Here is a 144,179-nt window from a genome sequence, read left to right as displayed (position 1 = left end):
GGTCCAAGGGCCAGGGCGGGGGATTCACACTCACACGGCAACACAGCTGAGCAACAAATGAAAATGGCAGCTGCTCCTCTTACCCGTCATCACCTCAGTGGTGCTCCTCCTCCCACAGTACTAGGGTTCATGTTGGGTGAGTCCTGGCTCACCACATTGATTCTGCAACCCGTAGGGTCCCCGGAGGACGTGATCGCAAATGGGGCAGACAGGCTAGCTTTGGTGGCAATGCAAGGGAGTGCTGAGGCAAGGTGGCCACTCCTCATGCCTAGGCCTGTGGTCACAACCCTCTACAGTGCAAGACTGGGCTCTAGTTGGACGACTTCGCGCTGCTCCAAGTAGGCCCCGCACTCTCTCGCCCAGTTTTCCGGTCCCTGAGATGGTCTCTGAGGGGAGCAGCAGCCCCGCCCCCAGCCAACAGTCTCCTGCCTCTCGCTCCACAGCCCTCATTGACACCGCAGCCCGCTCCGCTACCTCGGCTGGATCATGAGTGCTCATCCTCGCAGACCTCTCCACTGGCCCTGGTCAGATGGACGGCCCCCGGGTTAATACATACACGCGAACTGTATGGCTATCTTAGGCTCCTTGTGGCACATTGTATGTTGAGGCCTCTCTCCCCAGAATTGTGGTTGTGTCTGATGATCCTCGTCAAGACCGCGGTGGAGTCTCAGGATCGCCTTAGATCTCATAGAATAGGGAATAGTTATCACAGCTCAACCTTAATATTCAATAGTATATTTATATATATATACAGTATATATATATATATATATATATATATATATATATATATATATATATATAGGGAACCATGTTAAAAATGGTTATTGAGGCAAAAAGTGACACTGTGTGCTCATTTGCATGTCATTTCCCAGAATCCCTTGCTGCAATGGAAGTGCTGTATGCTGGGTGATAATGGGGAAAGGCGGGGTTGCAGACCTGCCTAAGACATGCAGATGAGCATACAGCTATATTTGCATATTTGCTTTCCTGTGGAGGGTTTTTGTCACTTTTTTTACTCACCATAACTTAACTCAGTATTATGGTTTAGCCTATCCCATAGCCTCTCTTGCATTCCCAGTAAAATCAACCCCACACTGATGAGACCCATCAAGGTCGAAACAGCTGTCAGTGGGTGGTTTTCTGGGTATGCACCTTAACCCTGGCTGTGCTCAAAGCTGTGACCATGCAGCAAGCTTAAGCCTATAGGAAACCATGTTAAAAATGGTTATTGAGGCAAAAAGTGACACTGTGTGCTCATTTGCATGTCATTTCCCAGAATCCCTTGCTGCAGTGGAAGTGCTGTATGCTGGGTGATAATGGGGAAAGGCGGGGTTGCAGACCTGCCTAAGACATGCAGATGAGCATACAGCTATATTTGCATATTTGCTTTCCTGTGGAGGGTTTTTGTCACTTTTTATACTCACCATAACTTAACTCAGTATTATGGTTTAGCCTATCCCATAGCCTCTCTTGCATTCCCAGTAAAATCAACCCCACACTGATGAGACCCATCAAGGTTGAAACAGCTGTCTGTGGGTGGTTTTCTGGGTATGCACCTTAACCCTGGCTGTGCTCAAAGCTGTGACCATGCAGCAAGCTTAAGCCTATAGGGAACAATGTTAAAAATGGTTATTGAGGCAAAAAGTGACACTGTGTGCTCATTTGCATGTCATTTCCCAGAATCCCTTGCTGCAGTGGAAGTGCTGTATGCTGGGTGATAATGGGGAAAGGCGGGGTTGCAGACCTGCCTAAGACATGCAGATGAGCATACAGCTATATTTGCATATTTGCTTTCCTGTGGAGGGTTTTTGTCACTTTTTATACTCACCATAACTTAACTCAGTATTATGGTTTAGCCTAACCCATAGCCTCTCTTGCATTCCCAGTAAAATCAACACCACACTGATGAGACACATCAAGGTAGAAACAGCTGTCTGTGGGTGGTTTTCTGGGTATGCACCTTAACCCTGGCTGTGCTCAAAGCTGTGACCATGCAGCAAGCTTAAGCCTATAGGGAACCATGTTAAAAATGGTTATTGAGGCAAAAAGTGACACTGTGTGCTCATTTGCATGTCATTTCCCAGAATCCCTTGCTGCAGTGGAAGTGCTGTATGCTGGGTGATAATGGGGAAAGGCGGGGTTGCAGACCTGCCTAAGATATGCAGATGAGCATACAGCTATATTTGCATATATATATATTATATATATATATGATGGCGGTGCATGGGGAATAACATACATGTTTTTCAATTGACCAAGAGTGATCACAAAAAGGTTCCCACTAATTTGCACACAGCCTAAATTACCAAAAGACAGTATTTAAGGGAACTAATTAGTCCCAGCATACATGTAATGCAGAAACCAAGAGGAATAGAAATTCAAAAATAATAAAATTTTATTAATTACTAATAACTCTACTAAGTGAAAAAATATGTATATATACACTAATAAAATGATTTAAAACCCACTGAAGTATGCCTGTTTCATGGACCATTCATATAAATATATACATTATATGTCCTTATTGTAGTGAACGCATAATCTTGTTTTCAAATACCTTATAGTCTGTAACGGGAAAATGTCACTGATATCAAAATTGTGATACCTACAAATATGTATGGATAAGGTAAGTATATGCTTGTTCACAAAACATATGAGCAAGAATAAACCAATATAGAGTATGTAATTGGTGACCCCTCACGGTAGGTTGAGTGTGGTCAAATAATCTGTAATATACACACAAATACTCCCTATAAATAAAATAGGATGTATACATACAAATGAAGGTATCATATACATAATAGTTTCCTCAAAATGTGTGTTTACCCAAATGTATCCGTGGGTTACAAATCACACAACATTACAGTATGTTCCCAAAATGTAACCAGTAGTAGTGAAGCAGACGCAATTGTAACTATCACATACTGTATCATATGTGCACTTTCATTTGTGCAGGCTGAACCTATATCTAGTGAATGGTTATGACAGCCATACAAGTGGTTAATACCCTTGTTGCGTACAAAGCACTATGTTATGTGCATTCTATGATGTGGTAACTAGGTACTAGTGAAGTTACACCCTGCGTGTAGCAGGATTAATTCAAATGTTTTTCAGCGTCTGTTCTGGGTCTGGATCTCGCCTTAGATCTCTGCAGTTCAGTTTGTTAACTTTATTTCCTAAGTTTTTTTTTTATAACTTTCATTTTTATTTGGTTTTACAATTCTTACAGTGTACCACATCCCAATGTCAAACACCAACGAACAATTTTTCTCCAGATAGCCCAGTTTAACGTGGGCAGACACATAAACACGCGACTGACTTGACAAACTACACCTACATACGACACAAGACAAACAAGACTCACCGGACACGGGCCAGACACATGAAGGAAACAAGACTGGGGAGGGGGAGGGGGTGAGGGCCTCTTCAACGGTGTTTGGGATTTCTCCAGGATTCGGATTCCTATCTCTTGGCCCCGAGTCACAATACCACAACTGCTCTTTCGTGGGTTTCCTCCTACCTGTCCTGTCTCTATGTCATCGTCTAACCTGTTATGTTGAAGGAGAACGCATTTTATTCTATTAGTGCAAAATGGTGCCGGGATGTCCGTTTGGGCTAGCCACGGTGCCCAGACTTTTAGGAAATTTGAGCCAGAGTCGTTGACCCAACTAGTCAACTGTTCCATCTGGCAGACGTGCCAAATTCTGTTCCTGATTTTGGGCATAACTGGTAATTCCGCTTGTTTCCACAATGCTGCAATCTCGCACCTCGTGGCAGTTGCAAAATGTGCAACCAATTTGTGTGTCGCTTTGGACACACCCTGGATCCGCCTGCCCACCAGGAACAGCCACGGGTTCAGGGGGATCTCCAAGTTGAGTATCCTCTAACCAATCTCTAATATATTCCCAAATCGGGACCACTCTCGGGCAGGACCACAGCATATGCTTTAAGTCAGCGATCCCCCCGCACTGTTTTGGTCAGAGCGGGGAGTATCCCCCGACAAACTTAGATAGTTTTAGTGGGGTATGATACCAGCGCATAAGGACCTTATATGCGTTCTCCTTTAACGTAGCGCATATTGAGCTTTTAGCTGCCGCTTGCAGGATTTGGTCCCAGTCTGCGTCCTCAAGAGTCTCCCCTAGACCCGTCTCCCACTGTCTCATATATTTAAGTCTTGGGGCGTCAGGCGTCTCAGGACAGATCACTTCCCTATACATCCTAGAGGTTAGTCCCCTCGTGTCAGTTTCTCTAGAACACATCTATTCAAAATTTGTCCGTGTCGGCCTGATTGGGAATTTGTTGTAAAATGCTCTGATCTGGAGGAATCTAAAGAATTCAGAGTTTGGTATCTTTTTTCCCGCCTTAATCTGTTCAAATGTTTTGATAAATTTCCTTCTCTCCAGGTCTTTAAGTCGTTTGAAACAAACAAATATTGCGCTCATTCGTGGTGAATAAGGATTAAGTGATATTGTGATCAAGACAAATAAAACCTTAGTATAGGGAGGTTTTGTGCTGCTGCTCTTGGGGGATGGCTCAGCTATCCAGCTAGTACAAAAAAAAAAAGAAAAAAAAGAAAAAGAAAACAGCGCAAAAAAAACCTCATGGTGTAGTATTATAAATAAATTTTATAAAGTTAAATGGTGATTATTGCACGTACATCAATAAAAGCATAATTCAGCATGACATGTTAGGGACATGTTACCACTCGCAGGAAACAGCTATGTGCAGGCTGGTGTGTATCTGGATCGTCCTCTGGTCCTCTATATACAGCTCAGCAAAGGGTTGCACGTCTCTTAGATGGTCCTCCTTGTAAGGTGTTCGCCAGTCTCCGTCAAACCGCTTAGTGAGCAGTTTGTGCCTCTTTCAGGGATCTCCCTGCAGCAGCCGTCAGCTCCGACACGATATCCTCACAGGCAGTTCCGGATTGACCGCAGTGGCGTCTGACGTCATCAGACGGCGTCCGTCTATGCTCGCGTCTCTCTGCTCACAATGTTCAGTGAAATGGGAGTCCCACAGGTCATCAACTCAAATTATGCAGTGAATAAAACCACAATGGGGTTCAGATTAGGAAGGTGTTGGAACGCGCCCTCTCCTACGCGTTTCGTAATAGATACTTCTTCAGGGAATAACGGAGGAAGTTTCAGGGGCGGTTCATATACTTGGTGAAACTGATTTGATTGGCCATACCTAATTAGCAAACAGTCTACTCCTGAGAAGACAAGGCTATAATCTCAATCATCATCTAAGTTAATACAAAACATTTAGCACATAACAAATACATTCAATTTTTAATAATCAATTGCGGTTCTTGAGATTTTAAAATAGAACTTCTAAAAATAAAGAAAACAAATGTTAGTAATATTTAAAAACAGAACAGGTGCATAACAAATCACTATCTGGATATAAATTTTTAAGAGTGAATAAAATGATATTGAAAATGGTAAGGACTGTTTTTTTATATATATAGTGTACAGACATTCCTAGTAAAGAGAATAGTATACTTGTATTGTATAATAAATACATTATTTAAAAAATACATTATTTATAAAAGCTCACTGGGTGTGATTAGCACTAAAAAAGTTAAAAAAGTAACAGGTTAAAAAAGAGACCAGACATCAATCTCTTCATTAAGACCTAGTGGAGATAGAGTTTGGAGTTTGTAGATCCACAAACTTTCTTGCTTTGATAATTTCTTCTCTCTATCTCCACCACGTCTCCCTGCTTGCACAATTTGGATACCTATGTAAGACATAAGAGAAGGGTCAGAGTTATGTTTGGATTTAAAATGCCTGGACACGCTATGTTGCTCAAAACCTATTCTAATGTTTCTCGCGTGTTCTAAAATCCTGACCCTTAAAAATCTTTTTGTCCGCCCTACATATTGGTATCCACAGGGACATTGTATCAGATATATCACATATACTGACTTGCAGGATATGCAGTCTTTTACAGTAAAATTTTCTTTGGTTGTGTTTGATTGAAAGGTTTTACGATCTTTACTTAACATTTTACAGGCTTTACATTTTCCACAGCAGTAGTTACCGTTGGGTTTTTCAGGCATCCATGGAATCTCCAATTGTGTTTGAATCTGAGATCCAATATCGCTTGGTGCCAGATAATGTTTGAGGGTCTTTGCCCGGCGGTAAATAAAGCTGGGTTTATGATTGAGAGAAGGACCCAAGATCGGATCATTACATAAAATGTTCCAGTTTTTGTTAATAATTTTCTGGATATTAGTGCTGACAGAACTAAATTCTGTAATAAAGGGTACTATTAACTTTTCCTCTTTATCTTCTGTCTTAATTTGTTTTTTCTGCACTAATAGAGAATCTCTCTCCATTTTCTCAACCTTCTCTAGAGAGCTAAGGAGCAGGGTCTTGTCGTACCCACGCTCAACAAACCTCTCAAAAAGAGAGATCGATTGGGCTTCAAAGTCAGTTCGAAGACTGCAATTGCGTTTAATACGCATGAACTGGCTTAGGGGTATATTGTCAATCCATGACCTTTTGTGGTTACTAGATGACAATAAAAAGCTGTTGGTGTCCACCTTTTTGAAAAATGTTTTAGTATTGATATTTTCACCAATTTTGGATACCAAACTGAGGTCCAAAAAGTCTATCTGACTTTCACTTGTTTCAGATGTAAATTTCAAGTTAAACTCATTGTTGTTCAGATAGGCCTTAAAGAGCTCCAGCGTATCCTCATCACCCTCCCAGACACACAGGACATCATCGATATATCTCTGCCATACAATAACCCTATCCATAAATGGGTTATTATGCCATATAAAGTTATCTTCCCATACCCCCATGTATATGTTTGCATAACTGGGGGCAAAACGCGTCCCCATGGCTGTGCCACACACTTGTAGATAATACTGATTCATAAATAGAAAATAATTGTGTGACAAAATAAAGTTGATGGCTTCGATAATAAATTCACAATTTAGTGGGTGGAGCTCTATATCTTTTATTAATGTCTCCTTAATTGCCCCAATCCCTTTATCATGGGGAATGCATGTATAAAGGGATTGAACATCGAATGTTGCCCATCTGTACCCATCCTGCCATTTTATCGTTTTGACCAAATTTAAAACAGCAGTGGTATCTTTAATGTAAGATGGTAGTACCTTCACATATTTTTGAAGAAAAAAATCAACGTACTGTGACAAATTCGATGTTAAAGATCCAATTCCGGAGATTATAGGTCTACCCGGTGGATCGATTGATGTCTTGTGTATCTTAGGAAGATGATAGTATACCGGTATAGTTGGAAATAGAACATTTAAAAATTGATGTTCTGACTTAGTCAATACTGTGGACGCAACAGCCTCATCGAGAAGGCCCTGCAATTCTGACACAAATTGTTTTGTAGGATCTTGGCTGAGTTTGGCGTAATACACTTGGTCATTCAATATGCGCATCGCCTCAGTTTCATAACTGTCACGGTCTTGGATCACTACTCCGCCACCTTTATCTGCCTGTCTTATTATCAGATCCTTTCTATCCTGTAGTTCTTTTAAAGCTAGATGTTTCCTTATAGCTAAGATTATGTGATATATCTGAAGTTTTAAATTTTTTTACCAGTGATGTGAATTCGTTAATAACTATATTAAAAAACGAATCAATAAAACTCCCTTTGCTGTGGGCTGGATAAAATTTAGAAGGTGGTCTGAAATTACTATGTTGGCATAAATTTAAAGCTTCTTCATTCGGGTCTGTATTATCAGTAGAGTTACCTGGATCAATTCCTACTTCTTTTTTGAGGAAATGTCTTTTTAATGTCAGGTTCCTGTTGAACCTGTGTAAATCCAGAAAAAGGGATTTTTTGGGAGGAACTCAAATTAAGATATTTGGGCCCAAAAGAAAAGGGGAATATAGCAAAAGAGAAAGAGAAAAAGAGTATAGAGATTCCCAGGTCACAGAAAAGACACCACTCACCAGAAGAGGAACGAGAGGAGGGTGTAAGACCAAAACAAAGAAGGGAATCGAATTAAACGAATCTTTTAAAGGCATTTTTAATTTATCTAAGGTAGATCTAACACTATGTCAAAAGTTGGTTTTAAGTAAGGGTCTAAAATTTTCCCAATCAAGTGGCCCTAATGGGTTTCAGTTATTTTCGGATTTACATGTTTTGTATTAACTTAGATGATGATTGAGATTATAGCCTTGTCTTCTCAGGAGTAGACTGTTTGCTAATTAGGTATGGCCAATCAAATCAGTTTCACCAAGTATATGAACCGCCCCTGAAACTTCCTCCGTTATTCCCTGAAGAAGTATCTATTACGAAACGCGTAGGAGAGGGCGCGTTCCAACACCTTCCTAATCTGAACCCCATTGTGGTTTTATTCACTGCATAATTTGAGTTGATGACCTGTGGGACTCCCATTTCGCTGAACATTGTGAGCAGAGAGACGCGAGCATAGACGGACGCCGTCTGATGACGTCAGACGCCACTGCGGTCAATCCGGAACTGCCTGTGAGGATATCGTGTCGGAGCTGACGGCTGCTGCAGGGAGATCCCTGAAAGAGGCACAAACTTCTCACTAAGCGGTTTGACGGAGACTGGCGAACACCTTACAAGGAGGACCATCTAAGAGACGTGCAACCCTTTGCTGAGCTGTATATAGAGGACCAGAGGACGATCCAGATACACACCAGCCTGCACATAGCTGTTTCCTGCGAGTGGTAACATGTCCCTAACATGTCATGCTGAATTATGCTTTTATTGATGTACGTGCAATAATCACCATTTAACTTTATAAAATTTATTTATAATACTACACCATGAGGTTTTTTTGCGCTGTTTTCTTTTTCTTTTCTTTAAGTCGTTTGTATCCCGACTGAGTCCAGATCATAACATTATTATCAAGCAGTCCCGGAGCAAAATCCGGGTTCCCCACCAGGGTGTCATCAGAGAGTGTTTAGTGGTCAGGTTATAACGAAATTTAGAGGTCTCCCAAAACACCAGCGAGTTCGCTATAGCCTGGAGCGGCATCCCTATAGTGTTCCCACACTTTTTAGGTAGCCAGATTATATTGTGCAACTCCACCGGTGCACAGCATTCCCTTTCCAGAGCCCCCCATCTCGTTTGTCTGGGTCTGAGTGCCACTGGACAATTTGGTATAATTGAGCTGCTTTGTAATATGCCAACAAGCAAGGTACCGCTAGACCTCCTTTTGTAACTGGCCTTTTTAAGATGCCTTTTGCAATTCTTGGGCTTTTTTTGTTCCAAATAAATTGAATAATGTGCGACTGAAGTGAGAGGATGTCAGCTTGAACTAATGGTATTGGTAGGGCTTGAAACAGATAGAGCATTCTTGGGAGTAGGTTCATTTTTACACTGTGAATCCTCCCGAACTATGAGATGCCATAGCCCGACCATACCCTGAGATCCTCTCTCAGCGTCTTCAATAATTTAGGATAATTTGCCTTGTATAGAGTTTTATAATCTTTGGTGATATACACCCCTAAATATTTGATCGCGGAGGTTTGTCATTTGAAATTAAAATTTAATTCTATCAATTTTTCCACCGGTTTTGGTAGGTTTATATTGAGGGCTTCTGATTTGGTTTGATTAATTTTAAATCCTGAAATTTGATTAAATGTCCTTAAGATCTCAAAGACATTGGGCAGAGAGGTGAGAGGTTTTGATAATGTCAAAATCACGTCATCTGAGTATAGCGCCACCTTATATGACTGCTCTTTAACTGCAATCCCTGAAATATCTGGGTTCAATCTAGTATGGGCTTCTAGGGGCTCAATACAAAGGGCGAATAGCAGTGGCGACAGGGGGCATCCCTGTCTTGTCCCACTATGGATGTTAAACAGCTCTGAGAGAAATCCCTGATGCCTCACGCTTGCCGTAGGGTCTTTGTATAGGGCCCAAATTGCTCCCAGTAGGCGTCCCTCAAAGCCAAACGCCTCCAGTGTTTCTCGTAGGTAGGGCCAATCAATCCTGTCGAAGGCCTTTTCTGCGTCCAGACTTAATACCATTGACAGAATATTTTGTTTCTTGGCCAGATCGATCAAATCTATGATCCGCCTGGTATTATCTGCCGCTTGTCTGCCCCCGATAAATCCTACCTGATCTGGGTGTATTAACCCGGGAAGGACGAGACCCACCCTATTGGCTATTAGTTTAGAGAATATTTTGATATCTGAATTAATCAGGGATATGGGCCGGTAGCTCTTGTAGTCTGCCGGGTCCTTTCTAGGTTTGTGGATCAGTGAGATGGACGCCTGAAGCATCTGTGCTGGGAAGGACGCCCCTGCGAGTATCTCATTAAATAATTTCAATAGATGAGGAGCTAAAATTTTACTGTATTTTTTTTAATATAAATTTGAGAAGCCATCTGGCCCTGGGGCTTTGGTTGGCTTAAGTGTCTTCATTACCTTTGTCAGCACCTCTAATGTGAAATTCCCTTGCAACGCGACTCTTTCCACCCTGCTCAATCTAGGTTATTGTGCCTCTTTTAGAAATTTCCTCAAGATCTCTTCTGTCTTTTGTGTGTGGCTGACCTTATCTCCATCATAGAGCGTTGCGTAGTATTGTTTAAATACCTCCACGATTTGTCTAGGGTTGGAGGTAAGGCCCCCCCCTTGAATCCTAATAGATGCTATGCGAAAATTTGGAAGCTTGTTTCGGAGCTTATTGGCAAGTAAGGTATCTGGCTTGTTGGCTTTTTTATAAATTTTGCGCTTAGACCAAGCCAACTCCTTTTCGGCCTGAGAGGATAGCACCAGATTAAGCTTGATTTTAGTGTCAGATAGCTCTTTCCAGATTTCTCCCTGTTTGCTTTCTTTGTGCAGTTGCGGTGAGGTGTGCCAACTTCTCCTGCAGCTCCTTTATCTTTTTCTCCTTTTCCTTTTTCCTTCTAGCGGCCAAATTCATGAAAATCCCTCTAAGGGTAGCCCTATGGGCCTCCCAAAGCGTGAAGTGTGATGCCACACTCCCTTCATTTTTATTGAAATATTCCTTGATCTTTTCCCCTATTTCCTCTTCTGTTGCCGGGGATTTCAGTAGGAGCTCATTGAGCTTCCAATTTGCTCCGGGTCTGTCCAGTGAGCTTAGTGTGCACCTCAACTCTATAGGTGCGCGGTCTGACCAAGAAATAATAAGTATCCCTGAATGGTCGACCACTGGGACCACTCTATTTGATACTAGAAAGTAATCTATCCTGCTGTATCTGTTGTGGGGATGAGAGAAAAAAATGTGTATTCTCGTGACCTGGATGTTGCTCTCTCCAGATGTCTACTAGTTGGCAGTCTTGGAGGCCCTGTGTTATTGTTAGTACGTCCTGTCTGTGGGAATTGTTAGTCCCCGTTCATCTATCTAAGTCTGGGTCTAGCGCTCGGTTGAGATCTCCTGCAAGGAAGGTACTACTCTTTGCAACTTTATGGAGTTTAAAAAAGAAGCGCGTGAAAAACTCTGGGTCTTGCTCGCACAGAGCATATATTAAGGCTAGCGTGAGAGTCTGACCCTGGATTGATCCAGTCAAAATGATAAATCTGCCATCCTTGTCTGTGTATGTTTTGTCTACTTCTAACGCCAACCTATTGTGTACCACAATGGCCACTTCCCTCTTTTTTTACGGCGGCCGAGGCCAAGTAAAATGATCTATAGTTCTTATCTAAGTACTTTGGATGGTTATTTCTTGAGAAGTGCGTTTCTTGAAGAAAAATTATGTCTGCTTTCTTACGGTTATAATCCCTGAATGCTATTCTTCATTTGATCTGACTATTAAAACCTTTTATATTATGGGAGATTAAAATTAGTTCTTTACTCATCTGTGCTGCATGACTTTGCCGCTTCAATGTAAGGTGGGACTACATTACGACCAATTTTCGTGATTGAGGCCTCTCCTTCGTCGGACTTGCTCTTTCGGCTCCTTTGACCTGGGTAGGTGGGGGTATGGGTGGGCACAAGAGTGGGGTAGGGTGGGGAACACTTAAACAACCACACATATAACACATAAACAATGTCCTCAGAACCATGGCACGAACACCCCGGTCCTGAGTCCAACGCCCTTGGGTGCATATCGGGAAGGGCAGTACTTCCTTTCTTCCTGCCCTTATCCCTCCCCCCCCCTCCCTTACCCAAGGGGCTTCGCCGGTGTCCTGGAAAGAGTCCCCTCCAGTCTCCGGCGTTCGGCCCATACGGACTCCGGAACAGGTTCCACTCCCACCACTCTGGACCCGCTCCTGTATCTTTTGTGTGTAAAACTTCCCTCACTTAAGTTACTTCTAACCCTAGATGCATTTAACTTCTTATAAACATTCTACCTTAACCTAACTGTTGTGACGCTCACTTCTCCACCTCGCCTAGATCCCGTTTCCTCTCACCGTACTCCACTTGCATCCCGTGCCATTTACTGCGTCTATTTGCACTCTACTAGTCCACATTTATTGTCTTCCTTCACCAACTGCCACTTAACCTCTTACCTTCCGATACCCCCTCTCCGATCCTCTATGTCTGTTCTTTTTCCTCCTCCTCCCTATTACCTTTTTACCAACTTCGTTCATTACCTTCTACTAATCCACCTTCCTCAACCTTCTAATTGTCTTTCCTATCCCTTCCCTTTTTGCCTTCTTATCCTCTGCCGTCTTACTGCTCTGTCACCTACTCTCTTCCTCTCTACTCATTTCACTTCCCCCTTCCTGTCGACCAACATACTGCTTCCCTGTCTTACTTACCCTACCCTGACCCCTTTCCTCCACATTCCTTGATCCCTTTACCACACTTCCCCCTACCTTCTTCCGTATCTAACTTACTGTGTCCCTCCTAGTTTCCACCTTCCTTCACCCTTCCCTCCCTCTTCCAGCTTCTAACCTCCCCCTACCCTCCAATTTATCCACTGCCTCACTGCCTGTTATCTCTGATCGCTTCCCGCGCTGCCTTTTCTCCCTCCTTTATTTCTTTCTTCCGCGATCACCTCTACCTGCTTTCCACGCATTCGCGCTCTGCACCCTCTATCTTTTCTCCACCCCTTTCATAGTGCGCCTCCCTCTGTCACTTAATTTCCCTCCTGCCTCTGCATTCCCCTCCCCTGCCTCCTAGTCCCCCCCCACCATTTAGATCCCCCCCTCCCGCCTTGTGCCCCCCCCCACCGCTTCGTTCTCCCCCCCTGCTGCGCGGTTCCCCCTCATTTCCCTCTTTGTTTGCAATAGTTCCTGTGCCTGCCGCCGGGCTCTGTCCTCCCTATCTTGGTCTCGCCCGGAGCCCCGCATCTCGTTGTCCGCTCCCTCGGCTGACATCTGCGCTGCCGCCTCCTTTTCCGTCGCTCAGGTATGACATCACTTCGGCCGTCCATCACGATTTCCACCTCACCCAAGATGGCCTCTGCATATCCGGCTCAAGTAGCTGACGCGCATCCGGTCTCCGCCATTTTGGATCGTGTCTCTCACCTCCGTGGAAGCAGCCTCGCCTGTTCTTCCCGCTCAAGCTGTCCTTCCTGGTTCTGCGTGCCATCCTGGTTCTCTGCTGGATTAGTGTAAGGAATCCACTACTGGCTTTGACTATTGCCGTGCAGACCACTGCAGTTGCAGGCTTCCTCTGGCAATCTATGGCACAGGTGCTGCCTCTCATTGCAGCTTCTGCCCTGTGCTACTTCATTGGAGGAATTCTCACACACCCTCCTCCTGTGATTGGATCTCCGCCCTTTATATTCTAGGCGTTGGCTCTGAACCAGCGCCGAGCATAACTATTCCTACCTCTATGTTACTGTCTCTGCCACAAACCACCCCAGGCCTCTCTCCTAGCGTTCTTACCTTCCAAGTTCCTGAGTATCCAGAGGCCTGGTCCTGGACGTCTGTGCTGAAGCGTTGTTGCCAGCACTGGCCTGCTGCTATCTCCTTGCAGTGGCCTACCCTGGACGTCTGTGCTGAAGCGTTGATGCCAGCACTGGTAACTGCTGCATTCCCTCCTAGCAGTAGCTACCCTTCCTGTCCTGTGGCCTGCCGCTATTCTCCTGTAGTGGCCTATCCTGGACGTCTGTGCTGAAGCGTTGATGCCAGCACTGGTACTGCTGCATTCCCTCCTAGCAGTGGCTACCCTTCCTTTCCTGCGGCCTGCTGCTATCTCCTTGCAGTGGCCTGCCCTGGACGTCTGTGCTGAAGCGTTGATGCCAGCACTGGCCTGCTGCTATTCTCCTGCAGTGGCCTACCCGGGACGTCTGTGCTGAAGCGTGTTGCCAGCACCGGTACCTGCTGCATTCCCTCCTAGCAGTGGCTACCCTTCCTTTCCTGCGGCTTGCTGCGATCCTCTTGCAGTGACCTGCCTTGGACTTCTGCGCTGAAGCGTTGGTTCTACCCGACGCTGCCCTGCGGTGAACTTCGGCCAGCCTGCTGTCTCCTCCTGCTGAGATCGGCGTCATGGGCCGAGGCCGCTCCTCGCGCAGAAGCCACCCCCGCGCTCACGCTCCTAAGCTGAAGCGGGGAAATCCTGACTACCTGTTGCCGAACTCCTGCTTCCATAACGACGATGCTGCCTTCTCCAATCCTGACCCTGCGATGTACGACTACGAACTGCGCACTCCGGATCAGTCTGCGTGGACTCAGGTCGGTGATTATATAACCCCACCTCAGCCCCGCGGTCCGGTCCCGGTTTGTGGCGAGCATCGGCGTAACAGTATGCTCGGCCCGTTAAAACCGGACCGCGCCGTGGCGGGGGATGGCAATTTTCCAACTGAAGTTATGTCCCGTCCTGCGTATCAGTCCCACTATGAATGCCAGTATTTGTGTGAAGTACTACCCCTGATTGATGAACTGTGGACTTATGAAGGTTTAACCCCTTTGCAAAGACAATGCCGTTGTGATCTCTTTATTAAGGCTTACTGCATCCTGAACTTAAAACAGTCTCTAGCCGAATGTATTCGCTCCCCTGATTCCCCTTTAACCTGGGATAATGTGAACCCTATGGAACTGGCCGACGCCCAAGAGGCAATCTATGCCCTGGCCTCATCACTGGACATTCATCTAGTAGAACAGAGCGCCCTCCTCATGTTGGCCCAGTCTCAAGATACACTCCATGTATTTTCCTCAACACTAGACACTCACATAATAGAACAGGATCCCCTCCTTGCCAGCTATGCTGCTGCTTGGCAGATTCTCTGTGCTACCAGTCCTGTTACTAAACCTGTGGGGTTACCTCTCTCTCCTAAGAATGGTCAAACCATTTCTCTGTCGCTGCCCGCTAAGGAAGAAGCTGCCACGCTCCCTAATCCTGAGTTAACCTCCCTAAATTCTGTCCCTGAGGTTATTTCGGTCTTAACCCCTGCTAGTCAGGCTTATGCGTTCCCCACTGTAAATCCCTGCAGTCCCCAGGTCAGTGTGTCTTCCCTAGCACCAGAGAATGAGTCCTGTTTGCCCTCTTTTCCTAAACCAAAAATTCTAAGCTCTGTTTCCGAGGTTTTTTCTGTATTAACTCCTGCTAGTCTGCTCTGTGAGGTTCCTACTGTTAACCCTAGTATTCCGCAGTCTAATGATAGGTCCCTAGGGCAAGAGGCAGAACCCCCTATGACCCCACTCTCGGAGACTAGCTTCTATTTCTCTGATTCTCAGGTACAGAGTAATTTAACCCTTGGGGTTTTTCCTATGTTAACCCCTGCAGGTCAGCCCTGTGAATCTTCCTTGGTAGATCCCTTTAGTTCGTCAGTCAGGGATACCTCCTTAGCCTCAGAGGATCAACCCCTTTTGTCCTCTGACTCGGCTAAAATTCTCGGGGTTATGCCCCCTGAACTTTCGGCAATAATACTGGCTCCAGTAAAAAGTACTCTGGAGCCGTTTGTTTCTCTAAACCTGTTCGCAGAATCCCTACTCCTAGGTATTTCACTCACCCCGTCTGTCACTCAGAGAGCTGAGACCCCTGCTTCTGAGCATAGACCCCTTTTCGTGGAATCTGTTGTCGTTTCTGATGTCCCAGACACTCTTTCCCAAATACCCATTTCAGAGACCAGCACAGGCGTGGTTGCCCCACTTGCACTGTCTGAGTTCTCCTTTTCTCAAATCCTAGGGTTTAAAGCGAACAGTACATATTATGCTGCTTTCCAAATGACCCCTACTGAGATCAGCGTATCTGCTGTTGCTCCCTCAGTACCATTAAAGTTAGGGCCCTTCTTTTTGAAGGATCAGGCGTTCAAGTTTGAGACTCCCTTTATCCCTGACTTTGTAAATCTGCAGTCCCTTCTCACTGTAGTTAAAAGTTCTCCAGCAGCCGCTGAGTTAAGCTTTGCCGCTGCCAAATCTTCTGTTATAGAAGCAACCTTGCCTAGCTTACTTCTGTCTGTTCTATCTGTGATGCCTATCACCTTTACTAAAATTTCTGTTTTGCAAGGTATTTCTCCTATTAAATCTGTGATACCTGCAATTCCTTTAATCAGTTCCAAAAGCCCTGTCACTAAGTCTCCCATGGAGTCTGATGCCCTCACTAGGGATTCTCAGGGACCCAATTCTGTAACAAGCAAGATGTCCCTTGTGTCTGTTGGAGAGTTTACCCCAGTTTCTCTCACGGATCATGCCACAGCCTCCGGGATGATCAAAAATGACTTTAAGTCTGGGATGCCCATTCCTGCAATAATACTGTTTCACGCTGATTCGCCCACAGTATTCGGGGTATCCACTACTGACTGTATGTCTACTACCACGAACTCAGGGGTATCGCATTTGGAACTTTCCCTTTTTTCAGAAGATACCGTCTTTAAAATGGACTTATATTTCTCTGTGTCTTCCACAATACTTGGGGTACTTGCTATTGACTGTCCTGTCCCAAGACTAGGGTTACCTCTCAAAAAGGTGCCTGGAGCTACCGATGTTAAAAACCCTATGTTTAAAACAGTAACAATTTGCATTGCTTCTCCCACAGTATCATGTGAGACCTGGGTACCTGGGACCTCCACTCCGAAGCCAAGCTCTAGTTCTCTGTCTTCTTTCTCTGTGTTGGAGGCACCCAGCTTTAACCCCAAGACTTTTTTCCCTAAGGTTGATGCACCGCTTAACCGCCTGCCTTGTTTTTTGGATAAAATCTGTTTTCTCACCTTTCAAACAGACTCCTTACTCGCAGGTCTCTGTGCGGTGCCCAAAGTGCCCGTTCTGTATGGCAATTGGCCTCTCCCTAAGACGAAGACACCCTTACTGGACCTCGTCGCTTTACCTGAAGCGTCCGTTCCTGTTCTCTATGGGCCCACTATGGGTATAGACATGCTTATTATGTCCTTCGCCAAGGCCACAATTTCGGATTTGATTCTCTCTAAAGATCACAAACCAAAGGAAGCGGATCCTTCTTCAACTGCCAGTACCATGAGTTGCATACACACTGCTACAGACTCTCGCAAATTGCTTGGGATAGCAACCCTGCTTGGTATCAAAAGTACCGCTGCAATAGTGTGTAGTGAACCCTCCCGCCCCATTCCCTTGCTAACAACCACCCGGAATTCCTTGGAAGCTAAAGACTCTCGCAACTTCCTCCGTGATGATTTCACCAAAGACATTGCCTTCTCTGAAGGTCCCTCTGCCATTTTTGTCCAACAATCTGTGTCCTGTGTCCCATACTCTTGGACTATTACTATGCACCGGACACCTGGCTACTGTCCTTCCGATGTTCCCATTCCGGAGTCCTCAGGTCCCATTGTCCATGTACCAAGAACTGCAGTACCACCGCTGTCTTTCATGGCACTCGCCAATGTACATCTGGATTGTGGACCTAATTCTCGCCGGAGACACTTCAGGAACAACTCAATGTCTCCCAGACCTATGAATGGTCCGGTTCACCCAGGCTTCTCACCCAGTGGTGGGGGTACTGTAAGGAATCCCAACAAACTATGGGCTTTCAACGCCACCTCTCGCCTAAGGAGGTTTAGGAACAATTCCATGTCCTCCAAATCTGTGATGGATCTTGTTCGTCCGGAGGTCTCACCTGAAGGGGGGGGTACTGTAAGGAATCCACTACTGGCTTTGACTATTGCCGTGCAGACCACTGCAGTTGCAGGCTTCCTCTGGCAATCTATGGCACAGGTGCTGCCTCTCATTGCAGCTTCTGCCCTGTGCTACTTCATTGGAGGAATTCTCACACACCCTCCTCCTGTGATTGGATCTCCGCCCTTTATATTCTAGGCGTTGGCTCTGAACCAGCGCCGAGCATAACTATTCCTACCTCTATGTTACTGTCTCTGCCACAAACCACCCCAGGCCTCTCTCCTAGCGTTCTTACCTTCCAAGTTCCTGAGTATCCAGAGGCCTGGTCCTGGACGTCTGTGCTGAAGCGTTGTTGCCAGCACTGGCCTGCTGCTATCTCCTTGCAGTGGCCTACCCTGGACGTCTGTGCTGAAGCGTTGATGCCAGCACTGGTAACTGCTGCATTCCCTCCTAGCAGTAGCTACCCTTCCTGTCCTGTGGCCTGCCGCTATTCTCCTGTAGTGGCCTATCCTGGACGTCTGTGCTGAAGCGTTGATGCCAGCACTGGTACTGCTGCATTCCCTCCTAGCAGTGGCTACCCTTCCTTTCCTGCGGCCTGCTGCTATCTCCTTGCAGTGGCCTGCCCTGGACGTCTGTGCTGAAGCGTTGATGCCAGCACTGGCCTGCTGCTATTCTCCTGCAGTGGCCTACCCGGGACGTCTGTGCTGAAGCGTGTTGCCAGCACCGGTACCTGCTGCATTCCCTCCTAGCAGTGGCTACCCTTCCTTTCCTGCGGCTTGCTGCGATCCTCTTGCAGTGACCTGCCTTGGACTTCTGCGCTGAAGCGTTGGTTCTACCCGACGCTGCCCTGCGGTGAACTTCGGCCAGCCTGCTGTCTCCTCCTGCTGAGATCGGCGTCATGGGCCGAGGCCGCTCCTCGCGCAGAAGCCACCACCGCGCTCACGCTCCTAAGCTGAAGCGGGGAAATCCTGACTACCTGTTGCCGAACTCCTGCTTCCATAACGACGATGCTGCCTTCTCCAATCCTGACCCTGCGATGTACGACTACGAACTGCGCACTCCGGATCAGTCTGCGTGGACTCAGGTCGGTGATTATATAACCCCACCTCAGCCCCGCGGTCCGGTCCCGGTTTGTGGCGAGCATCGGCGTAACAATTAGCTACCTCCGCCATCTTTCCTTGTGCGCCATGCTTGCAACATGAGGTAAGGGGACCGAATCTTTCCCATTTACTGATGTTTCCATAATATATTTTGGTGAGCAGTCTCTCAAACTTTTGGTTCTAGGGATGGTATTGAAGTCCTGTAATGATTGTATCTTGGCTTTGCGTCCAGCAATTTTAAAACTTTAAAACTTCATAACTGTGAAACTTGACAACTTTATTACTGTCCCCTTACTGGGGATGTCTACAACCTTGTCTTCAGCCCTTATCTGCTCGGACGTTGGACGGGCTCTCCGCTGTTGACCAGGAGAGCCCTGGGGCTTCTTCCTCATCTGCTGATCTTGGTGGTGTCTCCTTTAAGCCTAGCTTTTTTAGGAATGCAGCTCCATCTGGGTCCCGCATGGAGATTGGCATTCCATTTCGGACCACTAGCAGCCCAAACGGAAAGGTCCAACTGTATCTTATGGCCTTCTCTCATAACACTTTTGTTATGGGCATGAGGTTTCTCCTTCTTGCCAGCGTGGCCGGGGATAGATCGTGGAATATAGTCAGCCTGGTGCCTTCAAACTCTGCTGTATTCACGTTTCTGTTTTTTTGCAGCACTGCTTCTCTCGTGCTATAGTAGTGCAGCCTCACGATTATATATCTGGGCTGTTCATTTTGAAGCGGTCATGTTCTCAGCGCTCTTTGACACCTATCCATCATGAGTCTATCTTTAGGGCTTTCCGGGCATAGGTTTTCAAGCTAGCGCGATACAAAGTCCTCGCAGTCCCCTACTGCCTCCGGGACCCCTCGAATTCGAATATTATTTTGGCGGCCCCGATTCTCCGCATCTTCCTGCCGCTCTCGGAGTTCATTGATTTGGAGTTGGAGATCCGCCAATTTTTTTCTCATTTTTCTGCGCTGTTTTGGCGTTTAGGTCCACTCGTGTCTCTAGCTCTTCCGTCCTTGCTCCGAGACTACCAACTTCTTTCCGGAGTTCCTTAATCTCCGCTAGCAGGAGCGTTTTTAGGTCCTTGTATAGGCGCACGAAATCACATCGCCTCACCGGCAACAATCCCTGGACATCCCCTTCTTCTTCCTCTCCTTCATTCTCCGATTCGGAGCCCGTGCGTGAGACGGGCGCCATTGCAGGAACTGCTTTACTCATTCTCGTTTCTCCAAAATACTCTGGCATTCCCTTCTTCTTCGGGGTTTAATTTTTTTTTTTTACATCCTTGCCGCTTGCTGCCTGTATTATTATGCGTGTTGGGCAAAAAATTTTGTTTTGGAAGTTTTTTAATTGTATTTTCTGTGGAGCGGGGCACAGAGCTATCAGGCTATGCAACCATGCCCCTTGCCGTCGCGCAACGCGCCTCTTTATTTGCTAAGTTTAAACCTGGAAAGGGTTTTTGGTTACTGTATTGGGGCTAAAAATCACAGTTTTTCCATGGATCTGAACTAACATGCGACCGCACAGCTCAGTGTCCTGGCCCTGCCCCTCGGACAAATGTATTATTAAATCTCTGAATGGAGATTTAAGGGTACAAACAAAAGAATAGAGGTTATTTATAAAGGTGTCCACTTTTTTTTTCGTTATGGGAAAGTTTCAAATTAAGATGAAAAATCCTAAAATAACATTAAAATGCACGGGACAGCAATCTTAAAATAAACATTAAATTAAATAAGCCAACAACTTATTTGCCATTTTACTTGTTTTCCCTTTTTTTAATATATGTTTAAAACTTTCCAAACGTATTTGCAAAAATAACGAAACCATGTTAAAAAAAAATATATACTGCAAATGCATTTACTGTAAACTTACAATGATGACTGAGGACCAGAGTAAAGTACTGTAGTAAAGGGTACAGTATGACAACATTTAAAAAAGAGTAATATATTGTACAGTACAGTGAAAATATGTACGTGAACAATTTAAAAAAGCAAGTGGAAAACAATGCTTGACAAAGTGGGGCTTTACCTTTACATTTTCTTCTAATGAATTTCTGTTTGCCTTGTAGTGCTATTTTCCTAGAATATCAGAAACATATTGCTTTGTGAACTTGTGCTGGGACCTTTGAGTGAAACATACACTTTAATTAGAGGCTTCCACTTCTATAGTGAGATAAGGTTATGTATGAATACAACCAAGGTATGTATTTGATTAAAACATGACATTGATGGATGAACCTTTCTTAACATCCCGCAGCACTTTCTTGGATTAGTTACACCATGTCAAATATATCCATGACTATTAGTATATTTCATAAAATCCTTATAAAAATGTAATTGAAAAACTATTTGTCCTTTAACTGCAATTCATTTTAAGAAGATACATAGGCTTTGCTTTCAAGTAGTACTGTATTTACTTATTGGAAACTCCAAACTGTACCAGAGAACTTTATTCCTCTAAAATTATATTTAGAAGAACATACTGTTCTGGTGTGGGTTATTTTTATTGACATTGTGTTGACCAAGGTGACTTTGTCCTGTAACTTTGTCACTGGATTCTTTGTTAGTAGTTTCATAATGTATGGACGACATGAGACTATGACGTGAGTGGTAATATATTTGAAGAATAAAAAATTAAAACACGTACACCAAAGTTGATTAAAATACACTAGAATGATGGAGCGCATGCGCGAGGTTGGAGAGCATGGATGCATAATCCTGTAGCTCTGTGCCCCTCTCCAACATAAATACGCACAAAGAACGAATAACGGATCCAAATTAAACCAAAAAAGCACAAACGCTGCACAATAACCCCAGGATGTCGAAGAAGTCGACGAAAACCCCAGGAAAGAGGGGTTTGCCGGAGTATTTTGGCGAAAGTCGATCCCGCAGGGTGGCCTCAGCAATGGCCCCTGCATCCAGAACAGGCTCCGAGTCGGAGGGGGAAGGGAACCCAGATGACCAGGGGCTTTTACCGGTCAGACGCTGCGATATTGAGCGGCTCTACCAAGATTTAAAAGATGTTCTGCAAGCAGAGATAAGAGCCTTGGCCAAAGAAGTGGGAGGTCTGGGGACCCGGACACAGGAGTTGGAAGTGAGGGTCGACACAAACTCCAAAGCGATCCAAAAAGCGATAAAACAACGGCGGATCTACAGTCCCAGATTAACGAATTGCGAGACCGGCAAGAGGACGCCGAAAACAGAGATCGCCGCAACAATGTGCGCCTTCGCGGAATCCCTGAGGACATAGTGGACTGTGAGGAGTTTGTGGGGTGCTGGATGGAGCATATCTGCCCAGAGTCCCCAAAGGATAGGCTCTTGATGGACCGGTGCCACCGGGCACTGCGCTCTCGGCCCCAGCCCAGCGAACTCCCCAGGGACATTATAGTGCGTTTACATCATTACCGCACACGAGAAGAGATCCTGCAAAAATCAAGAAATACTCCCTTCATGGAGTTTGAGGGAGCCAAGATCGCGGTGTACCAAGATCTGTCACCCATCACGCTGGCTAGACGGAGGGACCTGTGGCCTATTACCAGGGTGCAAAGGGAGAAAGCGGTCCGATACCGGTGGACGTTCCCCTTCGGCCTCGTGGTGATCCGAAATGGTCGTCCTATACACCTAAAAGCTCCAGAGGAAGGGAACAAATTCCTCCAGAAACTTGGGCTCGGAACAGCACCCAGCGCTACCACCGAGGAGCCTGAAGCTCCGGCAATGGGTCCAGCGTGGAACACAGTAGGAAGCCCAGCCAGAGGAGGGAACGCCTAAGGTGGAGACTACCCATTTGTTACAGTTAAATAAAACCCCCAAGTTGCAAAAGTTTCCAAAGTTTCTCGTTTTTGATGCTGCACCAGCCCCAGCGAATATGCTGATAAACTCTATATATACCGGTGCTCCCCACGACATGGGACCGGTAGAGGACAGTCACCTGCAATAATCTACACGGCACTGAGCAGGAGGAGGGGGGGAAAATAAGACATTAAGAATTCCCGCTCACCTCGTGGTCAAATTATGGCGGCCGGGGTAGCGATGGTCTCCCAGCTTGGAACGCAGGACGCGGAAGAGGAGAGGGCGGAAAGATCTCACCAAGCGGGAAAACAGACCAGGCAGGAGGAGCGACTTCAGCTGCGTCTTCCTCGAGGGACCGCCTTATCCAAAATGGCGGAGGAGGAGAGACGTCACAGGAAGGGGCGTCCCCAAAGGCGGCCATCTTGAGTGGGGCGGAATAAGGAGGATCAACCAAGGGCACAGCGCACGGAAGTCGACGCGGTTCCTGCAGCGACAGCAGAACGGCAGGGGAGACTGACAGCACACAGCGGAGGGAGCGGACCGGAGAGAGGAGCGCAGCCGCGGAGAGGAGGCAGGACTGCAGCTAATCGAGCCGAAAGCAAGATCGGCTCAGCAGCAGTTAGACGGAGGGAGGGGGAGAAAAAGTCAATTAAAGAGAGAGCGGGCCCTTATAGTTAATTAGCAAGGGGAGTAAGAGGGGCAGGAGTAATCAGACGGTGAGTAGGTAGAGTAGCTGGTAGCGAGTGGAAGACAGGAAGAGAGGAGAAAGAATAGGCAGAAGTAATGAGATGATAGGGGGAGGTGATTGTAAGTGATAGGAAGAGTTCAGAGTCGTGAGCGTAAGAGAAAAGAAAAGAGGGGGGAAGTGTACACAGAAGGGGAGGAGTAGGTGAAGCAGAGGAAGTGGTCAAGAAGGTAAAGTAGGTGAAAATAAGAAGGGAATGGGCGAATGTAGGGGGAGGAGGCAAGTTGTAGGACGCGGTAAGTTTAGAGAGGAGATGCGGGAGGAGGAGAGATGGGAGGAGGAGCCCAGTAGCGGCGGAACACAGAGGTAGACATAAGAAAGGAGAGAAGGGAGGGGTAGCTAGGGGAAAACAGGGAGCCCACGGAAGCCATCTGCAGACGAGCATAATACCTTTGGGGATTGCGGTACAGCACAAGCTTGAATAGGACGGCAAAGAAGAAGGGGAGGGTCGAGCCAGTGGAATCGGAGTTAGCTAAGAGGTGGCGAGAGGTCCTCATAGGTCGAAGGAGGAGTGGGGAGGGAAAGACAGAGGACAGCGCAAGAGTCTGGGGGCGAGGTGCAACTCGGGGTTACTAGTTATAGTTAAAGTTGAAGTTATTCATTTATTCATGGATAATGTGAAGCAACCGGAGAGGGGCGGTGGGGTATAGACCTGCCCTGATATCCACATGTGCTCCGAGTCGGGACTGGCCGGGATTAGGCTAGTGGGTACCGACAAAGTCCCTTGGGAGGGTTGGGCGGCATGGGAGGGGGAGGGACACCAAGAGGGAGTGCGGGAAACCCCCCCCGCCGATTACCCAGGGGCAAGGATCACTGGACTGCGGTATGGGTACCAATGTCAAGTGACCAATGTTTTGATATCTGTTTTTTCTTTGTTGTTTGTCTATATGTTCCCCTCCCCACCCCCCTTCTGTGTCAGCCCCATGTGGATTTCAATCCCAGATACAAACGCTTTGACTCCGGAGAGAGAAAGGAGGGAGACTGGTCGGCGAGGGAAACAACAGGAGACAAGATCCCAACTCGTCCAACAACAGCTGTTACGTAGATTGTCCACGATATACCGCTCAGATGAGTAATGATATTATTATGATTTCACATAATGTGAAGGGGTTCAACAGTCCCGCTAAATGGAGAATTGCCTTTAGGGAATACAACCGTCGGAAGGCCGACATTATTTTCCTACAGGAAACTCATTTTTCCCGCATAAACCACCCAAAATTTCTAGATAAGAGCTATAAAACATTTCATCTAGCATCTGCGAATGTCAAAAAAAGGGGCGTGGCAATAATCACACATAACAGGCTTGCCCTGACCATAGACAAACAATACTCTGACCTACAAGGTAGATTCCTAATCTTAACGGGCACAATACAAAGCCAACAGGTAACTTTAGCGTCAGTATATGCCCCGTGTGAACAAAACCCCACTTTTTTTGAGCAATTTTTTGCCATATTACATAAAATGGCTAAGGGAAATATCTTCCTCGCGGGAGACCTAAACCGCACATTGGACCCCGACCTGGACAGATGCACCCAACTTAACACAGCCCACAGACAGGACATACTAACCCTACGCAATGGCCTTCAGGATTGTCAGCTGACAGATGTATGGAGAGAACAACACCCAGTGACCCGAGAATACACTTTTTACTCACACCCCCATGACAGATATAGCCGAATAGACTACTTCCTAGTGTCAAACAGAGTGGTTCCAGTGGTAGGCCATACAGAGATCCACGAGATCTCGTGGTCCGACCATGCGCCTATAGAGCTGAGGTGCACGATAGTAGGGCTAGACAGACCCGGAGCAAACTGGAAGCTTAACGAGCTTCTTCTTAAGGCCCCCGCTACCAAAAGGGCGATACGAGACCGGATAAAGGACTTCTTTACAGAAAATAAGGGAAGCGTGCAGTCGCAGGCCACGCTCTGGGAAGCCCATAAGGCCACTCTCAGGGGATTCCTTATGAACATAGCTGGTAAGCGGAAACGAGAGAAAGCGTCTAAAATACAAGAGCTGCAGGCGAAATTAACACTCCTCACTGCACAGCATTCCGCAGACAAAAAACAAAACACGTGGCAAGAATTGATAGATACTAAGGCGGCCCTTAATTTAGTGTTATCATCCCAGGCCGAGAAGGAGTTAGCTTGGTCCAAACGCAGATTTTATGAAAAAGCCAACAAGCCAGATACCTTGCTAGCCAACAAGCTCCGAAACAAGCTTCCAAACTTCCGGATAGCGGCAATTAGAATGCAGCAGGGTGCCCTTACCTCCGATCCGAGACAGATAGTGGAAGCATTTCGGAAATATTATGCTACACTATATGATGGAGATAAGGTCACCCACAACCAAAAAACCTCAGCTACCTTAAAAAGGTTTCTGTCTGAGGCGCAGCTTCCGACCCTGGGCAGGGTTGAGAAGGAGGCCCTACAGGGAGATTTCACCCTGGAAGAGATTACAGAGGTAATTAAGTCCCTCAAACCAGCCAAGGCCCCAGGTCCTGATGGATACTCTAATTTGTACTACAAAATTTTTTGTAAGACCCTAGCCCCTCATCTTTTGAAATTATTTAACGGGATCCTGGAGGGGGAGCCCTTCCCGACCCAGATGCTCCAGGCGTCTATCTCGGTGATCCACAAACCTGGTAAGGACCCGGCAGACTACAAAAGCTACCGGCCAATCTCGTTGATTAATTCGGACATAAAAATCTTTTCCAAATTATTAGCAAACAGGGTGGGTAGTGTCCTTCCGGGCCTGATACATCCGGATCAAGTAGGCTTTATTGCAGGCAGACAGGCGGCAGATAACACCAGACGGATAATTGATCTGATAGATTTGGCAAAAAAGAAACACATTCCGTCCATGGTGTTGAGTCTGGATGCCGAGAAGGCATTCGATCGTATCGATTGGTCTTACCTCCGAGAGACGCTGGGGGTGTTTGGGTTTGGAGGCCGCCTTCTAGAGGCAATAATGGCCCTATACTCAGGACCCACAGCGAGACTACGGCACCAGGGTTTCCCTTCTGAGCTATTTAATATTCGGAGTGGGACTCGTCAGGGTTGCCTGCTGTACCCATTACTTTTTGCCCTCTGTATCGAACCCCTCGCAGCCCACATTAGATTAAGCCCTAATATAACAGGAATCCAAATGGGGGGGCAGCATCACAAAGCTGCGCTATATGCAGACGACGTGATTCTAACTATCTCTAAACCGCTGACAACCCTGCCCAATGTCTTTGAGATCTTGGGCACCTTTGGCATGGTTTCAGGGTTTAAAATTAACCAGGCCAAGTCTGAGGCGCTCAACATCAATTTGCCAAAACCAATTGAAAAATTATTAGAACTAAACTTCAATTTTAAGTGGCAATCCTCCGCTATTAAATATCTAGGGGTATATATCACCAGGGATTATAATACTTTATATAAGGCAAACTTCCCCAAGATGATGAAGAAGCTCAAGGAGGATCTCAGGGTTTGGGCGGGTTACGGGATATCATGGTTCGGCAGAATTCATAGCGTGAAGATGAATTTACTGCCCAAGATGTTATATCTGTTTCAGACCCTACCAATACCATTAGTTAAATCTGAGATCCAAGCCCTTCAAGCTCACATCATCCAATTTATTTGGAATAAAAAACGCCCACGAATTGCAAAAAGCCTACTGACAAAACCAGTAGTAAAAGGAGGACTCTCGGTACCTTGCTTGATGGCGTATTATAAAGCGGCACAATTAAGCCAAATCATTCAATGGCACGCGGACCCCACAAACAGAAGATGGACAGAGCTGGAAAGGGAATGTTGTGCGCCAGTGGCACTCCATGATTTGATCTGGCTACCAAAACAATGCAAAAAAGGCATTGGGACACCGCTCTGCGCTGTGGCGAACTCCTTGGCGGTGTGGGAGACATCCAAATTGAAAGCTAATCTAACCTCACCTCAAACACTAATGACCCCCCTATGGGGCAATCCGGATTTTGCTCCGGGGCTGGTAGGCGATAAATTTATAAAATGGACGCAAGCAGGGTACAATCGATTAAAGGATCTGGAGGGTGCAAGATCTATCAAGACGTTCGATATGCTAAAAGACGAATCAAAATTACCAAATGTAGAGTTATTTAGATTCCTCCAGGTCAGGGCATTTTATAACAAATTCCCCGTTCGTCCCGCATGAACTAATTTTGAACAGCTGTGTTCTAATCCAATGGACAAAAGGGGACTGACTTCTCGAATGTACAGGGAGGTAGTCTGTCCGGCTCAAGTGGACAACCCCCGTCTACGATACATGCGACAATGGGAGACAGAGCTAGGGGATACTTTAGAGGACAAAGAATGGGACTACATATTGCAAGCGGCTGCGAAAAGCTCAATATGTGTCACATTGAAGGAGAACGCATATAAGGTCCTTATGCGGTGGTACCATACCCCAGCTAAATTATCTAAATTTGTCAGGGGTTATTCGCCGCTCTGCCCTAAACAGTGCGGGGAATTAGCTGACCTTAAACACATGCTGTGGTCGTGCCCAAGGGTGGCCCAGATTTGGGAAAAAATTCGTGACTGGCTGCAAGGGATTCTTGATTTAGAGATCCCCCTGGACCGGTGGCTGTTCCTTTTGGGCAGGCGGCCCCAGGACATGTCTAGAACGACACACAAATTGGTCATGCATTTCGCGACCGCCACCCGGTGTGAGATTGCAGCATTGTGGAAGCAGAATGAGATCCCAATTATCCCCAAAATTAGGAACCGAATTTGGCACGTTTGCCAGATGGAACAGTTGACGAGTTGGGTCAACGACTCTGGCACCAAATTTCTTAAAGTCTGGAACCCATGGCTAGAACAAACCAACATCCCAGGGTTGGACGCCGCCTCAATTTTGCACTAATAATACGAAAATGCGCTCTCCTTGGATGGGATAGACTGGACACGGACGTAGGGACACATTAATTAGAGCCACCCAACAGTTACACTGAGCAGCAGGTACTTTAGAGAGAATACCCAGCCACTCGAGGTCGCTTAGACCCTCCTCCAGAGCCTCGCAAGGTCACCCCCCACCTCTGCCCCCCCACCATATGTGTCCCCTCCCCAGTCCTGTAAGTCGCGTACATCTTGTTTTAAGTCCCTTTAAGTGGTTCGTCTGGTGCTGTTAGTGTCGACAGCTGTTTAACACAAAAAAGTGGACTGACTGTAATGTACGCTCATGGGTGGTGCGTTTCTGTAGATCTGATTTCCACAAATAAAAATGAAAGTTGTAAAAAAAAAAAATACACTAGAATATCAAAAGCTAGCAAGCAACATTTTCAAACACTTTAAACATCCATACAACAGACGACAGAGAAGCCCAATGCTACATCCAACATGACAGAAACACACAGTGAAATACTTATATATTCTCTTGAAATAGGGTCATTTAGGGTCAGAGGTAAATGAGAATTTTAATCCTAATAGAGGTATATTAGTATTTTATCTGGTAGTGTTAGGACTTGCGAACGGGTGTCTGCCTTGTCGTGGCTCGCAAGCTTACAACGCTATGGCCAAAGGGTTAAACTAAATGACCCTATTTCAAGAGAATATATAAGTATTTCACTGTGTGTTTCTGTCATGTTGGATGTAGCATTGGGCTTCTCTGTCGTCTGTTGTATACATATGCCACGCTCAATAGCACTCCATTTTGACACATATACATATATATATTTTGTGGGGGCTCAGGGGTTCCCAAAAAGAGCTTGCTGGGGTTCTGTGTTTTGTTAACTTTAAACATCCACGCAGTCCTGTACTTCTGACAGGCAGTTTTTGGCTACTGTGGTTAACTTCGAAGATCACTCCTTAGAGCCTGACTAAATGCGTCAGCAATTGTAATAGGATTCAAAAGGAGTTCAAAGAGTTCCTAAACAACCCACTATTTTTTTAGAAATAATTTAAGTCTTGTGTGGGGTTTTCTGTAGTGTTTTCACAGAAATCCGTCAATCAAACAAAATGTGCCATTTTTTTGCATGGAACAAATTGCCATGACCCTTTATATACTGCAATTGTAGCATAATTCTGGCAAAAATTGTACAATTTCAAGCAATATAAAAGTTAACTGAAATTTGGAAAAATTATGAACCATATTTGAAGACATTTGTTATCTCTATATTTCTGCCTTTTGAGACAGGAGTCCATAGGTCCAAAAAAAAATCCAGTTCATCTTCCAATGATAGCCATTTGTTTTGTCACAAGTCCCAAACTAGCTTTTTCCTCATATTTTCACAAGGACAATAACCAGAACAGGCCCTCTGTGACGGTAGGGGTAGCTGGCATCACAAAACTGAAATGACGCCCTGCTAGCTACCCCTAAATCCATGTAACTTGGCCACCTATGTAAGGCTTATCTTGGCCAAATGTACTTTAATTTCTGGTGGGAGAACAGGGAATGTATAATGCACTATGTATGTAAGCCAAAGCACTTTATTCCCTGTAAATGCAATTCCCCAGTTTAGGGAATCAACATTGTTCTGTGATGTGATTTGGGAGTCAGCCCTGTAAAGTGTAAATTGGATTATGTGCTCATTTCGAAGATAGCAGACTTGTAATGTGATTTGCATGTGTACATTTCTATGGAGAGTACTCTGTGATTTAATCAGCCAAGGTTCCTGCAGTGAAATGTAGATTGGTCAATCAGGTATGGGCTCTCTGTTCTTTTCAGACTCTCAGGCTCCTACACAGTGGGAGGTCTTGAGTGCCTAAGTATGCCCCTTCCCTGACTTTTGTGGCACCAACCTAATCCGTGCTCTGATTGGCCTGCAGACCCCTCCCATCTAAAGGATAGCCACAGAGGGCTATATAAGGGGTGCTGCTGATCATAGAAGTTACACTCAGAGGGAGAGACACTCTGGTAGGGAGTGTGGCATCTGAGAGACATCCTGTGAAGGAGTTTGGATCTTGACTGTGACCAGCAGGAGATGCATGTCAGAGGGGCTGATGTGTGATCAGCACTCTGATATACTGGACAAGAAGTGGATATGGTAAGGCTTCTTGAAGAAGGCCCCTGCACCTAGCGAGGCTAGAGTCTACTCCCAAAACTCCAATTTGGTATTGTATCTTGTTTTGTGCATCTTTGTTTTCTCTGTTGGCGTGCCAGAATAAACCTCATTTTATTCAACAACTTTGTCCCATGCTAGTGCAAGTGATCCCGGTGGTTTCGGTGTAAAAGTACTGGTCTCCCGTGACACCCGCCATTTACAAAAACTTCAGGTCACAACCAAAACCTACTTACTGATAATAGTGAACTGCATGGTTCACCTTGATGGGAAACTTAATTTTTATTAAATTAACATTTTTGTGGTGCAATTTCACATTCATTGTGATTACAGAGTACATCAATAACTCCAAAGCTAAGTAGTAACCCTTTACCCCATCATAATACATACATACTAATTAGTAAACTAGTATAATTTACAACTTTACATTTAAAGTCAATCATTTTGTGGGAAACATCAGACCTTCTGCTGTTTTGTACACAGATATAGGAGATAATGCTCTTGAGTCATCAATGCATAATCCCCTGTATCTCACTCAAATCAGCGATATCTGGCATGAATGTCAACAGCAAGTTTTTTCAATTTGGGCGTGATACAGCGGTTCACACTTTGACAAATCCGGGGCAGTAGCTGGGTCTTTTAAATTTATTTCACTTCAACTCCTGTGAACAATGAGCACCAGAAATAGTAAGGGCAATTGCAAATACAGTATAGTCACATTGAAGAACTATCATCAGTCAAAAGCCAGGGCTCTTTATAGTAACTGATACAAATGAAAACTATCTTTACTACAATTGCCTAATTAACTATGCAGTGAACATCTAAAAAGGGCACCTCTGAGGTGATGTGAACTGGAAACACCCAGTCATCTGGGTATAACATAAATTTGATTAGATTAGGTTTGATTTGATTAAAATATAATGAGAAGAATATATTAAAGCAATTCTTTCAAGTATTACTAAATGGAACAAATTTAAAGGAATACTGGATTCATTTCTACATTAAAATTATACAGTATACAGCTGCTGTTTTACTTTTTTTCAAGGGATCTTAGTTTCATATGACCTCAAACTATGTATGGTGGCAATATGGCAACATTTTAGTTACTGTAGAACATCAACTTCACTCATTTGTTTTTTTTTAAATGCCATTTTGTGTTTCTGTGACTTTTAGTTGGATCTGAAACTCTAAGGCAGGATTGAAATATAAATATAAAACATCAAAGATGTCAGTTCTCATATAGCCCCTATTTGATATTCTATGGAGTAGTTTCCCCATGCTGTAGAAAATGCTAGTCACATTTTTGTGAATGGAGCTGAACTCTTGGCTAGAACTGGGGAACATATTCATGTCATTTTGAATAGGTAATGTGTTCTTCAGCTTCTTGCCGCATGTGAGATACTAGAAATTATTGGGGACCATTTAAGTAGGTCATGTAGGTTAAGTTTAATAAATTATGTGGAATAATACTTGCTACAATTCATTAAATGGATTTGTACATTTTTACGTAATCATTACTTTGCTTGCACGTACAGTAGATGCCAGAACTAAAGGGGAAGGAGGGCAAGAACAAGCATGTTGAAGTTCACATATTACACATTAAAATCGTAATGTACACTAATATGGTTAAAAATATTATTAAATAAAATGACTAAGAGCAAATTGTCATAACAAAATAAAATAGGACTCTAAAATATTATATTATCCCCTTACTTCCCTACATCAAAACACTACTTTGACTTAACGTCTGTTCAGTCAGACAAAACAATTGTTTTGAATCTAAATTGGTAAGGGCATCAATGTGAAAAGAATGGGAAAAGGGGAAGAAACAAAGCAGTATATAGTGTAGTAAGTCTAACAGTAAATACAACCAATATTGTTATAAAAAAGTGCAGCACTCTCATTTCTTTAATGTGTAAAAGCAGCATTGCAATCAATAATTTACATCAGAGATCGCCTCAGAACCTCAGACTTCACTCTTTTTCATACTGTACATGACATTTGTATATAAAAGAAAAGCATAGAAAGAGGACCAAGAGTGTAGTAATCAATGATTATTTGTAAAAAAAAATGTTGCTTAATGTTAATGCTTAACTCAGAAAATGTAGTTATTACAGAAGCATTGAGGTCTATGGGACCTATTCACTAAACTTCGATAAGTAACTCATTGGGCCTTTTGAGCACTTCTCGTATGAGTTTTCAAGTGTAGCTATTGACAAAGCTTCGATAGCTTGCCAAACTCGCCCGGGAAGTGCTTCTTCCCGATCAGTAGATCTCCCGCTCAAACAAACTGAAGAGGAGCTAAAAAAATGCTCAAACTCAATTTTTTTGAGATATCACGCTATTCAGGTAGCTTTCATAATCACATCACTGACAACGCTACTGCCAGAATCACTCTACTCTTTCCTAAATCTGTCTCAGTGTCTCCCCTGCTGAAATCGCTCTCCTGGCTTCCTATCAAATCCCGTATCACACATGCAATTCTCCTCCTCACTTTTAAAGCTTTACACTCTTCTGCCCCTCCTTACATCTCATCCCTAATTTCTTGCTATGCACCATCCAGACTCTTGCGTTCTGTTCAAGGATGGACCTCCTTTGTATCTAAAGCTCTCTCCCACCTTAAACCTTTCTCACTGACTGCCCCACACCTCTGGAATGCCGTTTCCCTCAATACCCGACTAGCACCCTCTCTATCAACCTTTAAGACCCACCTTAAGACACACTTGTTTAAAGAAGCATATGAGTAGCACCACAGATATTACTAGATACATGATAAATAAAGCTTGGCCCCCTGCAGAAGCACTTACCAAAATGCCCTCCTACTGTCTCTGTATGTTCTCCCTCCCTACCAATTAGATTGTAAGTTTCTCGGAGCAGGGACTCCTCTTCCTAAATGTTACGTTTATGTATGAAGCACTTATTCCCATGACCTGTTATTTATATTATTCGTTATTGATATGATTACAACGTGTATTACTTCTGTGAAGCGCTATGTACATTAATGGCGCTATATAAATAAAGACATACAATACAATAAAATACATCACCGCTGCCACTCGCGAGCAACTCGCACGTTCTCATCTCGGCACCTGAATGGGGGGGATTCGCAATGTGACTTAGAAGAAAAATGTATTTTGACTGCATCGAATTGAATCCGGGAGTCTCCGGACCTGCCCTGCATTAATATCGGCTCTGAAGACCCAATATTGCCATCTTATGTAATAAAAATACATTTACAGGCAGCTTCATTACTGTAGCAACTAGCCACTAAGGTAATTAAGGGGTTACATAGCAGTGCCTAGTTTATTGGGGGTAGGTAAAGGTGGTATTTGGCCCGTGGTGGGTGTTTATGCCTACCGGGGGGGCTGCGGGAAGAGTTAACCCCTTCATTACCTTAGCGGTTACTTCCGCGATGGTAATGCAGGGGTTAACCACTCCACTACCCACGCCACGAGCCAAATACCACCTTCACCCATCCTCTCTGCCCCCAATAAACATTAAAACACACTGCAAAAACAATACACCCATTGATTGCCAGTGTTACAGATTACCGTACCGCTAAAGTAATTAAGGGGTTACACCTCCCCCCGATACCCACCCTGTAGTCCTAACCACCCTCCACACCCCCTCTACCTGTGTCTGACTCAGCAGTAAAGATCTCAAGCAGTTCAACCTTGGCGGAGCTCTCAACAGCTCTGACTGATTCACATGACCTCTTTATTTCTCGTGCATTCATTTATTCAGACAGAAACACAGTATATCCAGTGATGCTTATTTCATTGTGCAATAGTGGTTATATCTCCGTTTCATTCAAGTCACAGACTGAATCTTGATGGCGGTGGCTTTCACAACAAGGAATCTAGTTCGGACCACATGGGCACGGTACAATAACTGGATCAGTATTGCACTTCATCGTAATCTTCTTATTTTTTCCAGCATCTTGTGGAAAGCAGTCTGTAGCACTGAGACAGCATAGCAAATGTACTTATAGGAACACACAGTTTGCTTGTTTAGGACGCAGGATCTGTATCTGGACTGAATCACACAAGCAGCTTTCTTTATATTCCTGTAGCGTCTTTGTTGATGAACCCTTCTAATATTGGACTGCAGTAGAATAACACATTGTTTCAGATAGTCATATTTTCTCCTTTGTCGTTGCATTCTCCAAATTAACGGAAGAATGCAGGATGCTTTATTTCGGCGACAAAGCTGATGAATTTTCATCACTCTATAGGTGGCCTGTATGATGACCGCTGTGGAGCGTTTGCGCAGATAAATCTGTCACTCCAGCCTTCCTTGGATGAGGGATCTGTAGTATCACTGAAGTGTTAGGATGCTTCTATTCTTTCTTTCAGAGTCAGTCGGTCTGATTCTAGAAAGCTCTAACTGGAAACATAGGGAGTTCCCTCTTTCATTTTCCAAGGTGCCCTCTGCTTCTTCCAGTGCCAACTGGATCATTGACTTTTCTTCTACCAATAGTCTCTTCTCCTCTTCTAATTCATGGAGTCTCTTATCTCCTTTACTGACCCAGACAGAGAGGTTTTTGCACTCTTGGTTTACAGTTTCAAAACCACTATTAAACCATTCGAAGGTCTCTCTTATTGAACGTAGCTTCTGAGAGGTTTCCAGTGCTATGCCAACTTGATCAACAAAGCTCTGGTCCTGGACAGCATCACTGTATGCCTTCCCAGCTTACTTGACATGCTCACCAGGTCAATCTCCAACTGATGGTTGTATTTCTCCTATAATACACATTTAGCATTTGCTGTGGACAGACACTTTTGTAGTGCAGACTTGGCCTATTGCTCTTAATCTAGTCGTCCATGGAGGAAATCAATCTCATTCCATGTAGATTGAAGTGCCTGAGTTAAGGCATCTTTAACTTGGTTAAAGGCGTCCTCTTTCTTTTCCACTACTCTTGTAATGATTCTGCTAGTTGCCTTAGACTAGATCCCTGATGCCTGAGGCAGCCCCCGTTATGGCAAGCACTGCAAGAACAAGAGCCGCCCTTCAATGGGGCCAGGCCCACTACCAGGGTTGGCCGTTGCTGTGCACGGACAGATTTTTCTGCAGACAGAAAAACTGTGTTCAGATCTGGTGAACCTGCCAGGTGATGTCATGGCCGCACTCCCACTATGCCCCTGTCACGCCCCCCCATCCCTCCCCCCTGTCTTTCCCACTGCAGCTCTATACAGACCGGGGAATAAAGCTGCACGCGCCGCCAGCCTGGCAGCCAAATGTGCAGCGCCGACACCGGGACTACGCCTTTGGCTGCAGCATATCTGTTCCCTTCTAACTCTTCCCTGATGTTGAAGGGTCATCCTTAATTTCTTCTGCAACCTCCACTGTAACTGGAGAACCTCCTTTCCTCTTTCTTTCTCTTTGCCTTGAGAATCAGTGCTACTGTTTTCACATTTATTGCTCAAGACTTAATTCAAAGTAGGAGCCATAGATTCAGGCATGGGGAAAGCAACCTCCTCAAGAAAACAAGAAGATGAAATGTGTCTTTAAAGCAGAAGCATTAGAATAAACAACATAGATACCAGGCATAAACAGGGAGACCTTAGCATCAGTCATGGAAAATATCATAAATTGCAAGGGAAACCATTGACAGAGGAACTTGCTGATATATATATATATATATATATATATATATATATATATATATATATATATATATATATATATATATAAAAACAAAAAACAAACAGAAGCGAAAACTCCATAGCATGTAACTGTTTAAACAATAGAGTACATTTATTAAAAAACTGCAGGCCAAAGGAAATGCACTTACAGGATTAAAAAAAAGCAACATACTGGTATGTGAGAGAGAAATCTCTGTGTGTAGTCATCTACGGGGGTGGGGGAGTCTAAGAAAGGCAAGGTACTCCTGAACAGCTCGTAGCCACAACCAACTCCTGTCACGAGTTGGCGCCAGCTCGCTAAGCCTGTCAGTGCCTCCGCGTCCTCTGCTCCTGCATAGATCAGATGCCAGCACTTGGAAATTCAGCTGACTGGATCGAGAGGACGCCCAGGACTCCACGTGCACGCACCCACATGTGATGACATCACCAGCCCTACGCGTTTCATCACGTAAAAGCGACTTCGTCAGGGGAAGTCTGATTGGTCAGTAACAGCCAATGAAATAGGCTGGATGATGTAAAGCTATTCTCATGCCTTGATTACTGATTCACCACAAATCGGTAGTTTACAGAGTTAAATAAACATTAATAAATTGTAAAACTTCACAATAAATCATAAACAATTGTATTGTTCGCACCAAACACTGAGAAGAACCCAACCAATTAATTAAATTAATTTAATCACTCACAATGCATAAAGTGCAAAAGAAGTATCCTACAAAAAACAATCTAACATTCATCAAATATGACAAATGAACCAATTAAATTGGAACCTACATCTATAAATGATACATTTTTAATTTTGTATTAGTGTGAACATTGACTTCTATAGTAGCTTATCATGCCCATATTACATGGGTATGATGTACTACTATGCCACTCAATGGGTACAGAGTGGGTATAGTTGGTCTGGGGTGGGTGGTTAGGCCTCTCGGGTGGGTAGTAGGGCAGGGTGGGTAGACCCCTTAATTACTATAGCGGTTATTAACCGCTAAGGTGATTAAGGGTTAGGGGCCATTGGATTGTATTTTTTATGTATTTTTCTGGCATCGGAGCTGGCCTATGCTGGTCTATCCAAAGAAACAACCTGTCCTGCGCTTCAGCCACACAGCAACTGCACCAAGGGTGTCAGTCCGTCATATTCCTGGGTATGAGGGAGCAACTAAATGACCCTAGGGTGACCGGAGTGTATGGAGAGGTAATTAAAGTTGGAAACTCTTACCTTAATTCTCCACTCCGGTCTGGGTCTTGCTCTCTTCTCCCTCCAGCGTCCGTGTGCTGCCTTCAGTGTGTTCAGATAGGTTTGTGTTTGGTAAAGGCGCTACTGCGCATGACAGAGTTGCTCAAGGTCCCGGATGATACAAAAAACTTTATTGGCACAGATTCATAATGGGGCTACACCACGATCTCCTCCTCTACGCTTTTCACCCTTAGGAATAGGGCTTCGTCTTGGAGTGAGGAGATGTGGTGATACCTGAACATTTATAGCTAAAAAAGCCCGCGAAAACGGGTGATAATGGTGGTTAACCCCTTCATGGAAAACTATATTTAACACAATGCTATGTATAGGCATAGTATAACATTCAAGAGTTAGCCTGTTAATGAACATGAAAGGTAAATACTACCCATAGACTAATATATTTAAAAAGGCTAATCTTTAAACATGAAGGTATTATAAAAGGATCCTTACTTTGAACCAGCAGTCTCTAATCCCTAAGTGTGCCTATACATAGCATTATGTTAAATATATTTTTCCATGAAGGGGTTAACAACCATTATCACCCGTTTTCGCGGGCTTTTTTTAGCTATAAATGTTCAGATATCACCACATCTCCACACTCCAAGACGAAGCCCTATTCCTAAGGGTGAAACGCGCAGAGGAGGAGATCGTGGTGTAGCCCCATTATGAATCTGTGCCAATAAAGTTTTTTGTATCATCCGGGACCTTGAGCAACAAACCTATGCTGGTCTATGATCGCATTTCCGCCTCTGTGAATGTTAGAGCATAGAAACAATGTTACGATAATTAGGTCACATCAAAACTAGCCATTACTCACAGCCCAACCAGGATTATAATAATGTTATTTCTGGGAATAGCCTACAATGAAAAAAAGCAGTTCTAAAGAGGTACACAAATAATTGTATTGAGTATTGCAATTAACCATTTCCTTACAAAAAGTTCTGTGTCATACAAATTTATATATATAAACTTTGACTGACTGGGTGGGTGACTGACTGGGTAAGTGACTGACTGGGTGGGTGACTGACTGACTGACTGGGTGGGTGACTGACTGGGTGGGTGACTCACTAACTGCTTGGCCAGTTAAGCTGGTTCCCAAGCCAAAAACATGCCCTGGCATATGCCACAGTGTACCACAGTCTCTGCATACAATAATAAGGGTTTTGCTTATCTTGGTCCTTTTGGTGTAGACGTACCTGCTTCAGCATGGTCTCTCCTCCTTTCTTCCTAGGAGAACTCAGCCCCACGTTGAGCCCAGAGAAACTCCTCTGTAGGTCCTCTATACCAACTTCCGCAGCTGGGGAGCACTTTTACCCCCCCCTTCTCTGGGGAAAACAGTCTCTCTGTCTGGCAGCTTCATGTGTCTTTTAAAACTCCCCTCCTTCAGTTCATTCAGACCAGTCTGATTAGTTTGGCAGCAGCTGCATTAGCCATTCCAGTGAGAATTAACTCTCTGTGAGCTGGAAAAGTACACTTACTACACTGGTCCAGCACCTAAAGTTACCTGATAGTATCACAGTATGTACTGTATACACACAGATGCTCTAAGTTTTCATATAATAAAAAATAAGTTTTGTTTTATAAAGTGTTCACTGGTTTTGTTGTTTTAAGATGTTTTTACTCTTTAACAGTGAGTGTCACTCAACCTAGCCCTTGTCAACATGTAACATTCATTACACATACAGTCTAGTCCTTGTGCTCATGTAACATGCAGTACACTGAGTGTCACTCAACCTAGCCCTTGTCAGCATGCAACATGCAGTACAGTGAGTATCACTCAACCTAGCCCTTGTCCTCATGTAACATGCAGCACACATTCATCCAAGCCCTTGTCCTCATGTAACATGCAGTACAGTGAGTGTCACTAAACCTAGCCCTTGTCAGCATGCAAAATGCGGTATAGTGAGTGTCACTCAACCTAGCCCTTGTCAGCATGTAACATGCAGTACACATTCAGGCAAGTCCTTGTCAGCATGTAACATGCAGCACACATTCAGCCTAGCCCTTGTCCTCATGTAACATGCAGTACAGTGAGTGTCACTAAACCTAGCCCTTGTCAGCATGCAAAATGCGGTATAGTGAGTGTCACTCAACCTAGCCCTTGTCAGCATGTAACATGCAGTACACATTCAGGCAAGTCCTTGTCAGCATGTAACATGCAGCACACATTCAGCCTAGCCCTTGTCCTCATGTAACATGCAGTACAGTGAGTGTCACTCAACTTGCCCTTGTCAGCATGTAACATGCAGTAAAGTGAGTGTCACTCAACCTAGCCCTTGTAACATGCAGTACATATATATATATGCACTATAGTGTATGTACAAACGTGGTATTCTGTTATTCAGGGCTACAATATTGTTGTGAGAAATAAAACCTGTGTAAAATTCAATCATAATTTGTTTCACTTCGCAATTGAATTGTTATCTTGTTTCGGAGGCTAATCCAGGCTTGGTGATGGGGGTCGGTTGTGGGATGGTAGTTAATATTGCGCATGCGTGTGTGCGAAGTATGCTGGGTTACAAACCTTACATTCTGTTCTCTCAGGTATGGGGAGGGAGTTTGGCTGGCAATGGGGGTTGGGGGTTTGTGGATGTCATTTATTAATGTATACATTATGCAAAGTATGCAGAGGTTACAGTACTGTAGGCATCACGGAAGGAGACACTTGGGAGGAAATGCACAGCTTGATCCATTAACCGTAACATCAAAAAAAGGTGGAGCACAGACAATGCAATTAACAAACATATACAGTACAGTATATGTAAGCTCACAAAACGAGAAAAAAGAGGTCTTATATGAAGCACACAAATTGACAATAAATAAGATTAACTTTATTATTAACACAGAAAAAAATATATAAAATATAAGTAAAACAACGAAAATCACTATACTCCTAATTAATGTTGCTGCAAACCATATTCAAAAAAATATATAATAAAAAAAATCCACATGAATATTAATACCTTAAATAAAACAATGCAAATAAATATGTATACCAAATATTGCTTAGTACATGAAAAACACACCTATGCTAGTGAGCATGTATGGAAGTGTACATAAAGATGGAAACTAATGCAGGACTAGGGGAAATACATTTTCCCACAGAGTACAAAGAAGACCGGCCGGTAAAAAAGTACGCCTACCTGACACAATTTATGGTGGAGCAAAAATGCTAAAGTGAAGAAAACATTTGATAGATCCAGTAAGCAAGGTTGAAAAAATATGCATAAGACCCTAATAACTCAGGATCCAAGTCAGATGACCAAACAACAGTCCCATAGCAAATGATGTTAAGGAAGTAATGAGATTTCCAGATCCAGAGTACATTTGTGACTGCAATGTGCTTATAATCAGTTCATAATACAGTACTATTCAAAATAAAAATGTCAATAGACAATAACATTGAATAAGATGCAGGTATACGATCAGTAGCAAAAAAAGTGTGATATTCATCAGTTGGAAGATGTCCTCCAGTTGCTGTTAACAGCAGTCCAATGTGTGTTAAAGATATTGACTGCATAGTCCAATAGGGCTGACATGCAAACTGTAACCGTGATGCTCCATTTTCAAGTAAAAAACTTTCTGCTGACACAGTGACAGAACACAGCTCGAAGGGGCAGAAAATCTGCAGCAAATGAGTGTAGCAGCAGCGGTCAATGTGCAACTCCCTCCATGGCGTCCAACACGTCCGCAGAACAGCCGTGGCTGTTCAGCAGAGCAGCAACAGGCAGCTGGTGAGAGCAGCTTGAAACAATCAAGGAAACCCAGATTGAGCATTCATTCTTGACACATAAGTGCATGAAGGCTGCAACTATCTGTAACTAAAAGACACCAATGACTACAGATAGGATACAAAACCTGATAGTTTAGTGTTGAGATGTGGGTAAGGACTGGGCTAATGAACTTGAGTTTGGCATAGAGATCAAAGTCTCCAGCTTTTCTGATGACACTAAGGGGCCTATTCTAGTAACTTCAATGTTATCAAATTAATTGGTTTGGCATGACCCTAGCTCACGGTCTGACATTTGTGTTATCATGGTATTCAGAAACAGTTATCGCAAGTCAGAAACCATGTTTAAGGAAAATGCAAACAGCTTGGGATAGTAGTGTCTTTATCTGTATCTCTATCTAAGTTCTACCCCTGCCATCTGCCTGCAGTCTGTAAGAGCTGCAAAGAAAGAGCTGCACAAAGAGTCGCTGCATCTCCCTGCATAGCCATGCCTCCACCATGCCTCCCCATTGCTGTGGATGTCAGTCCACAGATCGCTCAGCAGACAGGCGTGCATGATGCCATGCACTCCGTCAAGTACGTGTGTGCCAACTATCACCTTACAAGCAATAGCAACTGTTTTTATTTAATTTTAGTAACTCAGTATTGATGCAGGGAGTCTCCAGAGCTGAACTGCATTCATTTTAGCCCCGGGGACCCCTTGCTTCCAAAGTTACAGGCCCTGGTATGTGGTGCCAGTATCTCTCTACATTGTTTAATTCTCCCGCTTCCTATGACCGGGACATTTAAAATTTGTGGGGATACTGGCACCCCATACCAGGGCCTGTAACTCAGGAAGCATTGAGTTTCAGGGACTGAAATTAATGCGGTTCAGCTCCGGAGACCCCTGCTTTAATACTGTGTTATTAAAATCAAATAAAAAGAACATCATTACCTTAGCGGCTAGCCAGGTGAAGGGGGTAATTGCCCCGGTGTGGGTGGTGTGGCCTACCTGGAAGGTTGCAGGAGGAATTAACCCCTTCATTACCTTAGTGGTTAGCTGCTACGGTAATGAAGTGGCGTGTTAATGTATTTTTATTACATAGGATGGATACAGGGTGTCTCCAGAGCTGATATTATTGCGTCAGCTCCGGAGACACCCGGCTTCAATCCAATGCAGTAAAAATATATTGTCATCTTCAGTCACATTGCGGATCCCATCTCACCACCCTTCAGGTGGCGAGATTAGAACCTGTGAGTACTGTAGCTTGCGAGTTCTAGCATCTCAGAGCTACTAGAATAGCTACTGTGGTTTGCCAAAAATTGCGAGTATGAGCATTTTTTGACCTCCCGCACGTATTGACTCTGCGGGAGCACAACCGATCGAAAGAAGCACTTCTCGATTGAGTTTGGCATGTTTTCAGAGCTTTCTGAATAGCTACAGAAGTTCCCAAATGCTCAATGTCACTTATCGAAGTTAATAGAATAGGCCCCTAAATTGTGTAAGGTAATAAAATCAGAGCAGGATGTCATTTTTCTCCAGATTGATTTTGATAGACTGGAAGCTTGGCAGGTAAAGGGCAGATGAAGTTTAATGCAGATAAATGAAATGTTATGCATTTAAGAAACAAGAATAAACAGTCGAATTACAAAACAAATGGATAAAATGTGGTCAATCGTTGATGGAGAAACATTTAGGAGTGCTTGTAAACAGAAGGCTTAGCAATAGTGCCCAATGTTATGCAGTAGCTGCAAAAGCAAATATGATTTTTTCTGGCATTAAACGGGTATTGGATTGAACGGAAGTAAGCATAATTTTGCAACTGTATAAAGCATTAGTAAGGCCACACCTTGAATATGGACACCACTCCATAAGAAAGATATTATGGAACTAGAAAAAGTGCAGAGAAGAGCCACCAAATCAATAAAGCGGTTGGAAAATCTGTTGAGTAAACGCTAGATAAAGGCTAGATAAAGGCTAGATAATTTAGATTTGCTTACATTAGAAAAGAGATATCTAAGAGGGATATGATAACTATATACAAATATATTCAAGGTCAATATATGTAGCTTTCAAAAGAACAATTATCCCAAGGGCAGTACATACCACAAGAGGTCATCCCTTAAGGTTGGAGGAAATGATACTTCACCAGCAATAAATTAAAGGATTATTCACAGTAAAAGTGGGGCCTTTCTACTTCATCCTTTTGTGGGCATTGAGTATATTCCCATTGCTATCAGGGGAAGGAATAGGCTAAATGCACTCAATAGAAGGGAGATAACTTGGGCACGTTGGCCCCCTTGGGTATTAATACAGATAGGGAACTGGATCATTTCCTTTAGTTTTCCCTTCTCCAATGCATTCCCTCTGAGTACAGTATGTAACTCTTATTCAGCAGAGTTTTGGATAAGCTATCACTATATGGTTTACGAAGTGTAATATTAGTACAGATGCAGCCACCAGTATCCGATCACTTGCCTGGGTCAAAACTAAGGCATCGCACAGTAAATTCCTCAACATTTCTGTGAGATTCTGCACCCAGACTACTGGCCCATTGGATTAACACAGCAGGTGTTCAGTTTGAATGGGACTGCAGGGACCCCCCGCTGTGTTAATCCAATGGGCCATTAGTCTGGCTGCAGAAATCTCACAGAAATGTTGCAGTTTATTGGAAGATTGCCCCAGCTTTTCCAAGGCAAGTTATCGGATACTGGTGGCTGCATCTGTATGTAATCTTAGATGTAATGGGAGATAAAGAAAAATCCTCTTTCATACATTTTTTTCTTCAGGTTAAGTTGTATTTCTTGTATAACTATACCAGTTTTTCCGGTTTAAATGTATTATTTATATTGGTTATACTGTACGTGAGTTAGGGTAGTGAAGAGTTTTTTAACCTTAAGATCATATTTCAATTATGCCTCCAAATGCCATTGTTCTCTTTGGACTCCTAGGATTATACAGATATAGCATAATTTACTGGCACATTTTATTGCATCTGCGCCTCCGATAATTTTTCAGTTGCAAGCAGGAGAACCGCAAATGCATCGCGCCCAGGAAAATTGAGTTTTAGCGTGAGTTGCAATACTCTGCAGAAATTATAGTATGCGCTAGTGTGCTAGTGCGTCTTCAAATATTAAATGCAATGTAACCCGTCCCTTACTCCCATTCATTTCGGACAATACAATATGATATGATATATTTTACTGTATTTAAATGAAAGCCACCACTTATTCCCCTAAAAACTTCAGGGGATTAAAATGTAGTTTAGGGATGTAAGTTTGGTATGTAGGTTCATGTCATTTTTGGATTTGGTTGGTCCAATCTGGTAATGGTGTTTGGGCAGGCACTCAGGTTGCAGCAGGTGCTCAAATGGAGGTAGATTGGAGGGATGGGTTCGGGAAGGTGTATTATTCAATCTCTTTCTTCTTCTAAAGTTGCCATCATCGGACATACCTATCCCTGATGCTGGGCACAGTGTTCTAATAAAGCAATCATTAATGCTAAAGTTGTGTCGAATAGAATTCTTCCAGCCTTTATGGTTAGGTGTCTTTTTGTAGAATGGGTGTGTCTTAATGATAGACTCATAGATCCCATAGATCTCCAATAGAGTTGCACTCACAGTATCAGTCCAGACTTGAATGGCACAATATACAGTATCATATAGGCATAACTGCAGAACAAAAGTTATGAAAAAGATTTGGATAATGCACAGTGATAATTAATAAAGTGTGAAACTGTAAAAGTAGAGATGTACAAGCTCATTATGCAAAGAGATGTGTACATTTTATATTCTCTTCAGAACCTGTTTTAAACACTTTTCTAGATTTCAGAGTATCATAGGAAAAGCTACGTGACATCATGACATCACACGGCATCCCGATGCCATGGCAACACGCAGCCATTTTCACACTAACTGCAGGGTAGACACTCGAAGTTGTAGGGATGACTCAGGAGAATGGCAGAAGATGCCACACCACGCTGCCGCACCTCGCCGCAGGTAAGACTCGCTAGCGGGTAAAGTGATGGGGTGAGCGAGTTTTTTTGGGGGGGGGCGAGTGACTTTTTTGGGGGGGCGAGTGTTTTTTTTTTTTAGAATTTTTCGAGCCCTGTGTGTGTGTGTGGAGAGAGGGAGAGATGTGTGTCTACATGAATAGATGTCTCATTACTGGCCCATATCAGGTATTTTCAACCCGACAGCACAGACAGAGCCCATTCGGGGTTTCAGGCTCACTTTAGCTTGGACTCCAGGTGTTTACAATCATATTTTGCAATATTTTTCAATCATATTTTGCAATAGGATGGCAATGGCAAATTGTAACTAGTATTTAAAGCAGCAGTCCAAGCTACTGTTTTTTTATTTATTTTTTTTCCCTTTATTATGTGCATCAATGCAATCAACACATTGGTAAGTAATTAGCTAAGTTGCCGATCGATCCGGTCTCCTGTGATCGATCGGCGAAGATTAGGCTCGGGGTTTCCCTAAATGGCCTTCGGTACCACAGAAAAGGACCAAAGATGCAAATTCTGTGGGGAATGTTATGTTACCAGGCAGTCACTAGATACAATTGGTGCACTGCTAAAGAGAGGGCAGGGCTCAAAAAGGGGTGTGCCAGAGCCTGTTTCAGAAGAGGTATAGGATATTACTTTGTAAATTGTTGCTATTGAAACAAAAAATGCTTGTTACTTTATAATACATAAAAAATGTAATTTAGTGTTGATCCATATAGAGGTACTGTAGATCCAAAAATAGGATACGTATCTGTGGTCTAAATTTAGCATAGGTTGAACTTGATGTCTTTTTTCAAACTCATCTACTATATACAGTTACTATGTAAGAATGTTTTCTTGTTACTCACATCAGATCATCAAGCCTGTTCCAGTGCCTTAGATGACATTTGTAGCTTAAAGTGCATATGATTGTGTATTTGGACTTGCAAATAAGCATACCTATATATTCATTTCTACTTCCAGTTTCTGTACATCTGCATACTAAACAATGTACTACAGTATATGATTTTTAAGAAACTGTAATGTGCTTGGGGAGCCTGTATAAATCAGGTGGTGTGCATTTAGTGATTCTTTTTCTTTGCATTCCTATAATCACCTGTACTTTGTAAGGTGATTTCTTTTTGTTCCTTTTTTTTAACCTGGCATAACTCTGGGATAAAAATAGGATTGTTTGGGCAGTGTGTGCAGCGTATTTTAATGTCATGATATGTTTGAATACAATTTGTTTCAGAAATATGGTGATCAACATACAGTAGCTGTTGGCAACTCCTTAACTATACATTTTTGTCACCAAAATGACAACATTTTAGTTAATCTGGTCATGAAAGGGTATTATGGGTATTCTTTTTTTATTGCGCAAACCATGAGCATTCTACTTCTCAATCTAAATATTCACATGTATGTATGTGTATCTATATATAAATAAAAATATATTTGTGTAATACAGTTGTCCATTGTTTTAATTTAATATTAATTTGCGGCACTCTGTACTAAACAACTAAACAGGACCCCCATTATGATCTGCTGGTCTATAATTCTTGTGTTGGTTAACTTAAGTAATGCTATTTCCAACCCTATTTATCAGATAATTTTTAATTCACATTTTAAACCAGTGATCATTTTTTATCACAGTATGTGGGTGTCGGTTTTGGCGAAGGAAGATAAATAAAGAGAGGCATACTGTACAATGCTTTGATGTTCTATTCCTTCATTTATTCACATGTGGTCAAGACTCATGACAAAATAGAGTATGGGGAACAAAAAAATGACATGTGTAACTAGAGCAGTGTCAGTAGCCCTCACTAATTTATCTGGTGTCTTCAAATTGATAACAGCCTGCAAAGCAAGATAATGCTTCCTGCTTGGGCTGAGATAATCCTTCTCGCTTTTTTTATGCCCTGGGGAACATTATATGAAAATTATGTCTGAAGCATTTCTGTCCTGCTAATTACAACAATAAAAGGCTGTTTTTGCTGCTTGCATGGTGTTGTTAATAATTTGCCTGGAAGAGCTCAGCCAGCCTCTGTCTTATGTAATATCATTATTCAGGTGCATTGATGCTAGCTGAACCAGCACACTTCCTTACATTTGGTAATCTAGCAGGAGTAATTGGGATGTGCCAGTATCTGTGAATTTTTTTTAAACATGTGGCTGGGGGAAGCTAAAGAGCCCTGTTTGCTGACTGGCAAATTAAATTCAGAACCTGATGCAACTACGTACACTTTGATATGTTACTGGGTAGAGATGTGCAAAATGTTAGTAAACTACATCATTTTCACAAAACATTGGCAAATTTTACCAAAACACAATTAGCAGGGCCATATGACGTGCATGTGGTATGTCACAAGACAAATGTGTAGCACACATATGTTATGTGACTTAGTTTTAAAAAATCACATAAAAAAGCAAAATGTTGAAAAAATGGGAAATGTCACACTTTTTGTTTGAATTTGCTACATTTACACCAAATAAAAATAACACCTGTGAGCACTTACACGTCTCAGACAGGTCTGTAGCCCTCTCTTTCATCATTATTCAATTTAGCATACAGTGCTTCCACTGCAGCCAGGTATCCTGGGCAATGACTTGGAAATGAGCACACAGTGTCACCCTTTGCTTTTTGTCCATTTTAGCATGGACCCCTATAAGCTTATGCCTGCTTTATTACACAGCTTTTTCAACATAGTCTTGGTTAAATAAGTGCATGGCCAGTAAACCTACTGTATTCACAAATAGCAGTTTCAATCTTATGGGTCTCATCAGTGTGTACACAAAATGGAGCAAAAATTGTGGAAACTAAAACGCACATCTCTATTCCAGAGTAGTATATAAATATATTGTGAAGGTTATTTGGGGCAGGATATTTTCTGATTTTCTATACAGTATAACATAATTGTTGTACTCTTTTAAGTCAGGAAAGGATAGTACTCTTTAAAACCAGGAAATTAAAAAATGGCAACATTAAAGCTTTACTAATCCTACTGTACTTCCTATTCTGTTGTACTGTTCCAATACAGGATATTCAATAATGACCATCACTAGGGATTTTTAACTACTGTACTGTATGTACAGTAGTATGATCACTTTTGACATTTCTCATGTGCCAGACTACTGTATACAGTATTAGTAGATCCAAGACTATAGTCACATTTCAATTAACCTTTTACTAAGTGGGACCAAGTGAAAATCTATTTGAGCTAGAGCACAAACAAAACTGCACTTTTTTTTTTCTTTGCAGTATTTGCATCTGGTTCATGCTATTTGGAATCTAGATGCATCTGATGCTATGGGAATAGTTTATTGGCTCAGTCTGATCTGAATCAGAGGGCATAGAACCTCTGATGATAAATAACTTGAAACTAAATCTAACGATAAGGAAATATATTTTATGTAGCAGAAATGGTGTACTGTACTAGTTGGTTTTAAGATTCTGCGTTTTACCTGTTTTTATAACCTACTTGATAATGCACATTAGGGAAAAAAAGATCATAGGGGTGGTTATGATGAACCATTCACAACTTATTACTATCAGTGTGCTACAGCTGCACTGCAAGAGCAGTATCTACAGTATATTTTCTCTTAGTGGCATATTATTCTTCTGAGATCCATTGAATTTTAGTGTATGATTATACCCTCCCAAGCATGGGAAGGCAAATGATTAGCCTATACACTGGACTTTATAACTGCAACATTACATGAATCTCTCCAAAGCACTCCCTTGCCATCTTCGCTGTTTGGACTAAGTAGGTGCTTTGAGTGGCATTGCTTGTCTTGGTCAATAGTATTAGGGAAGCCTGCTAGATCCTACATACTGTAGGGGACTATTCTGATAGTTTAGAATTGTAACAAATGCTTCTAAAGCGCACTTTAGAAGCAGATTGACATGCTTTGCAATTCTGTAAGCACTTATCGCATATCCAAACAGCGTCTAAACAGCATTTTTAAAAGTCGTTTCACTCTTGCTCTGGCAATCCGATTGGTTTGTCAAAAGAGCCTCTAACTCCAATTTTTTGCTCACAACTGCTATTCTTGTTGCTCCTTTATGCAAACCGCTTGTTAAAGCTCACTTTTTTAAACACCACCTAAAGAGTGCAGAGATTTGTATTGCAAGTTACATCTACAGCCTTAAATATGGGTTTGGCAGAGAGAGCAAAACCCATAAGTCAGACTGGGGATGGTGTTAGTACCAGCTCCAGTCATTCCGCTTCTAAAGCAAATACAAATTGTGTTGTTTAGAAGAAGCGGGTTGCAATAGAGAATACTGTTTTTTCCCTCACATGTCATTCCACTGCTTCTGAAAATGCCAAAGCGTGTGGTTTGTCAATGACAACTTCGGAGCTACTAGAATAGCCACCTGTGTTATTGGTAGAACAATGCACATCTCAAAGGGACTAGAAGATGCGGTTTTGGACACTGGCAGGTAGCATTTGCTTACATGACAGATTTTAAAATTGTAGTACCACGCACTGAATAAAAAAAAATATTTGTTGTTGCGACCTTTATACAAGTTATTAAATTATTTTGCAGTGCAGAGGTATATTAAGATTTGCAAGACAATTGAAGATACCTCTGTTTATTGATGTATTTTATATTTAATGTTTATAATACAGTATTAAGGATGGTTGATTGAAAAAATATATATACAGTACTGTATTGTTAAAGACATTGATGTAATTATGATGAGCTGGCACACCCTGAGTGCCATAGATTTTAAAATTCAGGGTAATTAGCAATTTATAATTTACTGTGCGGTGTCAACTACAATAATAATAAAGTATTTCCCCCCCCCCAAAAAAAAGACATGTTGGACAAAAAATAATAACTTTATTGCCTTCTTATTTTTTGTTGTTATTTTTTTCTTTTTAAATATGAAGCTTTTAATTACAGTACACTAAGGCTGCATGAAATTTGTTTCATTTTATACAGTGATATCCTCAGCCAAAATTCCCACAATATGTTTGTTATACATTTCAGCACCAAAATGATAAGTAATGAAAGGGCAATCCCTCCTGTGATTAAAAATCCATTCCAGTGACATGCTTTAGGCTAAATCCCCGGTGGAGGCTGCTGCACGCATGCCTGGTGTCCTGGCCAGGGCCATCAAAAGGGGGGGGGGGGAAAGGGCACTGGTGCGGCCGGGCGCCAGTTAATTAAATAAATTTTTTTTTTGTAAAAAGTTGAAAAAAATGGCGGTGATTCCCCGCGATTCTGGCGTGCATGCACAGGGCAAGCAGGGCCCGCTCCACCCAATGCTCCCGCCCCCGCTCCCAACGTGGGATGGAGGGGGAAGTACCAGCCAGTTCCTGCGGCTCGCTCCCCCCCCCCACGCTCCCAACGTGGGACGAAGGGGGAAGTACCAGCAAGCTCCTCCTGTGGCTCGCTCCCCCCCGCGCTCCCAATGTGGGATAGAGGGGGAAGTACCAGCCAGCTCCTCCTGCGGCTCGCTCCCCCCCCCCCCCGCGCTCCCAACGTGGGACGAAGGGAGAAGTACCAGCCAGCTCCTCCTGCTGCCCGCTCCCCCCCCACACTCCCATTGTTGGACGGAGGGGGAAGTACCAGCCAGCTCCTCCTGCGGCCCGCTCCCCTCCCCCCACGCTCCCAACGTGGAACAGAGGAAGTAACACCCAGCTCCTCCAGCGGCCTGCTTCCCCCGCGGCCAGCTTCCCTCACCCCCCCCGAACCCACATTCCGTGCCTCCCCCCAGCCCACCTCCCGTGCCCCCCTCCACCAAGCCAACCTCCCATCCCGGGCATCTGCCACGGGGATATCGGGGGCAGGAGGGGGAAGCGTCCGGCGGCAAGCTGCACCCACCCGGTCAAGGGAAGTCACCCCACCCAGTCACTGTCACCCACGGTCACTGTCACCCACTCAGTCACTGTCCCCCACCTAGTCACTGTCCCCCACCCAGTCACTGTCTCCCACTCACCCAGTCACTGTCTCCCGCCCACCGTCATTCACCCACCCATCCACATTCAACATTCAAACCACCCATTCTTATTCACCCACCCACCCACTGTCATTCAACCCATCATTCATCCACCCACCCACCCACCGTCATTCATCCAACCAACCATCATTCACCCACCCGCCATCATTCACCCTCCCACCCATCGTCATTCACCCACCCACTGTCATTCACTCAACTGTCCCACCCACCCACTGTCATTCACTCACCCACCCACTGTCATTCACTCAACTGTCACCCACTGTCACCCACCGTCATTCACCCACCCACCATCATTCATCCAACTGTCATTCACCCACCTACCCACCCACTCACCTAGGCAGGACGTAACATGTCTTTTGTTGAAAATATAAAAATAAAACAGTTTGCATTGTAATGTTTTTTTCTGTATCACAATAAGAAAACAGTTAAGTAAAAGTTGCGCGCTAAAAGATATTTTTTCATGGTAGGTGCGCTATGGGTTCGGGGCGGGGGTGCGCTATGGGTTCGGGGGGTGCTGCTCCTTTCATTTGTCCCGGGCCCCATGATTTCTGTTGGTGGCCCCGGTCCTGGCGGCACGGGCACAGCTTAAAACCGCGATCTGTGGTCTGTAGGCAGCGATCGGTGGTGCTGGGGGGGCGTGGCCAAAAAGGGAGGGTTGGGTGCGGCCATGATGTGGGGGGTGAGGGGTGACATGACGTCAGGCACAAAGCAAAGCCCAGCAGATCTAAGCACTGCACCAAGCCTATTACTCTGCATTGTCCAGCAAACCTACCCCGTTACTAAACATACTGTACATCTTGTAACATACATATATAGATGTAAAACATACATCTTCATATAAGCTTTTTAACTACAGATGCAGCCGCCGTTATTCGAACAAATCTCGAAATGGATTCTCGAGATATGCCCGTCATCCTCGCTAGTTTTGCAGACTATAATGGCCCATCGGATTAACACAGCAGGGGTCCCTGCTGTGTGAGTCCTTCCAGGGTCTGCCTTTCTGTAATAGACGCACGGTAAGATATAGGCTGAATCAGTCACTCTAACTGTGCGCCTCTCACAGGCGTCACATGAGTTTTATTTAAGTTTTATTTAATTTTAAACATTACAGTAATGGAGCAAGTGGTCTCCGGAGCTGAACCGCATTGATTTCAGGTTCGGGGACCCCCAACTTCCAGAGATACAGGCCCGTTATGCATGGAAATGTCCGATCATGTGACGCGAGGCATTTACATATATAACAGGCACCTAAACCTCAAAACTGTAAAATTAAAAGCAATAGGCAATCAATCAATTACATAAATAAAACCACTAGCTAACCAATCAATTAAAGAAATAAAACCCCTAGCCAATCAATTAAATAAATCACACCACTAGACAATCAAAGAATTCACACCACTAACCAAACAATACAATAATAAAAACACCCAACAATCTGTAAAAAAATACAAATCAAAACAATAATAGCATGTTCTTGTATAGCGCTGCTAGTTTTACGTAGCACTTTACAGAGACATTTTGCAGGCACAGGTCCCTGCCCTGTGGAGCTTGCAATCTATGTTTATGAGGCACAGGGACATAAAGTGACTTGCCCAAGGAGCTGACACCGGGAATTGAACCAGGCTCCCCTGCTTCAAACTCCGTGCCGGTCAGTGTATTTACTCACTGAGCCACCCCTTCGCTATAAACTGTAGAAGCAGTAACCAACACATCAATTAATTAATACATCCACTAGACAACACATACATTTAACCATTAGCCAACAAATTACATTATTAACTGCATTCAAACTGAATGGGACTGCCAGGAACCCCCGCTGTGTTAATTCGATGAGCCATTAGTCTGTCTGCAGAAATGTTGCAGCATTACTGGGAGATTGCCCCAGATTTTCCAAGGCAAGTATTCGGTTACTCGTGGCTTTATCTGTATGTTTGGTGAGGTATGTAAGTCGTTCCTCTTCGACTTCATCAATTTAAGCCACACTTTGGGGTAAATGTTTTAAATGAATAGTCTCAAGTAAAGCAAACTTTGGCAAGTTCACACATCTATAAACAGAGGGGAGCTTGCACGTTGTGGTAGTGTAGATAAATTTAGGGGCAACCACCTATAATCTTTTGTGAATACTCAATAATATTTGTGTTACTGCTCTTAGAGATAGATCCTCAGAAGTCCGTTAAATGTTTTATGGTGAACATTACTGACGTTTAACGTATACATAGTTGTAAAGCATATCCACAAAGATGGCTAGCGTTACAATGTCCTCTTGTTAACAGAACATTTTTTAATGGATGTCTGGCGTACTCATATGCAAATCATATGTTAATGAGCCGTTAACCTAACATTGCATATCCACAAACCTCCCTTAATGTTAGCGTATGAAAATAACGTTACGATAATTAGTTCACACCAAAACCTTCCATTACTCACATCAAGACCATGGTTATCATAGAGTTATTTCAGGGACTAGCCTACAAGCAAAAAGGACAGGTCTTAATTGCTGTCCAAATTATTGTACTGAGCATAAGGGTTAACCCTTTTGCTACATGTGTAATACAAATATATATTATGGATCATATAAATGTCTGAAACACATCAAGAGATGCATCTGATAAAGTGCCATGTTCATGTAATAAACTGTACTATGGTTTTTAGTGATTAAAGTGAATGCAGAATATCTTTGTCTGACCTACTGTAATATTGTATATAATATTGATTGTATTAAGAATGGGTTTACAATAATGTGTCTACATATTCTAAAAATAATTACCAAGAGACAGAAGTAGTGAACAAATATTTTAGTCACACACAGTTTATTCACTGGGTATGAAAAATAAATGCAAACAAACGTAACAATGAAAATAACAACAACAGTGAAAAAACTATATACACAAAGTCATAACCTCCTCTTTTTGAGAGATGAACTACGAGGCTCACTAGGCCCCCAAGGAGGAGGAGCAGAGGAGCATCAGGAGGAGCAGCCACAAGAGCAGGACATGAGCTGCAGAGCTGTAGCATGGGGTAGCTGGAACTGGGGCATGGGGTAACTAGATCGGGGGCATGGGGCAGCTAGGGCACATGCAGTTGGAGCTTTGGCATGATCAATGGGAGTTGGGTCACAATCAGCTAGAGAAGCAGATGGAGCTACAGCCGGACCTACAGCAGGAGAAGGGGAAGAAGCAGCAGGAGCAGTGGTGGCAGGGGCAGCTGTATGAGGAACATCATACTCCTCCAGAGGAAGAACCTCGTGAGGATTAGGATCACCCTAATGCACTCCTCATCCTAGTCTTCCACCACATTCTATGTAGCCTCTTACAAGGGCTGTCTGCTTAATGTCTGCTTAATCGTCCTTAACACAAATAACATATGTAGCCCTTGTACCCCCACCCTAAGTGATATTGGGGTCTGCTTCTTCTCTAGCTACTTCTTAGGTGTTGTGCTGTACCTGTGTGGTAATAGGAGGGCTGAGTACTCCACAGTGTTGTGGGGAGAACAGGACAGGTTTTATAGGTTACCTTAATTATTAGATGACAGGAAAATATATTTCAGCGCATGGGATCAATTTAAGGAGAGAACTCAGAGACCAAGGGATTCCAAATGAGGTCTCACTCTAGATGTGTGTGGTACAAACGGTAATTTTATAAAATAAAACAAAACAAAAACTTGATAAAACAATTATCCCAGCTGGGTGCAAAAAATTACACCAACACAAAAATGAATATGAAATTAAAAATAAAACATTCATCTTATACTAAGCTTCTAAAAGAACAGGCGCTTGTTACTCTGAAAAGCACCCCTTACGTACATACATTTGCATGCATATATTAACCATTTAAAATGTCTGCAATATTAGTGATGTCTGTGGTGAGCCTGTACTTCCTTCCTGGGGGAACAATGAAGACTATTAAATCCTCTTTGTAAACCCCCTAGATGTTGCAGACAGAACCCAACGCAGATGATCACTAAATATTTGCCTCCAAAGAAAAATCATATGAACATATTTTGTCAATGAAACCAATGAAGTCTATCTGATGGTATATAGCAGTAAAAAATGTTGGTGAAAAAAGTAGTACTGCTGAGCTTCTTCGTTTAGAGCATGCTACAAAAATAAGAGATAAGTTGGTGTACAGTAAGTGGTGGGAAGGATAGTCAATCTTTTTATTTCTGTACTTGTAGTATATATGGCTGGGTAAGAGGGAAGAGTTAGGAGAGCAGTGGAAACACAGATCCCTTAAAGAGATATCTTGTACACTGTTTGCAGCTCTCACAGAGTGAAAGAATGGGCTACTGTGCATACACAGGTTAGGTATGTGCAGGTGTTAACCCTTCACCTGGAGTGTTGCTGGCTCTTCACACAAAACTTTCCACAGTTGTATTTGATCTCTCAGCAGAGAGATATTTTGGCTCCACTCACCCGGTGCAGGCTGCAATTACCTGTACTGAGTATCTGTGGGATACTACAGGTGGGAGCAGTTCCTCTCTGCTCCTTGTTGCCTCCGGCTTAAACGAGTGGTTTGCTGCACATGTCCTTGGGGTACTGCGACCCACCAGCTGCTCCACTTCCTCCTCTGCTGCCGTCCAGCGCAGTTCTCAGTTCGCAAGTGTCTTAGCGGTCACGTGATGCGCCTCCAAAAGGCGCTGCTAGCTTCGTGTCTCAGCGTTCTTGCGTCTTATGTCTGCATACTCCACCTCACATCTCTTACTCCAGCTATCCCCCGTCGATCGTGTGATGTCCACAATTTTAGGAGAGTTGGTGCCAAAAAAAAAAAATTGGAATACAAGTATCTTCTTTCTCACAAATATACCACTTCTTTGGCTGGTTGAAGATTTCAAGTGTTTGTATAGTTAACCCTACGCGTTTCTCCCATCAAGGGCTTCGTCAGGGGTTGTTTGGAGGCAAATATTTAGTGATCATCTGCATTGGGTTCTCTCTGCAACACCTAGGGGGTTTACAAAGAGGATTTAATAGTCTTCATTGTTACCCCAGGAAGGAAGTACAGGCTCACCACAGACATCACTAATATTGCAGACATTTTAAATGGTTATATATGCATGCAAATGTATGTACGTACAGGTAAGGGGTGCTTTTCAGAGTAACAACTGCCTGTTCTTTTAGAAGCTTAGTATAAGATGAATGTTTTATTTTTAATTTAATATTCATTTTTGTGTTGGTGTAATTTTTTGCACCCAGCTGGGATAATTGTTTTATCAAGTTTTTGTTTTGTTTTATTTTATTAAGTTACTGTTTGTACCACACACATCTAGAGTGAGACCTCATTTGGAATCCCTTGGCCTCTGAGACATTAAGTTCTCTCCTTAAATTGATCCCATGCGCTGAAATATATTTTCCTGTCATCTATTCTTTATATACGTATGGGAATTGAAGACTCCCTTCCAATATACCTCAGCAGCAGGCGTAATTCCTTTTGCATAGTGATAATAATACCATTACTTACATTGTTGCAAGCTCATTAAGTGCCATCTTTTTCTTTTCTACCTTAATTTTCACTTGGCGTAGGTGCCACAGCGGACAGAGTAAGGGACAGCTCCGGTGGTGGAGTGGCATCTGGCATGTTCCGGAAAGCACTCACCCAGGCTGTAGGACACAAGAGGGAACCTTCTTTCCGCCCCCCATTTCGCACGGAGTGTAGCTCTATACTCGGCTCAGAATCTGGATAGGTAGACACCACTTGCAGGTCAGGGTAGAACAGTTCATACTGTATATCATGGCTAGGTAGTGTCGAGCAGCATCTTCAGCAGATCCTTGCGCCAATAGCGATAGCTTGCATATCAGGGTTTATAAGTTCCGCAGCTCCACAGTGCTCATGGTAGGATTAAGCCATTGAGTCGCTTCAGGCCTAGACCGCAATTAATGAACATGACAGACCGGGCAGCTCCCGATCTCCTGGAGCTGTCCAACTGGATAGTCGCACAGTGGACAAATTCTGAGTAAGAGAGTGTCATCAGGGTGCTTGTTCACCAGGACTCCTCCGGTCAGTTGATGTACTTGGCCATGTTCTTCCATAGTGGAGCAAGTAAGGCACCCTTGCATACACAACTGGTGTTGTTGAAGTACAAGCGTATCTGGCTCCTCACATCCTGTTTGCTCCCTGGGACACATCCAGCTCCTCCCCCTGGTGAATAGTATAGTCCAATCAGGAATAAGGAAGGAAGAGTGGTTTTGACAGTTCGCGCTGTTTCTTGCAAACTGTAATCCAGCAAAAACTTGCAAATACAGGCAGCTTTTGCAAAACACCACATGGCTTCCCTGGTATCGGCGGGAACCACCATTTTGAGGCAGTTAGAGTCCAGCAACCATGCGGATTCCCTGGTGTCGGCGGGAACCACCATCTTGGAATACAATACATGTGTAACTCCTTTGATTTCTTCATGAGCCACACACAATAAAACATCTTTTCTGCTACCATTACATGAGTACAACGCACCCTGATAGAGCATCAGGGAACACCTCACTTGTTACTGCAATAGTTCATCATTGCGTGGGTGCACTGGGGTCCCTGGTGATGCCTCAGAGGCCCTGTCTCCTTGCTGCTTGTTCTTGTTGCGGAAGGGTAACCACTCTCCCTGGTGAAGCCTCAGGGAGTCACCCCAACTATAGTGATTGGTAACAGGGCAGCAGGCTCCCTGGTGACGCCTCAGAGAACTGCTCCCTCAACCCAATTTATGTTCTTATGTTCTGATATGCAGGGTATCAACACACCCTGGTGAAGCCTCAGGGGGTCGCCCCAAATCATATTTTCAGCAGTGAATGTGGGTATCCACGCTCCTTGGTGAAGCCTCAAGGAGATGCCCCACAGATTAGAAGTGCGCTGATATGAGGGTGACCACACTCCCTGGCACGAAGCCCAGAGTACACCCCAACATAATTTCTTTAGGCAAGGGCCTGGGTAACCCCCTCCCTGGTAAAGCTTCATGTAGAGATCCCCCCTTCTTTCTTTCTCAGTGGATGGGAAGTACAGACTGTGATGCACAAACACAATAAGTCCATAAGTCCTACTGCGTCAAAAACCTGTCCTGTGAGCGGTTTGAGATCTCTGCAGCGCCTCCAAATATAGCCCTTGTAACCCCACCCTAAGTGATATTGGAGGGGTCTGCTTCTTCTCTAGCTACTACTCAGGTGTTGTGCTGTATCTGTGTGGTAATAGGAGGGCTGAGTGCTCCGAGGTGTTGTGGGGAGTACAGAACATGTTTTATAGGTTACCTTAGTTATTCATCTGTGCAGCACCTCCAGTCAGCATGGATCCTCTGTGATAGCAGTGGATGGTCCATATTGACATCTTTGTTCTTTCAGCAAGACGGTGAATCACACTGATTCTGGTACAACTAGATCTGTATTGCAAGCAGGTTGAATAAACATAACAGGTGCATTATTCCCTCAATTTTCCCTAGTAAAAGGCACTGGTTAAGGCTTGTGGCCCAGACCAGGCCTGATGAACTCCTCCTCACATCTTCTACTGAGATGGAGGGCAGATGGTGCTCACTCCCAGAGGGAGGAGAGAAACTGACAGAGAGAGCCCCAGATTTTAGGAAAGTGCCAGTACTTATAGCCTTTGGGTTGGTGTTTGTAACCCTGCCCGTTAACAGAGCAGGTTGAATACTGATAGGTCATCACATCCTGTGTGTAATCCAATCAGTACTCACCCTTCAGGCTGACACTTTCTGGTTGTTGCTAAGGCCCACCCTTGGATACATCCAATTCATCCAAGGCTGCAAAAGCACACATAGCCTTTCTGAAGGAATTAGCCCAACCACTGCCTGCACCTAACAGGGCTTACACTGGTAAGGCCCAGGAAAAAGCATAGCGGCCGGGAGGCTATGCTACTCATAATACTGTATAATCAAATACAGTCACACAGAACGTGGATACATATAAGCACATTTTGAGAGAATAGGTTTGCATAAATAGCCATTTTTTACCATATCTCTTTATTTATAGAACAAAAAACAAAGGCCTTTTCCACAAACTGGTGCTATACTTTAGAAGGTCTTTACTCCCATGCACATGAATGAGAGCTGAGGCATGATACAGTTTATCACCCTTTTGTGGATCAATTACATGAGTTACATTAAGAACTTAAACATTGCCCATTTAAAACATTTTTCCAATATCAAACATCAGAAGTCTTTAGACAGGAAGAGGATTTTAGGACACAGGTAAATAGCTAATGCAGTGGGGTGATCGTTAGCAGAAGGATGAGCAACAATATTCTTCAGTGAGCTTTAAGAATTTTACAGGGTTGCTTAGATTCCTTTAATAAGATGAGTAAACAGCTTTAACATTAACTATAGTATCTGAGATACTAATCTTTAAGTGTTGATTAAACTATTATTATTGTGATTAGCTACTGTATATGGATTTAAAATATGAAAAGGATTCATTTATACTGATTGCTACCTACTGTAATGTGCAAGGAATGTTCTATAGTGTTTTCTAATCTTATTAGGGCAGACATCTAAGTATGTCTTTTAGAGATGTGTGCAGAGATATGCAATGGAGGCCGTTTTTAAGGTGAAATTAAAATAACGTTTTATTTCCTGTTCTTTTACACAATACGGCAAACAAAAATATACATAAAACAATAAACAAAAAACACCTATCCCTGTGTAAGGGCTAACTTACTTCCCCAGTCCTTCTCTGCAAGGCTGGGTGGTAAAAGCCCCTTACTCACTTATCACCCTAATGCCTCAGCGGTACCTAAACGCAGGTGGCCCTTCAGGTCAGTGATGTCCGGGTTGGTGTCTGCTTGAGTGTCCAGGAATAGGGGTCTTGTCCCCTTTTGTCTTGCTTCCAGAAACAAGCCCTCCTTTTCCTTATGTTAGCTCCTGTGTGAGCTAAGGAATCTCCCTTCTTTTCCTTCTGTCAGCTCCATTGTGAGAAAAACACAAAACCCCAGCAAGCTCTTTTTGGGAACCCCTGAGCCCCCACAATATATATATATATATATATATATATATATATATATATATATATATATATATGTATGAGTGTCAAAAAGGAGAGCTATTGAGCGTGGCATATGTATACAACAGACTACAGAGAAGCCCAATGCTACATCCAACATGACAAAAATACACAGTAAAATACTTATATATTCTCTTGAAAAAGGGTCATTTATTTTAACCCTTTGGCCAAAGCGTTGTAAGCTTGCGAGCCACGACAAGGCAGACACCTGTTCGCAAATCCTAACACTAACACATACAGTATAAGTATTTTACGGTGTATTTTTGTCATGTTGGACGTAGCATTGGGCTTCTCTGTCGTCTGCAGCTCCATTGTGAGCTAAGGAATCTCCTTCCTGTTTCTCAGATCAGGCTTTTTCTAAACGTCCTAATCAGCCAGGTGGGGTCTGGTTGATTGCCTGTGTGCAATTAACAAGCACACTGCTGGATTTAGAGGCATTTTCTATCCAACAGTGATACGTCCTTGTTACAATGTCATATATGTTATTTAGCAAAATACTTTATGTGTGACTACACTGAAAATGATACAGTAACTGTTCTGATCTTCAAAGTTGTGTATAATGTGACATGTCTACATGATATTGATATACTGTATATTGTAAAATATTTATTCTGTCTTTTCATTTACCAAGTTGATACTTCTCCAGATCCTCTGTATCGTTGAGGTCTGGAAGTCCTACTTTCTGGAAGGTGGATATTACCTCCATCAGTCACTGGTCAATATCTGTAAGTTTCAGCAGAGCAGGTGGTCACCCTCCGGTCTTCCTGGTGTGCGTCACATGCTCAGCCAGCTTGCCCTTGAACTTATGCTTGCTATCGGCCCAGCGCTTTTTCAGCATGTCTGCCGAGTGGACAGTGTTGCTCTGGCATTTATTTGGTCAGTATCCAGCTGCAAATCCTCTGGTTCTCAGCTGTGCTTGTGCACCAAGCAATCTGGAGTAGTTGTTCACCACTCCATTGATGAGGATGTTCAATGCATCCTCTGTACATTTCAAGCTACTGATTCTGGCAGAATTAGGAGCAGTAGCAGAGGTAAATGCCTGCATAGTCATGTTGACACTTTAAAGGTCTAGCTGATATGGCTTAGTAACTTCAGTACATAATGTGTTTTTATAGGAATTTTAACATGCTAATGTGTGATGCGTTAGTAATGCTTGCTCGGTGTATTGTGTCAAGGGTTGATCTATGGTAGGAGTGGATCCCAGTGGCAGGAACAGCAGGGAGCATGGTCGGGGTCACAAGCAGAGGTCAGAGGCAAGTGGCAGATAGCATTGTCGGGGTCACAAGCAGAGGTCGGAGGCAGACGGCAGATAGCGTTGTTGGAGCCACAAGCAAAGGTCGTAAAAGAGGATTCAGGGACAGGACTGGGACTCAGGAGCAGGATAACAGCAATAGCAACAGCAGCAAAAGCAGCAGCAGCGACAGGAGCAGCGAATACAGGAATCTAGCATGTGCTGGAGGGCAAGGAACAGGCAGCAGGAAAGGAAGGAACAGGAAAGGGAGGTTTCTATATGTCTGGCTGGAGGTAGGGGACAGGTGCACAGGTGTCAAGTTTCAGAGTCTGGAATGTTCTTTGAGAGAGCTAGCAGAGTAGTAGCAGTCCCGGTGGATGAGCATGGGTACTGCAGGCTGGAACCTGATATTACTCCTCCCCCCAAAGAGCGTTCTCCAGACAATCCTTCCTAGGCTTTTCTGGAAATCTCTGGTGGAAAGCCCTGACCAGTTGTAGAGCATGGACAAAATCATTGGGTTCCCAGGACCTCTCCTCTGGGCCAGAGCCACCCCCCAGTGGACCAGGTACTGGGGTCTCCCCTGGTGAACCCTGGAGTCCAAAATTCTCTCCACAATTAATTCTTCTTCGTTATCCACAAAGTCAGAATCAGAGTTAGGAAGACTTAGTCCAGAAAATTGATTCTCTCGGAATGGTTTCGTGAGAGAGATGTGAAAAACTGGGTTTTAATAGCCTCTGGGAGTTCTAGTCTAAAAGACACTGGATTTATCAATGCAGAAATGCAGAATGGCCCAATGTATTTTTGTCCCAATTTAATGTTTGGAACTTTCAATCGTAAATTTTTTGTTGAAAGCCAGACCTTATCCCTAATGTGAAACTCTGGGGATGGTCTGCGGTTTTGGTCTGCTGCTCTTTTGTACCTTGCTTGAGCCTGGCGAAGTGTCTCTTTGAGGGTCTCCTGGAAATCTCGCAGAATCTCAAGTTTCTCTGTAACTACCCAGAAAATATTACTTTTGTAGAATAGTTTCTTCTTGCTCCTTACCTGAAGAAGGATTAGGCACTAACTGGGACATGGCATCAGCCTTCCCATTCTTGGAGCCAGGGCGGTATGAGATGTGGAACTGAAATCGTGCGAAGAATAGAGCCCACCTGGCTTGTCGAGCAGACAGTCTCTTTGCAGATTGAATAAATTGTAAGTTTCTGTGATCCGTAAAGCTGGTAACCGGGTGATTGGCCCCCTCAAGTAAATGTCTACACTCTGAGAATGCAGTTTTTATAGCCAAAAGTTCCTTGTATCCATGGTCATAATTTCTTTCTACTGTTGACATTTGGTACAAATAGAAAGCACATGGATGAAGGAGCATTTCGGGTCCAATTTTTTGTGAAAGAATGGCACCAGCGGAGTCGGATGTGTCCACTTCCATGACAAATGTTCTGGATTCGGATGAAAGAGGATAGGAGCAGAGTTTAAAAGTGATTTCAGCCGTTTAAATGCCGCATCCGCTTCAGGAGACCATTTGAAGGGAAATTCTTTCTGTGTGAGTCGGGTGATTTGGGCAGTAATGCAAGATACGTTTTTAATAAAACATCAATAGAAGTTAGCAAAGCCCACAAATCTTTGAATGTCCTTCTCATTTCGAGGAATTGACCATTCAATCAAGGCTTGAATCTTGCCTGGGTCCATACACAAACCCACAGGGGATATGAAAACAGAGGGTCAGGAGCACATTCTCATCCAGGTTTATATATAGTAGGGAAAATAATATATACAATAGTGCAACAGAGTATATGACAATATTCTTAATGAATATATAGAAGCTATCTCACTCACATGTACACTGGCGGCACACTTATTATTCTTACCTGGCTAGTACCGCAAGCCGGGAGGTGTCCCGGCTTGCTCGTTGCTTTCCCTCGTCGTACCGCACGTCATCGATGCGCAATCACGCTTCATTGGGAGCGTGAGCGCATGGCGCGCGTGCCCAGGGCTCCCCGAGGGAGCCCTGGGTTGCTCCTAATGTGGGGGATGCGGTGGGGGGCTCCGGGGGACCCGGCGGACCCGGAGAGGGGAGGGGGAAGCCCTGATCGGAGGACCGATCCTCCAAGGCTCCGGCGCGCGCCCGGGACACCTCGGCGCACACCCGGTTACTGTCGCGGCCGAGACCGGGCAAAGGTAAGAATAAACTTGGCCGCGACAGTAATGCGAGCAATGCAGGCCTTGTGGTTGTTATGAGTAACCAACTCAGATGTAATAGATGTTTTGTTTTACGTCAGGAATGTGGAAAGGAGAAACCCATGGAAGGAAAAAGGAAAAAAAAGAAATGAAACGGAATTGTATTCCATTCATTATCCGTTTCAACAGCGAATCAAATAGAATCCAACAAATGGTCAGAAAACACGGGCATGTGTTTAAACGCGATCTGGTTCTAGGAGATTTTCGTCCAGATACAGTATGCCACAGGTGGTGTTTACCAGAGCTCGTTGCCTCAAGGTTAATCTTGCACCCAGTGCCATAAAAAAACAATAATAGAGAAAAAGGAAACAGAGAAATGGTTAATAAATAAACCAAAGGGCTTTTTCAAATGCACCACATGTAAAGCTTGTATATGTGGAGATAAAAAAGCTGATACTTGCACATCTAACGTAACAGGTAAAACATCAAAAATAAACACCTTTATCAGTTGCAGAAGCATGCATGTAGTATATGTTTTAACATGCCCATGTGGGCTACAATACGTGTGGAGAACTACCCGCCCCTTGCGGATGAGGATAGTCGAACATCTTAGAAATATTAGCCTTGGGCTAGATAACCATAGTGTTCCACTACATTTTAAAAAATGTCATAGTTTAGATCCTAAAGGGCTAACCTACTTAGGCATTGAGCAGCTTCAACATCAATGGAGAGGGGGCAATATAACTCTACAACTATCACAGAGAGAGTTCTTTTGGATCCATCGATTGCAGACAATACAGCCAAAGATATACTGGACACCTAACAAGCTCCTATTAAACCCCCAAAATACCCACAACATATATATAAGCATATGAGTGTCAGAGGAGTGCTACTGAGCATGGCAATATGCATTAAAACCAGAGACATAACATAAAACACAGACAAAGCTCAGTTTTTAGCACATCTAGTGAGACTCATACACGGTACAGTGCCTAAATATATATGGATAAATATCTAATAAGTAAATGGTCTTTTAGTTTTTGGATAAATATCTAAACTAAAAGACCATTTACTTATTAGATATTTATCCATATATATTTAGGCACTGTACCGTGTATGAGTCTCACTAGATGTGCTAAAAACTGAGCTTTGTCTGTGTTTTATGTTATGTCTCTGGTTTTAATACAGCCAAAGAGCCTTAATATAGACTTCAAAATTAATGCCTTTCTAGTTTGAATGTAACCGGGTTATCTGGGTGAATATATAATCCCTTGACCACATTTTAATAGGTTTTACCACTATCTGATGCATTACTAATAGTATCTCCTTTAATATCAATATTGCAAATGCGTTAATTCTTTTATATATATTTATCCATTATGTTTATATATACAGTACTTGAATATTTTAGAACTATTTCTGATATTAATATCTCATTTTTTATTTTGTTATTTTAGTATAATATATTTTTCTATAGAACCCTTACTTATGTGTTATGTTGTTATGTATATAATCCTTATATGTCCATTGTTTCCTAATAATTGATACTCATCTTTTGCCAGAGTCAAGAATATTATTAAATTGTGGTTGAGGATATATGTTTTAACACCTAGTGTATTAACTATTTTTGTGCTAACATACCCTTTTTTGTTCTTAGATACTAGCAATATTATGTATCTGTCTCTTGTTATACAGTATACAATTGCCACGCTCAGTAGCTCTCTGGTTGACATAAATATATATTCATCATGTGGTGGGTGTGGGAGTTTGAGCTAGCTGGGAATGTGTGTTAATTAATGTCTGACTGGTAGCAGTCAATTGGAGGCTGGTGGCACCTCCCCCCAGAGCTCACTCCTCCTCCTTCACCTTTTTAACTTGGGAGGTCATTTCATTTGCTGCAGGAACAAGACCTATAATGGTTCTTCCCCTCTTACAGAGGTAAAAGGAAGGGTTCACAGTGTAGTGTAGTGTATGACCTGCATTAATTTGGTTATACCTTGGCGTTGGTATGCAGGCTTATGACGCTTTGGCCAAAGGGTTAACTAAATAACCAAGTATTTAATATTGTTATTATTGAAGTATTTTACTTTATACTTTTCATCATATACTGCTGTGGAAGCTTTTATTCTAACAAATCACCGGTTTTTACCTGGCTTGTTCCTGGAATGCGACGCTGTTCACCTGGCGCATGCCGCATTCATCTTGCGTTCCCAGCCACGGGTCATGCCCGGCTGATGCGTTTATTGATAATGGTTCGGATTTTAATAGGCTGCAATGCTTCGCGTGTCCGCCAGATGGCAGATATTCATGAATTGTAATGCGCCGAATCAGTAATGTGTCGTCTTGCAGGTGTTTCATTTAAAAAAGATACTGTACCACAGTGTGGGAGTCAAAAGAAAAGCTACCCAAAGCTCTAAACGGAGAGCATAAAAATAGTAGATAGGGACAATAATATATGGGACAACTGTGGTCTGTGTCATGAGGTAGAATAAAGGACGTGGGATGCGGTTTATGTTGATTGGAGATAGGACTAGAGATACTGCACCGACACACTTTATTCGAGCAAATACCCGGTATGTACCTGGCAGATACCTGGAATGCGCCGCTCCTCACCTCTGACAAGCCCCGTTGCATTTGCCTTCCAAGCCTGGGTTCATGCCTGGCTGATGGGCGGCTGATCTGTTAAATGATAATGATTAGGATTTAATAGGCTGCAATGCTTCGCGTGTCTACCAGATGGCATAAATTCATGAATTTTAATGCAGTATATATATATATACTGTGCAGTATTGCAGCCAGCGGGAATAAAATGCTTCAATCCCTGCTTTGAAAATAACCCAATGCACTCGGGCAGAAAACAGTCACAAACCTCAATACACCCGGGTATACCCGAATTCGTGGGACTAGCCGAGCTCGAATAAAGTGTGTCGCCAGTGTAGGAGTATGTGGAGTGGGAGTTCCTTTGGAAATCGCTACTTGGGATATATACACCGTTGGAGGAAATATATGTTACCTCTCTTTAGGATCACTCAGTGTAGCCTCCGTTACCTCCACAAGTCCGTCTGATCCGGTCCTGGTACAGACCTCACGAAATCTCCAACCTGCTGCCGTCTGCTTCCTTCTCAAGCTGCTGGAGCTCCCGAGTGCCATTGGCATGTACACCTACTTCCGGTCCGTCCGGGAACGCTCCCCTCACTCCGTGAGTGCCGTGAGTGATCTCCGTGCAGCAACAAATCCCACATGACGTGTCCTCCAGGCCACAGTGCGTCTCTCCAATCAGAAGAACAGCATACAGGGAATGATGATTGGTATGAGACTGCCGCGTCCCAGAATAAAGCAACCTCTGCTCACCAGGCGTGGAAGGTTAAAAACTATTTATTAGATTACATAAAAACGAAAAAAAGAGACAAACAAATACAAAAAAACACCTCCAATGGTTCGGATTTTAATAGGCTGCAATGCTTCGCGTGTCCGCCAGATGGCAGATATTCATGAATTGTAATGCGCCGAATCAGTAATGTGTCGGCTTGCAGGTGTTTCGTTTAAAAAAGATACTGTACCACAGTGTGCTATTGTAACTTGGCCTTGGCCTTGAGACTGAAGGAAGAGGTTGCAAAAATGTATCAATTTAGGCTTTTCATATTAAAAAAAGACAAAGACCAATTTCAGTTACAGTATTCTCCAGAGACCCACCCGCCATGAGTGTTCAAGTGCAGCCCGCTTTCCAAAAACCCGACAGAAGTTACGCGTATTTGAAATGTGCCGCGATTAATGCAACAGATGATAAGATGGCAACAGTTGCTCAAATTTATCAGTATTTTATCGAAAACTATGACTTTTACAAATTTTCGCCAACTCCTCATACATGGAAGCGTGCAGTAAGGAAAAGGTTATGTAGCGATCCCTGTTTCTATCGTATTGAGCCCCAATTTGTTGAAGGGTATTGGTGTGTATCACCGAATTTTTCCCGTATCTATGATCATGGAGGCGGCAAAAGGCAAAGGGTCGTGTTAAAACCAACCAAGAAGCGACAGTCGCTGCAAAGCAATGCACCAGCACCAGCACCGGCTTCCAATGACGGTCCCACCGTCAGTGACAACCCTGAGCCTGAGTCGGATTTCGCGTGCAGTTTTGATGAAGCTTGCATGTACCTAAGCAATTTCCAGCCTCACCAGCTGACTACAGATGGACTAGTCCCGCTGCAAACTATCGACGTGGATGATCAAGAACGCTGGACTGGCAGTGGACCGGCGCCGGCGCCAGCTGAATGGGAAATTCTATGGTGAGTACTGTATTGTTGCCGTATTATTTTGGTGGGGCTGGCTGGGTACTTCTTTAGGGGGCTGACCATTACTGTACATTAAAACTTTTCTTTTTGTTTTTCCTCAGAAAAGAAAACGGCTAATGGGGGGATTTCGATGGATAATATTGTACTGTATGCTGATGTTTTCCGGCCGTACAATATATTGTGTAATAAACCCGAATAAATAAAACTATGCATTTATTCTACATGTTCAGTATCGTTTCATTATGTGTCTTCTACAGTATACTGTACAGTGGTATACAGTGCCTAACATCTATGGGCAAAATGAATTTTATTTCTAGGTGCCCTAGAACAGAAGTTCCCACGCCAATAGGCCTTGAACTTGACCGAGGCCCTAAGTAGTTCCCACGCCAATTGCTCGAATATAATTTAAAATAATCCGTTCTGTGGGTCTGAGCAGGTTGAAATTCACCTGGTCCTCATGCGGAAGGACCCTTGCCATAGTGGCAAAATATCAGCCTTCCACGACCCCCGGATCCGGAGATGCCAAAAGACAGTTTAAAAGCACATTACCAAAGTGGCTTTTTTTCTGCCATGCAAGTCAATGGCAGAAACCTGAACTTTAACATTACCCTGACTCCGTTCTGTTGCCACGAGAGGGTCACAATTTGCCATGCAATCCTGCCGCAACTAGGACTACATGGTGACCGAATCTGAGCCCTCTAGGTTGAACAGAACAGAGTTGTGGGTTCCAGGTTTCTGCTCATTCTGACTTAGCCGGTTCAAAGCTTTCTCCGCATTACGCTCAATGGTAGGACCCTCCTCGCCGGCGTGACCCTTTCTCGTCGCCATTACTGCTCGGACCCTGTTGGGGTGAAGTGAGAGGGTTCCTAACATCTAGGGGCAAAATGAATTTTATCTCTAGGTGCCCTAGAATAGAAGTTCCCACGCCAATTGACCTAGTTCCCACGCCAATTGCGCGCTCATTGCTCTTTTTTTACAATGTTGCCACTTTTGCGGCATTGCGGTCAGGCAGTAAAAAAACAGTGCAGCAAGCCTGTACATTTGTTACACTGTCAAAGGAACAAATGGAAACAATGTGAGGCAATTCAACATGTTCTTTTATTGGTGGAGTCAGTACAAAAACCTTTATTTACAAATACTGTACAATGTTGAAACATTTAAAGTGCACAGCAATTCTAACCATCAACACACAATAATACATACTGCAGCCTTTATTAAATTCTTCTGGAAGATTGAAATCGGAGAAACATTTACAAAACATTTGTAAAACATGGAGATACATGAAAAATGGACGTTTATACTGTATGAATATTAATTTATAATACAGTATATATACAGTATATATATATATATATATATATATATATATATAAATATATATAAAATCTACTGTTTGTTTTTGGTGCATGGGGAACAGGGAGTTAAAGTGACTTGCTTTTTATGTACTGTATTTGGGGGTTGTATTTGGGGGTTTATTCATCAAATTATTATGATGAACTGCCTTTTGAAATTATAGTGCTGTTAACTATTTCAGCCACACACCTCCAGAGTTTTTAATCCCTCCCTAGCCAAGCGTCAATCGGCTGAGTCACCCTATCCTACCAACCCCCTCTCTCCACTGGGTCGTTAATCTTCTGCATATTGCCATTGTGTTCTTAATCCGCCCATAGCCGAGCTACAAAGACTCAGTACGCCTGAGTCTAATCACACCATCCCCCTCCCCCAACCCTTAGAGGCCTGTTTTGTTAACGGTAATGCTTTGGAAAATCCCCTCTCGAATTTGAAATGTAAATCTGATGTGCACAGAAATGTGAGAATTGAGAGTAAACTGATATTTCATCACGGAAAAAAAATGCAAAGATAAAAATAATCATGAATAATACATACACAGGCGGCACACTTTATTCGAGTACGGCTCATTCCGCAAGCCGGGATATGTCCCGGCTTGCGAGCCGCACTCCCTCAGCGTGTGTATATCATTTATGTTGTTAGAGGTCTTATTCCTGTATTTTTTCATAGGGGTGAGTGCAATGATTAATTTATACTTGCACACATCCCCCACATGAGTTGCCATACACCCTGTTGCCTAGTAACCTTATTTCAAGGTGTTTCAATCAGCGTAGCAATTAGGCAAAGTAAGGGTGTTTCTCTGAGGGGGCTGGTTTCTTCAATCAGTTGCCGCCTATATATATGCGCGGATGACGCTGTACATGACCGCCTGACGAAGTACTTGGTACGAAACGCGTAGAGGTCACGACAGGTGGAAGATATTCATGAATTGTAATGCGCCGAATCAGTAATGTGTCGGCTTGCAGGTGTTTCGTTTAAAAAAGATACTGTACCACAGTGTGCTATTGTAACTTGGCCTTGGCCTTGAGACTGAAGGAAGAGGTTGCAAAAATGTATCAATTTAGGCTTTTCATATTAAAAAAAGACAAAGACCAATTTCAGTTACAGTATTCTCCAGAGACCCACCCGCCATGAGTGTTCAAGTGCAGCCCGCTTTCCAAAAACCCGACAGAAGTTACGCGTATTTGAAATGTGCCGCGATTAATGCAACAGATGATAAGATGGCAACAGTTGCTCAAATTTATCAGTATTTTATCGAAAAAATGACTTTTACAAATTTTCGCCAACTCCTCATACATGGAAGCGTGCAGTAAGGAAAAGGTTATGTAGCGATCCCTGTTTCTATCGTATTGAGCCCCAATTTGTTGAAGGGTATTGGTGTGTATCACCGAATTTTTCCCGTATCTATGATCATGGAGGCGGCAAAAGGCGAAGGGTCATGTTAAAACCAACCAAGAAGCGACAGTCGCTGCCAAGCAATGCACCAGCACCAGCACCGGCTTCCAATGACGGTCCCACCGTCAGTGACAACCCTGAGCCTGAGTCGGATTTCGCGTGCAGTTTTGATGAAGCTTGCATGTACCTAAGCAATTTCCAGCCTCACCAGCTGACTACAGATGGACTAGTCCCGCTGCAAACTATCGACGTGGATGATGGATGATCAAGAACGCTGGACTGGCAGTGGACCGGCGCCGGCGCCAGCTGAATGGGAAATTCTATGGTGAGTACTGTATTGTTGCTGTATTATTTTGGTGGGGCTGGCTGGGTACTTCTTTAGGGGGCTGACCATTACTGTACATTAAAACTTTTCTTTTTGTTTTTCCTCAGAAAAGAAAACGGCTAATGGGGGGATTTCGATGGATAATATTGTACTGTATGCTGATGTTTTCCGGCCGTACAATATATTGTGTAATAAACCTGAATAAATAAAACTATGCATTTATTCTACATGTTCAGTATCGTTTCATTATGTGTCTTCTACAGTATACTGTACAGTGGTATACAGTGCCTAATATCTATGGGCAAAATGAATTTTATTTCTAGGTGCCCTAGAACAGAAGTTCCCACGCCAATAGGCCATGAACTTGACCGAGGCCCTAAGTAGTTCCCACGCCAATTGCTCGAATATAATTTAAAATAATCCGTTCTGTGGGTCTGAGCAGGTTGAAATTCACCTGGTCCTCATGCGGAAGGACCCTTGCCATAGTGGCAAAATATCAGCCTTCCACGACCCCCGGAACCGGAGATACCAAAAGACAGTTTAAAAGCACATTACCAAAGTGGCTTTTTTTCTGCCATGCAAGTCAATGGCAGAAACCTGAACTTTAACATTACCCTGACTCCGTTCTGTTGCCATGAGAGGGTCACAATTTGCCATGCAATCCTGCCGCAACTAGGACTACATGGTGACCGAATCTGAGCCCTCTAGGTTGAACAGAACAGAGTTGTGGGTTCCAGGTTTCTGCTCATTCTGACTTAGCCGGTTCAAAGCTTTCTCCGCATTACGCTCAATGGTAGGACCCTCCTCGCCGGCGTGACCCTTTCTCGTCGCCATTACTGCTCGGACCCTGTTGGGGTGAAGTGAGAGGGTTCCTAACATCTAGGGGCAAAATGAATTTTATCTCTAGGTGCCCTAGAATAGAAGTTCCCACGCCAATTGACCTAGTTCCCACGCCAATTGCGCGCTCATTGCTCTTTTTTTACAATGTTGCCACTTTTGCGGCTTTGCAGTCAGGCAGTAAAAAAACAGTGCAGCAAGCCTGTACATTTGTTACACTGTCAAAGGAACAAATGGAAACAATGTGAGGCAATTCAACATGTTCTTTTATTGGTGGAGTCAGTACAAAAACCTTTATTTACAAATACTGTACAATGTTGAAACATTTAAAGTGCACAGCAATTCTAACCATCAACACACAATAATACATACTGCAGCCTTTATTAAATTCTTCTGGAAGATTGAAATCGGAGAAACATTTACAAAACATTTGTAAAACATGGAGATACATGAAAAATGGACGTTTATACTGTATGAATATTAATTTATAATACAGTATATATACAGTATAACTATATATAAAATCTACTGTTTGTTTTTGGTGCATGGGGAACAGGGAGTTAAAGTGACTTGCTTTTTATGTACTGTATTTGGGGGTTGTATTTGGGGGTTTATTCATCAAATTATTATGATGAACTGCCTTTTGAAATTATAGTGCTGTTAACTATTTCAGCCACACACCTCCAGAGTTTTTAATCCCTCCCTAGCCAAGCGTCAATCGGCTGAGTCACCCTATCCTACCAACCCCCTCTCTCCACTGGGTCGTTAATCTTCTGCATATTGCCATTGTGTTCTTAATCCGCCCATAGCCGAGCTACAAAGACTCAGTACGCCTGAGTCTAATCACACCATCCCCCTCCCCCAACCCTTAGAGGCCTGTTTTGTTAACGGTAATGCTTTGGAAAATCCCCTCTCGAATTTGAAATGTAAATCTGATGTGCACAGAAATGTGAGAATTGAGAGTAAACTGATATTTCATCACGGAAAAAAAATGCAAAGATAAAAATAATCATGAATAATACATACACAGGCGGCACACTTTATTCGAGTACGGCTCATTCCGCAAGCCGGGATATGTCCCGGCTTGCGAGCCGCACTCCCTCAGCGTGTGTATATCATTTATGTTGTTAGAGGTCTTATTCCTGTATTTTTTCATAGGGGTGAGTGCAATGATTAATTTATACTTGCACACATCCCCCACATGAGTTGCCATACACCCTGTTGCCTAGTAACCTTATTTCAAGGTGTTTCAATCAGCGTAGCAATTAGGCAAAGTAAGGGTGTTTCTCTGAGGGGGCTGGTTTCTTCAATCAGTTGCCGCCTATATATATGCGCGGATGACGCTGTACATGACCGCCTGACGAAGTACTTGGTACGAAACGCGTAGAGGTCACGACAGGTGGAAGATATTCATGAATTGTAATGCGCCGAATCAGTAATGTGTCGGCTTGCAGGTGTTTCGTTTAAAAAAGATACTGTACCACAGTGTGCTATTGTAACTTGGCCTTGGCCTTGAGACTGAAGGAAGAGGTTGCAAAAATGTATCAATTTAGGCTTTTCATATTAAAAAAAGACAAAGACCAATTTCAGTTACAGTATTCTCCAGAGACCCACCCGCCATGAGTGTTCAAGTGCAGCCCGCTTTCCAAAAACCCGACAGAAGTTACGCGTATTTGAAATGTGCCGCGATTAATGCAACAGATGATAAGATGGCAACAGTTGCTCAAATTTATCAGTATTTTATCGAAAAAATGACTTTTACAAATTTTCGCCAACTCCTCATACATGGAAGCGTGCAGTAAGGAAAAGGTTATGTAGCGATCCCTGTTTCTATCGTATTGAGCCCCAATTTGTTGAAGGGTATTGGTGTGTATCACCGAATTTTTCCCGTATCTATGATCATGGAGGCGGCAAAAGGCGAAGGGTCGTGTTAAAACCAACCAAGAAGCGACAGTCGCTGCCAAGCAATGCACCAGCACCAGCACCGGCTTCCAATGACGGTCCCACCGTCAGTGACAACCCTGAGCCTGAGTCGGATTTCGCGTGCAGTTTTGATGAAGCTTGCATGTACCTAAGCAATTTCCAGCCTCACCAGCTGACTACAGATGGACTAGTCCCGCTGCAAACTATCGACGTGGATGATGGATGATCAAGAACGCTGGACTGGCAGTGGACCGGCGCCGGCGCCAGCTGAATGGGAAATTCTATGGTGAGTACTGTATTGTTGCTGTATTATTTTGGTGGGGCTGGCTGGGTACTTCTTTAGGGGGCTGACCATTACTGTACATTAAAACTTTTCTTTTTGTTTTTCCTCAGAAAAGAAAACGGCTAATGGGGGGATTTCGATGGATAATATTGTACTGTATGCTGATGTTTTCCGGCCGTACAATATATTGTGTAATAAACCCGAATAAATAAAACTATGCATTTATTCTACATGTTCAGTATCGTTTCATTATGTGTCTTCTACAGTATACTGTACAGTGGTATACAGTGCCTAACATCTATGGGCAAAATGAATTTTATTTCTAGGTGCCCTAGAACAGAAGTTCCCACGCCAATAGGCCATGAACTTGACCGAGGCCCTAAGTAGTTCCCACGCCAATTGCTCGAATATAATTTAAAATAATCCGTTCTGTGGGTCTGAGCAGGTTGAAATTCACCTGGTCCTCATGCGGAAGGACCCTTGCCATAGTGGCAAAATATCAGCCTTCCACGACCCCCGGAACCGGAGATACCAAAAGACAGTTTAAAAGCACATTACCAAAGTGGCTTTTTTTCTGCCATGCAAGTCAATGGCAGAAACCTGAACTTTAACATTACCCTGACTCCGTTCTGTTGCCACGAGAGGGTCACAATTTGCCATGCAATCCTGCCGCAACTAGGACTACATGGTGACCGAATCTGAGCCCTCTAGGTTGAACAGAACAGAGTTGTGGGTTCCAGGTTTCTGCTCATTCTGACTTAGCCGGTTCAAAGCTTTCTCCGCATTACGCTCAATGGTAGGACCCTCCTCGCCGGCGTGACCCTTTCTCGTCGCCATTACTGCTCGGACCCTGTTGGGGTGAAGTGAGAGGGTTCCTAACATCTAGGGGCAAAATGAATTTTATCTCTAGGTGCCCTAGAATAGAAGTTCCCACGCCAATTGACCTAGTTCCCACGCCAATTGCGCGCTCATTGCTCTTTTTTTACAATGTTGCCACTTTTGCGGCTTTGCGGTCAGGCAGTAAAAAAACAGTGCAGCAAGCCTGTACATTTGTTACACTGTCAAAGGAGCAAATGGAAACAATGTGAGGCAATTCAACATGTTCTTTTATTGGTGGAGTCAGTACAAAAACCTTTATTTACAAATACTGTACAATGTTGAAACATTTAAAGTGCACAGCAATTCTAACCATCAACACACAATAATACATACTGCAGCCTTTATTAAATTCTTCTGGAAGATTGAAATCGGAGAAACATTTACAAAACATTTGTAAAACATGGAGATACATGAAAAATGGATGTTTATACTGTATGAATATTAATTTATAATACAGTATATATATATATATATATATATATATATATATATATATATATATATATATAAATATATATAAAATCTACTGTTTGTTTTTGGTGCATGGGGAACAGGGAGTTAAAGTGACTTGCTTTTTATGTACTGTATTTGGGGGTTGTATTTGGGGGTTTATTCATCAAATTATTATGATGAACTGCCTTTTGAAATTATAGTGCTGTTAACTATTTCAGCCACACACCTCCAGAGTTTTTAATCCCTCCCTAGCCAAGCGTCAATCGGCTGAGTCACCCTATCCTACCAACCCCCTCTCTCCACTGGGTCGTTAATCTTCTGCATATTGCCATTGTGTTCTTAATCCGCCCATAGCCGAGCTACAAAGACTCAGTACGCCTGAGTCTAATCACACCATCCCCCTCCCCCAACCCTTAGAGGCCTGTTTTGTTAACGGTAATGCTTTGGAAAATCCCCTCTCGAATTTGAAATGTAAATCTGATGTGCACAGAAATGTGAGAATTGAGAGTAAACTGATATTTCATCACGGAAAAAAAATGCAAAGATAAAAATAATCATGAATAATACATACACAGGCGGCACACTTTATTCGAGTACGGCTCATTCCGCAAGCCGGGATATGTCCCGGCTTGCGAGCCGCACTCCCTCAGCGTGTGTATATCATTTATGTTGTTAGAGGTCTTATTCCTGTATTTTTTCATAGGGGTGAGTGCAATGATTAATTTATACTTGCACACATCCCCCACATGAGTTGCCATACACCCTGTTGCCTAGTAACCTTATTTCAAGTAGTTTCAATCAGCGTAGCAATTAGGCAAAGTAAGGGTGTTTCTCTGAGGGGGCTGGTTTCTTCAATCAGTTGCCGCCTATATATATGCGCGGATGACGCTGTATGTGACCTCCTGACGAAGTACTTGGTACGAAACGCGTAGAGGTCACGACAGGTCATCCTGCGCGTGTATGCTTGTAAGCTGAGACGGAGCCTGCAGGAGACAGCAGCGGTTTTATCCATCTCCGCGGTGCCGAGATCCGGATCCTGTGCAAACACCGCGAGTCTGCTGACTGTCTCAGTGTGAGTGTCCGTTTCCCCTTGCCAGTGCCCAACCCTATGGCGGTTTCTATACAAATCTGTTGATAGGTTGTTTTCATGTTTCAGCACGAGCGCTGAATATCCTGTTTTTTCTACATCCTATATATACTGTTGTAAGATAAATTGAAATATACAAAAAATGTATACTGCTGTACTATAAATATAAATAGACAAACTATGTTGTATATGTAAATCAACAGAAATAACAACAGTATTACAGTAGATACAGAACTGTACTGTAGATGTACTGTACTGTATGAACAGTACAGTACGTACAGTTTTCTATACATTTTTTTTGTTAAGTTTTATAAATATACTTACGCGTTAGTTACCCTTGGTGCCCTTTTCCGGTCTCTGTTTTTTCCGTATGCATGATAGCTCACGGTGTTTGATGGCACAACGAGGCCAGAAGTAGCTAACCAGCATTGGATAGCAGCAATTCGGTGTCCGCTCGTGTACATCTCCTTAATTCGCATGCTGAGATCCTTTGAAATCTTTTTAACAGGCATTGCTGCGAGTAGAAAGAAATACAAACACAAGAATGTATATTCGATGTTTAGTCGATGTGTATTCTATATGCAGTCAATACACAAAATGGATGGTGTATTTATACAGTACGGTAATGACTCACATTAGAGTACGCCCACTTTCAACACCTGTACCTGGTCGCCATGCATTAAAGGTCACACACTTTGCATAGCCCACCACTCCTTGATCTTTATCTGAACTTGCCCTTGTCCAGATAGTGCATTGTGCCACCTGCTTCCATGGAGCAACCCCGGTTCTATGGACGCAAGAACCCACTCACCTCTGCCGTGCCTGTCATGCTGAAAAAGCGAAAGGCGGTTGCCATTTTCACGCCAAGGGCAAAGCGACAGGCTAAGGCCAATAAAGAAAACCTTCTGCTGACACCAAAGAAATGTGAAGAAGATATACGGCAATGTACTCTAGACACAAAACGATTGGCAGCCAACCCATCGAATCCGCAGACCACTTCCTCCCATATGCTTTGACGACTCTGCTGTAGCTGTCCCGGAAAACTTCAGCCCGTCTTCTCCACCCCCATCTTCTCCAGTTCCATCTGACGACGCTGCCGCCTCTGAAATCTATGGGTCACTGTCTCCTTTGCTCTTGTACGACTCTGCTTCTCGCCCGGAAATCCAAAGGTCACTTTCTCCATCCCTCTTCGACGACGCTGCCGCTTCTCCTCTACCGGGTATCCACAGGTCACCTCTTCCACTCTCCATCGATGCCGCTTCTGTCCATGGAACCCCCATCTCATCCTCCGTTGCACCCATCCCCCCAGATGTCCAGACGCCAAGCACAAGAAGCAGCTCGTTAGACCGGATGCTGAATGGGATAAGTGTGGATCTCCCCGGGAATTCTATTGTGCTGGCAAAGATAGATCTGCTTCTGGAGACAATGCTAAATGTGGAGCTTCGGATGCTACAAATGGAACAACGGATGAATCGACGGATGGAGAAGATAGAGGCTGACATTGCGGGCATACATTATTTGCTCGGTGCTAATGCCCCTGTTTCCCCGATGCCGGAGCAGGGGGGGTGACATGGATGTGATGAATGGGACCTTCGACCCCCTTCCATCACAAGGCGCACCGCCTCCACCAGAAGATGCAGTGTACATGTATGCCGTTGAGGAGGACATGACAACCCCATCAAGACTACGCCAGGAGACAACACGGCGACCACGACCGGAGGAAAGCTTCCTCCCAGACAACCTACCATCGCCCGTCGCCTCAAGCACACCCGTTCCCAAAAGACTTACACCCGCTCGCATCGAAACGGTGCCCGACATCACCCTGTGCGATCTGCCACCAAAGCTCAGGGAGAATTATAGGGTGAAGAGTGCTGGTGTACCCCACAAGTATGCCTTGATCATTTTTAAGCACCATGTTCCCTACTCGTTGTACTGCGAGTGGGTGTTCAAAGTGAACTACGATGGGAATCGCGTAAAAAAGGCGCTTCCTGTCAATTTAAGGAAAAAGATTGTGGAAGAAATGCGGTGCTTTTATCCAGTTACAGATCCTGTAATGAAAGGCGTTAGAGACTGCATTAATGGCGTTTTGCGCCATGCAAGAAATCGGCCATGGATGGACAATGTGGAGGACTTTCAGTGAGACCATACTGTTGTGCTGAACTGTATTGTACTGTACATGTTTTGCCCTACAGTACCCACTGTACTTAAAAAAGGAGATGTTGTTGTGTGTTTTTTTACACAGGACATGCACAACTCCAGTCCCTGAGGGCCGCAAACAGGCACGGTTTTCAATGTTGCCCTGAAAACCTGCCCTGTTTGCTGCCCTCTAGGACTGAACTGGTGCAGGTCTGACTGACAGTGTTGCGTACCATCTTACTGTACTGTATACAGTACAGTACTGTGTTTCTTTAATAAAGGAGATGTTACTTAAAATGCTTCAACATTGTATTTGTAAATAAATGTTTTTGAACTGACTGCACCATTAAAAGAACATGTTGATTTGTCTTACTGTACTGTACATTGTTTCCATTTGCTCCTTTGATAGTACTGTATAACAAAATACAGTGTTTCTAGAATGTCGAGGCTTGCTGCACTGTTTTTTTACTGCCTGATCGCACAATTGGCGTGGGAACTAGGGCAATTGGCGTGGGGACTAGGTCAATTGGCGTGGGAACTTCTGTTCTAGGGCACCTAGAGATAAAATTCATTTTGCCCCTAGATGTTAGTAACCCCCTCACTTCACCCCAACAGGGTCTGAGCAGTAATGGCAGCGAGAAAGGGTCACGCCGGCGAGGAGGGTCCTACCATTGAGCGTAATGGCGGAGAAATCTTTGTAACCGGCTAAGTCACAATGAGCAGAAACCTGGAACCCACAACTCCGGTTCTGTTCAACCTAGAGGGCTCAGATTCGGGCACCATGTAGGCCTAGTTGCGGCAGGATTGCATGGCAAATTGCGACCCTCTCATGGCAACAGAACGGAGTCAGGGTAATGTTAAAGTTCAGGTTTCTGCCATTGACTTGCATGGCAGAAATAAAGCCACTTTGGTAATGTGCTTTTAAACTGTCTTTTGGTATCTCCGGTTCCGGGAGTCGTGCAAGACTGATATTTTGCCACTATGGCAAGGGTCCTTCCGCATGAGGACCAGATGAATTTCAACCCGCTCAGACCCACAGAACAGATTATTTTAAATTATATTTATATATTTATAAATTTTTATTTTAATGATATTAAAGAATGTACTGTATTGTATTTAAAACATGTGACTGTTAACCATACTGACTGACAAATGTTTTCACACCCTGATGAAATACAGTATCAGTTTACTCTCAATTCTCACAGTGCTGTGCACATCAGATTTACATTTCAAAATCGAGAGGGGATTTTCCAAAGCGTTACCGTTAACAAAACAGGCCTCTAAGGGTTGGGGGAGGGGGATGGTGTGATTAGACGCAGGTGTACTGAGTCTTTGTAGCTCGGCTATGGGCGGATTAAGAACACAATGGCAATATGCAGAAGATTAACGACCCAGTGGAGAGAGGGGGTTGGTAGGATAGGGTGACTCAGCCGATTGACGCTTGGCTAGGGAGGGATTAAAAACTCTGGAGGTGTGTGGCTGAAATAGTTAACAGCACTGTAATTTCAAAAGGCAGTTCATCATAATAATTTGATGAATAAACCCCCAAATACAACCCCCAAATACAGTACTTAAAAAGCAAGTCACTTTAACTCCCTGTGCCCCATGCACCAAAAACAAGCAGTAGATTTTATATATATATATATATATATATATATATATATACTGTATATATACTGTATTATAAATTAATATTCATACAGTATAAACGTCCATTTTTCATGTAGCTCCATGTTTTACAAATGTTTTGTAAATGTTTCTCCGATTTCAATCTGCCAGAAGAATTTAATAAAGGCTGCAGTATGTATTATTGTGTGTTGATGGTTAGAATTGTTGTGCACTTTAAATGTTTCAACATTGTACAGTGTTTGTAAATAAATGTTTTTATTTTAAAGAGATTAAAGAATGTACTGTATTGTATTTAAAACATGTGACTGTAAACCATACTGACTGACAAATGTATTCACACATGTACTGTACTGTAGCAGTAAACCATACACCTGTTGATGGTTTGAATTGCTGTGCACTTTAAATGTTTCAACATTGTGCAGTATTTGTAAATAAATGTTTTTGTACTGACTCCACCAATAAAAGAACATGTTGAATTGCCTCACATTGTTTCCATTTGCTCCTTTGACAGTGTAACAAATGTTCAGGCTTGCTGCACTGTTTTTTTACTGCCAGACCGCAAAGCCGCAAGATCGGCAACATTGTAAAAAAAAGAGCAATGAGCGTGCAATTGGCGTGGGAACTAGGTCAATTGGCGTGGGAACTTCTGTTCTAGGGCACCTAGAGATAAAATTAATTTTGCCCCTAGATGTTAGGAACCCTCTCACTTCCCCCCAACAGGGTCCGAGCAGTAATGGCGACGAGAAAGGGTCACGCCGGCGAGGAGGGTCCTACCATTGAGCGTAATGGCGAAGAAAGCATTGAACCGGCTAAGTCACAATGAGCAGAAACCTGGAACCCACAACTCCGGTTCTGTTCAACCTAGAGGGCTCAGATTCGGTCACCATGTAGTCCTAGTTGCGGCAGGATTGCATGGCAAATTGCGACCCTCTCGTGGCAACAGAACAGAGTCAGGGTAATGTTAAAGCTCAGGTTTCTGTCATTGAATTGCATGGCAGAAATAAAGCCACTTTGGTAATGTGCTTTAAAACTGTCTTTTGGTATCTCCGGTTCCGGGGGTCGTGGAAGGCTGATATTTTGCCACTATGGCAAGGGTCCTTCCGCATGAGGACCAGACAAATTTCAACCCGCTCAGACCCACAGAACGGATTATTTTAAATTATATTCGTGCAATTGGCGTGGGAACTACTTAGGGCCTCGGTCAAGTTCACGGCCAATTGGCATGGGAACTTCTGTTCTAGGGCACCTAGAAATAAAATTCATTTTGCCCCCAGATGTTAGGAACCCCCTCACTTCACCACAACAGGGTCCGAGCATGTACAGTACTGTACTTTAAAATAAATTAAATATGCAATTTTACTATTACTGCGCGCGCACGCACAGACTGTGTACTGGCGTAGGTTTAACCGCGAAGGTATTAGACTTCAAAGACAACAGCTCGCAAACGCCCCCATGCGTTTTTTCACGGCATTACAGAATTGTAGACAGCGGGAATAAAATGCTTAAATCACGGGCGCGAAAATAACGCATTACACTCCGGGCGAAAACGACACAAAACCTCACATAACCGGGATAATCTTAAATTCGCGGAGCTAGCTGATTTAGAATAAAGTTGGTCGCCACTGTATGTTTTGTCAATGGGATGTAGCATTGGGCAGCCCCTGTCTCTTGTTATATACAATTGCCACGCTCAGTAGCTCTCTGGTTGACATAAATATATATTCATCATGTGGTGGATGTGGGAGTTTGAGCTAGCTGGGAATGTGTGTTAATCAATATTATGTATCATCAATCGTCTATGTTGTTTTTTTATATTCTTCTTAATCTGTTGCACAATTGTATACAGGCATACCCCGCTTTAACATACGCAATGGGACCGGAGCATGTATGTAAAGTGAAAATGTACTTAAAGTGAAGCACTACTTTTTTTCCACTTTACGATGCATGTACTGTACTGCAATCGTCATATATGTGCATAACTGATGTAAATAAGGCATTTGTAACCAAAATAAATACAATAGGCTTTATTCAAATAAAATGAATGGGAGCAAGCAAATAGGTGAGAGGCGCGCACGCAGGTCAGTACTGTATAGCAGCTCTCTCCTTCTCGCAGTCACGTGCTCCTTCTCGCTGTCTCTCTCTCCTTCTCGCAGTCACGCGCTCCTTCTCGCAGTCACGCGCTCCTTCTCGCAGTCTCTCTCTCCTTCTCGCAGTCTCTCTCTCCTTCTCGCAGTCTCTCTCTCCTCGCAGTCTCTCTCTCCTTCTCGCAGTCTCTCTCTCTCACTCAGTCAGTCTCTCAGTCAGTCTCTCTCTCTCACTCTCTCTCTCTTTCTCACTCAGTCTCTCTCAGTCAGTCTCTCTCTCTCACTCTCTCTCTCTCTCACTCAGTCTCTCACTCTCTCTCACTCAGTCTCTCACTCTCTCTCACTCAGTCACACACTCACTCACTCAGTCACGCACTCTCACTCAGTCACGCACACACGCACTCAGTCGCACACGCACTCAGTCACACACTGTCACACACAGTCACTCAGTCACTCAGTCACACACAGTCACTCAGTCACACACAGTCACTCAGTCACACACAGTCACTCAGTCACACACAGTCACTCAGTCACACACAGTCACTCAGTCACACACAGTCACACATACATTGTCACTCAGACACACACACACACACACACACACACACACACACACACACACACACACACACACACACACACACACACACACACACACACACACACACACACACACACACACACACACACACACACACACACACAGTCACTCAGTCACACACACACACACACACACACACACACACACACACACACACACACACACACACACACACACACACACACACACACACACACACACACACACACACACACACACACACACACACACACACACACACACACTGTCACTCACTCAGTCACACACACACACACACACACACACACACACACACACACACACACACACACACACACACACTGTCACTCAGTCACACACACATACATTGTCACTCAGTCACACACACATAAATTGTCACTCAGTCACACACACACACACACACACACACACACACACACACACACACACACACACACACACACACACACACACACACACACACACACACACACACACACACACACACACACACACACACACACACACACACACTGTCACTCAGTCACACACACACAAACTGTCACTCAGTCACACACGCATACATTGTCACTCAGTCACACACACATACATTGTCAGTCACACACACACACACACACACACACACACACACACACACACACACACACACACACACACACACACACACACACACACACACACACACACACACACACACACACACACACACACACACACACACACACACTGTCACTCAGACACACACACACACACACACACAAGCAAAGATTGCAGCAGACGATCTTCTCCTCCCCCTCACAGCAGACAGGAGCGAGCTCTGAGGAGGTAGGAGGGGGGAGGAGCGGGGGATCGGAGGAAGCAGAATCACGGGCTGCAGTAAGTGCGGGCAGAATTGCTGGTTAAGCTGCAGATTTATGGAGCTTGGGTGCAAGAGGAACGGAGACAGATGGTAGGGGGAACAGAGACAGATGGGAGGGGGAACAGAGACAGATCGGAGGGCAGAGGGAACAGGGAGATCGAGCATGAAGGAGGTTGCAGGAGTGTTGAGGTGCGCACGCCGCCCCCTGGTGTCCGTACTCACGAAGCACGCGTACGTACACAGGGGGTAAGGTGCAAAAAAAAAATGTACGTACTAATGAGTGTACGTAAAGCGAGTGTATGTAAAACGGGGTATGCCTGTATATTCTTTTCCCCACTATATATAAACCTGGATGAGAGTGTGCTCCTGATCCAATGTTTTCATCACTTCTATGGACCTGGCTTGAATCTATCCCAGGAGCAGCACCCATCAAAGTACTGTATTTAAACCCCTTTTTGCTTATCACTTAAACTACCAGTGTGTTCACTTATTCCTTTGTTACGGTATTTATGCTTGATCCTTGCTCCTATTCTTAAACCTCAGGGGAGATGACATAACCAAAATATTGCATGCTGTTTTTTCAAAATCACATTTTTCTAATTTAATGTACAATTTGTGCTTTCGAAGATGCTCTAGGACAATCCGGAAATGTTTCTGATGATCCATGATGATATCTGAGAAGACTAGGATATCATCCAGGTATGCCACTATGAATTGGTCCAGTAGCTCTTGGAGAACATCATTAATTAAATGCTGGAAAACAGCAGGCACATTACAGAGTACAAAAGGCATAACGAGGTATATATAGTGCCCATGACAGGTTCAGAAGGCTGTCTTCCACTCACTGGGTCGGATGCGGACCAAATTATACGTACCTCGGAGATCTAATTTGGTGAAGATCTTGGCTGACTGAACCCTTTCCAATAGTTCGGGAATCAGAGATAACAGATACCTGTTCTTCATAGTGATCTTATTTAGTTCCTGATAGTCAATGCAGGGACGTAGAGAACCGTCTTTCTTTCCCACGAAGAAGACGCACCTGTCGGGGAAGTACAGGGTTAGATTAAATGCATTGACAGGTTCTCCTGCAGGTAGTCATTGAGGAACTTCAATTCTGGTCCTGAGAGGGAATAGATTCTCGCAAAAGGAATGTCAGCACCCGGTAATAGATCAATGGGGCAGTCGTAAGAATGATGTGAGGGAAGCGTATTCGAGTTCTCCTTGTCACACACATCCAAAAACTCAGAGTATGGAGTTTGCAGTAGACTTTATTGAGACGAAGAAATCTTATGTATTCCCACACACTCTGGTGTAGGAGTTTTAGGTAGGCAGGCTAGCTAACAGTGCTCTGAGGAAAATGTGAGTATCTTGGTCTTCCAGTCAATTAGTGAGTTGTGGATCATGAGCCATGGAATTCCCAGAATCAGCGGAATGAAGGGTGAATGAATAAGACTAAATGAAATCTTCTCCTGATATTGGGCTCTATGATCAGTGTTAAATTGCTTGTTCCATAGATAACAAGTCCAGAGCTCAAAGGACAACTGTCAAAGACGTCCATCCTTTCTGGCGATTGCTTGGCTATAAAATGTACTGAATGGGTCTTGGTGAATTCTATGTCCATAAAATTCCCTGCTGCCCCTGAGCCAACCATTACTGATGTTGAAAAACTACAGTATGTGTTCCTTCCTTGATTATAATAGGGACCAGGAGGTGTGGATGTAGAGAAGGTGGTTTACCTTTACTTTGAGAAGCAGGTAAAACAGTAATTGAAATGGTGTGCAGCTGATTTCTCCTGGAAAGAAGGCTGCCTGGACTTATTCGGGCAATTGGAGAGATAGTGTCCCTCATTTACGCAATACAAACAGAGATCATCTGTTCTGTGTCTATTCCTTTTTCCAGTTGAAATAGGTCCCCGCAATGTGTTTACTTGAATCGGCTCAACCTCTGTCTCCCTGGAACATCTTGGGGTGCCAGCATCTCTAACCCCGGGGTTGTTTGGCATGAACCACTGTCTCTCCAATCTTCTTTCAGTAAGCCTCCGATCAATTTGAATGCATAAACGGACACATTCCTCAAACCCCTATGGAGGCACCACCCGGGCCAGTTCATATTTAATTTGCTCAGAGAGACCCTGCCAAAAATGATATCTCTGAACGGTCTCATTCAACTCTGTATTGGTAACCCATCTGCGGAACTCAGCGGCGTACTCAGCTGCCGATCGTCTTCCTTGATGAAGGTTGTTCAGAGTTGCTTCAGCGGTTGCACCATGGTTTGGGTCATCAAAAATCAGACTCATGACTTTGATTAATCCCTCCAGATCCCGTAGTAGTGTGCTATCCTGTTCTAACATAAGGGAGACCCAAACAAGGGCCTTATCCCTGAGCAGGATGATAATTAGTCCCACCTTGGCTTCGTCAGTAATATAAATGGTGGGCTGTAGCTGAAATAGAATTCTGCATTGGTTGAGGAAACCCCGGAATTGTTGCTTTTCCCCTCGAATTTTTGCGGAAGGGGTATATGGGGAGCAGTTTGCATAGGAATAGCGTTTTGAACAGGCACAGCAGTTATGGCAGAGCATAGTTCACGTACTTCAGTTTCTGCGATGATAGCACGTTCTTCCAAGTGGCCCAGGTGGTTATAAACATGTCCTTGTTGTTCCTGAAAGCCAGAATTTACCTGTTGCAAGGAAGCAAGATGCTGAGCCAGGTTCTGGGTTGTTCCGGCGGGATCCATGATAGGTCCTGTTTATTCTGTCAAGGATTGATCTACAGCTGGAGTGGATCCCAGTAGCAGGAACAGCATGGAGCATGGTCGGGGTCACAAGCAGAGGATGGAGGCAGGCGGCAGGTAGCGTGGTCGGGTCATAATTAGAGGTCGGAGGCAGGCGGCAGATAGTGTTGTCGGGGCCACAAGCCAATTTCATCAACGAGGAGACAGGGACCAGACTGGGACTCGGGAACAGGACTAGGTCTGAGGAACAGAGCAACAGCAGTAAAAGCAGTAGCAGCAGCGAATACAGGAACTTATCATGTGCTGGAGGAACACACAGATACCCAGCAAGCTTTAAGGAACCCCAAAAATTACCACATAATATATTCAGATGCAGTGGCCATTATTCGAACATTTCAGGTGTTGGATCCCTTTGCTTAACGGGTGATGGAGCTTGATTTCTCGAGATATTCTCTCATTAAGATGCGAGATTAGTAGTGTTTTGATCAAGTGCAGAAAATAGCATTTTAGCGTTATCTGCAATACCGTCGAGAAACTGAAGTGGGCAATCACGAGTTGTTATCTTAAAGAACTACTGTAATTGCAATTCGACGTGTCTTTTATTGCCGTACAGTACTTCAAGTGTGTGCAATTGTAATTTGAAGAATAACGTTATGAACATTATGTGTTCATACAGTATACATGGGAAAGAAGTCCTTTCTGAGGCTCTTAGCCAAAAATACAAAAATTTAACGTCAACTCCCTTTTCTGCCGTACAATATGTGAAATGTTTTGCTGCGAATTACTGTTTCTCAAATTGGATCCTTGTTGAAACCGTAAAAACATGAACACACAAAAAAGTATATTTAAAGAATGAACAATTTTTTACTGGACAGGATAATAAGGGTAAAATAATAATAGAACAATACAACGTCGCCTCTTCTTCCGAATGTAAGCTATGTTTTCAGTGAATGAGTGTTTCTCAAATTGGAACCTTGTTGAAATGCAACATTTTGTTAAACCTAGGTCATGCCTTGCTGCGGCTAGCAGGCTTAAAATGCTTTGGCCAAAGGGTTTAACTAAATGCCCTTTTTCAAGAGATATATAGGTATTTCACTGTATATTTTGTCATATTGGATGTAGCTTTGGGCTTCTTTGTTTTTTGTTGTATACATTTAGCCATGCCCACTAGCACTCCAATTGACACTTATATGCATAAATATGTTATGTGGTAATGTTTGAGGTTCCCTAGAGCTTGCTGGGTATTTGTGTGTTTATTAACTTTGTCCAGCTGGTGTCAGCTGTTTTGGAGGTCAGTGGCCCCTCCCTCCCAGGTTTTAAGCTTGCCTCTCCGCACTTTCCAAGTGAGCAGGTCTTGCATGCAGCTGGTTGTGACAGATCCAATGCGATCATTCTTCCTCTAATTATAGAGGTAAATAAGAATTGTAATCAGTTAGTGTTAAGATCTGCTAATGGTCATGCCTTGATGTGGCTAGCAGTCTTATAACGCTTTGGCCAAAGCGTTTAACTAAGTGACCGTTTTTTCAAGAGATATATAGGTATTTCGCTGTGTATTTTTGTCATATGGGCTTCTGTGTTTTTTGTTGTATGTGCTGAAGGAACCAGTATAAACAGGCAAAGGAGGAAAAGGAAAGGGAGGTTTATATATGTCTGGCTTGAGGCATGGGACATGTGCACAGGTGGCAGGTTTCAGTGTCTGGAATGTTCTTTGAGAGAGCTAGCAGAGTAGCAGATGTCCCAGTGGATGTGCACTGGTACTGCTTGCTGGAACCTGACATACAGTATTGGTTAAATCATATGCACAATGCAAATCCACATTAATACAGATAACGTACCGATGCTAGTTTGCTCATATGCCATTGCTTTTGCAAATCATTAGCTTTCTAAACTGCTAAATTGAGGAGACTAATTGACAATACCCATTTCATATTACTAGCAAAGATTTAACAAAGCATTGTGTATCCAGCCCACATAGAGTAAAATCCTATAGGAAGTGGCAAGTGATACTCAGATCTGCTTTTATATTGCAATTTTTTGGTGGAGGACAGTAGTGATCAAGCAATACTAAATTATCCAATGGAAGATCTACCACAAATGTTACACACAATCAGCATTTTCTTAGAAAGAAAACAGAAAAGATTTTTATGTTAGCCATAAACAGATTATTTTCTCTGAGTAAATTCAACTATTAGCTAGAAGCGGTTATTCTATCAGTTGTGTCAGTTTCTTTCTTCTCTCTGTTTCATTTCTTGTACTGTAAAATTGATAATGTTTTCAAATGGCAGGATAATGCTCAGTAACCCAGAGATAATTGAGGTCAGCAGGTAACAGCTTATTACTATAGACAGCTCGGTAAAAGAACCAGCACTGATTGCTAGATAAAATATCCATTAGAGAAAAACATATAAAAATATTTGTAGGCATTATATTAATACATAGCTGTGTTAATTTATAGAAAAAAAATAGGTATGTGTGTTTTGTAAGTGTTTAAAGAGAAAGTACTAAAATATTGTATATTTTAGTGAGCTGAAGAGACCTGCAAAACAATTCACAGAATCCGACAACAATAAAGCGGATAATCTTTAACCTGTCCTTTTAGGCATTGATTATTTGTGATAGGGATTACCTAATATATTGCAATTCACATGTACAGTATAAAAAATGTGATACTGTATGTGATTAACATGGTCCTGAAAGAACTTGAAGTACACTTCAGTGCATTATTCTAAAAAGAAGTGCATTATACATTCTTTGATTTCAGCCACTGTCTCTGTGGGGGTCATGCAGTAAGCGGCGGAAAGGCACTTCTCGCCCGTTTCACGCCAAAAATGCCAAACCCTATTCAGTAAGGGGCGAAAACTTGGCGAGAATCAAAAAAAACGCCAATGTGTTTGGCAGTTTTTATTTTCCGCCATCGGCACGGCAGAAAGGCACTTTTCGCCTCAACTAGCCATTTTTTCCGCCACGCTCAATTCTAGTAGTGGCGAGTAGCTTTGCCACTCTAGAATGGCGTTTTTCAGGTGAATCCGGCACGCCACAAAAAGTAGGCAAGTTGATGGTGAGAGGCTGCTGATGAGCGGCGGATCGGCACTTAGAAAAAATTCAGGCCTTTTTCCTGGCTGGGATTGATGCCGGGGGACCCTGAGCTGATACCATTAATACCAGCACTGGAGCCCACCGGCATGCATCCGAGGCAGGAAAAATGCATGTAAAGCCCACTTCATTACCTTAGCGGCTAACCGCTAAGGCAATGAAGGGGTTAAGCCGCCGTGCCAGGTTTATTGTGGGTAGCGGGGGTGGGTGAAGGGGGTATTTGGCCCTTGTTGTTTGTTTAGGGCTTGCGGGGGGGTTGCGGGTGCACTTAACCCCTTCACGACAATAGCGGTTAATACCGCTACGGTCATGAAGGGGTTAAGACCTCCCGCTACCCACCCGCAAGCCCTTAACAACAACCGTTGAGGCCAAATACCCCCTTCACCCACCCCCGCTACCCACAATAAAAAGAAAACACACACAACAGCTCCACACTAAATAAATAAATAAATATATCTAAATAAATAAATATATATATATATATTACCCCAACAACCCCTAGACCCCCCTAACATACACATATATGCACATACAGTATAGTAATGGGCACAATTACTATTATCCAGAAATGGATAATAGTGAATGTGCCCATTTTAAATACATTAAGAACAATAAATACATTAAATACATATAGCACGCACCCTTGTCCGGCTGCCACGATGAAGGCCATCCTCATCTTCATCCTGCCCATGCCCCCTTTGCTGCTGAAAAACAGAAACAAGAATAAAAACATCCAATGTAATGTCCCCTAACCCCTTAATCACCATAGCGGTTATTAATCGCTACAGTCATTAAGGGGTTAACCCACCCTCACCCACCACTCGGGAGGCCTACATACCCTCCCCCACTAACCCCCCACCCCGTGAGGCCTAACCACCTTCCCCCACTACCCACAAGGGAGGCCTACCCACATACCCTTGGGGCCAATAACCCCTCCCTCCACCCCCAGTACCCACAATAAAAACAATACACTGCCCCACAATAAACATCATTCTATTTATTAAATACATAACCCACCCCCTGTGCCCCCCCATAAATACATGATTTATCCTTTTACATAAAGGGTTCATACCCCAGCCCCACGCGAGTCCCCAGCGGGCCCGGCAGGTCACCTGACAGACCTACAGGGTACCAGCAACTTGTTTCATACAGGTTCTGGAGGACTGTTGGTGGGTCCCGCCAAGCGCCATGGCCCCCAGGTGGTCGGAAGAAGACAGAAGAAGCCGGAGAAAAACCCAAAAGACCCCAAAGAAGAAAAGAAGACCCCAAGACAGACGGGAAGGATTACAAATAAAAGAACAAGACACAGACGTGGATTTGTAATGGTTTATTTTTTTATGGTTTACCTGTGGATTGGTTCCTGTGCTTCCGGGTCGCCTGGATTTCGGTGAGTGGACATCTAATGGTGAGTAAACAAAAGAAAAGTTTATTATTTTTACTTTTACAGGTTTTTTTGATTTTTCATTCATGTCTTTTATTTTTTCATTCCCATTTAATGCCGTGAATGTATATATTGTGACAGAAACCAGGGGATGGTAATAAATTCCATATATAGGGCTCCCAGAATACTGAAAAGTTTCTATCCCGTTTAGGCTGGAAAGTGCAGCGTCATAATACATGCACTCCATCCGACAGTTTGGCAAGTGCTGGAACTGAGGGATGAGGGATCCAGACCAGAGTTTGTCTGCTGCCTGATTTCTGTCACCTGTCCTGCTAATTAGAAATCAGGTATTTAAGACTGATTTCCTGGTTCCTCTCCCCTCTCCCCAAGAGCCTGGAGGCAGGAAGGCTGCTGGAAGCAGAGAGGGGAAAAGCCTCTCCCCAACCAGGTTAAATCATTCTGCTGCTTTTATCTAAAACGGCAAAGTTCCTTATTTTTGTTGTTGGAAGTGGAAAAGCCACTCCAACCCTGAGTCAGGGAAAACCTTAGTTAAGTTATTGCTCAGGTGCGCAGGCTTTTGTTTTGCTTGTGTTTCTTTTGTATGCACTGTGGCAGTCTCAGTGCCTGGGACTGAATAAACCAGGCATAGCCTGTTTAAAGGAACAGCACGTTACGCCTCGTCATTTAACCTACCCAAAAAGACTGTGTTCTAACAGTCCCGGACAGACGGCAGAGCCCCAGAGTAAGCCGTTTGTCACATATGGTGGAGAATGCGGGCAGAACACTAAAAGGTCTGCGGGTTAAAGAACTTTAAGGAAAAAAAAGTTTTTTTTCTCTCCAAACAAGATGGAAGACGAGATGAGTGCACTGGTACGCAATGTCGCTGCCCAGAAAGACGCAAATGAAATCCAGCAACAGGTGAACGCAACCCAGCAACAGCTGTTAATAGCCCAGCAAGAGACTAATGCAAACCAGCAACAGACGAATACAGCCCTGCAAGAGGCGAATGCAGCTCTGCAAATCGCGAATGCAAACCAGCAAGAGACAAATCGCTTGCTGAGAGAGGAGCAACAACGGTTCACCCAGGGCTTACTGCAGGAACTCGAGATCCTGAGAGGGACTATCATTAAGACTCCACTGGCAGAGGCAGCCCCAGTCCCGAAAATGACCAGGGCAAGCCACTACCTTCAGAAGATGGGGCCCTCGGATGATGTTGGAACCTATTTTCTCACGTTTGAATGCACGGCACAGAGAGAGGGTTGGCCAGAAGCTGAGTGGGCCAGTCTAATCGCACCCTTCTTAAAGCGGCGAACCCCAGAAGGCTTACTTTGATCTAGAGCCAGCCGAAGCTAACGTCTATGCAAAATTGAAGTTCGAGATCCTCGCCCGCCTCGACGTAACCACGGCCGTTCGGGCCCAAAGGTTCCACGCGTGGTCCTTCACGTTGGATAAAGCCACCCGATCCCAGATGTATGACCTCATCCACCTCGCTCGGAAGTGGCTACAACCCGAGATCAACTCAGCAAGCCACATCGTGGAACGGATGGTCATGGATCAGTTACATAGTTACATAGTTACATAGTAGATGAGGTTGAAAAAAGACTTCCGTCCATCATGTTCAACCTATACTAAATTTAGACAACAGATACTTTATCCTATATCTATACTTATTGACCCAGAGGAAGGCAAACAAAAAACCCCATTAAGGTGAAAAAATAATTCCTTCCTGACTCCAATAATTGGCAATCGGATTAATCCCTGGATCAACATCCTTCCCATGTATACTTATTTGGTATATCCCTGTATACCTTTCCCATCTAAAAAGATGTCCAACCTTTTTTTGAACAAATCTATTGTATCTGCCATCACAGTCTCCATGGGTAATGAATTCCACATTTTAACTGCCCTTACTGTAAAGAACCCTTTCCTTTGTTGCTGGTGAAATTTCCTTTCCTCCAACCTTAAGGGTTGGCCCCGAGTCCTTTGTATTGCCCGTGGGATGAATAGTTCTTTTGAAAGCTCCTTGTATTGTCCCTGAATATATTTGTATATAGTTATCAAATCCCCTGTTAGACGCCTCTTTTCTAATGTAAATAAATCTAATTTAGCTAGCCTCTCCTCATAAGTTAGAATGTCCATCCCCTTTATTAATTTGGTGGCTCTTCTCTGCACTCTCCATAATGTCTTTTCTTAGGATTGGTGCCCAAAATTGTACTCCATATTCAAGGTGTGGCCTTACTAATGCTTTGTAAAGGGGCATAATTATGTTTACTTCACTTCCATCCATTGCCCGTTTGATGCAAGATAAGATGTTGTTTGCCTTTGCAGCTACTGCATGACATTGGGCACTATTGCTAAGCCTGCTGTCTACAAGCACTCCTAAATCCTTCTCCAACAAGGATTCCCCCAATATATCTCTATTTAATTTGTAAGTCGCCTTTTTATTCTTGTATCCCAAATGCATAACCTTACATTTATCTGTAATAAACCTCATCTGCCATTTACCTGCCCACGTTTCCAGTCTCTCCAAGTCCTTCTGAAGAGAAATTACATCCTGCTCTGATTCTATTACCTTACACAATTTAGTATCATCAGCAAAGATGGAGACTTTGCTCTCGATCCCAACCTCAAGGTCATTAATAAACAAGTTAAAAAGCAGGGGTCCCAGTACCGATCCCTGAGGTACTCCACTCACGACTTTAGCCCAACCTGAAAAAGTTCCATTTATGACAACCCTCTGTTGTCTGTCCTTTAACCAGTTTTCAATCCAGGTGCATATATTATTACTGAGTCCAACTTTCTTTATTTTGTACACCAACCTCTTGTGTGAAACCGTATCAAAAGCCTTTGCAAAATCTAAGTAGACCACATCAACTGCATTACCCTGGTCTAAATTCCTACTTACCTCCTCAAAGAAACAAATAACGTTAGTTTGGCAAGATCTATCCTTCATAAATCCATGCTGACTATTACTAATAATTTTGTTTTCCATTAGGTATTCCTGAATATTGTCCCGTATTAAACCTGGACACAAAAATCCAAGTGGGGTAGAGAACCTCAATTGGACAAGAAACCCCAAATTGCACTCTATGAGAATAAAACACTTAATGGGACTAAACAATATATCCCAGGCTGATAGCCAAAAGTGCTACACGACGCAAAACAAAAAAGAATTTATTAAATACATGAGGGAGCAATATCAGGGAGTGTGGGGTATAAATAAGGGTGTGTTTAAAAATACGGTAAATGGTGGCCAGAATAGAGAGTGTTTTCTCTCACTCATCAGGTATAATTCACATATAGGGAAAGCCAATGCTAAAGCTTATAGGTATGTCTCTTCAGAGAATACCTGGTGGTGGGCAATGAGGTATAGTAAGCCAAAGTCCTGACAAGGTATACGATAGAAAATTATACCAACAGCAGGAGATACTAAACACAAAGTAACGTTTAAGGTGTAAAGAAATGTATCCCTGGTTCATCCGAATCACTTGAAAAATTGTAACATATGCAGACTAATGTAACATGCATCAAATGGGTAAGTGTATCATAACACTAAAGTAGAACAGAGGATTGGTGTTTCAGCATATAAATACATGTATACCCATCATCCCCTGAATAAAGTAGTCCCCCATTTATCAAGCTGCATATATAGTAATTCAAACTGTGTATACTGCACCGACACACTTTATTCGAGCAAATACCCAGTATGTACCTGGCAGATACCTGGAATGCGCCGCTCCTCACCTCTGACAAGCCCCGTTGCATTTGCCTTCCCAGCCTGGGTTCATGCCTGGCTGACGGGCGGCTGATCTGTTAAATGATAATGATTAGGATTTAATAGGCTGCAATGCTTCGCGTGTCTACCAGATGGCATAAATTCATGAATTGTAATGCAGTATATATATATATACTGTGCAGTATTGCAGCCAGCGGGAATAAAATGCTTCAATCCCTTGCTGGAAAATACCTCAATGCACTCGGGCAGAAAACAGTCACAAACCTCAATACACCCGGGTATACCCGAATTCGTGGGACTAGCCGAGCTCGAATAAAGTGTGTCGCCAGTGTATATAGGTCAAATCGGACCAATAGCATATTCCCACAAACATTTTCTTTATACTTTTACCTCCACTGCTAATTTCTATCCACAATGTCTCTACATTTTCATCATTCCCTTCATAAAGATCATCCCTAAAAATAGGTTTTAGATCCGGTTTAACATAAAAACATACTCCACCTCCCCTTCGATTTGTTCGATCCTTCCGAAAAAGAGAATAACCCTCTAAATTAACTGTCAAGTCATGAGTTTTATCCCACCATGTTTCAATAATGCCGATGATATCATACTGCTCCCTTGCAGCTATTAATTCAAGCTCCCCCATTTTATCTGTCAGGCTTCTTGCATTAGCAAGCATACATTTTAGTTTTTTTTCAGCCTGTACTATTATCTTATCTGCTCCTTCCTTTCTGCGCCCACTTTGTTTAGTCTTTAGAAGTTTTCTAGTATTATCTGTATTTACTATGGGTATCTTACTGCTTGTCAAACTTGCACTTGCCCCCATTCTACCTCCATACCACCTTGTATCCTCATCTATTCCATTTAGTTCATTATCTGTTTCATTCCCCTTCCCCTCCATCCTAGTTTAAAATCTCCTCCAACCTTTTTAGCATTCTCCCCCCTAGCACAGAAGATCCCTCTTCATTGAGGTGCAATCCGTCCCTAGAATATAGATAGCACCTCTCAGAAAAGGAGTCCCAGTGCTCTAAAAACCCAAACCCCTCCTTCCTGCACCACTTTCTTAGCCATGCATTAACCTCCCTGATATCTGACTGTCTCCCTGCGGTAGCGCATGGCATTGGTAGTATTTCAGAAAATACTACCTTGGAGGTCCTTGCCTTAAGCTTTTGGCCTAGATCCCTGTAATCATTTTTTAGGACCCTGCATCTTTCACTAACTTTGTCATTGGTGCCAACGTGTACCAAGTCTGCCGGGTCAATCCCAGCCCCCCCCAACAATCTGTCTACCCGAGTCGCAATGTGCCGAACCCGAGCACCCGGGAGACAACAAACTGTTCGGTTCATGCGGTCCTGGAAACAGATTTTCCTATCTTCCTTTCTAATAATGGAGTCCCCTACCACCACAATCTTTCTTTGTATCTGAGCATCCGGAGTCCCCACTGTGCTGGAGGAACTATTCCCCTGGCTGCTAGAGGAAGTAGTCTCCCCCAGCCTTGCCATTTCTGCCCCGACATTCCCAATATCTTCACTCAACATGGCAAATCTATTGGGATGTGTCAGCTCAGAAACGACCTGCCTCTCCCTATTGCCCCTGCTTCCCCTTCTAACTGTCACCCAGCTACCTACCTGCTCTTCACTAACAGTCACCAAGCTACCTACCTGCTCCTCACTAACAGCGCCACCATCTGCACCACTAGTCGAAGCAAGGGCCTGCTCAGTGAGCTCTAATTCCCTTTCAAGATGTCCCTCAATATTGCAAGTTGCCTCTTCAGATCAGCAATCTCTGACTCTAAAGAGACCACCCGCTCACACTTTTCACAGCAGTATGCTCCTTGAAACAGCTGCTCCAAGTGCACATACATGTGGCAAGATGTGCATTGAGTGGCATTTTCAATCCTGCTCATTCTAGCAACTATGAAGTTTAGAAGTACTAATAGTAAACTCTACTTCAATAACTATACCTTGTTTAACCGCTTCCTTGTTCAAACTGCTTCTGGTTCTAACTGCACACACTTTAAACATAGAGGACTGCTTCTGGTTCTAACTGCACACACTTTAAACAACCAGCACTGCTTCTGGTTCTAACTGCACACACTTTAAACAACCAGCACTTCAAATCAACCACACATATCAGTCAGTACACGCAAGCTGTACTCAGTTTTTGAGGAAACTTCCCTCTGCCCTACGCCATTGGGTTAGTCAGAGTGACCCCCACAATGCAGATGAGCTGGTGGCCCTCGTAGAAAGGTACAATGCAGCAGAAGAGCACCTGCAATCCACAGTCATGGATTATCCCCACTACCCAAGGTTCCAGGACTCTTCCAGAGACGGTAAAAGGGTACCAGGGTTAAGGGGGGCTGAAGAGCGACGACCACCTTCACACATTACCAGCAACAGTGGCTTGCATACTAAGGGCAACAGCCAACATGGAGAGCCGAAAAAGGGCTCTAAATGGGACACAGACTATGTACCTAAATGTGTAAATTGTTATGAGAGGGGCCACACCGCGAAGGTTTGCCCACTAAATATTGAACCAATGCAATGCAACAGCGTTGAACCTTACTCATTGTGGTCTCAATGTATGGGCCCTAGCCCAGAGGACCCCTTGAATAACCATCTCTGGGCATTTGTAAAGGTAAATGGTAAGAGGGTTCGGGCACTACTTGACTCTGGGAGTATGGTTACACTAGTGTACACTACATGCCCCTGACGAAGTGACTGACGTCACGAAACGCGTAGGGTGGACTTTTATTATTGGCAAGGACTATTTGGCGTTCTTCTCCTGTTCAATTGCCTCCCCATCCCCAGCAGCTTCGGCTGTTTCATTGCCTGGCACCTGCGAGCTTCCTTCCCCTGTCTCGGCTCTCAGCGGTGACGTCACGTGGTCTCGCGAGACCTGAGGTCCGCGTGACTGTCCCAGGGAGGCCCCGGCGGTTAGAGCTCTGGTGTTCATCTGTATGAGCCTATACGTCTGCAGACGAGTGAGGCAGCTGGCGGTGTGATACCACGGAAGAGGAGCTTCCCTGCGGTGCAGTAGCACACGGACGTTGTGGTGTATCCTCCTTCTATACCCAGGCCACGGAGGGCTGTGTTATTGATATACAGGCTTTAACTATTCAGCAGTGCTGTAAGTAGGGTTTCAGTTTTAGCCCCACTGGACGCCATCACTTTATTAGTGTGTTCCCTGCCCAACAAGCAATTGTTTGTTGTTTTTATATGTGTATTTTTAATTATATATTAAATACTGTCTATATCTGTATACTATATCAGTGATTTGTTGTTTGTATTTAGTTGCACTATGATCTTTTTTCTCTTTTCTTCTCTTTTATGTTGTGGTCTTATATGTTTGTTTGTCTGAGATTGCATTGAGGACACTTCCATGGAACTCACCCCAACCCTTTGAATTGGACTATATTTGGTCAGATTTTTCTTCTTTTTGGCGCCTGTTTATCTTTATCTATTGACACTAGTGTCCGAATACCTGTTGCCCATTGGGAAAAATCAGGAAAACAGGTCACAAAGAGTGTCAATTTGTTGTATACATGGGGATAATCACGAATATTCCACTGTTGATGTTCTTATTCAAACAGAGTTTGGTTCTTTAGATTTCAAAGTTGGTATAGTACCCAAATTGGCACATGATGTGTTAATAGGGACCGACTTTCCCCATTTTCTAAAAATGTGGTCCTCCTCTCAGAATAGCGCCCAGAGTTCAATAGCGGACCATAAAGAAGTAACAGGAGAAACAAATCCTTTCCCTTTTTCAGAAATGGAGGTTGACGAGGGCACAAATAAAAAAGGGAAAGAGGAAGAGTGCTGTAAAATCCCCTTTCCCATGGCCACCATGGTAAGGAATACCCCAAATCAAGATGTTGAACAGGCGCTTACCACCCCAGAACAGGATAAGACCTTCCCTGACCTAGAGGTCAGTCCTGGGAGTTTTAAGAAGGCCCAGTGGGAAGACCCCACATTAGCGGAAGCAAGGGGGAATATACAGGACCAGAATAGTACTCCTGGCCAACCAGATAGGTCACTTCCCTACCCTACTTCGAGGTAGAGAATGATCTAGTATATCGGGTTGATAAAAGGAAATCAATTATAACTAAACAATTGTTGGTACCACGGACATTCCGTAATGTAGTATTAAACCTCGCACATAGTCACCCATTGGGGGGACACCTAGGGGTGGAAAAGACAAAAGAAAAAGTTCTCCGAAGCTTCTATTGGCCTGGGGTTCTGGCAGAAATTACAAATTATCGCTCTTCATGCCCAGAATGTCAGATCACCGCCCCGTTCAAAGCATATCGTAGTCCATTGGTACCCCTTCCCATAATAGATGTACCATTTAACCGGATTGCTATGGATCTAGTAGGACCCCTAATAAAGTCTGCTAGGGGACATCAGCATATATTGGTAATATTAGATTATGCCACCTGATATCCGGAGGCAATTCCCCTACGTAAGACCTCTGCTAAAAACATAGCAAAAGAGTTAATAGTCCTGTTTACCCGGGTCGGAATTCCTAAAGAGATCTTAACTGACCAGGGCACACCATTTATGTCCCAAGTAACAAAAGAGTTATGTAAACTCCTAAAAATCAAGCATCTCAGAACCTCAGTCTATCATCCACAAACACAGGGTTTAGTGGAACGATTCAATAAAACCTTAAAAAGCATGTTACGCCGGGCGGTCGATAAGGATGGGAAAAACTGGGATTGTTTGTTACCATACCTGTTATTTGCCATTAGGGTGGTTCCCCAATCATCCACAGGCTTCTCCCCGTTTGAACTATTGTATGGCCAACACCCAAGGGGCTTACTGGATATAGTCAGTGGTGACGCTACTCACAGCTCTGAACAGAGAGTTCCAAAAAATAGGTAATAATAAAATGTTAGGTTGGACTACTGAGGTAAGCAACGAGGGAAATAAAAAACGTGGGTGTAACAGGAATGTTAAAGTAGATGGAGAGGACACTCTAGACTGCGTGTTTGGGGAAAGGGAGTTCCAATGGAAACCGCTACCTGAGATCCTTGGGAAATAGAGAGACTATGTCTATGGATCCCTCCTGTAGCACTCCTCATACGCAGCTCTGTTTGCAGAATAGACGAAGCCGTCCTTGAAATCCACTGCACAGTCTCTCATCTCTGGCGTGGAGTTCCCGAGTGCCGGAAGTGCGTCATAGCACATCCGGTCCATCCGGTAAATCTTCCTCTCCTCTGTAGACGTGTGATTTCACGGGGGAGAATGCAGTAAACGCCAACACCCACGTACCCTCAGATCCTCAGCGCGTCACTCCAATCTGGCAACGACAGCATATGTAATGAAGATTGAAAGGTAGAATCGCCAAAGCCCAAAAAATTGCACCATCAGCTCAACAAGTGGAGGGCTAAAATGTTTTATTAAAACTACATAAAATGAAAATAAGGAAACAAACAAAAAACTAATACATAACAACCCTACGCGTTTCAGGCTCCTCAGAGCCCTTTCTCAAGGGGGATAATGGGGACTGAGAGTACATCTGATATATATAGCCATATATATAGCCCCTCCTGTTCAATTAACACGCAGCTGGAATGGATTGATATTACATTGATTGGCTAATTTTAACATCTTATATGCCTGTGGATATTAAGATGACCAATGAAAATTAAAGGGAACATACCAAAATGCTTAATAATAATCGAAGTAATTAAAGAATAAAACAATTCATATAATTACAAAAACGGCTTAAAAAAAAAAGACAATTCTTATGTTTGAGTATATTCTTAGTGGTGCAATCCCATATAATAGTGATAACATTTATAAAGAGACAAAGTATAGTCCATTAATACAAAGAGAAAGGGGGGGGGAAAGGAATTATAACAAGGGATTGATTCGGTGGAATGATTGGATAACAAAGGGTAGTCATAGCAATCATAAAATAATGCTTAATGTCTATAAGACAAATAATCACATAATCACAAGTGATTGCTTTGAAATGAACAACAAGATTACCAAACAATGTTAGTCACAACATAAGACAGATGCTGGATAGAAAAACCAGATGTAAATATTCATAAACATTATGCAATTTGTATCTAAAGTAATGAACATGTTAAAGAAAATATTTAAGGTCCCACTCTGTATTCAACCCTTTAGGAATTAATGTATCGAGTGTAAAAATCCAGTGGGCCTCTCTACGGTAAAGTGTATTAATTCTGTCACCGCCCCTGTAATGTATGGGGACTTGTTCAATTGCTATGCATCTGAAGTTTGTTAAGGAACCATCTTGGCATACACTAAAATGTTTTGATACAGGATGTATCTCATCTTTTTTAAGTATTAATCGAATATGCTCGAGAATTCTCAATTTAAACATGCGTGTCGTTATTTTGACAACTGCAAGTCAGCATATAGATCACAAACTCTGTTCTACAATTTATGAACATAGGAATGTTATAAGATCTCGTACTGTCAATGTTGGTAAAAATTGTGGATTTCGTAACATATTTGCAAATTTTACAGCGCCCACATGCAAAACATCCTTTTAATCTAGAAAAAAATTATTTTTTTGTAATTGATATGTTCTTTTTAATTACACTGGGGGCTACAATATTTCCTATTGTTTGTGATCTTTGAAAAACAAATCTGGGTCTCGTGGTGGTAATGCTCCTGAGCAAGGGGTCAATGGTTAATATAGACCAATGTTGATTTACAATATTTCATATTGCTTCAGCTTGCCTACTGTATTTCGTAATGAAATATGGGGTGTCTGTGTTTGTGATGTTTTTCTCTCTAGAGATATTACTATCAGTAAATCTATTAGTAGCTTGTTCTGTTGATCTATTGATCATCCCCTCTCTATTTTGTTGGAGTGCATTTTGATATGCTTCTTGAAGATTGGTTTTTGTATATCCTCTAGCGAGGAAACGATGGGTTAGCTCGATTGATCTTTTATGAAAATCTTCTAAATTAGAGCAATTCCTCCTAAGACTAATGAATTGCCCATAGGGTATCCCCTTAATGAGAGTACGACTATGTGCACTGCCTGCATGTAGCAAGGTATTTTTGGCATTATCCTTGCGGAAAATGTCAGTATGAATCCGTTGGTCCAAACCTACATAAAGTTTCAAATCAAGGTAGTGTATATAAGTGGAGTGGTGGTGTGATGTGAAGTGTAGATTAAACGTGTTGGTGTTGATGAAATTAATAAACAATTTCAGTTCTTCCACCGTCCCGCTCCAGATGATCAGTAAGTCATCAATGAAGCGGCGGTAGAAGTGTATGTGGTGCCGAAAGGGATTGCTATCTCCAAACACGTGGGTCGCTTCCCACCAACCCATGAAAAGATTCGCATAGGAAGGTGCGAAGCATGTGCCCATAGCGGTCCCACATGTCTGGAGGTTGCAAGTGCCAGAAAATAGGAAATAATTATGTGTAAGCAGAAAGTGTATACAATCAAGTAAAAAGGCAGTGTGTAGGGGTGATAGTGATGGATCTAAATCTAAAAAGTGTCTCATGGCTGATATACCGTGTGCATGCGAAATAATGGAATACAGTGAAGAGACATCTAAAGTGACCCACAAAAATTCAGGTGACCAGTGATAATCTTGAAATAAAGTGAGAAGATGTGATGTGTCTAATAGGTGAGAGGGTAAGGTGTGCACAATGGGTTGCAAATAATAATCTATGTAAATGGATAGGTGTTCAGCCAGTGCCCCTATACTCAAAACTATTGGACGCCCTGGTGGTGTTTCTAACGATTTGTGTACCTTAGGTAGGTGGTGGAACACGGGAATGATTGGGTGCTGGCATTGTAGATAGTCCAACTCTTTAGGAGATAACAAACAAAGGTCCTTTCCCACTTCTAACAACTCATTAAGTTCTGATAGAAATTTTCTCGTTGGGTCAGAGGGTAAAATGTCATAGTATGTGTTATCATTTAATTGTCTGAACGCTTCAGTTTGGTAATAGATATAGTCCATAACTACGACTGCGCCACTTTTATCCGCTTTTTTAATTACTATGTTCTCATTATTTTTGAGGGTGGATAGCGCATGTGTAAGTTCTGGACTAAGATTATCTCTGTTAGGTTTAACTGAGAATTGTATACCCTTTGACAAAAGGAGAAAATCTCTCTGAACTGCTTGGCTAAATAATTCAATGGCTGTCCCTCTTGCATTATCTGGAATAAATTTAGATTTGTTGTGTAATCCTGATGGTTTCCTACACAGGAAGTTCAGACTTGGATCATGTGATGTAACATTTTCTTCTAACAATCCTATCATATCATTTAGAGAACAATGGGCCTCATGCAGTAAGCGACGAAAATGTGAAATCGGCAAGCTTACCGATTAGCCATGTTATTGGCGATTTTCCCTCTCCGTATGCAGTAAGTGCCGAATCCCTTCAGAATCAAGCCGAAAACCATTCCGCCCACTCTCACGATGATTTGCCGATCACACACAGGTGTATCGGTGTGCATGGCGGGGTGCTGTTAGGTTCGCCAATCAAAATTCTTACTGAATCAGGCGAAGCAAGCATGTATTGGATAGCGCGCCATATTTAAAGGCAACGTGTACTGTTAATCATTCTCTGTGTTGTTGGGAGTGAGAGAGAGAGAGACGCACAGAGCTGGGCGATTTAATATTTGCATATTGACTGAGAGACTTGTGTATTGTGAGAGCTTTGTCCTTTGTTGTTTTGTTTACATCTTTGTCTTGCTTTGTATGTGGAAGTGTTTCATGTGATTGGCTGTACATTTGTTTTTTGTGAGTGCTATAAGTATGCCCGCAAAGCGTGGGAAGAGTGATGCTGGTGTGAGTGGTAGTGCTACTCGTGCGAGTATGCGTTGGAGTGAACGTACTGTTCAGGGGAGTGATGTTGCTAGGAGTGCGAGTGCTGTTGCTGGGAGTGTGAGTGCTGTTGCTGGGAGTGTGAGTGCTGTTGCTGGGAGTGCGAGTTCTGTTGCTGGGAGTGTGAGTGCTGTTGCTGGGAGTGCGAGTGCTGCTGGTGGCTCAGTTGCTGATGGGGTGTCTGGTGGTGGCCAGCTTTTGGAGTCTCTTCCACTGGAACAAGGAGAGTCCAGTCAGCAGCAGGCAAGCTCTGAGCCTAAACGTGCTCGGAAGAAATGTGTGGAGCATCCACGTAATCCTCGCTTCAATGACCAGGAAAATACAGCTCTTGTCACTGGGATTCTGGAGCACTATGACAGTCTGTATGGACATTTAGTAGGTAAGTGTACCTTTCCATTCATTCTTCAAATACATGTGATCCTAGGTCATGTGAGTTTTGTTAATATGCAAATATGGGTCCATAATATCTATCAATGTTAATTATTGTTGAAACACATCTTTTTATCATGCGTTACAACGACAAGAAAACTCAGGCGTTCAATTTACGCTAACTACATACAATATTAATGCAAGCTTCCTTACATGTATAGGTTTAGAAGTGAATGCTCATGTGCTTCACATATTACACCTAAACCAGCATGTTTGCTATCTCTTGGAACAGCTAGCAGTGTAGGAAACTGGTGGTTGTATTATTATGAATTAACGTCATATATTTTGTATGTATTTCTAGTGCGGACAAGTTCATCAAGCAAAAAAGAAATGTGGGACAAAATAATCATTGGTGTGAATGCGTGTGGGAATCGGGTCAGGGACAAGATGAATTGTCGCAACAGATTTGATGATATTAGGGCTAAATTAAAAAAGAAAATACAAGACCAACGCGTGCATGATTCTGCCACTGGAGGTGGGCCGCCCGCACAACGTCTCATCTTAACTCCATAGGAGGAGCTGCTTCGTGAAAAATTACTTCCCGTCGTCGTGGAGGGTTTGCCCGGTGACAGGGACATCGGAATTTATTCCTCACAATTTCCAGCAGGTGAGAAATGTTACTGTACTAGGCGTGTCGTTGCTTACAGTTATTTTATACATTTCCGCTGCTATTTGTACTTTCTTCCCAATATAAGCATACCTACATCTATATATGTATATATGTCTGTGTCTCTCTCTCTCTCTCTCTCTATATATATATATATTTATATAGATATATATATATAACTAAATATACATATAAGTTGTAATCATACTAAAAGCAGTAAATAATATACCACGTGGCATTGCGTGCTCATTTGCATGTCAATTCCCACAATCCTTTGCTGCAGTGGAAGCAATTTATGGTGGACGATTATGGGGAACAACAGGGTAGCACACATGTGTAAGACATGCTAATGAGAAAATATTACTAGGTACTGGTGCAGAACATACATATATACAGCTAAACCCCGTTATAACGCGCCTCGTTATACCGCGATTCGGTTATAACGCGGTTTTCCCGTGGCTCCCGTTTTTTTTTAAAAAAAAAAAAAAAAAAAAAAAAAAAATTTTTTTAAAAAAAATTTTTTTACATTTTTTTTTTTGCACACTGCACACACTCACTGCACACACACTGCTCATTGCTCACACTGCCACACTGCACACACACTGCACACTGCACACACACTGCTCATTGCTCACACTGACACACTGCACACACTCACTGCACACACACTGCTCATTGCTCACTGCCACACTGCACACACACTGCACACTGCACACACACTGCTCATTGCTCACACTGACACACTGCACACACACTGACCACACTCACGCACACTCACACACACTTACGCACACTCACGCACACTTACGCACACTTACAGACACTCACACACACTCACACACACACACACACACACACACACTTACACACACTTAGACACTCACACACACTCACACACACTTACACACACTTACACACACTTAGACACTCACAGACACACACTCACACACACTCACACACACTTACACACTCACAGACACTCACACACACTCACACACACTTAGACACTCACAGACACTCACAGACACTCACAGACACTCACACACACTCACACACACTCACACACACTCACACACACTTACACACTCACAGACACTCACACACACTCACACACACTTACACACACTTACACACACACTCAGACACTTACCCACACTCACACACCCATATACACACACACACTTTCTCTCCCATATATACATACACACACACTCTCTCACTCTACACAGACGGGCCGCGACCAGCACCACCACCCGCTCCCCCCCCTCCTCCCGCGCAGGCAGCGGGAGCACCGGGGACAGCGGTGGGGAGAAGAAACCCCCCGCTACAACCTCCATGCAGGCAGCATGGTTCTGAGGTAAGCGGCGACCTGAGGGGACATCCCCACTCCCATCTCCTGCCCCGCGGCCTGTCCCGAGGTGACAGGGGGAAGCGGGGACAGGAGAGACATCCCCGCTCCCATCTCCTGCCCCGCGGCCTGTCCCGAGGTGACAGGGGGAAGCGGGGACAGGAGGGACATCCCCGCTCCCATCTCCTGCCCCGCGGCCTGTCCCGAGGTGACAGGGGGAAGCGGGGACAGGAGAGACATCCCCGCTCCCATCTCCTGCCCCGCGGCCTGTCCCGAGGTGACAGGGGGAAGCGGGGACAGGAGAGACATCCCCGCTCCCATCTCCTGCCCCGCGGCCTGTCCCGAGGTGACAGGGGGAAGCGGGGACAGGAGGGACATCCCCGCTCCCATCTCCTGCCCCGCGGCCTGTCCCGAGGTGACAGGGGGAAGCGGGGACAGGAGAGACATCCCCGCTCCCATCTCCTGCCCCGCGGCCTGTCCCGAGGTGACAGGGGGAAGCGGGGACAGGAGAGACATCCCCGCTCCCATCTCCTGCCCCGCGGACTGTCCCGCGGTGACAGGGGGAAGCAGGGAGCGGAGGGACATGCCCGCTCCCATCTCCTGTCCCGCGGGATGAATATGCGCTAAAGCGCGGCGGCCATTTTTTTTTCTCGCGACCCCGTTAGTAACGCGGTGGTCTCGGGGTGGACCCCGAGACCCGCGTTATAACGGGGTTTAGCTGTATATATATATAATATTAATGTGTATTTTATTTATTTAACTCCTACAAACACGACATTACTGCCTCTTCAAATCATGCATCTAATATATTACATGCAACGGCACTAACAAATGTGTTGAGGTTTATTAAAAGGTCCTTTTTTGCTTCATATCATATACAGACATCATAATGAGGCACACGTCGCATATGTTATGTCATTGTGTTCATAGCTTGCACACTTCAGAGTAATATTTTGCTCATCTACCATTGTGTTAAAGCAGCTGCAATTAATATGTAATCACAGCATACACGTGGGTGGGGTTCAGCACACAGCCAAATAACAGGGTCATGTTACGGTCAACTTTGTTGACACCATTTTCACCTGCTTCAAGTAATTGAAAGGTCTGGTTGATTACTGTTTTTAGGGGAGGGACTACCGTTCTTACAACCTGACTAGCAAAACAGAAGGTAATCACAGTCATTTGAAAGGTTCACTCTAGGTACTAAATCACCCAACAAGCCATTAGCTATGAAATTCGTTCACTCAGATCTATAGTTCAACTGATATCAACAACACATTATCACACACTGCATGTGTTGTGTTGTTGAGTGGCAGCCACATTCAGCCGTGCAACAGCTTCTATTAATGTACCACACATATCCTCTAACAAAAACTATTACTTTTCCAATATGACTTTCTTAATGATAAGCATTGTGAAAGTTCATCTCATGATAGTTATGTACATTATTATTGTTATATGAGTACACAACATATGCAGTGTATGCCCAATATTAATTATATTATCCTAATGCATTACTGCATAAACATAGTTTGTTGTACTGTATGTTACAGAACTAAAAAGCCCTAAGTACACTGGCATGTACATTGTCATTACAAATATTTATGTTCACTTTGCCACACACATTTTCAGTTCAGGAACTGATGCTGTTAGTTAGCCATAAAAACTCAACATACAGTAACTCTATCTTCAATATTTTCACATGTCAATTAACAACTGATGTTATTGTTCTATATACTTGCTCCTGGAGGACATGTGTCACCTGAGAAGGAACAAGTGTCTTCACCTGGGTCATGCAGCTCATCACACCTGGAAGGGGAGTGTATGAGGTGCAGAAAATATAATATGTTCACTTCTATATGTTAGGTTAAAAAAGTTCATTATTTGTTTTACACATGTTATTTAAATAGGATTACTTACTGTCAGTGAAAATGTTTTTTTTTTACACAACATGTATTGTGTTTGTGATGTTAAGTATCATGTAGGAGTTGTGAGTTTTGAACAACTTTTCATTCATTCTTATTTCACACTGAGTCCAAACAGAATTCGTAAGTCAAGGTACATTTTAATGTGACGTTATAAAACGTATGAAAACATGTTGGGTGTTAGTTATCACAGTGTATAATTACATAGTAAAACAGCTCAGATTAACATGCCATTTCATTATGTGTACATTTATTTTTAGCACATGATGATGATGATGATGATGATGATGCCGCCAAAGACACAGAAATGCAATCAAGTGACCATGACGAGGTTCCCATTCAAAGAGTTACACAGGCTATTCCTACAGCAACTAGCACATACGCTGCAATAGTAGCTTCTGAAGAAATAATTGTTGAAGCAGAAAATCGTCGCCATTCAGATCTGATGTCAGTGCACGAAAGGATGATATCACTGCAGGAAGAAACGATATCACAATTGTCACATCACCATAGAGTGTTCATTGAAGTGCCTAAACAAATGCAAAAAATTAACACGTCATTAGAAGCAATAGTTGTTCAGCTAACTCAAGCTAATCACTTAAGAATGACTACAGCAGCACATCCATTCAGCTTTACACCATCAGAGGATGGATGTTTCCATGCTACTACTTTTTCACCCCAGTCATCTGATGTTCATTCCCCAGGTCGGGATGTTACCGGTAAAGTAGCTGAAAGTTCTCTGCATGTTCCTGACAACATCCTACCGCGGCTATCTGTAGAAAATCTGGAACTGACACCTACAAAGGAGGAGCCAAAAACAAAAATGCACAAGCAGTTACTACTGACCAGTTTTTGGACACAAACCAAAAAACCCAAACAAGAAACGGAGCAAGCATCAGTTGTGAACAAGTTGGTACACAGTGCACAAGTGTCACTGGCCACAAGCCCTGCCTGTGAACAGTCACTGGCCACAAGCCCTGCCCGTGAACAGTCACTGGCCACAAGCCCTGCCCGTGAACAGTCACTGGCCACAAGCCCTGCCCGTGAACAGTCACTGGCCACAAGCCCTGCCCATGAACAGTCACTGGCCACAAGCCCTGCCCGTGAACAGTCACTGGCCACAAGCCCTGCCCGTGAACAGTCACTGGCCACAAGCCCTGCCCGTGAACAGTCACTGGCCACAAGCCCTGCCCGTGAACAGTCACTGGCTACAAGCCCTGCCCGTGAACAGTCACTGGACACAAGCCCTGGCCGTGAACACTCACTGGACACAAGCCCTAGCCGTGAACACTCACTGGACACAAGCCCTGCCTCTGAAGTGCCACAGGCCACAAGCCGTGCCCCTGAAGTGCCACAGGCCAGTCAAAGTGGCTCTGTTGTGCTTAAAGTTGTAGCCAAACGGAAAAGAAAAATCCAAGAGACAACAAACAGGCCTGTGACTCGGTCTCAAAAGGAAAAAAAATAATAAATGTTATAATTAACTATATCTGTATTTGGCCTTGTTTTGTTCACTTTAGATTATCTAATTAATATTGTATGTATGATGAAGACCTGTTGTTTCCAAACATTCAAGTATGTCCTTGTACACGTGAAGGTTTGGAAAAATTAACAGTCCGAATGAATGAATATTTTAATTTATATTTATGTATTAATCATCTGTTCAGTAATGGTCCAACATTACCCAGTTGCTATGTTTGGAGAAGCTGCAATTCACTTAGCTGCAAAACATTGTATTTGGGTGTGTTTCATAGGTATTTTAGCTAGTAATTGCATGTCAATATTATTCACATGCAACTTAAATCAAACATCTATTTAACTGCTAACATCTTTTTTGTCCGTGTAGAGCAGGATGAAGTGTTAAATATTACTTACCTTCACCTTGCTTGAACCTTCTTAATGTTGTCCTTTCATCATGTATGAGTACTGGTTTCAATCCCATATCTGTGAATGTTTAGTAATATATATGTAGTATGTAGGGATATATGTACACACACTAATAGTTAATATATAAATATATATATATATATATATATATATATATATATATATATATATAGTTATATATATATATATATATAGTTATATATATAGTTATATATATAGTTATATATTTTAACTATCTAAACGGGTTATTTTTTCTTCACAACATTCACTTGATTCTTCCTTGTTAAAACACAGTATTATAATTATAAAGGCCTAATGTTAGTGTTATAGGCTCAGATTATGTATATTTCACTATGTGCCTAAAATTAATATTATTCACATAATTCACTCATGTGGATCACCACTTAAATAGGTTTCATACAAGGCCTACTTAGTGGCATAAATATGTTCAGTGTACAACTGGATTAAATAGATATATTCTAGGTTCTAACACTACAGGCCTTCTAAACTAACAAAAGGCCTTGTTTGATGGTAAATCTAAATTCGACACAGCTGAATGTAGTAAGCCCTCAAACATAGTAACCCTGTAATATGTTACCATTTCAAATAGTCAGAGAAATATAAAAAAACCCTGTTTACATATAAGCCGTTAAATACAGTTATATACACAAATATGTAAATATTGGTTATAGAGACATATATATATATATATTGTACAATATACATATGTATATGTGTTGATGATATATATATATATATATATATATATATATATATATATATATATATGACAAGCAAAAAAAAAAAGCTGCGCCTCTAATAGAAGTGAACCAGTGTGGATATAATAGTTCTAGTGAATCCCAATCAATATGTACTAATATGGGAGTATCCCTAAATGACATATGCGATTATTATAAACCCTTACAGATATTGAAGTGGGCACATAACAATAATAAAACAACATATGATTGAAATGGACATAATAGAATAAAAGAGCAAACAGGAAAGAAAAAACCAGTCCTCAAAATGTTCCAATAGTTGTGATGGATACTGGTATGCAGGGTCTCCGGCAGCTCTCAATGTGAACAACCCATGTCCACAGGGTATCTAGAAGGAAAAGAAGAGGAGAGAGCGCACGACCATAGCGTAAAATAGTATTTAATGAGGGGAAGGGCGGGAGAGGGGGGGTAAAAAATGCACTTACAAAAGTACAATAAATTCAAGCATTTGTGAAAATAATCACCACCATCCGGTTCAAACTGCAAGCTCTTTGGGACAGTCCCAGGCTCCGTTGGTGAAGGATCAGCGCCCCCGCAGGTTTCCAGGGCTGGTGTGCTGTTAAAAGTCCAAGAAATCAGTTCCGTGTGATGAAATCTCTTTAGCACCTGCGCTTGGATAGGTCCACTCCAGCGCTTCGTATTGACTTCAATGTCAGTGCGTCTGACGTAATGACGCTCCCTATATATATATATCTACATATACACACGTAGTTAAAATCTGTGACACACACAGGGAGTTAACCAGATAGAAAGATACACAGGGAAATGTAGGAAAAAAGCATTCACAAAAAAACATTAGCAGCTGTGTGTATATCTCATTATATGTCTGTGTAAGCACTATTTTTATAATGCCAACACTGTTTTTATACTCACCCACATTGTTATTTAATGAAAATCAGACACTTGTTTTGAGAATGTAGATAAAAAAAACTTAAATTGACTTTCACAGTGAAATGGCTATCAGAAACCACAAATGTCTGCCAATTATTTCTACACAATGGAATTGGTGTTTGCAAAAAGGAGTGAAACATGTAACTTTTTTTTGGCATGGAGTAGAAAGCCACAAAACAGATAACATTTACCTAGTTTCACATTCTCAAGAGAGAACGTGCAACTCCACTCACATTATTTGAGACGCTGCAATGGCTGAGGATCTACTTCTAAACATGCATCCACACAAAGCGTATAAAGTAATGATTGCGGAGGCGATCATATCAACTCAAGAAAACAAAGCCAACGGGGGCCAGATCTATGATTTGATAAGAGCTAAATATCCTTATTACCAAGACCCTGGCCGGTCTGGCAATTTTAAATCCTCTGTAAGATTCACTTTATCAACAAATTAATGTTTTGAACGTGTGCAGGATAACCTACATGAAAGGTATGGATTTTGGCAGATTGCACCGCAATTTAAAATCACCATGGAACATGGCACATATCTTCTGATAAATAGCATATTTATTCCTAATAACAATAGCAATGGATCCGCTACTACTGTTCCGTGTGAATCAATACCTGCTGCAATATCTGCACCCTCCATTCCTGAAACACAGATGCTACAAGAACATAACTGCTATGATGTTTTACAAAGCCTTTCTGCTGCATACGCATTCGAATGGCTATAGGAAGAAATGAACGTACCTCCGGACCAATTGTTTGAAGAAGGCAGTGCCGATTCCTATGAGCGCCTCATGGAGATGTGTGTCATACAGGATTCAGCGGTTGGCTCAAGCATGGATGCAAATGCATTGTCTTTCTGGAGCGAGCAGTTGCAGGCAGACGAAGTGTTACTTCTAGAAGAATGGTAAATATAACAATCGTTATGCGTTGACTCACCGTTAAAAAAGTAAACTTTTGTCTATCCACCATTTTTACTTTAAATGCGTGGATACAGCGTTACATTGCAGACTGCATAACATGTAGCGGTCACAAACACATTGTTTCCTATTACAATATACTAGAACCAGAAACATTAATACACATTAGTCACGCAATATATATTCCTACTTTCCTATCTCTTAAAACATATAATAGCAACATGTTACCATAACTGTAACACACACCTGTTTCTTTATCATGCAACATCTATAAAAAAAAAAACCGGGTCGGACACATATGACGTGTGACCCTTGTCATGTGCCAAGGCGTCCTTAAAAAGGATTACGGATGTAAGGCCCGCTCCCAGTCGACGTGCGCGCGTCAAAGCCTATTGGCTGTGTCGGTTTGTTATAGTTACGGTCACTGCGCTGTGTAATGCGTGCGCGTCTGTGTTTGTGGGCGTGCACTGTGCGTTAGCCCAATGTTAATTCTGTGGGAGGAGTGTTTGCGTGCGCTTCACGCTGGCTTAACATGACGTCACACGTATTGGATTTGCCCATTGTGTGATCGGCCGTGCTTTCCGTCCACACACGTCTGTTTAAAAAGATTAGAGATGTACGCGTTTAGAACGAATGTAGTTTCGCCTTAATTGGATTTGAAATAAATATTATATGGTTAATGGTATTTACAACATGCATTGAACGCACAACGTACGCATTGTTTTGCGCATGCGCTAACACTTTGTCGACCCAAGCGTGAAGTGCGTGCACACAGTAAGATGTGCGCGCACATTTTTAAGTATACAGCCAATGGACAGTTCATATACATAGTTATGCGTGCAACACAATTAACAAAATGATCAATAATGATGTTTAGTTGTAACCTTGTAGTTGTAACATATAAGTGATTAACGCGTGGATATACACAATCATATAGAGATGTGGAACGCGTTGTCACGGCTACACATATATTAAGGTGCCATCTTTGACCATAATGTGTTTGCTGTTTTTCAGAGATGTCGGTGAAGATTCAATGGGATCAGTGTATCATTTCAGAAGACTCTAACGTTATATGAGATGATTATGAGGAGGAGCGACCGACTAATATACTACATATGGAACTATTTAGATATTGCTTGCCGCGCATATTAAATAACAATACAAAATGTGATCCAATTATGCCTATATTGCATAAGCACATAATTAACATAATGATGTTGCTAAACAGTGCAGTTTGAAAATGTAATGTGTGTTCTTTATTTAGTACTAACATTATATGGCATGGTCTGTTTTATATATAACAACCATTCCCACTCTGAACAAACATTTGTGTAGTATATTGTGTAATGGAACGTATAAATGTAGAAACAATGTAAAGGAGACTTACAACCAACTAGCCATTTAATGTAAAAATTCTCTTGTAACATGGGAATGTTGTTAAAATGGTTTGGGACTGCTGCAAATAATGTTATTGGCAAGATGTAGTGGTCAACTACAATGCATGCAGTTATGAATATTAGGTCAACATCATGTAAACAATTACGTTTATGTGTATATTTCTTGTAGCAAACTAACTGTAGTTTTCTGTGTTTATTAAACGTTCAACACATACATAGTAAAGTGAATATGATGATATAAGCTACCATAATAAAGCTGATGTTATCATTTGACGGTGTTATACATGCATCATACACAAATTGATACCGACACAAACAGTTGTATTGAAAAGTGTGCCTATGCAAATGTGCACGTGATTGACGTTCATATGTTGAGACTACTTGTAAATGATCATCATAATAATGATGAAGTGACATGAATTACATGACAACTATATTAACAACATTTTCATTGGCTGAAATTAGTAATGCAAAATGACACTAAAATTAGAGACACTACTGGGTTTCTGTTAACCGTTTGACACTTGTTACATGTAGGTCACATCAACACAGATGTGTGACTTATACATACACATGTGAGAATGCTAAAGTAATCTTTACTAATAATGTACAGCATTACTAATAACATACATTGCAACATATAAGATGTACAAAGCATTGGTTTGATTACAGGCATTCATGCATGGACTGTTATGATCAGTCAATTGCATACGTGATTAATCATCTCCCGTAAGGATAAAACTATCAGCATTTATCCCCTTCTCTCCAGCCACCTCTATATTAGATTAATGGAATTTTTAAGGGAACATACATTACATGTGATGTAATGGCACTAATCATTTTCAATTACAATGCTCATGAAACCTTAATAGTAGGTAAACGCATGTAAATGATTCAGAAACTACATGTATGTAAAATTTAACGTGTAGCAATATGTTGGGTTTTAACATCGTATAATTAAACGTCTATTGAGTTAGGCACATCTTCTGACAGATGTCAGTTCATATACATACCATGATTAGTCATAGAGGAGATATACCTATAATACAATGGAACAATATATAAATTTCAAACATGTACATGACATCTTCACTAACGTAAGCAACACAGCAAAGTGTGCATTTGGTGTTAAATGTGAAACACCATGTATATTTTATCACATAACAAATGAAAAGCAGCCTGGTGTACACATCATATGGATGCGCATGTTACACTGTAACAATAACCTTGTATGTAAGCTTAATGCAAGAATGAATGACTATGGCCATACTATGTGTATTGTGTTAACATCATCACCAACACAATGCTAAGCAATTACTCATTTGTTACACCAGTTGTATTCACATACACACAACCAATTTACAATCGAAGAAGGATTATATAACCTGTGCAACAATAACATACCGTGCCACATGCCTTTGTGCACACAGCAGAGAAGAGAAAGGTGTGCAACCCATATTCATCTGTGTCCTAATAGAAGGTTATGTAAAAAAAAATTAGTGTTAATATTACATAATTAATATATAAAAGTAGTACTATGAAAATAGATGTTTTTACTTACAAGAAAAAAAGGAATTTATGACATTCTGGCGTGTCTGGCCACCACTGGCTGTTTGTTCATTTTCAGCAGCTACATGGGTGGGATGCTCCTCTACCAAAGCCTCAGGTAGGTCTGATTGTACATTATGTGTGAGTGCCACATTGTGCAAAATGCAACAGGCAATGATAATATCAGACACTTTTTGAGGCTTGTATAGAAGAGCCCCACCAGTTCTGTCGAGACACCTAAATCTGGTCTTCAGTAGGCCAAATGTCCTCTCTATAACAGATCGCGTAGATATATGGGCTGCATTGTACCTCTCCTCTGCTTCAGTTTGAGGGTTTAGCACCGGAGTCAAGAGCCAGGGCCTAATCCTGTATCCTGAGTCACCTATAATCAATGGAGCACACATAAGCTTACATTAGTGATAAGATTCTACAATGAAATGATTCCTAAACAAAAATGTGTTTGGTGTTACAACATCCAAATATGTACTCACCCAGCAGCCAACCATGTCCAAAATGTCCTTCTTCGAAAGCATGGAAGACTGAAGAGTTCCTCAGGATAGAGGAATCGTGACTGGAACCAGGGAATTTGGGTACCACATGCATTATCCTCATCGTGGCATCACATATCACCTGGACATTCAGTGAATGGTAGTGCTTACGGTTGCGGTAAACATGCTCACTCTGACTAGGTGCAATCAAAGCAACATGGGTGCAATCGATTGCACCCAGCACACATGGTATCCCTGCAATGTTATAAAAGCCATTCCTGACTTCCAGCCACTCTGTCGCCTCTGTAGGAAAATGAATATAATTCCTAGCGCGTCTATTGAGTGCATAGAGAAACTGGGTAAAGGCCCGCGAGAATGTAGATTGCGAGACCCCGCCCACTATGCCCACTGTTGTCTGGAATGACGCGGAAGCAAGATAATGTAATGAGCACAGCATTTTAACAAGCCCAGGGACTGCATGACCTCTGGCTGTCAAAAAATCTAAATCTCCCCTTATCTCTTCATAAAGAGATAAGATTGCTGCTGAACTCAAACGATAGCGACTTACTATCTCCTCCTCACTCATCCCATCTAACAGGGTTCTCTCCCTGTACACACACGGATGAGGCACAACTTGTCTCCTCTGTCTTCTCTGATCTCCTATCCCTCTACCTGTCCCTCGCCCTGTCCCTCTCCCTGTCCTTGTCGTATCCGCGTGCCTGTCCCTGTCACTGTCCCTGGCTCTGTCCCTCCCTTGCCCTATGTCATTCTCTTGATCAGCAAGCCACTCATGCAAAAGAATGTTCCGACGTCTCCTAAACAATCGCAACATTTTGAAATGAGTAGCTGTGAATGAGCAGGTAATGGGCATCCTTTAAATAGGTATGTGATGATGTCAGGTGACATAGTAAAATGCAAGGTGTTACATTAACATATTAAAGTACTTGGCTCCCAAGCTGTCTCCATTTGATCTAAGAAGTATTTGTTCTGTGTATTCAGCAGGGAATCATGATATTTGACAATGATGTAACGTGAAGCTTTGTACAAACATTGTTTGAAAATTATTAGAAAGCAACAGTCAGTCATGTAATTAGACAAAAAGCCTGAGAAAAAGTTTGCTGTAACATGTGTAATTAGCCATGTTATTGTGACATGTTCACAACAATGAATTCTCGTGTGCATATGCATACATTTATGTAATGAGTATAGTTGCTATAGAATCAGTTTGAAAGGTGTCACAATGATTAACTACTGTACATGTGTGTACAAGTTAGGTTGAAGTGCTTGTAATGCAACGGTTACAATGTGAACATGCAATGTGATTGACTGTCCAATAACTGACGTCATGAAAAAAGGGAGGACCCAAAGTACATGAAAACATGAGAAGAAAGATGTACATGAACGTTTAAAGATGCGTTACACATTACAAGCATTGTGTAATGTAAAGCAACATGAATATACGGTGGATGTGTTAGATGTGTGACATGTGTAACATCATATAAACAATTGTCGCTCAGTTCAGTAAAATGTGTCATATGATGTGAGGTTCTCCTTTAAGAGTTGAGTATAGGATTTTCCCTTGACACATCATCACATGATGAGTAATGTGAGACGCAAATTATGAAAACATATAAAAGTACAATGTAAATCAAATAATACACTTCAGGTGTGACACAATGCAGTGAATGCCCCCCACACTGTAATGCTAATCACATTTGTATTGTGAGCAATGGAACGTAAACAGTACTATAATGTTATACGTCCCCGCTCCATTGACTCCATTGATGTACAGATGATTTTTTTTTTCTAAGTGCCATTCCGGCAGCCTTAGCGATCGTTCTCCCCTCCAACTTGCCAACTTTAGTTGGCGGGAGAAATTGGCCATAAAGTCTCAATTTCTTAGTGCCGATCAGCCCCGATAAGCTGATTTTGCTACTTGAATACAGCCGAATTAAAAAAGTGGCGATAAGTGCCGAAAACAGGCTTATCGGCAGCAGACTGGCCATAACAAAATTATCGCCTACGAAACCTGCCGAAATCAAGCACTTATCGGCGCTTACTGAATCTCAAACCCAATTTTGGCAGTAAAATGGCGAAAAAAAACCCTTATCAACGCTTACTGCATGAGGCCCAATGTTCCTTAAAGGTAAGTTGGTTGTTGATGTCAAAATGTTTAACACTAGAATCATCATCTCTGTTGACATCAATCTCAGTGACTCCAATCCCTCTATCCACGTTGATATCTCTCTGTTTAAAAAATCTTTTTAATGAAAGTTTTCTAGTAAATTTAAATAAATCAACTGTAGTGGAGAAAAGGTCGAAATCTTTATCAGGAGAAAACGTTAAACCCAGATCCAAAACCTGTAACTCAGATCTCGTTAGTACATGTTTAGACAGATTTATTACATTGGTCTCGTCATTATTTATTGTCGTCTCTTTTTCGCTGGCTGTCCCCTATATTTGGCTTTGGATTTATATCTCCTCTTTCTTCGTTTTTTTACCTAGTTTGGCGTTTAGAGACAGTATTTGGATTACTGTGTGTGTGTCTTATAACAGGAGCTTCTTCAGTAGAGGAGGCCAGGGAATCATATTCAGAAAAAGACACCCCGTGTGTACCTGACTCATTGTCTGTTGTATCAATGTCGGTGGTATCTCTATCATACTGTCTACTAGATTGTTGTTGTTCTTGTGCTTTTTTCAGGATAGATTTAGTCGGTTTATTTTGTTTATGTTTTTGGGCTGTATAGTCACCAGATTGTTTTTGGACTATTTTAGGCATAGGTTGTGTTTTCTGCCATAGATAGACTTGATTACGTTACTGGATATAGCCAAAGAGACTTGGGAACATAAGGTTACCCCATACAGAAGTGTAATAGAGCATGTTGCCCAGATGAAGGACCGCATAGCTGCAGTCCTACCTATAGTGAGGGAACACATGGAAAAAGCTCAAGAGGCACAGAGGAATACGTATAATAAGGGTGCTAGGGTCAGAATTTTTTTTCCAGGCAATAGGGTGCTAGTTCTGATTCCCACCGTAGAGAGTAAATTCCTTGCAAAGTGGCATGGGCCATATGAGGTCTTGGAAAGTGTGGGAGAAGTAAATTACAAGGTGAGACAGCCAGGTAGGAGGAAACCTGAGCAAATTTACCATGTAAACCTACTTAAGCCCTGGAAAGATAGAGAGGTCTTGTTAACCCTAGTACCCCCAAGTCCATCAGATAATCGAGAAACTGACCCAAAGGTTAGCATAGCTGAAACCCTGTCCGTTCATCAAAAATGAGAGGTCCAGAATTTAGTGAGAAGAAACAAAGAAGTCTTCTCTACACAGCCAGGTAGAACTAGCGTAATTGAACATTACCTAGTCTCTGAACCGGGGTCCGAGTTAACCTTAAACCGTACCGACTACCAGAGTTCAAAAGAGAGGCTATAAGTTTAGAGGTTAAAAAAATGCTAAAACTAGGCGTAATTGAGGAATCCCAAAGTGGGTGGAACAGCCCTATAGTTTTAGTCCCAAAGCCAGACGGTACAACAAGGTTTTGCAATGACTACCGTAAACTAAATGCTGTGTCAAAATTTGATACTTATCCTATGCCCAGGGTAGATGAACTGGTAGAGAGACTGGGCAAAGCCCGATATCTCATGACCCTAGACCTAACAAAAGGGTACTGGCAGGTTCCCCTCACAGAAAGTGCAAAAGAAAAGACAGCCTTCTCAACCCCAGACGGCCTCTTTCAGTATAGGGTGCTGCCTTTTGGCTTACATGGAGCTCTCGCCACATTCCAAAGAATAATGGATAACATTTTAAAACCACATGCTCGGTAGGCTGCCGCCTACCTGGATGATGTGGTAATCCATAGTGAAGATTGGCAATCCCACCTTCCAAGGGTCAGAGCTGTGCTTGACGCAGTTCGGTCTGCTGGACTAACTGCTAACCCCGCTAAATGCACTATTGGTCTGGAGGAGGCCAAGTATCTAGGGTATTCTATTGGCAGAGGTTTACTCAAACCCCAAACACTTAAAGTAGAGGCGATACAAAATTGGCCAAGGCCAGTTACAAAAAAACAAGTAAGGACCTTTTTGGGATTAATTGGTTACTATAGAAGGTTTATTCCCAAATTTGCAACTAAGGCAACTCCATTAACCGACCTCACAAAAGCAAGAGGGCCGCTAATGGTAAAGTGGTCCCCCGAAACCGAACAGGCCTTTAGAAGCCTGAAAGAAGCTCTCTGTGCCCAACCAGTGTTGGTCACACCTGACTTCTCTAAAGAGATCTTAGTCCAAACCGACGCATCTGAGGTAGGGCTGGGGGCTGTACTCTCCCAGGAGTCTCAAGGTGAGGAGCACCCCATCCTTTATTTAAGTAGGAAACTAAATCCCCAGGAGAAAAATTACTCCACAGTCGAGAAAGAGTGTCTCGCAATAAAGTGAGCTGTAGAGACGCTCAAATACTATCTGTTGGGGAGAAAATTTTGGTTGGTCACAGATCATGCACCCCTCACCTGGATGTGTCAAAACAGAGAGAAGAATGCTAGAGTGACCAGGTGGTTCCTAAATCTACAACCCTTTAAATTTTCTGTGGAACACAGGTCAGGGCACAAACATGGCAATGCTGATGGGTTGTCAAGGATGCAGTCCCTAATATCCATGGTCGCTCATCCCTCGGGCTCTGAGCGGGGGGCTGGAACTGAGGGATGAGGGATCCAAACCAGAGTTAGTCTGCTGCCTGATTTCTGTTACCTGTCCTGCTAGTGAGAAATCAGGTATTTAAGACTGATTTCCTGGTTCCTCTCCCCTCTCCCCAAGAACCTGGAGGCAAGAAGGCTGCTGGAAGCAGAGTGGGGAAAAGCCTCTACCCAAACAGGTTAAATCATTCTGCTCCTTTTTTCTAAAACTGCAAAGTTCCTTATTTTTGTTGTTGGAAGTGGAAAAGCCACTCCAACCCAGAGTCAGGGAAAACCTTAGTTAAGTTATTGCTCAGGTGAGCAGGCTTTTGTTTTGCTTGTGTTTCTTTTGTATGCACTGTTGCAGTCTCAGTGCCTGGGATTGAATAAACCAGGCATAGCCTGTTTAAAGGGACAGCACGTTACGCCTCGTCATTTAACCTACCCTAAAAGACCGTGTTCTAACAGTCCCGGACAGACGGCGGAGCCCCGGAGTAAGCTGTTTGTCACAATATGTATATACATACATTCACGGACACTGAATGTGTGTATTGTATGTGAATTTTGTATGCACATGCATTGTTTTTTATGCTGTATTATTGCCCCTGTGTTTTATGTATATCTATCTATATGGATATACATACAGGGACAATAATTGATTGGTTTGCTAATGTTTATGTTCTTTTCATGTATGGCTAATGTATTTATCAGCTTTATTTTGTAATTGTTGTGAATAATGTAATTTGTATGTAGTTACAGGTTAATTGTAATGGCTTCTTTATGGTACTTAGATTAGAATGATGGTGGTTACTTTAAATTAGAATTGCTTTGGCATTGGTTTGGCTTTAGGAATGGAATAGGGAATTGTATAATTGATTTGTATTATATTGTAATTGTTTGAAGAAATTGTTTAATTGATTGATGCTAATTGTATTGATGTTGATTAGTTTCTATTTGATTTTCATGATGGCATTGCTGCTTAGGGGACATTGTTCATATTGTATTTTATTGTTACATATATTTTGCATAGTGTTACAGTACATGATGCATAGATTTATTGCATCATGTACACACTCAATGCAATTGTGTGAGATTTCATAGACATTTGTGTAGCTGCATTTTTGTTGGTTTATATTTGCTATGGCTGCTGGGTGTATTTAAACATGCAATGTGGTAATTTTAAGATTAAAAATTCATGTTTTGATTTATGCATGTTTTATGTGTTTAATAATGGGCAAATAATCTATTATCCCTATCTGGATAATAGTTATTTGGAACATTATTGTACTGTACTGTATGATGTGTTGGGGGGGGGGGGGTGCATGTATGTATTGAATGTATAGGTCAGGTTTATTTATTTTACATTCAGGGTTGGTTCCTTGGTTCTGCGTGAGACCTCTGGAGACCACCTGCGGTATCCTCGGGTATCTCACGGGTATCAGGCTGCGTGGGTCCACGGGTAACACCTGCAGGGAAGAACCGGTGGCCCCACATCTGTGGGGGCACCGCGGACCCGTAGTCTGCGGGGAACAACCGGTGGCCTCACATCCATGGGGGCACAGCGGACCCGCAGTGTGCGGGGAAGAACCAGTGGTTCCACATCTGTGGTTGCACTGCGGACCCATAGTGAGCATCCGTGGGTCCCCAGACCCCCGTGAGAACCACCCGAGGCCTCACAGACACCTGTGAGTCTGACCCGGGGCTCCCAGACATGCGTGGGCCTACCGTGGGGACCCAATTGTGGCCCACGGTGCACCGCGGAGACCACCTGGGGGCCATGGCGCTTGGCGGGACCCACCAACAGGCCTCCAGAACCTGTATGAAACAAGTTGCTGGTACCCTGTAGGTCTGTCAGGTGACCCGCCGGGCCCGCCGGGGACTCGCGTGGGGCTCGGGTATGAACCTTGTATGTAAAAGGATAAATCATGTATTTATGGGGGGCACAGGGGTGGGTAATGTATTTAATAAATAGAATAATGTTTATTGTGGGGAAGTGTATTTTTTTAATTGTGGGTACTGGGGGTGGGGGGAGGGGGTATTGGTCCCAAAGATATGTGGGTAGGCCTCCCTTGTGGGTAGTGGGGGAGGGTGGTTAGGCCTCATGGGGTGGGGGGTTAGTGGGAGAAGGTATGTAGGCCTCCCGAGTGGTGGGTGAGGGTGGGTTAACCCCTTAATGACTGTAGCGGTTAATAACCGCTATGGTGATTAAGGGGTTAGGGGACATTACATTGGATGTTTTTATTCTTGTTTCTGTTTTGCAGCAGCGGATGGGGCATGGGCAGGATGAAGATGAGGATGGACTTCATCGTGGCAGCCGGACATGGGTGAGTGCAATATGTATTTATTGTATTGATTTGTGTTTATGTATTTTAAATACACAGGGTGTGTATGTTGTTTAATGCAATGTTTATTGGGGGCAAATGTCCCCAATAAACATGCTATTCTGCCTTAACCCCTTCATTGCCGTAGCGGCTATCCGCTATGGTAATGAAGCAGCATTTATGTATTTTAATAATATTGTGCGGAAGCAGGGGTCTCCTGAGCTAAACCGCATTGATTTGTGGCTCAGGGACCTCCTGCTTCCCGAGTTACAGGCCCCGGTTTGGGGCATCGGTTACAGTGTCGCCGCCATATTTATAGCTGGCACGGCGTGTATGGGACGCTATAAAGATGGCAGCGACACTGCCACCCGATGACACATACCGGGGGCCTGTAACTCGGGAAGCAGGGGGTCCCTGGTCCACAAAGCAATGCGCTTCAGCTCAGGGACCCCCTGCTCACAGTACACTACAGGCATACCCCGGTTTAAGGACACTCACTTTAAGTACACTCGCGAGTAAGGACATATCGCCCAATAGGCAATCAGCTGTTAGCGCATGCGCCTGTCAGCACGTCCTGAACAGCAATAATGGGTCCCTGCCTGTACCGAAGCTGTGCGCAAGCGGGGAGACTATAGAGCCTATTACAAATGCGTTATTTACATCAGCTATGCATGTATGTACGATTGCAGTACAGTGCATGCATCGATAAGTGGAAAAAAGGCAGTGCTTCACTTTAAGTACATTTTCGCTTTACATAGATGCTCCGGGCCCATTGCGTACTTTAATGCGGGGTATGCCTGTATTATTAAAAATACATTGATGCTGCTTCATTACCATAGCAGATAGCCGCAAAGGTAAGGAATGAGTGTTTATTGATATATGTGTTTTATTCATACTGTAGATGTGCAGAGGGTCTCCGGAGCTGAACTGCTTTGGTTTTAGGTCCGGGGACCCCCTGCTTCCCAAGATACAGGCCCCTTTATGGGGTGCCGGTATCCCTCTGCTTTGTTTACATTCCGCGGTCACGTGATCGGGACATTGAAATGCAGAGGGATACCGGCACCTCATAAAGGGGCCTGTATCTCGTGTAGCAGGGGGTCCCTGGACCTGAAACCAATGCGGTTCAGCTCCGGAGACCCCTGCACATGTACACTATGAATAAAATTGTATTTAAAATAATTTTTAATGTGCCGATGTTTGCGCCGAGAGAGCAACGGATCTCTTTCTCTGCTGCAAACACATCTCGGCAGGGGACGGCTTCTCGGCAGCTTCTCGCCAGGCAGCCGTCTCACCACCGGTTACTCGCCATTTTATCAAATGGTGGTGGCGCATTCATTCGCCAGGGATTAGGCCCTTCCAGCATACACTGGCGACACACTTTATTCGAGCTCGGCTAGTCCCACGAATTCGGGTATACTCGGGTGTATTGAGGTTTGTGACTGTTTTCTGCCCGAGTGCATTGCGTTATTTTCCAGGCAGGGATTGAAGCATTTTATTCCCGCTGGCTGCAATACTGCACAGTATATATATATATACTGCATTACAATTCATGAATTTATGCCATCTGGTAGACACGCGAAGCATTGCAGCCTATTAAATCCTAATCATTATCATTTAACAGATCAGCCGCCCGTCAGCCAGGCATGAACCCAGGCTGGGAAGGCAAACGCAACGGGGCTTGTCATAGGTGAGGAGCGGCGCATTCCAGGTATCTGCCAGGTACATACTGGGTATTTGCTCGAATAAAGTGTGTCGCAGCAGTACAGCGAGGTTAACACGCTAAAAACATGGCTAGTTCAAAACCTGGCTAATGCATTTTTCCGCTGCTTACTGCATAGACCCCTTTATGTTTCATTTACAGTGTGTGAAAAATACATTTTAATTTTGGTTTTATTCTTCCCTTTCCTGCAGCATCAAAATCAGGGTATGACCGGGTGAGCAAACTGGGAGACACGAGATTTTCTGTTGGGGTGCGGCGCTTGCAGAGGCCCCACGCTCTTCTCCACAATATTTAAATTAAATGCAGGGGGAGTGCACAGGGCCTCTGCAACCGCCTCTTACCTTCTCTCAGCTGGCTTCTGGTGATGCATCGCCATGATAATGCGGCATAAAATGATGTTGTGTGGTCAAATGGCAACATGTTGCCATGGCAGCACGACGTCACATGGTGTTGTGACGTCAAATGATGCCGCCAATGACGGAGAGAAGGTAAGAGGGGGTGTGATCAGGGTGAAGGGCAGGCAGGGGGCGCATAGAAAAAAGTTTGCACACCCATGCCCTAGAACCAGAGATTTCTACATAGCAAAAGTCCACATGTTCCAATTACCACAGCGACAGTGTGCATCTTATGCAATTAAACTTCCAAGTTCCTGCTAAAACAAATCAACCTCTTTTACTCAATAAACACAGCAGCATTGCACAAACATGCAAAGAGTTAGATATTAGGATGTTGCATCATCCAGGTAGTCTTTAATTTAGGATATTATGTGTATTAGGATGATTAGGTCAAAAGAAATAGTATCGGCAATAACATTCTAAACTTTTTTATTAGGAAGCTGCAGAGAGATGCAGAGCACAGCAGGGAAAAGCCCCGAAAAATCAGGCAAAAAAATAATAATAAAAAATCCAGGACAACCCTAATATAAAAATCAATTTATTGCATGCTGAAGCAAGATGGAGAAGCAAGATGAAACGCACCTACGCATTTCGTGCCTAAGCACTTTATCAAGGCCTGAAATATAAAAATGGATTTCAGGCAAAAGGTGACCTGGTGTGCTCATTTGCATGTAATTTCCCAGAGTCCCTTGCTGCAGTGGAAGTACTGTATGCTAGGTGATAATGGTGAAAGGCAGGGTTGAAGACCTGTCTAAGACATGTGAATATGATCACGTTATCTTTTTATTTTATATATATATATATATATATATATATATATATATATATATATATATACAAGGATGCCCAGATCCAAGCAAGGATTCTTACATGGGAAGCACTTCTTACACCTACTTAAAAGAACAATGACTCTAACTGTTTTAAGGTACCTTCAGTACCTTCAGCACTGCCTCAGGACACATTAAACGTACCATACAGAAGCATTGACACATATTGGCCAATGGCCATAAGATTGGAAAAGATTTTGTTGCTCCACCACTCTTTTGCTATGAGAGGTTGGAGCTTAGGTACTTGCTCACCCAGTCGGATCAGGTCAGCAAATATATGCCTAGCACTATGTGGCTTGCATGGAAACCAGGTGTGCACAGATGTCACGGCTGTACTAATTGCCAGTTCTTACAGATTAGGAACTCATATGCTCACCCCCAAAAGGGAATCCTATAAAGATCAAACAATATCTAAACTGCGAAATGAAGTATGTGGTGTATTTTATCAAATGCCCATGCGGTCTCTACTATATCGGTAAAACAATGAGAATGCTGAAAGAATGCATCAGCAGTCACAGATGCGAAGCTCTGACAACCACGGGTGATGATGACCTCAAGCACCAACCGGTGGCACGTCACTTCAAGAAACATAAGAACTGCCTTGCAACTGCATGCCCATCCTGCAGGCCAAACAAACTTTTATTACAACTGGAAGTGAAGGCAATTTATGAATTGAGTACCATGACTCCAAACGGACTCAACAAAGATTTTAAATTGTGCTGTTTCCTATATTTGAGGGATCATTCTCTGTTGGTGCTTACTGCTTGGGACCTTTATGCTATGCAGATCTTACTGTTTGGGATTACATGACTTTCACATTGTCACCTGCTTGGTCCCACATAGATTTGGACCCACCTTGGTTTTGCTTGTTACATGGATTTTTATATGTATGGCTATTATCCCTATTGCAATTTTGTCTTCTTGGCTTTGCCATTAGACTTGGAATGTTGCTTTGCTGCTTTTGTGAACCCCATGCCCATCCTGTCTGACACTGATACCTGTTAGGCCCTGCATGGAGTTGTACCCAGCTTGAGCTTTCTTGCCATATGTATTTTACCTTTATGACCATTATTCCTATTGGCATTCAGGTCTTTTTTTCTGAACCATTGTGCTTGCAATGTTGTTTTGCGGTAGCTGTGACCCTTATGCCTATCTTGCCTGCTACTGCCAGCACATCTAAAGCATTATCCATGCTAGACCACTTCCCTGCACGTTCCCCACACTGTTCCCTCATTGTGCATTCCTCACCACCACTCAGGCTTCTATTAATTTGCTACAGCACACTTAGCACAGCACCGAACTCAGCGCATATGCGCATGCACCTGGCCATTACCTAGGCTACTCAGATAGACACTAGTACTGCGCAAGCATTAGCCTAGGTTTGTTTACATTTTTATGAGCGATACCAGTGGTATGCGCCTGTCATTCAGCCAGACTACCAGCTGATGCTCTACTCTTGCCGTGTTATTGCTGGAGACGCGTCGCTACGAGCACTTCGCAGACAGGCTATCCCCATGACACAAGTAAACAACTGGACTCACATAAGCTGCTTTACATATGACGTCACTTTTGGCGTTTTTTATGATTGTTTGATTACTGGGCGGGTTCTGGTTGTTGTTTTGCATTATTGATCACCTGGGTCACCCTGAGGAAGGTTCTGTTTTTTGGGGAACTGAAACTTTGGTCTAGATGTAACCTTTATTCACTGAATACACTTGTGTTATCATATTACGCTTGAGTGTTGCCTCTTGATTGCCTGACTTCGGAACGGTATTGTATATATATATATATATATATATATATATATATATATAGACCATACGATACCGGTTGCAACACGACATCAAGGGACAGCACGCACGCGAAGTAAATCAAAAATGTTCTATATTTGATAGAAGACACAAAAACCGACGTTTCGGTCCCCCAGTGGGACCTTTCTCAAGGTGGTGCAATTGAATGCAGTGCACAATACATATATATACCCCAAGCCCCAGTGCAATTCAACAAAACCAATCACAGTTAATTAGCCTCACCTGCCTATGTGACATGCATCCACAGTGTCAGCAGGTAAAGAGCGTCCATTTTGAATATATTAACTCTATATTTGTTTACCTGATATGTGTTTAGGCATGCACAAAAAGGCTCAGGAATTGCATAATGTTACTGCTGAGAGACTAAATAAGTCTGCCAGACCCAGCGATATCTTGGATAACCGGAGAGAGTGCGCATGGGCTAAACTGATCTGGAGCTGATACCTGGATAGATTAACTATTTCAGGGACGTGCAAAATACACATTGTAACTGCAAGTTAAGCGAAACATGTGAAACACCTGATGTGCTCACCGTAAATGTGCAAAAAAATGTGAGGGATTAAAACATATATACACACGTGTGGATGACGTGGCTGACTAGAATCTAGGACAATATATAAATGCTGAAAGCACTCAGCCATATAACGCCTAATGCATAGTGTAAGAAATGATAATGCAATGATGACTCTATGCATCATGTCAGGAAGCGACACCTTAAAAACCAACAAAAATACATAATGCAGACAATGTGAAATAGAGAAATTGGTAATAAATTAGAATACATGCTGTGTCACACTCTCAGCAAACATTGCTACAGGTGGCTCTTGACTAAAAGGGACCTGAGGTATCTGACACACTGTAATGCACCAGCATACATAAAAAGTGAAATAGTGCATCAAAGCATAATAATTTGCACAAACAAAAAAGACAGTATATAAATGCTGAAAGCACTCAGCCATAGAACGCATAATGCGTAGTGTAAGAAATGATAATGCATTGATGACTATGTATCCTTTCAGGGAGCGACACCTTAAATACCAACATAAACACATAATGCAGACACTGTCACATGGAGAAACTAGTGATACATTGTGTGTGTCTCGCTTTCAGCAAACATTGCCACAGGTGGATCTTGACTGCAAGGGACCTAAGGTGCCTGACATGATGGAAGAAATGTGGCTAACTGGCTGACACCCCAAGGCAGTATGCACTGGTTTTGCTGTTAAAGATGAATCCTAGTATCATCAGGCAGCTCAATGGGCCAGGTGCAGAGATTACAGGAAATAGCTTAATCTGAAGTCCTCATTTAGACCCCGTGGGCTCAATGTGCCCAAACTGTAGATGAGTCTGGCTTCAAGCTGTACTAGTGTCCTGTTCCGATTCCCTCCTCTCCTTGAAGTCCGTGCCTGGGCAATTGGCATACAACGCAAGGTGGCGTGCCCATGCCTCTTCTCTTTGTAATGTCTTGCTACTGGTTGATGTGACAAATCCTCCTTGTTTTCAGTATCAGCCAGTGCCTTCCGTATGGCAGAATGATGTAGGGCTAATCTCTCTTTAAGCATCCTCATTGTCTTTCCCACGTAATAAAGACCACATGGGCATTGTATAAAATATACAACGTATTTGGATTCACAATTCATTGTATCCTTGATCTTCTGGCGGATGCCAGTGTGAGGGTGTGGATAGGAATTCCCCAATATCAAGTACTGGCAGTTGATGCAACCGTGACATTTATACACGCCTGCTGGTCTGGATAGCCACGTTGGTTTTGCAGCATACTTGGCGGTAGGATCTGCTTTTGTAAGGTAGTCGCCCAGGTTTCGGCCCCTTTGATAGCAGAATCTGGGTGGTTTGATAAAGTTGTTGCCAATCACTTTGTCATTGGTCAAGATGTGGCTATGCTTACATATGCACCTCTTGATGAAGCCAGATGCCGTACTGAAGGTGCTTCTAATGTTGAACCGGTTATCGTCAGTCTTTTGGTCTTTGGGTGTCAGCAACCTGCTTCTGTCCACACTTTTGGCCTGCTCCAAGGCAAGAGAGACATCATTATATGCATATCCCCGCATCAGGAACTTTTCTTTCATCTCTATTAGCGCCTCGTCCAGCTGTGATTGGTCACTTGTGATCCGTATTGCACGCAGAAATTGAGAATATGGCAAGCCTCTCTTCAATGCGCCTGGATGATGGCTGGTTGCTGATAAGAGGGTATTTTTATCTGTTGGTTTTTTATAAAGTTTAGTGGCTAGCGATCCATTGGATTTATAGACAATTGTGTCGAGGAAAGACACCTCTTCTTTGCTGAAATTAACAGTGAAGCGGATGGTAGAGGGTATTGTGTTAAGTTGGTCTACAAACAATAATAGATCTCTTTCTGTGCCATCCCAGATAAAGAACAGGTCATCTATATAACGCAAATATTTGGTAATATTATTTTTGAATGTGTTATTATTCATGATATGCTTCTGCTCATATGTATCCATGAATAAATTAGCATACGATGGGGCCATGTTGGACCCCATCGCAGTGCCCATCAACTGTAAGTAGAATTTATTCTCGAATTTAAAATAGTTTTTATTGAGAATAATGTGCATTAATAGTAACAAGAAATCAGGAGGAGGGCCCTGATGATTGGTGAATTGCGCAAAATGACATCTGCTAGCCTCAATGCCTTCTTCATGTGTGATATTTGTGTATAGACTAGCTACGTCCATGGTCACCAGTATGGTATTGCTTGTAATACCTGATAAGGTACTGAGCTGATTAATAAAATCAGTGGTATCTTTCACAAAAGATTGCATCCTGGTGACCATGGGCTGTAGAAAATAGTCAACGTACTTTGAAATAGAATGTGTCAATGAGCCACGTGCCGATATAATCGGTCTACCTGGGGGTGCAGTTATGGATTTGTGTATCTTAGGTAAGATATAGATAACAGGGATGATGGGGAATGGTTGTTTTAGAAAATTCCCAATAGTTTCAGAGATCCAATTGTTGGTAATGCCCAGATCTATGACCGAATCAATCTCTTTTTTATAAGATGGCGTGGGATCTGACCCCAAACATTTATATTGGGAAGCTGTCCCCAGTTGTCTGAGTATTTCCCCCCGATAGTACACTACCGACACACTTAATCCGAGCAGGGCTAGTTCCGCAAGCCGGGGGATGCCCCGGCTTGCTAGCCCCACTCCCTCGGCGTGCCGCGTGACCTATATAAACTAAACCGTCAACTTAAGCTCAGAGACTATTTCAGCAGGATACCAGGGACAGATGATAGCTCAATGGCCAACACTGACATATCTAGCTCATTCAGACCACAGAGTACATTTGACCCCCAAACGAATAACTACAATATCCTCACCTTTATGAGTCTAGTGGAAAATGAGACCAGGCCAAAAATAAAGAACTACCCCACCAGTTTCTCCAATTTGACTAAAGTGGAATACTTAGCTCTAAAGTCCCTACAGGGCAATAAGGATATTATCATTAGGTCAGCTGATAAGGGTGGGGGTATTGTGGTTATGCCTTACACCTACTGCTGCGGCCGAGTTTATTCGAGCATTTGCCCGTTCTCGGCCGCAGCAGTAACCTGGCGCGTGCCGGAGGGTGCCGGGCGCGCGCCGAAGCAGCGGAAGAGCGCCCTCCGATCGGGGCGCTCTCCCTCCCGCTGCCGGGTCCGCCGGGTCCCCCGGAACCCCCTGCCGCCGTCCCCCACATCGCGGGACACCAGTGCTCCCTCGGGGAGCCCTGGACGCGCGTGCAGGGGGCGCTGGCACCCGATGACGCGTGACCGTGCATCGGTGACGCGCGGCACGCCGAGGGAGTGGGGCTAGCAAGCCGGGGCATCCCCCGGCTTGCGGAACTAGCCCTGCTCGGATTAAGTGTGTCGGTAGTGTACTATTGGGGGGAAATACTCAGACAACTGGGGACAGCTTCCCAATATAAATGTTTGGGGTCAGATCCCACGCCATCTTATAAAAAAGAGATTGATTCGGTCATAGATCTGGGCATTACCAACAATTGGATCTCTGAAACTATTGGGAATTTTCTAAAACAACCATTCCCCATCATCCCTGTTATCTATATCTTACCTAAGATACACAAATCCATAACTGCACCCCCAGGTAGACCGATTATATCGGCACGTGGCTCATTGACACATTCTATTTCAAAGTACGTTGACTATTTTCTACAGCCCATGGTCACCAGGATGCAATCTTTTGTGAAAGATACCACTGATTTTATTAATCAGCTCAGTACCTTATCAGGTATTACAAGCAATACCATACTAGTGACCATGGACGTAGCTAGTCTATACACAAATATCACACATGAAGAAGGCATTGAGGCTAGCAGATGTCATTTTGCGCAATTCACCAATCATCAGGGCCCTCCTCCTGATTTCTTGTTACTATTAATGCACATTATTCTCAATAAAAACTATTTTAAATTCGAGAATAAATTCTACTTACAGTTGATGGGCACTGCGATGGGGTCCAACATGGCCCCATCGTATGCTAATTTATTCATGGATACATATGAGCAGAAGCATATCATGAATAATAACACATTCAAAAATAATATTACCAAATATTTGCGTTATATAGATGACCTGTTCTTTATCTGGGATGGCACAGAAAGAGATCTATTATTGTTTGTAGACCAACTTAACACAATACACTCTACCATCCGCTTCACTGTTAATTTCAGCAAAGAAGAGGTGTCTTTCCTCGACACAATTGTCTATAAATCCAATGGATCGCTAGCCACTAAACTTTATAAAAAACCAACAGATAAAAATACCCTCTTATCAGCAACCAGCCATCATCCAGGCGCATTGAAGAGAGGCTTGCCATATTCGCAATTTCTGCGTGCAATACGGATCACAAGTGACCAATCACAGCTGGACGAGGCGCTAATAGAGATGAAAGAAAAGTTCCTGATGCGGGGATATGCATATAATGATGTCTCTCTTGCCTTGGAGCAGGCCAAAAGTGTGGACAGAAGCAGGTTGCTGACACCCAAAGACCAAAAGACTGACGATAACCGGTTCAACATTAGAAGCACCTTCAGTACGGCATCTGGCTTCATCAAGAGGTGCATATGTAAGCATAGCCACATCTTGACCAATGACAAAGTGATTGGCAACAACTTTATCAAACCACCCAGATTCTGCTATCAAAGGGGCCGAAACCTGGGCGACTACCTTACAAAAGCAGATCCTACTGCCAAGTATGCTGCAAAACCAACGTGGCTATCCAGACCAGCAGGCGTGTATAAATGTCACGGTTGCATCAACTGCCAGTACTTGATATTGGGGAATTCCTATCCACACCCTCACACTGGCATCCGCCAGAAGATCAAGGATACAATGAATTGTGAATCCAAATACGTTGTATATTTTATACAATGCCCATGTGGTCTTTATTACGTGGGAAAGACAATGAGGATGCTTAAAGAGAGATTAGCCCTACATCGTTCTGCCATACGGAAGGCACTGGCTGATACTGAAAACAAGGAGGATTTGTCACATCAACCAGTAGCAAGACATTACAAAGAGAAGAGGCATGGGCTCGCCACCTTGCGTTGTATGCCAATTGCCCAGGCACGGACTTCGGGGAGAGGAGGGAATCTCAACAGGACACTACTATAGCTTGAAGCCAGACTCATCTACAGTTTGGGCACATTGAGCCCACGGGGTCTAAATGAGGACTTCAGATTAAGCTGTTTCCTGTAATCTCCGCACCTGGCCCATTGAGCTGCCTGCTGATACTAGGATTCATCTTTAACAGCAAAACCAGCGCATACTGCCTTGGGGTGTCAGCCAGTTAGCCACAATTCTTCCATCATGTCAGGCACCTTGCAGTCAAGATCCACCTCATGGAGAAACTAGTGATAAATTGTGTGTGTCTCGCTTTCAGCAAACATTGCCACATTGTGTATCATTGTTGTCACTTATATGCTATTTGTGTCACTATAGACAAACCCTAGACTGATGGGGATAATAGTGTGTTGTGATTTTCTGCCTATGATTACGTAGCCATAGCCACGGTTATTATGTCTGTTGCTTGTTATATTAGACTTACCTCGTCAGGTACCTTAGAGCATTATTATTGTCAATTTTGACTTCTGGTTATGTCCCTATGAGGACACGTCTTTGGAGGATTTGTCAAGTTTTGTAACGAACAGGGGATCCATGCCCTATTTTAACATTTTCTGTGCTTCGTTTTTAACCGTTGTTCTGTGACAATTTATCAATAAAAATTATGTGATTTGTACTTACATACTAGAGTGCTTTTTTAGGGCCTTTCTCTCTCTTACCCTATTTATCTGCCCTTATAGCACCACCGACATATCACTGTATATTGGATTTATCCAGTGTCGGTATTTGGTTGTATTCATTTATCCTGTGGATGCGGGGTCCCCCTTTTCCTCTCGCATATATATATATATATATATATATATATATATATATATATATATATATATATTTAGTGATACTATCACTGTCTCTATGTGCTGGAACAGGGCAGCTACGTATGGGACTTTCCAGTGTACACAACGTTAATTTCCCCTGAATAAGCTACCCTCAGGAGCAGCTAATCAGCCTTGTCTAAATGACAAGGAAGTGTTTAAAGGCAGACACAGGGAGCTAAGGTCCTGAAAGAACCTAGGTTCCAAGCACTTATGAGACAGAAATTGGGGGATCCCTGCTCCGCCAAAAGGTTATATATATGGTATTTACTAGAGAGGTGCTATCAGGGCTAAAGCATACATGTATCACAGGAAAAGAAAGAACCCTAGAGGATGCACACTAAAACTTTATTATTTTTAATAGTAGAGTAGTGTGCATTCTCTAGGGTTCTTTCTTTCCTTGTGATACACAGACACAGAGAGCTGCCATGCTGAGTGAGAGAGACTGATTAGTCCCCAGAGAAGGGGAGAGATAGAAAGTGCAACCCAGATAAAGAAGAGGCTGGCACAGTTCCTTAGACCCATTGGACAGTGGTTGCGGATTCTGCTGGGACCGCTTTGGTCTTAATCCCAGGAAGAGGAAGGAAGGACATGAGACCGTGCTGAAGCGGGGAAGTCCTATCCTTAACATTGAATTTACAGAGGAGAGATTCTCTGAGCTCTCGTGGGGCCGAGCTCTCATAGGAAGGAAAGACGCGAGGCCATGCTGAAGTGGGGATGTCTGCTCCAACCCCTGGAGTAACAGATAAGTGAAACCCTTTATTGCTGTGGTCAGAGAATTTATATGTTCAGCTATAATAGTACCTGTTTGGGGTGGTAACCAGCTTAGCTGTCAACCCAGGTAGTAAGGGTTGAAGCTGAATGTGTAGTTAGCCTCCTAAAAGGAGTAGGAATTTATTTTATGATTTTGATTCGACAAAGTGACGGTGGGCCTGTTAGTGTATTATTTATCCATGTAAATAAACCCCATATAGAGAAATACTAGGTTTCCTGTCTTAAACTGGGACTAAAAGAGACTGCAACGTGGTGTGGGCATCACAATATATATATATTCACATGACACAAATATTAACTTTTTTTTTTTCACGGCAATTACAGTATGCCTAACTTCTTTGGACTATGTCACAATATATATATACCGTATTTCCTCGATTCTAAGACGCACTTTTTTTCCCTTTTTCACGTGTCTGAAATAGGGACTGCGTCCTAGAATCGATGTACTCAAAAAAACACACAAAAAAACCCAGCCAGGGGGCGCTGCAGAAGCCACAGCAGCTTTCAGCGTTTGCCCTGCGTTTCTGCCACCCCTGCCCCCCCACACAGAGGAGCAGTGTGTCCCGCTGCATGCCCCACGACTCTGCCACCATACCCCCCCTCCCTCCAAGTGCCGGTCCCCAAAGGAGCAGTGTGTGATCGGCTGCATGTCCAGTGCTCCCCCCTGGCTTGCTCCAAGTGCCGGTCCCCAAAGGAGCAGTGTATGATCGGCTGCATGTCCAGCGCTCCCCCCCTTGCTGGAATTACCACCCCCACACAGGAGAGATTGATTCAGCAGTGTGTGGCTGCTGCATGCCCCAAAAGCCCGCTGTCTGCCTCTGCTACTCACAAGACCCCCCCCCTGCTCCAAGTGCTGGTCCTCAAAGGAGCAATGTATGTTCGGCTGCATGCACCACAAGCCCCCCTCCTCCCCCGCTCTGCTCGTTGGAAGTGCCGCCCCCACACAGGAGAGATTCATTCAGCAGTGTGTGGCTGCTGCATGCCCCACGTTCCCTCTGTCTGCCTCTGCTACTCACAGCTGTGCTGCCGGCACCACAAGCCACCCCCACCCCGTGTCTGTCTCTGTCTCTCTGTGTTTTTCTCTTTCAGTGTATGTGTGTATCTCTCTGTGTGTGTATGTGTCTCTCTGTGTGTGTATGTGTCTCTCTGTGTGTGTATGTATCTGTCTCTCTCTCTCTGTGTGTGTGTGTGTGTGTGTGTGTGTGTGTGTGTGTGTGACCTTTCATTCTCTCCCCTTCCCTCCAATCTCTCTCCCACTTCTCTCCTTTCTCTCCCCTCCCCCTCATTCCCCCCACTCCCCTCTCTCCCTCTCTCCCCCCTTCTCTCTCTCCTCTCTCCCCCCTCTCCTCTTTTCCCCCCTCTCTCTCCTCTCTCTCCTCTTTCCCCTCTCTCTCTCTCCTTTCTGCCCCCCCTCTCTCTCCTCTCTCCCCCCCTCTCTCTCCTCTATCCCTCCTCTCTCTCATCTCCCCCCTCTCTCTCCTCTCCCCTCCTCTCTCTCCTCTCCCCCCTCTCTCTCTCTTCTCCCCCTCTCTCCTCTCCCCCCTCTCTCTCTCCTCTCCCCCATCTCTCTCTCCTCTCCCCCCTCTCTCTCCCTTCTCTCCCCCCTCTCTTCCCCCCTCTCCCTCTCTCCCCCCCCTCTCTCTCTTCCCCCCCCCTCTCTCTCTTCCCCCCCTCTCTCTCTCTCTTCCCCCCTCTCTCTCTCTCTTCCCCCTTCTGTCTCTCTTTCTCTATTCCCCCCTCTGTCCCTCTCTCTTCACCCCCCCTCTCTCTCTTCACCCCCCCTCTCTCTCTTCACCCCCCTCTCTCTCGCTTCCCCCCTCTCTCTCTCCCCCCCTCTCTCTCTTCCCCCGTCCTCTCTCTCTCTTCCCCCCTCTCTCTCTCTTCCCACTCTCTCTCTCTTCCCCCCAACTCTCCCTCCCACCCCCCCCTCTCTCTCTCTCTTCCCCCCTCGCTCGCTCTCTTCCCCCCTCTGTCTCTCTTTCTCTCTTCCCCCTCTGTCCCTCTCTCTCCCCCCTCTCTCTCTTCACTCCCCCTCTCTCTCGCTTCCCCCCGCTCTCTCTTCCCCCCTCTCTCTCTCTTCCCCCCAACTCTCCCTCCCACCCCCCTCTCTCTCTTTCCTCTCTCTTCCCTCCAACTCTCCCTCTCTTTCTCTTCCCGCTCTCTCTCTTCCCCCCTCTCTCTCTCTCCCCCTCCCCTCTCTCTCTCTTCCCCCCCTCTCTCCTCTCTTCCCTCTCTCTCTCTCTTCCCCCCTCTATCTCTCTTCTCTCTCTTCCCTCTCTCTTCCCCCCAATTCTCCCTCTCTTTTCCCCCCCTTTCTCTCTCTTCCCCCCCACTCTCTCTCTCTATTCCCTCTCTCTTCCCTCTCTCTTCCCTCTCTCTCCCCCCCTCTCTCTCTTCTCCCCCTCTCTTCCCCCTCTCTTTCTCTCTTCCCTCTCTGTTCCCACTCTCTCTATTCCCCCAACTCTCCCTCTCTCTCTCTTCCCCCCCCCTCTCTCCCTCTCTCCCTCTCTCTCTCCCGAAAAAAATTCTGCACATTTAATATAGTGGGGTTTTTTTCCTCAATTTTTTTTATTAAATCAAGGGTGCGTCTTAGAATCGATGGCGTCTTAGAATCGAGGAAATAGGGTAATATTTGTGTCATGTGAATGCTTAATATTGTACTGGGGAGTTAGCTCAAGTATTTCAGGTAGGACGCTCACCCCAGTGAGGTGCATGGCCACTCATCCCAGTAGGTGTGAGCTGGGGAGGGGGATATGTGACATAGTCCAAAGAAGTTAGGCAGCTTTCTGCCCCGTTTTAGGTCAGAAAGTGCAGGAATAGCGCAAAATGATCCATTCCACAGCTTCACATTTACTCAGGCTGGTGGATGGAATGTTCAGACCACAGATTACAAAGTGTCTAGTTCTCCCTCACCTGCTTTCCTAATCACTAGCACAGGTATTTAGAGCAGAGAGGGTTGCATTTCAGTCTCTCTCTTCTTAGAGCCTGGAGGCTAGGGGTTTCGCTGCTCCCCTGCATCCAGTTCGTGGAGGACGCCCCTTTCAAGTATCGCAGTACCAGAGGATTTGCTTGGACACTTGGGACCGAGTTCCCACCACGAACAGATAAGACAAACAAACGTTTATTGCTGTATCTAAAAGACTGTATGCTGTATCTAGTGACCCTAAATGAGAGGGCATTGTTTTAAGCTGGGGTACAAGGTTAGTTGGCCCAGCAGCAGTTAGAGAGTCTGATTCTGCAGTGTAGTTAGATCCCTGAATGGGATAGGATTTCTTTATATGATTTGTTTTTTGTCTCTTGAAGTAACAGTGTGGGAAATATTATAACACTGATATGAGTAAACCGCTGAAGGTTAATAGCTGAGTGCCTCCTGCCTACTCATGTTAAAGTTGCAGTCCCTAACTGGGATGAAAATAAAGCAGGCAGAAGCCTGAGTTAAGCAACGTAATACTTTGTATGATCCTGTTATTTGTATAATTAACCCTAGAAGACTGTGGGCATCATGCAGTAAGCAGCGGCAGTTTACAGTATAAGACAGGGGGAAATGAAGACGTGAATCAGCTCTATGATTAAGGATTACGCTAGTCCGGAACGCGTCAGAGTGTGTCCCCCATACCATGTTTTTTCAATAAATTTTTATTTTTAATCAACACCTTGCTGGTCTCCCATTCCTACGAGCTGTGCACCGCTGGAATCTTCTGATCTCTTCTATTATTACACTGCTAATCAGTCTGTCTTAATTCCAGAGGCTTCAGGGGGCCCGTGTGTCCAAAACGATGTTCCAGACACTGTTGCAGAAACAGATTCTTTTTTCCCTGGGAATGAAATAGATTGCAAGGGGTTACACCCTAATGTGTATGTGGCCTGGCAATTGCCAGGAATAGATACACTCGCGCTAATGTGCCCCTACCTCCAGGAAACCTGTGACAGGGGAGATGACTTATTACAGTTCCCGTTAGGCTTCAAGACAGCCGAGGTGGAAGGAGAAGCGTGTATACAATGTTTTAGTACCACCTGAGACTGTTCTAGAGGCGAACTGGTGTGGGAGCCCGAATGTGCCTGCTGCGGGGCATATTTCCTGAAGCCTATAATGTCCCAGCCTGCAGAATCCACAGAGAAAACTGATGTGACTGATCTCTCTACCCAGGCGATCGATGCCGCTACTAGTCAAACTACCTCAGCTATGGAGGTTGCCGAGGGCCCGCGTGCCCAAGTGTACATTCTAGACTCGGTTCCAGAGCCGGAACCACCGATGTTGGAGCTACCGAAGGCAGAGTCACAGATGTCAGAACCCCAGATGTCGGTTCCGGACCCGGTTCCCGAGCAGGAACCTCAGATGCCAGAACCGCTGGGTGGGGTGACTGCCCAGGAAAAGTGGGTGCCCTTCCGCTAGTGGCCCCAGAGCAAGACTGTTTGCTGCTGATAGCCAATGGCGAATACAAGGTACCAGGATGCTGTCCCCCTGTGGAAGTGTCACTTCTCTCTCCTATCACTGACACTGATCCACCATCAGTGGAGATGCGCCAACCGGCGAACCACTCCTTCAAAGACCAAGAGCCAACTATCTCGGTGGATACAGAACCTGCTGTGGGCCCGTGGGCCCTAGATGAGGTGTATCCAGACGCTGCCGCATGCTATGCGATAGGCCTGTGAGCCCGAGATGAGACTGCTCATGACCTGAGTGTGAGCCCGTGCACTCCAACCCAAATGGTCCCAGGACTTGGATCCAATGCTCCCGAGTTTCCAGAAAGTGAGTGGACTGCCCCAGAAGTGCCGGAGACAGGTTCCAAGACAGCTGAGGTGGGAACTGACAGCGTCCCCGAGGACCTGTTGGCCACCGTGAATCACCGCAGTGGTAAGGTATCAACCCTTTACCCCCTGCAAGATGTGCCAAAAACATTGAGTACAGAGACTTTGTTAATCGCTCGCTTCCCAGTGGAAGCCTCTCAAGTGCTTATGGGTAAAGACTGTGTTGTGAATGCCCCATTGAAATTGGCCTCCCCTAAGCGCAGAATGGTGCGATCTATCTGCCATGTTGTGGCCCTAGGCAAGAGGCAAAACCTCCCGGTCTCTCGGGACAAGGATACGGGTGACCAGGCAAGGGTCAATATCAAGGGCCCCTTGCTACTTCCTCCACCCGGGGGAGGAAGTGATTCTAAACCAGAGACTACGATTCCAGTACCAGTGACTGACCAGGCAGGGATTCATAGCAATCAGAGGGAGATACCCTCATCCAATAAGTTAGGGGCACTCCACTATGGGACTCAGCTGGCCTCGGTATCACTGTGGGGTATCTTCTATGCACCATGATTGTCATTTTGATGTATGCCACTGGTGATAAAGTCTGCACATTAAGATGTATATATATTGCAATGCACTTTGCTTGTGTAGTCTTGTACTGTGTGATGCTGTTCCCCAAACGGGGTCGTTGGGTTTCTAACCAAGGGGAGTGTATAGCCCTGATCCCCTTACCAGCGCAGGTCCCCAGCTATGGGACGCTTCCCCGCGCTCCCCCTGGCGTAAATGCAGGTGCCGCGGGGCTAGCTAGGGTGGTGCGGCGAGATAGCCAGCAGCAGGAGGCGCATGGAGACTCCGGTAGCTCACCACTGGTTGGCGCCGCCATCTGGGTGGGCGCCGCCATGTTGGACTTGACCGCGCGATCGCTTGTGCATGTGCGGACGAGTGCGGCGGCCATCTTGGGTGTGGCGAAATGGCCGCGCATGCGCAGCAGAGCGCTGGGAGTTGCGGTGGCCATCTTAGAGGTGGCAGATAAAGCGCAGGAAAATGTAGAGAGGCAGGAAGGCCTTCTGGAGGTTGCGCATGCACAGGGAAGTGGTGCGGCGGCCATTAGGATAGCGCAGCCAGAGATAGGAAAAGGTGGGCGGCCATTACAGAGGTGCCCATGGGGTCTCCATAGGCAGGAGCCTCCATGGGAACTACACCTCCCAGGAGGCATAGCAGCAGGAAGTCAGATATTTTAGCTTAGCCAATAGGGCTGAGGAATCCTCCTGTTAAAGGGAGGATCTAGTTAGGGAAATTAGCAGGTTTGCAGGAAGGAAATCACTCAGGGTGGGGAAGCAGACAGGGGAGGAGGTAGGTGTGCAGGGCAGGGACCCATGCTCTAAGCCAGAGTACCCTCCCCAGGCCCCAGATTGCCCTGAATCACCAGTGAGTTACTGCAGCTAGGAACAGACCCCAGATAGGGAGGCTGCCACTTTAGCTCAGCAGGATAGCTAGTTGCAACAGTGTTGTTTGCAGTTCAGCCAGAGTAGTTGGCATTGGATGTGTCAGGGAAAGGCCCCTAGAAAGAGGGGGGGTTGCTTTCTGAGTTACACAGTGTTATGTGATATCACCAGTGCCAGTTGCACATTGGTGAACTGCCAGAGTCTGGGATCAGAAAGAATCTAAAGTAGAGATCTTCTGCATGCAGGGACTAGGGTAGAGGTATACCCCCAGGGCCCAGTTACTCCCCTGAGACACTGTAGAGGAATACTGTATGTTATAGGGACTGCCTTAAGACAGGGACGCCTTCACCATACTCAGAGAGAGAGAGATGCTGCAGGACAATGCCTGAATGTCATTACAGCGTGTAGCTGGAAGAGTATCTGACTCCATAGCAGAGACTGTTCTTAAAGGATCATCTAGCTGGGGATCCCTCCCCTGGGGAGTCAGACGGCGGACTTATCTCTGCCAGGAGCAGCACGTTGCGACAGGGGGTCACTGTGCGGAGTTGCTGATTGCCAAGGATTATCCTAATCAGGATCATGATTAGGGAGGTAGTATATTAAGTGCATCACCGGGCCCCAACACAAGGAAGCGCTATCCCTCACACTCACAATCACCTTATTGTTGTGGACACTCAAAGGATAAGTGCCCAAGCATATTATTATCAAAGGGACTGAGGGTGATGTGATGATGGACATGTGGGCTGAGGGGATGGTATGCATTAAGGGTAATGCAATGTTATTCATATGATGTAATGATGTATTGATGTTATGCAAAGAGTTTCATTGAAGTTACCATTCATGCTCAGTAAATACTGTTTATTCACATTGTGTGTAGTTACTGTATGGTTGTTCTGGTGAGGGCACACTCCCACCATGTTGGGATCCCTCATCAGTGGAGGCGCTGCACCGAGTGTACGTATATACCCCATGTTCCCCGTGGCGGAAGCTCAGCCCTCCAGGTTGCCAAACAGGTACAGCACCACACCGATGATAAGTAGTCAGATACACCTACCCACCCCAATCTCACTTAGGGTGGGGGAAAGAGGGCTACATATATTTATATATATTATATTATAATATAATATAAAAAACAAATAGACGATACCGTTCTTTGGCTAACGAAATGTTTTTAATTGTGCGAGCTTTCGAGATACATTGATCTCTTCTTCCGGCGGTGTTACAATGAATGAAGCCAATAAAGTGTTTTTACTTTAAAACAGTGCATACTGGAATGAGATCTGTGATTGAAGCCTTTCCTTCCCCCCTGTGCACTATGCATTTTATGACTTGAGGTGTTAAATGGTCCCTGAACGTACGTGATGTAAGAGTGTGTACAGTATGTGTGTATGTAAATATACATTTGTAAAGCGCCCACAGAGTATAGTTACATAGTAGATGAGGTTGAAAAAAGAAGTACGTTCATCAAGTTCAACCAATGCTTAATTTAGACAACAGATACTTTATCCTATATCTATACCTACTTATTGATCCAGAGGAAGACAAACAAAAAAACCCAGATATCCAATGATATCTCATAAGTGGAAAATAAATTCCTTCCTGACTCCAAAAATTGGATTAATCCCTGGATTAACATCCTTCCCATGTATACTTATTTGGTATATCCCTGTATACCTTTCCTTTCTTAAACGATGTCCAACCTTTCTTTGAACAAATCTATTGTATCTGCCATAATAGTCTCCATGGGTAATGAATTCCACATTTTAACTGCTCTTACTGTAAAGAACTCTTTCCTTTGTTGCTGGTGAAATCGCCTTTCCTCCAACCTTAAGGGATGGCCCTGAGTCCTTTGTACTGCCCGTGGGATGAATAGTTCTTTTGAAAGCTACTTGTATTGTCCCCGAATATATTTGTATATAGTTATCATATCCCCTCTTAGACGCCTCTTTTCAAATGTAAATAAATCTAATTTAGCTAGCCTCTCATAAGTTACATTGTCCACCCCCTTTATTAATTTGGTGGCACTTCTCTGCACTCTCTAGTTCCATAATGTATTTTCTAAGGAGTGGTGCCCAAAATTGTACTCCATATACAAGGTGTGGTCATACTGATGCTTTGTAAAGGTGCATCATTTTGTTTACTTCCCTTCCATCCATTGCCCATTTAATGCAAGATAAGATCTTGTTTGCCTTTGCAGCTACTGCAGGACTTTGGGCACTATTGCTTAGCCTGCTGTCTACAAACACTCCTTAATCCTTCTCCTTCAAGGATTCCCCCAATTTATCCCCATTTAATTTGTAAGTCGCCTGTTTATTCTTGCATCCCAAATGCATAACCTTACATTTATCTGTATTAAACCTCATCTGCCATTTCCTTGACCACGTTTCCAGTCTCCAAGTCCTTCTGAAGAGAAATTACATCCTGCTCTGATTCTACTACCTTACACAATTTAGTATCATCAGCAAAGATGGTGACTTTGCTCTCGATGCCAACCTCAAGGTCATTAATTAACAAGTTAAAAAGCAGGGGTCCCAGTACTGATCCCTGAGGTACTCCACTCACGACTTTAGCCAACCTGAAAAAGTTCCATTTACAGGTATGACAACCCTATGTTTTCTGTCCTTTAACCAGTTTTCAATCCAGGTGCATATATTATTACTGAGTCCAATTTTCTTTATTTTGTACACCAACCTCTTGTGTGAAACCGTATCAAAAGCCTTTGCAAAATCTAAGTAGATCACATAAACTGCATTACCCTGGTCTAAATACCTACTTACCACCACAAAGAAGCAAATAAGGTTAGTTTGGCAAGATCTATCCTTCATAAATCCAAGCAAAGAAAGAAAGAAAGCTCCCTAATAGCCGCACAAGAGAACACCTATACCTATGTTAAAAATTACTATTTATTAATAAATGATTAAAATATATTTATTGCAGCAAAAAGCTAACGTGAACCAAAGTGATTAAAATAAATTAAAAAACGGAGGAGGTAACTGTATGCCTAATTCAAACTAACAGTGTATGCTAGGAATAACTATTTTAGAATGTCCCACTGCTATATAATTATACTAACAGTGGTAGTTATACAATACAGTTCTATATAGTTTGAGGACTACACCTAAATGGAGAGCTTAATGTAGTGTGTGTGCTCAGAATAATATATTTGTTGAGCCAGCTAATGCTAGTATACGGATATATACACACACATATGTACCAGACCAACGGGTTCAAAGGTAAATGAACCTAGAGGTCTGTTATGTTTAGCAGAACAGCTATTTCAAGATCACAAAGTATGTGTCTTGTACTCAGAACCATGACAAATAGGAAAGTAGTCAGAGTGTTGTGCTTCCTTTAGAAGGCTCCGAAACACTCTAACTGAGAGACGGCAACAGTCCTCTCCGATATAGC

The sequence above is a fragment of the Ascaphus truei genome, chromosome 5 (assembly GCF_040206685.1).
Source record: "Ascaphus truei isolate aAscTru1 chromosome 5, aAscTru1.hap1, whole genome shotgun sequence".
Classification (NCBI taxonomy): Eukaryota; Metazoa; Chordata; class Amphibia; order Anura; family Ascaphidae; genus Ascaphus; species Ascaphus truei.
Note: the sequence above shows the minus strand (reverse complement) of the source record.